Source organism: Protomyctophum bolini (genome assembly GCF_963924005.1).
Source record: "Protomyctophum bolini genome assembly, chromosome: 24".
NCBI classification, from domain to species: Eukaryota; Metazoa; Chordata; class Actinopteri; order Myctophiformes; family Myctophidae; genus Protomyctophum; species Protomyctophum bolini.
Window position 1 is genome coordinate 6,385,288 of NC_137885.1, and position 144,179 is coordinate 6,529,466.

Sequence of the window (144,179 nt, forward strand, 5' to 3'; positions counted from 1 at the left end):
CACTGAGAGTGAGAGACGCGCACACACACACACACACACACACACACACACACACACACACACCTTTTCCTAATTGTAAGCGTATCTCAAAGTCTTAACCAAAAAACCATAGAACAACCATTTCTCTCTCACTTGTCTGTTTCTCAAACTGTAATACACTTACATGACATTTGACACGCGCACGCACGCGCACACACACACACACACACACACACACACACACTTTGCAAAAAAAAACGAACGAAAGTAGCAATCACATCTGTTGTTTTTCAGGGTACCTCATGGAGATGGAGATTAAACCACCTGAATTAGAAGACAAAAATGAAATGACTGCATGAGACAAAGAAAATATGCAATTACACATTTCACACACCTTTGTACTATTTAGCAGTGAACACCAAATGTACATCTGTTTTTTGGGCAGTACTTTAGTTTTGTATTTTAATGATCTGTTGTATATAATGTTCACCTTTTGAAATATAAGATTTTATCCAACTGCAGTGATTAGTGATTAATTCTTTCTTATATTCCATTGAGCTCAACAGTGAGATTTCGGAATTAACCCATTTTGGGTGGGAACCCCTTTTGGTGTTTTAAGCATTATGTTATACTTTAGCTATTGAAAAATAGCAGACTTACAAGCTCATGCTACGAGCTTGTAGGTCTGCTATTTTTTTAAATTAGTCTTTAACTCAAATATTTGCTTCTAGGGGGGTCCCTGGAACAACATATTTTCAGATGGGGGTCGGCGGCTCAAATTCATACAATTCTTTGGGTGCTTGACATGAAAAACCTTGAGAACCACTGACATAGAAACATTGTGGGTTTTTCAGAAAATTAGAATCGTCGAAATTGAAACGTTCCATTTCTGTCCTCTGTAGAGAGGATGTCATTATTTATCAGCCACATGTAGACTAGGTAGGATCCTGGTTATAAAATGACAACATGCTACCGTATAGAAGCCAGACGTCTGTATGCAATCACTCTATTTTTAAAGATATTGGTGTAAGTTTAACTCGTGATCTCACAGAGAAATACTGCAGTCAGGATACTGTGTGGGGTCAGTTTTTGCATCTCCATTTTCTCTCCGTTAGTCCAAGGGATTTAGTTTTGGACTTAATTTAATTGTCTAACTATGTCTATGTATATACACACGCACACACACACTTGGTAAAAAATGTTTTAATAACTTAAGTTTAATTGAATTATATGATATTCATCCATCCATCCTTTATCCAGAGTCAGGTTGCAGAGGTAACAGTTATGGGAGAGGATCCTAGAATGCATTTCTAACTATAATTGATTAATTGCCTATAGTTAAATCTGTTAAAATGTAGTTACTAATTTGGTCGGGACCCTCAAGCTAGGGAGGGTCCTTAGTCCCCTCTTTGAAAACCAATGGGTTACGGCCTAAACGGATTACTGATGTTATTTTCAGCAAAAAGGTTTGGTGTCATCATTTTTCGACCACGGTCGAGATCGTGGATTTCACAACAACACGCAAGACTTCCCGGTCCTTCATTGCCATCCCCAGCTCCTGCTTACTGATGATGCCTGTGTCCCTAGGGGAACGACAGTTTTCTACCTCTGGTCTGCTTCGAGGCAGGACTCCAGAGAAGATATAACCTCATTGTCAGCTCTGTAGCAGTGGCCGGCAAACTGTTCTTCAGGATCAGACTGGTGAAGAAACACGGGGAAGGTTGCCGTATATTAGATTAGATTAGTCAATGGGTGGCCACTGGCTAGGATAGGATTGGTGTAATTAACCCATTCTGGGCGGGAACTCCTTTTGGTGTTTTTAGGCATTATGTTATACTTTAGCTATTGAAAAACAGCAGATCTACAAGCTCAAGCTCGCGCTACGAGCTTGTAGGTCTGCTATTTTTGAAAAATCGTGAAAATGTGCCTGAAATCTTTGACTGTATACTCGTTCAGAGTGATCGTCGGTGGCCAATTACATATCATTTTTGGGGTCCTTGACATGAAAATGTTTGAGAACGTCCTCGGGTCTATATGACTTAATCCATTTTGGGCTGGAACCCCTTTTGGTGTTTTACGCCTTCTGTTATACTTGAGCTATTGAAAAATAGCAGATCTACAAGCTTGTGTAGGTCTGCTATTTTTGAAAAGTCGTGAAAAAGGGGCCGCAAATCTTTCTTTGAATATAGATTTCAGAGCGAACTGGGGGGGGGGTCCCAGGAACAACATATTTTGAGATGGGGGTCCGTGGCCCAATAGAGATAATCATAATTCTGGGAGTAAAAAAAAAAGGTTGAGCACCACTGAAATAGAAACAGAAAAATGTTAGGATTTAGAACCTTTTTTTTATCGACCTCAGTCCTAAATGGGTTAAAGAGCAGACCAAGTACCTGAGTGTTTCAGTGGTCTTCAACCAGTGGTCCTTGAGGGGGTTCCAGGTGGTCCCCATGCAGCTAAATGATGGAGAGTTGGTGACCACATGGACCCCTATAGACCTTTAACTCTTGAGAGCGAAAAGGGTCCATTTGGTTTCATTTTACGCTCTCAGGAGTTAAATCATTGTTAAGAGATCTGCATTACTTCATTTTACAAGAAGTCTACCCAATTAGAAAATGTAGAAGAATTGTTAATTTGATGAACGTTTGCCTGCTGACTCTCCTAAATACAGCGTAGAATTGTGGTCAAAAACTAAATAATCTCAGTTTTGGGTCCGAGAGACTCATTCATAGTCTGGATTTCCGGTGGTGAGGTGACCACCGGTGAGGTGACCACCGCTCCGGTGGTGAGGTGACCACCTCTCCGGTGGTGAGGTGACCACCTCTCCGGTGGTGAGGTGACCACCGCTCCGGTGGTGAGGTGACCACCGCTCCGGTGGTGAGGTGACCATCGCTCCTGTGGTGAGGTGACCACCGCTCCGGTGGTGAGGTGACCACCTCTCCGGTGGTGAGGTGACCACCGCTCCGGTGGTGAGGTGACCACCGCTCCGGTGGTGAGGTGACCACCGCTCCGGTGGTGAGGTGACCACTGCTCCGGTGTTAACGTGACCACCTTTCCGGTGTTGAGGTGACCACCTCTCCGGTGGTGAGGTGACCACCGCTCCGGTGTTGAGGTGACCACCGCTCCTGTGGTGAAGTGACCACCGCTCCGGTGTTGAGGTGACCACCGCTCCTGTGGTGAGGTGACCACCTCTCCGGTGGTGAGGTGACCACCTCTCCGGTGTTGAGGTGACCACCGCTCCGGTGGTGAGGTGACCACCGCTCCGGTGGTGAGGTGACCACCGCTCCATTGGTGAGGTGAAAATAAAAACAGAGAGAAGGGCTGGGGCGGTAGCGGTGGTTTTCTCTTCACCGCGGCTCGTGACGTCATGTTGTAGTTCGGTGGTCACCTCACCACCGGAAATCCAGACTATGAATGAGCCTTAAACCTCGTCAAATGGTGGTCCGTGGCTCAAATGGTGAATACATAGTGGGCCCTGGTATCAAAATAGATTTAAAACCTCTGGGTTAAAGTCTGAAAATACACATTAACAGTGCTGTCAACAAGTATATGCAGCTGTATGAAAAACCTTTAATCTGCTAAACACTAGTGCTGCCAACGAATATTCTATATCCGAATATAGATTCGAATCAATTTTTTTAATTAATAACCGAATATATAAAATTAAGGTTCGAATTAAAAATAATAATAAAAAATATTTTTTTATTTATTATTATTATTAGTTTTCCGTGCCATGGGTAAGCGTTGTGACTTGTGAGCTTGTAGATTAGTTATATTTGCCATGCGACACGCCGACAACGGCATACATTGAAGAATAAATCAGCTGCCTCGCACATTTCCTAAACACAGACTATACAGCGCAGCGCAGCGCAGTTCTGATTGGCTGCCTCGTCTCCAGCCATGTTGCCTCAGAATTCTTTAGGGTCACTAATTTGAGCATAACAGCGGAGCATAGGCGCTAGCCAGCTAAAAAGTTTCATAACGTCGGCAGCAGACCCACAGTCCACAGATAATAATAATGCAGCAGAATTAACACTGCCTCCGTGCCTCGTTTTGATAAGGCTGTGTGGTAGGATTGCTCATTTAAGAAAAAAATGTTACTGGAGAAGGGAGAATGTATGCGTTCCGTTCCATCTCAGTTTTCAGCAACACCAATGCGCGGAGAGAGAGAGTTGCGCCAGCAATGCGATCTTAAATGTTATGTCTAAGGTTGTATTGGTGTAAATATAATTATTAAAAAATCCGATTGGCTCGAATTAAATCCGAAATCCGAATGGCTCGAATTGCTCGAATCCACGTGGGTTTTTAAAACGAATATCCGAATCCAATTTTTGGACAATTACGGCAGCCCTACTAAACACAATGTTATACATAATACAATATAAAGTAAATGGTGCATTTATATAGCGCCCTTCATCCAAGGCGCTTTTACATAGATTGTGCATTGCATTCACCGATTCACACACCCATTCATACACAGATGGCAGATATGGGCAGTATTTGAAATACGTATTTTCTATATTTGAAAATACAGAAAATGTATTTGAAAATACAGAAATTGTATTTGAAAATACAGAAATTGTATTTGAAAATACAGAAATCACCAGTCCGCACTGGACTAGTAGGCTGATATATTTATTATTGGATGCAGCAGAGCAGAGCCTTTGCAGTTGATGCAACATATGATACGTTTTAAAGTTGTTAACAGTGATATATAGCTGCATTTCTCACCTAATTATAGTAAAAATGATATGCGCTAATAAGCAGTGACATCATCGTTTCTCAGAAGCTCCGTTTCGCATGACTACACAAATCCACTGATCCGGGTATTTTCGAAAATGTTAACTTATTTATCCGTTTCCAAAAACCTCCTTTTGAGTGGCCGAAAACGCCGTTTGCGTGTGGCTGAAAGGCCCAAACGCACCTGGAAAATAATCTTCCCTTCAAGGGGTACCTGGGCCAAAAAGGTTTGGGAACCCCTGATCTAGCTGATCTTGAGGCCTAAAGAAACTATCAACTAGTACCAACAAGGTCAACTGGTGGAATTACTAGTAGACTAGTTGAATAGTTGACTAGTTGCTTAAAGCCCTACTGCTTCGGCATTACTTTTCTTTTCTCCAGTGTGGACAAGCTGGTGTCTCTTCAGATTACCTAACATACTGTAACTCTTGTCACAATGTTTACACTGGAAAGGTTTGTCTCCAGTGTGGACACGCTGGTGTCTCTTAAAGTCACTTGACCACTTGAAACTCTTGTCACAATGTTTACATTGGAAAGGTTTGTCTCCAGTGTGGAGATGCTGGTGTGCCGTCAGATTACCTAACAAACTGAAAGTCTTGTTACAATGTTTACACTGGAAAGGTTTGTCTTCAGTGTGGACAAGCTGGTGTCTCTTCAGAGTATCTAACAACCTGAAACCCTTGTCGCAATGTTTACAGTGGAAAGGTTTGTCTCCAGTGTGGACAAGGTGGTGTCTCTTCAGATTATCTGACGAACTGAAACTCTTGTCACACTGTTTACACTGGAAAGGTTTGTCTCCAGTGTGGACACGCTGGTGTCTCTTAAAGTCACCTGACTGAATGAAACTCTTGTCACAAAGTTTACATTGGAAAGGTTTGTCTCCAGTGTGGACACGCTGGTGTCTCTTAAATTCACCTGAGTGCGTGAAACTCTTGTCACAATCTTTACAGTGGAAAGGTTTGTCTCCAGTGTGGAGATGCTGGTGTGCCGTCAGATTACATAACAAACTGAAACTCTTGTCACAATGTTTACACTGGAAAGGTTTGTCTCCAGTGTGGACACGTTGGTGTCTCTTAAAGTCACCTGACTGACTGAAACTCTTGTCACAATGTTTACACTGGAAAGGTTTGTCTCCAGTGTGGACACGCTGGTGTCTCTTAAAGTCACCTGACTGAATGAAACTCTTGTCACAAAGTTTACATTGGAAAGGTTTGTCTCCAGTGTGGACACGCTGGTGTCTCTTAAAGTCACCTGACTGAATGAAACTCTTGTCACAATCTTTACAGTGGAAAGGTTTGTCTCCAGTGTGGAGATGCTGGTGTGCCGTCAGATCACCTAACCGTCTGAAACTCTTGTCACAATGTTTACACTGGAAAGGTTTGTCTCCAGTGTGGACAAGCTGGTGTCTCTTCAGATTACCTAAAAAACTGAAACTCTTGTCACAATGTTTACAGTGGAAAGGTTTGTCTCCTGTGTGGATACGCTGGTGTGACTTCAGGTGACTTGACGAACTTAAACTCTTGTCACACTGTTTACACTGGAAAGGTTTGTCTCCAGTGTGGACACGCTGGTGTCTCTTAAAGTCCATTGAATGAATGAAACTCTTGTCACAAAGTTTACATTGGAAAGGTTTGTCTCCAGTGTGGAGATGCTGGTGTGCCGTCAGATCACCTAACCGACTGAAACTCTTGTCACACTGTTTACACTGGAAAGGTTTGTCTCCAGTGTGGACACGCTGGTGTCTCTTAAAGTCACCTGACTGAATGAAACTCTTGTCACAAAGTTTACATTGGAAAGGTTTGTCTCCAGTGTGGACACGCTGGTGTCTCTTAAATTCACCTGAGTGCGTGAAACTCTTGTCACAATCTTTACAGTGGAAAGGTTTGTCTCCAGTGTGGAGATGCTGGTGTGCCGTCAGATTACCTAACAAACTGAAACTCTTGTCACAATGTTTACACTGGAAAGGTTTGTCTCCAGTGTGGACACGTTGGTGTCTCTTAAAGTCACCTGAGTGAATGAAACTCTTGTCACAATGTTTACATTGGAAAGGTTTGTCTCCAGTGTGGAGATGCTGGTGTGCCGTCAGATTACCTAACAAACTGAAACTCTTGTCACAATGTTTACACTGGAAAGGTTTGTCTCCAGTGTGGACACACTGGTGTCTCTTAAAGTCACTTGAGTGACTGAAACTCTTGTCACACTGTTTACACTGAAATGGCTTTTCTCCCGTGTGGATACGCTGGTGCGTCTTCAACTCACCTAACCTACTGAAACTCTTGTTACACATTTTACACTGGAAAGGTCTTTCTACAGTGTCGACAGACTCGACACCTCCACTTGCCTCCCCCCAATCACCACTGTCATCAGTGACTTCAGTGTCAGATTCGAGTTCAACTTCAGAGCAGTGTGAAGAGATGTCTTCATCAACTTCACCTTTCACTGCTAGTAATGTCAACATTGACCCATCAGGTTCCTCTGGTCTTTGAAGTAGTTCCTCCTGTTCTTCTTTAAGCACCTCCTGTTCATCTTTAATGTGTGGAGGTTCTGGTTCCTCCTGGATCAGACTGGTGATCCTCTCCTGTCCAGGAGAAACTTCCTCTTTGCACACAACCATGTGCAGAATGTTGAGTTGTGGGAGGTCTTCAGGAATGTCTTCAGGTCCCTGTTTAATAGAAATGTCTTCAGGTTCCTCCTGTTTAATAGAAATGTCTTTAGGTTCCTCCTGCTTAATAGAAATGTCTTCAGGTTCCTGTTTAATAGAAATGTCTTCAGGTTCCTCTTGTTTAATAGAAATGTTTTCAGGTTCCTCCTGTTTAATAGAAATGTTTTCAGGTTCCTCCTGTTTAATAGAAATGTCTTCAGGTTCCTCCTGTTTAATAGAAATGTCTTCAGGTTCCTCCTGTTTAATAGAAGTGTCTTCAGGTTCCTCCTGTTTAATATAAATGTCTTCAGGTTCCTCCTGTTTAATAGAAGTGTCTTCAGTTTCCTCCTGTTTAATAGAAATGTCTTCAGGTTCTTCCTGTTTAATTGAAATGTCTTCAGGTTCCTCCTGTTTAATATAAATGTCTTCAGGTTCCTCCTGTTTAATATAAATGTCTTCAGGTTCTTCCTGTTTAATTGAAATGTCTTCAGGTTCCTCCTGTTTAATATAAATGTCTTCAGGTTCCTCCCGTTTAATAGAAATGTCTTCAGGTTCCTCCTGCTTAATAGAAACATCCCTGGCTGAGTCTGGAGAGTACATCTTCACCTGCAGTCTGGGCTCCACACACTGGTTGAGGTCTGGCTGGTCTTCAGGTTGGTCTGGCTAGGTACATGTGACATAAAAAGTTTTTTGTAGCTCAATTGTACCCACAAAAAACTGAACTACAGAACATTCAATAGATTTTCTGTGGTCTGTGGTTTTCTGGCTCAAACAAGTGCTCTGATCTTCCTGCTGTTTATGTCACAAAGTTAGTCAATGTGACAAAAATGCATTGGAAACTAATTCCTGGGCCTGGCGTCGTCATGAAAGGGGGCGGGAGCCCTATAGAGCGTCACAGTCCCTCCCCCTTTCAGAACAACGAGTGGCCCAGGAAATGAATCCCAATGCATTTCAAAACGTATTTATTTAAAGACCTTTCAAGCGTCGTATGAAGCCAACTCTTGTCGTGACAAATCATGAGAACAAACATTTTTCGGGACAAACATAGAATTAGAAAGTAGAAAAAACGGCAGGTTACAAGACTTTTTTGTTGTTTTTCTTCTTTGTAATTATTTGTTTGGTCCAAAATATTGTGTGTGTTGGGTTGGGTTCGTACGACGCTTAAAAGGTCTTTAAATAAATACGTTTTGAAATGCCTATGGGAAAAATGCATTTGGGATTCATTTCCTGGGCCACTCGTTGTTCTGAAAGGGGGAGGGACTGCGACGCTCTATAGAGCACCGAAGTCTGACGTCACTTTCAGTAGAGGGCGCCAGTACACAGGTTCATGTATTTTTTTAGTTGCATTATAATCCCCATAGGGGGATTTTAGATCGCTTCATATAAGAACTATGTTTGAAAAATAAACAGACCACCCCGGCCTTTCTGTCAGGGGGGTGGCTGTGTGTCGTTAATGATGTTCATTAATATTTGATACAACCCGTTTCTGGAGAAAATGGAATTAATGTGTCCGCAAAAGCCTTGAAACTACATATGAAGGCAATGTCGCTGCTAATATACGTCACGCCCAGCTGTCAACACATTGCGTTCCTGAGATTCCTTGTTGACATAAGCTCAGCTGTTGGTGAATCACCTCGTACTAACCACGAAACAAAACGTAATTAACATTCAGTTTATGTTGTGCGACAGGCAGATGCAGCCACCCGCTTACCCGGAAATGTCGTCACTGGGTTATTTGACTCGTTTCTAATGCTTATTTTGTTACTCTTTGGGTATATTTGTACATTTCCACCTTCAGTCGATGCTTCATATCCATATGAGTGAAAAGGCCGGGGTGATCTTTTTTTTTTCAAACGCAGTTCTTATATGAAGAGATCTAAAATCCCCCTATGGGAATTATAATGCAAATAAAAAATACATGAACCTATGGGGACTGACGCCCTCTAACGACAGTGACGTCAGGACTTCGGTGCTCTATAGAGTGTCGCAGTCCCGCCCCCTCGAGAGACCCGGTTTTATTTCCTGGGCCACTCACTTTTCTGAAAGGGGGCGGGACTGCGGCGCTCTATAGCCCAAACATTTAGACTCTTGTAGTAGTTTTTTTCTCTCTACCCCCGCAGGCACACTGTCGAACCTGAAGCCCTTCTTCTTCGTGGGGTTTTTAGACAGCTGGTGGATGGAAAAGAAGCTCCACCTCCGCGGCTGACTGACGTGGAGGAGAGCGTTTCCGGAAATCTGTCCGTCGCGTCAGTCAGGCGCGGAGGTGGAGCTTATTTTCCATCCACCAGCTGTCTAAAACCCTACGAAGAAGAAGGACTTCAGGTTCTTCTGACGCGTCTGAGCTCGACAGTCTGCCTGCGGGGTACGAGCTTTTTACAGTCTATGGGTACAAAAACGCGGGGACCCCCAAATATTGTCTCGGGAGCAACGTTTGTGCCTCAAAATCACTCTTACCTTGTACAAATGCAAAATCTAAGCTCCTGTATTTATGCCCCACTTGTCCGGTGGGTGTTCGGCAAACATTTACACCGCACACAGCCGTAGATTTCAATAAAAATTGTATTTTTATCCACCCTGTCCATACTCTGTCTCGGAATCTGGCGGCCATCTTGGTTTTCTCTCCATTGTAAATGCGCAACAGAACCCTGGCCGCTAGGGGCGCGGCCAATGTTCTGTTGCGCATAATTACAATGGAGATTTCCGAGACAGAGTGGATCAAAATACCTTTTTTATTGAAATCTACGGCTGTGCGCGGTGTAATTGTTTGCCGAACACCCACCGGACAAGTGGGGCAAAAAATACAGGAGCTTAGATTTTGCATTTGTACAAGGTAAGAGTGATTTTGAGGCACAAACGTTGCTCCGGAGACCATATTTGGGGGTCCCCGCGATTCGTCAGAATCGAAAAAAACCTCTACGAGAGTCTAAATGTTTGGGCTAAAGTGAATACATGATTCTGTGAGATTGATTTCAGTATGCCTGGCGAAACTAGCAGTTCAACATAATTGAGGACAGGTCATAAAACCTAAAAGAAAAATTATCAAAAATACATGAAAATGAATGTGATAAAAACCAAACCTTAATTTAACGTGGTATTTCAGTCCACTCACTGCCTTCTCAATCTCATTCCACGTTGCCAGAGGAACTTTGAGTGAAGCCCTGGTTGCTCAAAGCTCTATCTGGGTTGTCCTCTTGTGTCTTAAGGTTGAAATGGACAGACTGTCCCTCCAAACGGCGACCAACTGGTTCGGTTCACGTTAAACTTTCTATTCACTTGTAATAGACGGACTGTACTTGAGGCTAGCTTAGCACTATCTCACAAAACAGTCTTTTTTTATCTTCGCGGAAATTCCTGCTGTTTTCACAACTTTACGCAGACTGTCGTGCAAAGACAATCTCAGACACAAAGTTACAGAAAGGTTTGTGCACTGCAGCACACTTCTATTATAAAACGTCCTCTGTTCGTCTCTCCTCTGCTGTTTGTTTCATGTTCTCAGACATCCACTCTCTGAGATTATTTTCATTTGGTCTACTCTACTCCCAGTGTTGCCAAACTTTGTGGGAGAAATAAGCAACCAGGTCTATGAAAACAAGCAACTGTTACTGCACTATAGGTTATTATTTATCAGATCTACAAGCCCAGTGCTTGTAGATATTGATATTTTCAACAAAACAAATAGCCTATTGGAAAAAAGTGACAAATGTGGACTGTTTTTGGACAATTTTCGTCTTACACAAACATAAAATTTCCATTGACAATGGATGAATTTACGTCATATATGTAGACGAGCACATCGGCTACATTTGTCCTACATTTGTCCTTGATGATACGATAAGAGCGCCCCTCACTTCACTTTTAATTGTTACAGCCTACTGCTGCACAAAGTTTTGGCATTATTATCAGTCAACCTTGTCTTGCTGCAGTGCACTGATATAGGAGAAATAACATGGGAAATAAATAGAATATGATTGACCGCACAGTGCACACTGATTCATCAGAAACAGCCTGTGCAAATGAATGCAATTAAACCAAAACAAATGATTACATCTCTGTAAAATTGCATCTTCATACACCATGGCAGTGTTGTTTTGTATCGAGATGGGGGTACCTTTATTGTAATAGAAAAATGTTGTTTAACCATCCGCCTTTAATTTAATTTAAAAGACCATCAATGCTGTAAAGCAATTTTACTCACTAGTATTGAAGTCATTTTGCATTCACTGTATGGAACAACCGTTTTTTATTTTTTGTATTTTAATAAAAGAAAGTCTTGGGAAAAGGGTTTTATAGGCCTACACCTTAAAATTATTCCAAATAGGGAAGTGTGCATCACATTTTTGTCTCCAACTACAAATGTCCAAAGTACACACATTAGAATAAAAGTGAAGAAAACATAAAGTAAAAGACAACATGGCACAGCTACTGTTCATGCCAGAACTCAAATATGAATTATAATCATGTTAACAATATTGTTTAGATTTTTATTCTTGTGGCAGACATCCAATGAGTTTTTTGATTGATTGAAATATTTATTAACAGTTTGCAGAATTACAGTACAATTCAAGCACAACTCAATACAAAGACTGTTAACTGTGAGTGGACGACCCAATAAAGCATTACACTTGTTTACAAGAGGGTCCACCTTGTTCAATTCATCAAAAATGGAGTTGACTGGGGCCTCCATTGGGCCTTTTGAGTTGACCTGGGCGGCTGGGCCTCCATTGGGCCTTTTGAGAAACTAAAAATACACATGGAAGACATTTCAATATTCTAACCACACCTGGGGTTCTATTAGACTTAGAGTAGGCCTAATGCTAACTCCATAGACACATTCAAAACAGAAAAAGTACAGAAATCACAGCACAACACAGCATAACATAGGCCACGGGGGCATTTCAAAAGGTATACCACATATTTTGTTTTGCATGAAATCCTGCCTTTAACTGCATATGTTTTCCCCGAATGTGGGTGTAGAAATGACTCACTCTTCCAATGTATACAATTGTGACAGGGGAAATGACCAGAGGGAAGCGTTGACAAGAAGTGTCAATGAGGAGCTTCTATTTGGCTGCTTCCTTTCATGTTTAGTCTTAGGCACGATTCATACTCCTATTTTAGAGCCGAATGAAAGTCAGTTCGGCTCTGTAGAGCCTACAATGTGATGTCATTTGAGGTTCGGGGGGGGGCGGGTACCGTCCTAAAGTCGGCTCTTCGGTGCTACTGAAAATTTATGACGAGCCGAAATAATTTCGGCATTACAGCGGTAAAATAGGAGTATGAATCGGCCCTTACACTTTGGTGACTTAAGTCCTGCACAGAAAATAATAGCAGAGTCAGACCTATAGAAGTGTCCACAACCACTTGTGAGCTTGTAGAGTGGCTATATTTTCGAGGTGTATAATAAATGTCACGTTATATAATGTAGGCTAATAAAAGTTAACACGCGTGCATTGTCGGCATGCACTGTGCAGGGCAGGCACAGTGACAAATGCAGTCAAGGGTGCGCCCTTTATTACCTAAACAGGAGAGAGCCAATGACAACATGCTACCGTATAGAAGCCAGACGTCTGTATGCAATCACTCTATTTTTAAAGATATTGGTGTAAGTTTATCTCGTGATCTCACAGAGAAACACTGCAGTCAGGATACTGTGTGGGGTCAGTTTTTGCATCTCCATTTTCTCTCCGTTAGTCCAAGGGATTTAGTCTTGGACTTAATGTAATTGTCTAACTATGTCTAATCTATATGTATATACACACGCACACACACACTTGGTAACATTTATTTTTTAATAACTTAAGTTTAATTGAATTATATCCATCCATCCATCCTTTATCCAGTCAGGTTGCAGAGGTAACAGTTATGGGAGAGGATCCTAGAATGCATTTCTAACTATAATTGATTAATTGCCTATAGTTAAATCTGTTAAAATGTAGTTACTAATTTGGTCAGGACCCTCAAGCTAGGGGGGGTCCTTAGTCCCCACTTTGAAAACCAATGGGTTACGGCCTAAACGGATTACTGATGTTATTTTCAGCAAAAAGGTTTGGTGTCATCATTTTTCGACCACGGTCGAGATCGTGGATTTCACAACATCACGCCAGACTTCCCGGTCCTTCATTGCCATCCCCAGCTCCTGCTTACTGATGATGCCTGTGTCCCTAGGGGAACGACAGTTTTCTACCTCTGGTCTGCTTCGAGGCAGGACTCCAGAGAAGATATAACCTCATTGTCAGCTCTGTAGCAGTGGCCGGCAAACTGTTCTTCAGGATCGGACTGGTGAAGAAACACGGGGAAGGTTGCCGTATATTAGATTAGATTAGTCAATGGGTGGCCACTGGCTAGGATAGGATTGGTGTAATTAACCCATTCTGGGCGGGAACTCCTTTTGGTGTTTTTAGGCATTATGTTATACTTTAGCTATTGAAAAACAGCAGATCTACAAGCTCAAGCTCGCGCTACGAGCTTGTAGGTCTGCTATTTTTGAAAAATCGTGAAAATGTGCCTGAAATCTTTGAATGTATACTCGTTCAGAGTGATCGTCGGTGGCCAATTACATATAATTTTTGGGGTCCTTGACATGAAAATGTTTGAGAACGTCCTCGGGTCTATATGACTTAACCCATTTTGGGCTGGAACCCCTTTTGGTGTTTTACGCATTCTGTTATACTTGAGCTATTGAAAAATAGCAGATCTACAAGCTTTTTTTGAAAAGTCGTGAAAAAGGGGCCGCACATCTTTCTTTGAATATAGATTTCAGAGCGAACTGGGGGGGGGGGGGGGGGGTCCCAGGAACAACATATTTTGAGATGGGGGTCCGTGGCCCAATAGAGATAATCATAATTCTGGGAGTAAGAAAAAAGGTTGAGCACCACTGAAATAGAAATTTCAGAAAAATGTAAAAAGAGCAGACCAAGTACCTGAGTGTTTCAGTGGTCTTCAACCGGTGGTCCTTGAAAGCTTTCCAGGTGGTCCCCATGCAGCTAAATGATGGAGAGTTGGTAACCACATGGACCCCTATAGACCTTTAACTCTTGAGAGCGAAAAGGGTCCATTTGGTTTCATTTTACGCTCTCAAGAGTTAAATCATTGTTAAGAGATCTGCATTACTTCATTTTACAAGAAGTCTACCCAATTAGAAAATGTAGAAGAATTGTTAATTTGATGAACGTTTGCCTGCTGACTCTCCTAAATACAGCGTAGAATTGTGGTCAAAAACTAAATAATCTCAGTTTTGGGTCCGAGAGACTCATTCATAGTCTGGATTTCCGGTGGTGAGGTGACCACCGGTGAGGTGACCACCGCTCCGGTGTTGAGGTGACCACCGCTCCGGTGTTGAGGTGACCACCGCTCCGGTGTTGAGGTGACCACCGCTCCGGTGGTGAGGTGACCACCGCTCCGGTGATGAGGTGACCACCGCTCCGGTAGTGAGGTGACCACCGCTCCGGTGGTGAGGTGACCACCGCTCCGGTGGTGAGGTGACCATAATGAAATAATGTGGAGCGGTGGTGAGTAAAAACAGAGAGAAGGGCTGGGGCGGTAGCGGTGGTTTGCTCTTCACCGCGGCTCGTGACGTCATGTTGTAGTTCGGTGGTCACCTCACCACCGGAAATCCAGACTATGAATGAGCCTTAAACCTCGTCAAATGGTGGTCCGTGGCTCAAATGGTGAATACATAGTGGGCCCTGGTATCAAAATAGATTGAAAACCTCTGGGTTAAAGTCTGAAAATGCACATTAACAGTGCTGTCAACAAGTATATGCAGCTGTATGAAAAACCTTTAATCTGCTAAACACAATGTTATACATAAACAATATAAAGTAAATGGTGCATTTATATAGCGCCTTCATCCAAGGCGCTTTTACATAGATTGTGCATTGCATTCACTGATTCACACACACATTCATACACAGATGGCAGATATGGGCAGTATTTGAAATACGTTTTTTCTGTATTTGAAAATACAGAAAATGTATTTGAAAATACAGAAAATGTATTTGAAAATACAGAAAATGTATTTGAAAATACAGAAAATGTATTTGAAAATACAGAAAATGTATTTGAAAATACAGAAATTACAGATCCACTGATCCGGATATTTTCGACAATGTTCACTTATTTATCCGTTTCCAAAAACCTCCGTTTGAGTGGCCGAAAACGCCGTTTGCGTGTGGCTGAAAGGGGCCCCAAACGCACAAAAAATAAAGGAAAGCGTTTAGCAAAAAAATCCATATACGTGTAGCCTGGGCCTAAATGTAAGTATGAGAGCCCCGTTTTAGCTCTCGAGGAGTTGATCCCTTAGAATGGACCTGGTTGACGCGCTGGTCCAATGCCATACTGTTTGTGTCAGCCCCATTTTGTGATAAAAAACACACTGTCAGGGTTTGAGTCTTCCCCTGTCTGTAGTTCCACTTCAGCCACTACCACATTCTATTCCACCACACTGCAGACCTATACACCTGTCTCCCACTGCCTCATCAGCCCAACAGTTCCCTTCTCATTACACACCTGTGCCTACTTCTGCAATCAAGCCACCGCCTATAAAACTGGACTCATTCTGCCTCATTCCTTGCTAGAAGATAACCATTGTTACATGTGTTACATTCCTGTTCTCTGTATTTTCCTAGTGTTCTTAGATTATTTACTACTTTGGATTTTGACCTCCTGCCTGTTTTTGGACTCTGATATTCTGCCTGCCCCCTTGGATTTGTTTGCCTGTTTTGGACTGCTTTCTTGGTTTTGACCTCTGCCTGATGTACTTCGTTGTAAGCCTTTTCCCTTGGTTTTGGTCGCTATTAAACTATTGAACTTACTCTGCCTGTGTTGCCTGCACTTGGGTTCCATTTTGATACACACCGTGACACACACGGGCAGCTCTTCTTGCCTTTGACACATTTATTTCCCAAGCAGTGAGTACGGCATCAGTATCTGCGTGATTTCAGAATGAACAATAATCAGCATAGACACAAACAAATAAACATTTCAGATAAACCAACATTTCGCTCCAGTGTTTGAACAACAGTGACGTACCTGCGGTCAAAAACCATTGCCCTCCCGGGTCAATCCTCCCTACAGATGCCAGTGAACCTGACGCTTATAAGGATAACAGCGCCACCCCATGGTTACAAATTAATTTGACTTATTGTAATAGTTTGGCCCTTAAAGTAAGGTTGCAAATATGCTTATCGGTGTTGCGAGGATGAAGGGGTACCTGGAAAAAAATCTTCCCTTCAAGGGGTACCTGGGCCAAAAAAGTTTGGGAACCCCTGATCTAGCTGATCTTGAGGCCTAAAGAAACTATCAACTAGTACCAACAAGGTCAACTGGTGGAATTACTAGTAGACTAGTTGAATAGTTAACTAGTTGCTTAAAGCCCTACTGCTTCGGCATTACTTTTCTTTTCTCCAGTGTGGACAAGCTGGTGTCTCTTCAGATTACCTAACACACTGAAACTCTTGTCACAATGTTTACAGTGGAAAGGTTTGTCTCCAGTGTGGACAAGCTGGTGCGTCTTCAACACACCTAACTTACTGAAACTCTTGTTACAGATTTTACAGTGGAAAGGTTTGTCTCCAGTGTGGACAAGCTGGTGTGTCTTCAGGACAGCTGCCCTACAAAAACTCTTGTCACACTGTTTACAGTGGAAAGGTTTTTCTCCAGTGTGGACACGCTGGTGTCTCCTAAAGTCACATGAGACTTTGAAACTCTTGTCACAATGTTTACACTGGAAAGGTTTGTCTCCAGTGTGGACACACTGGTGTCTGTTAAAGTCACTTGACCACTTGAAACTCTTGTCACAATGTTTACATTGGAAAGGTTTGTCTCCAGTGTGGACACGCTGGTGTCTCTTAAAGTCACTAGACCAATTGAAACTCTTGTCACAATGTTTACATTGGAAAGGATTGTCTCCAGTGTGGAGATGCTGGTGTGCCGTCAGAGTACCTAACAACCTGAAACTCTTGTCACATTGTTTACAGTGAAAAGGTTTGTCTCCAGTGTGGACAAACTGGTGTGTCTTCAGGTTAGCTGCCCTACTAAAACTCTTGTCACACTGTTTACAGTGAAAAGGTTTGTCTCTAGTGTGGACAAACTGGTGTCTCTTAAAGTCACTTGATTGACGGAAACTCTTGTCACACTGTTTACACTGAAATGGCTTTTCTCCCGTGTGGATACGCTGGTGCGTCTTCAACACACCTAACTTACTGAAACTCTTGTTACAGATTTTACACTGGAAAGGTCTTTCTACAGTGTCGACAGACTCGACACCTCCACTTGCCTCCCCCCAATCACCACTGTCATCAGTGACTTCAGTGTCAGATTCGAGTTCAACTTCAGAGCAGTGTGAAGAGATGTCTTCATCAACTTCACCTTTCACTGCTAGTAATGTCAACATTGACCCATCAGGTTCCTCTGGTCTTTGAAGTAGTTCCTCCTGTTCTTCTTTAAGCACCTCCTGTTCATCTTTAATGTGTGGAGGTTCTGGTTCCTCCTGGATCAGACTGGTGATCCTCTCCTGTCCAGGAGAAACTTCCTCTTTGCACACAACCATGTGCAGAATGTTGAGTTGTGGGAGGTCTTCAGGAATGTCTTCAGGTCCCTGTTTAATAGAAATGTCTTCAGTTTCCTCCTGTTTAATAGAAATGTCTTCAGGTCCCTGTTTAATAGAAATGTCTTCAGGTTCCTCCTGTTTAATAGAAATGTATTTAGGTTCCTCCTGTTTAATAGAAGTGTCTTCAGGTTCCTCCTGTTTAATAGAAATGTCTTCGGGTTCCTGTTTAATAGAAATGTCTTCAGGTTCCTCCTGTTTAATAGAAATGTCTTCAGGTTCTTCCTGTTTAATAGAAATGTCTTCAGGTTCCTCCTGTTTATTAGAAATGTCTTCAGGTTCTTCCTGTTTAATAGAAATGTCTTCAGGTGTCTCCTGTTTAATATAAATGTCTTCAGGTTCCTCCTGTTTAATAAAAATGTCTTTAGGTTCCTCCTGTTTCATAGAAATGTCTTCAGGTTCCTCCTGTTTAATAGAAACATCCCTGGCTGAGTCTGGAGAGTACATATTCACCTGCAGTCTAGGCTCCACACACTGTTTGAGGTCTGGCTGGTCTTCAGGTTGGTCTGGCTAGGAGCTACAGGTGACATAAAAAAGTTTTTTGTAAAAAAGAAAAAATACGTTTTACTGAGCTCAATTGTACCCACAAAAAACTGAACTGCTGAACATTCAGTAGATTTTCTGTGGTCTGGGGTTTTCTGGCTCAAACAAGTGCTCTGATCTTCCTGCTGTTTATGATGTCACAACCTGCAAATTACATATATGTCAAAGGGATTTGCCAGCAGATGTCACTGTTTTTATTGTTTTGCCTGTTATCATTGCAGCTCAAAAGACTTCCAAACCCCAGAGAAAACTTCAGACCACAGAAAATCCACTGAATGTTCACAGTTAAGGTTTTTTGGGGATGTAATTTGTTAGGATTGTGTGTTCTCATATATTGTATTGTAAGGCCTATGGCCAATGTTTTTGTTGCACTTGTATTGTGGGTGTTAACTGTTAACTCAGATGAGCAGATGGAGAAATAGCAGCGCGGCTGCACTAAACAAGACAGAAATAAAACGTCAAGTGAATACATGATTCTGTGAGATTGGTTTCAGTATGGCTGGCGAAACTAGCAGTTCAACATAATTGAGGTGATAAAACCTAAAAGAAAAATAAATGAAAATGAATGTGATAAAACCAAACCTTAATTTAACGTGGTATTTCAGTCCACTCACAGCCTTCTCAATCTCATTCCACGTTGCCAGAGGGACTTTGAGTGAAGCCCTGGTTGCTGATTATTATTGAAATTATAATTAATCAGAACACCTGCATTGTGACAAAACCTACCCCGCCTCGGGTTTCTTCATCATCTGATTCTGTGGCACATTTTACCGTCGATTCTGGGTGGGATGACAGGCTGCAGGTTCCACTTCCATGTTTTCCATCCTATAGTGTGGGATCAAAGTCAGCCACATTATTATTAACAATAACAAAGTCAGCCTACTATCATTAAAAAACAATTTGTCAAGATTAAAGTCTCAGTCGTCTCTCCTAATCCAGGGCGCTCTCCGTGGTCTTGAGCTGACGGATAGCGCTTCATTTCTGCTCCTCATCCGTCTCTCACGCAAAATATGAACACTTTTTGGATCATATATCGTATGAATTAAAACGATAGCAATGTAAGCTAGCAATGTAAAGCAAACTTTTTTTCCGCATTGTTTCCGGGTCGTGGGTTTCAGAGTAAAATGTCTTTCCGGCACCCCAGAAGAGCCCCTATTTTGAAGGAATCCTGGCACTGCTTGTGTTAAAATATTTGCTCCCCTCACTTATAGGCTCACTCAGCACCTGCCCAAGTTTGGGTTGGGGATGTGCATTTCTTTCCCAGACTTCTCAGGTTGCACTGTTTTGGTGCCCACTGCCCAGTATTCCATATAGGGACCCATGTCAGCCCCACATAAATTGCCACGTGGGGCCCATAGGACCCAGGTAGAACCCACTTGAAGCACACATGGGCTAGCCCAGTTAGGCCCACATAAAATTGCCAAGGTGGGACCCACCTAGGACCCAGGTAGAACCCACTTAAAGCCTGCACGGGCAACCCAGGTGAGAACCATCTCGTGCCCGCTGACATTTCCATTATGGATCCCACCATATAGTTATCCCACCTGGCTCCGACATAGGCAGCGCTCGCCGCTATGGTTAATAAACCAGACTAATATCGCACGGACCGCGGCAGGCAATTTTTTTTGCCAACGGCTGATTCGGTCTGGTTTATTAACCAGGCTAAGCGCAGCCCACTGTGTTTTTTTTGGTAACCAGGCAGACACTTTATGAAAGGTGGATGGAAGGAATCAGCCTGTTCGGCCAAGGAGAGAGCAGGTTCAGGGTCCTCCTGACTGGCTCTGGTACATAGCCCTAAATGCTATTTAATTTAGGCGATATCGGCCTGCGTATAGGCACTTTTAGTGGCGGCTTGAATATAATTTGCCAATTATTAAATAAACTCGATCGAAACTAGCAGCGAATGAGTAGCTTGGAGGGTTCCCGTGTTAGTGTTTTGCTATTTGTTTTGCAAATACAAACCATAGCATAGCCTCTTCTCTCTTGAGCCTGATTCCTGGTGTGGATCGAGGTCTTCCCGGAAAGTAACACACTTTAGCGATCTGTTAGATGCTAGATAAAGTTAAGATGAAGGTAGGACACTGGACAGGACATGAAACGAACTGCTCTATCTGTATCTGCTGCTGCTTGCTGCCGAAACCATTAACCTAGCCGCTAGCCCACCAGGCTTTCCACCACCTCGGAGGAAAACAAAACTATCGTTTAGTTACCACAGAGTTACGACATTGAGGGGGCAGGAAATCTGAGCGCTCGAGCGACGAGCGCGGTTCATCATGCATCCCTGGACTGGGACAAGCTGGAGTTGGAAATACATTGTTTTCAACGAGGGCGGCACAAATAAGAGCTATTTTAAGGCATGATGTGTGCAACATGACAACTGTTTTAAAGTATTGTAGCCTACAGTGACAACTACAAGTCTCTGTAATGTTTATGTTGTACTATTACTACAAAACAATCTAAAATAAAGGTATTTAAGATCATTAAAGCTGAGCTGTTGCATGATATAGTCCCATGCATTTCTTGTCCCCATTTGCTGTATGCTCTTTGCCAATAGAAGTCTATGTACTAGAGCCGCCGTTGGACTGATGAAGTGAACGGAGTTGTCGTAATTCTGTCTTTACTCCATGGCCCTGGGAGAAAATAGGTTCTTACTAGTCCGTGTAGTTGAACTCGGAGAGATGGATTAGTGACTAACTTAACTTGCAGAGTGCAGTGTGTGTAGACGTGGTAACAGTCATCTGACCATGTGAAAGTCGTACTCCTTATAGTCCTGCACCAATTTAGAGTTAATAAAACGTTGCACTTTTTTTTATTTAAACCATGCTGGACTTTGCGATCTTCGCTGTGACATTTGTTGTCATTCTGGTCGGTGCGGTTCTCTATCTTTATCCGGTAAGTTCGTGAAACAATAACAGCAGTGTAGTTAGCCTGATAGCAAACAAACGAACCCCCTGCTGCTTTGTGTCTAAAACGGTTTGTAGTGGAACTTTAACATCTGCAAACCCCAAAAACAGATGTTGTATCTGGTATGCTCATCTGTTGTAACAGAAACGTCCTGACCCCGTGACCCATATATAGCCTACTGTACTGTACTGTATGTGTGTCAGTGAGGTGAGTGAGAGAGAGAAACTTCACTGGAGTCTGCATGCTCACATTTGTATTTAATTTGTTTATGTTTTTCAAACAAAATGCATATGGTTACAGAGCATACACTGAAACATATAGGCATTTATATAGGCATTTATTTTAAATGAATGTGTTTCCATTGACCATTGTGTCTCTTTTATCTGCTCACCATGATTCCAGTCTTCCAGGCGTGCTTCTGGCATTCCAGGTCTCAACCCCACAGATGAGAAGTAAGTTCACTTTATTATTGATTCATGTTCTTATCAGGGTGGGAATGTAACACATGGTGTTCTGAAGTAGTGTTTGGTTGGATTGAATTAATTGAAAACATAGGGTTGCAACTATGAAATACTTTGACCATAATAATCTTGAAGCCCATTTTATATTGTTATTTTTTTATGCTTTATGCTTATACGACCTTGCGATACATCACTGAGGATTCGTCCCAGGTGCATCCATGCGATATTCTTAGTTCTTAGTTACCTTATTTATAGTGACTCACAGGAATAGTCTGGTGACCACCGGAGAGACGGGTGATAGCCGGAATGTAGACGGCACCCAGGAGCAGTTTGGGATGCTCAACAACAACCCAGGAGGAAGCCCAACAACCCATGGTGAGGCCTTTAGGAGGGCCATTTCAAGCTGCAAGTGGAGCCTGCACTGCAGCACCACCATTACCCAGGTGGAGCCTGCAGAAACATAATTGCGGCTCAAGAATCTATAATTATTTTAGAAATCCATGTAGTACAACCGCATCTCCACTAGCTAAAGAGTGCTGGGTTGTCCAAAAGTGCCCTCCTACGGGCTTTCAGCCCCTGCCCCCTCCAACACTCCTCTCTTTGTCAGGGATGGGAACCTGCAGGACATCGTGAGACACGGCAGTCTGCACGAGTTCCTGCTGAGCCTGCACCAGGAGTTTGGACCCGTGGCGTCGTTCTGGATCGGAGGTCGGCCGGTGGTCAGCCTGGGCTCCGTGGAACAGCTACGGCAGCACATCAACCCCAACTGGACCAGTGAGTGTGAATTCTGTGAACCATTTATTTTTGTCCCTGCCTGGAACAACATATTTTCAGATGGGGGGTCCGCTGCCAAAATACAGATGATTCTGGGGATCCTTGACATAAACATAGCTGAGCACCACTTACATAGAAACAAGTCTCAGGTCTAAATGGGTTGAATCACAATGAGACATTGGTAGATATTTGGGTTGTGTAAACTGTAATGAATGAATGAAACGTCTCTCACTGTCTTCATAGCACATATACAAATTGTAATCAAAGCAGATTCTGCCATTATATAAAATCACAAAACCATCTTCCTGTTGAGTTGACTACTTACTGTAATTGGGCTGGACTGGACTGGACCAGTACAGTAGATCTGGACTGGACCAGTACATTAGATCTGTATCTTCAAGTAGTAAAACTCAACCAGGAAGTTGAAAATGCCATTCAAATAAAAATCTGAATGCCGTCTGGCAGAATCAGATTAGTTTTCCTTCTTTTATATATTGTAAAAGAGCGGTTTCACCTGGCGTAGGACGTAAGCCATTGAGGGCTGGAGACTGTTGGGGAATAAATAAGTATATCAATGAATCAGCTGAGTAACTATTGCAGATATCTCGCCACTATTTGGAGTTACATCATGGCAAAGTAACATTCACGCTGCATGTTTATCCCATTTTGGGCCGGGAACCCCTTTTGGTGTTATGCTTTAGCTATTGAAAAATAGCAGATCTACGCTACGAGCTCGTAGGTCTGCTATTTCTGAAAAATCGAAGAACGACTGACACAGAAACATAGCTTTTTCAGAAAACTGCCAGGACGTAGAAGACATTTTTAGAATCTGATCTCAGGTCAGAATGGGTTATTATCTTACCATAATTTGCCCCTTGTTCGTTCTCTTTTGAAATGGATATAAAATGTTTCCACGTTTGTGTTTCCTTCTGTTCTTCCCCCTCCCCAGCGGACTCCTTTGAGACGATGCTGAAGTCGTTGCTGGGTTACCAGGCGGGCATGGGGGGCGGGGCCACAGAGGCCATGATGAGGAAGAAGGTGTACGAGAACGCCATCGACAGCACGCTGAAGAACAACTTCCACCTGGTCCTCCAGGTTGGTGGGCTAGTGGAGCGTAGTTCAACTTCCACCTGGTCCTCCAGGTTGGTGGGCTAGTGGAGCGTAGTTCAACTTCCACCCGGTCCTCCAGGTTGGTGGGCTAGTGGAGCGTAGTTCAACTTCCACCCGGTCCTCCAGGTTGGTGGGCTAGTGGAGCGTAGTTCAACTTCCACCCGGTCCTCCAGGTTGGTGGGCTAGTGGAGCGTAGTTCAACTTCCACCTGGTCCTCCAGGTTGGTGGGCTAGTGGAGCGTAGTTCAACTTCCACCTGGTCCTCCAGGTTGGTGGGCTGGAGCTAGAGATGCTCCGATAATCGGCCAGCGATCGGTGATATCGGCCATATCGACTGATATTCACTCTGATCGGTATAATCGGCATTTACCCTACCTGGAGAAACTGATCTTTTACACCAGTTAAGTGGTATAAATGTCAATCGGATATAGAGAATAATATCATTTAGCATTTTTGTGACAGGCCTAAACATTCTCCCCTTCCTCCCCCCCCACACAGTTTTGACGTAGGTTTTGACCAGTGGTGGAAAATAACGAAGTACAATTACTTCGTTACTGTACTTAAGTACAAGTTTGGAGAATTTGTACTTTTATTGACTACTTTTCTTTTGCTGTATTTTTACTTTTACTTCGTTACATTTACAAGGAAAAAATCGTACTTTTAATGCGCTATATTTAAAATCGGACACCTCGTTACTCGCTACAAATTAAATAATAAAATCTTATATTTGGAATGCGCAGTTGAGAATTGAACAGGGCTGCTCCACTCTCAGATAATAGGGGGGCGGAGTTGTGTGCTGCTGCCTGGCCTGCTTTGAAGACGGCAAGACGCACACACTGTGTTTTGTCACACGCATTCAACATGGATGACCGAGACACAGTCTTAGCAGAAGGATTTTTTATTTTTGTCCTTGCCTTATGCCTAACGCCCATGCCTTAATATTTAGCGGAAAACCAACCAATAAGTCCCTATCCGACACAAATTTACTAATCTTTCTCAGCCGTCACTGGAGCGCGCATCTAGCTACTGCATGATCATGCACGCAGACAGACAGCAGACACTGTCCCAACTCCTAACACAAACACTGAGGGAACTTGTTGTTGTACACACATAATGTGCCACGAAAAATAGCTTCCAATAGCTTAGTTGGTTATTATCGCTTCGAGGAGGTACGTGTCCATAATATCGCCACGAACGGCCAACAAAAGACATCTCTCTTCCACAGTGAATGAAGCGCAGTGATGCATAATTTATTCTTCGCCGTACAAAGTGTTCCGTGCTGAAAATAGCTGATATACAAGCTCACAACTCGTCGCGTCCGGACACGTTGTGAGCTTGTAGATCAGCCAACCCCAGCATGCGGAGATGCAGGCTCTGAGAACGTTCAGAAACTTTTGCCTTCACAATAAAAGCATGCAAAAGCCCATATAGAGAAGGAAAAATAATTCGGTGGCATTTCACATTGCAAAAGAGCAATTTTTGTAAAATGTAAAAAATATATAAAAATTAATGCAAAAAAAGAACGAAAAATAACTATAATAGTTCATTTTTCAAACGATGAACTTTAGTTCAAAATTTGGAATGATGAACTATGAACGGAACTAGTTCATTTTAAAAATCAACAACTGTGAACTGAACTATAGTTCCTAAAAAAAAAGAACTTTCCCAACACGATGTATGCTGTTGGGGGTTCTGTATTTTCAGTATTTGTATGCTATTTAATTTTTTGGAATAAAGCCACTTTTGACAGGATGACAATTTTGGAAATTCATTTCTTTGTATTCATTTTGAAAATAATTTTGTATTTTGTACTTTGTACTTGTACTTTGTAATTTTTACTTTTATACTTAAGTACATTTTACGCCGGGTAAATTTTTGTACTTAAGTACATTTTATTTTAGGTACTTTTATACTTTTACTTAAGTAACTTTCTTAATGGGCACTTTGTACTTTTACTTAAGTAATTTTCAAGTAGAGAATCAGTACTTCTACTTAAGTAAAATATTTTTGTACTTTTTCCACCACTGGTTTTGACATATAATAATAACAATAAGTATTATCCCTAGCTGGAGCGTAATTCATATGGAAAGAAGGACAACGATATGCACATCCCACAGTTTTTAAATACGGTGCTGGACCTCAAAAAATGATCAAATGAAGAAAAAAAGTGGAATGTCCACCATATACACCATATCATTCTGCTCCCCGTCCTCTTTATTTCACCCTAATGAAACAACCCGGTGCGGGGCGAAACGTTGTTGAAAAGCGTGCCGAAAGTGGCCCCGTCTAGAAGCCCAGAATGCGTCGTACGTACGACAAACTGTTCAGCAATGAGATAATCGTTGGTTGTTTTGTGCGTTCCCTCCCTCTCTCTCTAAGCTGGTGGAGGAGCTGGTGGAGAAATGGCAGTCGTTCCCCCAGGCCCAGCACACCCCTCTGTGTTCCCACCTGCTGGGACTGTCCATGAAGACCCTCACCCAGCTGGCCCTGGGGCCGCGCTTCAAAGACGACGCGGAGGTCATGCGCTTCCGCAAGAACCACGATGCGGTGAGAGAATTAACAGACCGTGCTTGCTTGCTTCACCTGACAAATATGACATGTCATATATATATATATTTTTAACTGGGTTGTTCCTGACTGTCGCTCCTAATTCACCAGATCTGGTCAGAGATTGGGAAAGGCTACCAGGATGGCTCCATGGAGAAGAGCTCCAGCAGGAAGGGACATTATGAGAGTGGTGAGTGAGAGGAGGTTCAATACGTCTGTTGTCTCTCTCTCTCTCTCTCTCTCTCTCTCTCTCTCTCTCTCTCTCTCAAGGCAGATTACACATTAAAACCTAAGAGCTGACCAGTACAACCACAGTCTTATACCGGTCCGTTAGCCATTTGAGCAGCTCCGCTGGAGCAGTTGAGGGTTCCAGTGCCTTTGCTCAAGGGCACTCTGTGCTGGTGTTGGGCTAGGGAAGCTATAGGGTTCATGACATGTGGTTAAAGAGAGCGTCTTGTGTTGTCCAGCCCTGTCCGAGATGGAGTCAGTACTGCTGTCTGTGACTGCTGTCTGTTAACGAGAGAGTCTTGTGTTGTCCAGGCCTGTCCGAGATGGAGTCAGTACTGCTGTCTGTGACCAGGGAGAGGAAAGCCCTGCAGAGCCAGAGCGTGTTTGTAGACGCCTTGCTTCAATCCAGCCTCACAGAGAGACAGGTGAATACTAGAGCAAAACGTTTTAAAATCTTTGCTGGAATAACATATTTTCAGGTGGGGGTCCACCGGTCCACAGCCAATTACATATAATTCCTGGGGTCCTTTGACATGAAATAGTGTGAGCACCACTGATATAGAAACTTCAGAAAACTGCGATGATTTAGAAGACATGTTGTGTGGGTTAAAAAAAATACATCTTTAATGTGGGTCACACATTTTGCTATTTTACTCACAAGCTCTTGTTATTTCTTCGTGAAATGATGCAATGGTATTAAAGTGGGGTTCAATCACATCACAAATGTGACGACTTATACTTCAAAGTTGAAAGCCAGCAGAGAAATTAGATGATTTATTAAGTATTTTGACAGTGATAGTGTTTGTTTGTTGTATAATGAATCCTTTCAGATCATGGAGGACATCATGGTGTTCACTCTGGCAGGATGTGTCATCACAGCCAACTGTAAGTCAAGTTTGAGACGACTGCTTTTTAAAGGAATACTTAAACCCCATTTGAATTACTTAACACATGGAGCCTTGTGGGTGAGAGTGTCCTCCCTGGGATTTAGTGCTATAATAATAATAATATACGTAATTAAGTCAAAACTAATTTATTAGAAAAACTAGTTAAAAGGTTAAAAACTAGAAATCAAAAAAGGACAATTAATCGAGAACAATCGTGAAGAATCGTGCAGTTTGCTGTCCAATTCATTTTAGTTAGTCTTCTGTTTTTGCTTGTCTTTTTTTTATACTTATTTTCATGATAAACTATAAGAATCGTGTGATGATTCGTGACCTCAATTCTTGCGGAGGAAATTTGATCGAGAATCGTGCGGCACTACTGGGATTGGGAGGTCGGCGGGGGTTCAATACCAAAAACGGTAAAGACGTGCGTTTGTGACCCAATACCTCCCTGTTTGCCACTCAACATCAAGGGTTGGATAGGAGCTACTGACATACATGTGGGCTGTATTTTGCGTGTCTTAAGTACCTGGTCTTATTCCCTAACTTGAGTAAACTAAAGACCTGGAGGCGTGATCAATGCTCTTTGGCCACTCAGAATAGCCAAATGGCATTGATCACACGCCTCCAGGTCTTTAGTTTACTCAAGTTAGGGAATAAGACCTGGTACTTAAGACACGCAAAATACAGCCCTTTAGTAGCCTACTATCTAGTGTTGATTTCGTCGACTAAAACCAAGACAATTGTTTTTTCACTGACAAAAACTAAATGAAAACTAAGCTATGATGACTAAAAACTATGACCAAATATACTGACAATTTCGTCAACAAATACAAACTAGACTAAAATGTTAGGAAGGGACTGGTGGACAAGCTATCCAGTATAAGTCATTTTACAATATACAAATACAAGCTCACAAGGGACAGGCCCCAGGGGGTGTACACGGGACAGGACAGGCCCCAGGGGGTGTACACAGTACTTGTAAATCAAGCTGCCTCGCTAGAGTTGTTCCGATATTGATACTGGGACTGGTACAATTGACACTAGGCTGAACGAACGCAACGGGAGCAAGTCTGACCCCAACAAATGTCACTGATCATCCTCTATATCGCTTTTCTAACCGCATACCATCTGGACAAAGATTACAGATGACAACAATTATTATTAAGAATGTATGCTAAATGCCTTAATTGTAAAATTGTAATTGTTTGGTGCAGTGTGTGTTTGGGCCGTCCACTTCTTGTCCACGTCTGAAGAGGTTCAGGACAAGCTGTATGAAGAGCTGGAGGAGGTTCTGGGTTCTGGTCCCGTTACTCTGGACAAGATCCCTCAGCTCAGGTAAGACCAGTCACAGTTCAAACCTCCAGGTCCCTCAGCTCGGGTGCAGATCAGTCACAGTCACTTCATTTGTTCAATATTTAGTTGTATACAACACAGACATATCCACTTTTCACTTTTTTCAAACCTAAAAATAGTTAAAATATTTCCTTTTTTTTTTTTTAACACGAAACTAACCAAAGTACTAAAACACTCAAAAATCTAAATGGCTCTTTGAAGTTGAGGGTTGTTATAGATGAGCAAAGCAAAGAACAACCCAAGGCCACACAGCATTTTTTTTAAAGCCTCTAAGATCATGGCCGACGGTTTTTCCACAGATTAACCCATTTTCTAGGTATTAAATATCTTACTGACATAGTGATTGTACTCCCCGTTTCCCCTCCAAAATAAAATATGTACACACTCTTTGAGTCTTTTATGTTCGAGTCATTTAGCTGAGAGATTTACAACCGGTCGGTCTCCAGAGGAAGTTCATATATCGCCCCCACACTACAAATAGACGACATGAAGTAGTACAAGGTCAAATAAATCCATTAAGCAGAGAAAATATGATCCTGTGATTACAGGAGCACACCATGGGGAAGTGGTGCAATAATACCAATAATAATAATCATGTGTAAACTAAAATATGAGATTGAAGGAAGGATTATTATTATTTGGAAAATGAACTCTGTTGACTTCCAGTTTAGGAAGATACGGACATTAAAGTGAAATATTGATCGGTTCAGTTGCCCTGCTCTGATGGCCCGTTTCTGTCCTGGACCCGCAGATACTGCCAGCAGGTTCTGAACGAGACGGTCAGGACCGCCAAGCTCACCCCCGTCGCAGCCCGCCTTCAGGAAGTGGAAGGGAAAGTGGATCAGCATGTCATCCCCAAAGAGGTATCCGTTCTCTCTCCGTCTGTCTCGTCTGCTGCTCATCGCTATAGGTTATCACAAAGTAAAGTGAATAATTAATATAATATGTGTTGCTTTTTTTTAATGGTATTTCCAGACTCTAGTCATCTATGCACTAGGAGTCGTCTTGCAGGATCCAGACACTTGGAGTGTCCCATACAGGTTGGCGTGAATTTAATTTACTTTTGACAATTTATTTCCTGATTAATTTGCTTGGTTCTTGTAGGTTTCAGACGACCTGAGAAGAGCTGATTAAAAACAAACGAAAGTAGATACTAGATACGCGTAGGAGCGAGGCGCTGCACTCTCTGTAGAAAGCTCTTTATTACATCTTGAACATGACGTTTCTGCCCCATATGAACTTCATTAGATCCAGTGATGGTGCATTGTCCTGTTGGGAGAGCCAAGTGCCTTCTTCCTATGATTCAGTGTTGTTTGTGTCGACTAAATCTAAGACGAAAAATGTTCGTCGACTACCTTTTCCCACTGACAAAAACTAAATTGAAACTAAATGAAAACTAAGCTATGATGACTAAAAACTAAGACTAAATATACTGTCAATTTTGTCAACAAATAAACACTAAAGTAAAATGTTAAGGTGGACAAGTGGACAAGAGATCCAGTATAAGTCATTTTACACTTGGTTGCATGCTGAAAATAGGAGATCTACAAGCTCAGTCATTACGACGGCATCAAGGCCCGCCAAAATACATTTTAGTCGACTAAATGAACTGTCGATTTAGTCGACTAAAATCTTATGATATTTAGCCGACTGAAACTAGACCAAACACTAAAACATTCCAGGTGACTAAAAACTAAAAAGTGACTAAAACTAAATGAAGACGTTTCAATGACTAAAACTAAAATAGCTGCCAAAAACAACACTGCTACGAATGTATAATTTCTCAAAACATATTGTAATTTGTGTCTACATTCTCCTCCCCCACACATTTGACGTTGTGTTGTAATTTATTGGACATTGTGTTTATAATTTGTGACACTCGCAGATTTGACCCGGATCGATTTGAGGAGGAGTCGGCCAGCAAGAGCTTCTCCCTGCTGGGTTTCTCTGGAAACCAAGCATGCCCAGAGCTGAGGTACAAACGCCCGTCCTCGCATAACATTTAGAGTTGGGGGTTGTTGTTTTTCTTAATGTAAACTGGGAGGTCTGAGTCTTTCTGTTTATTTATTGAGGCAGCTCGTTGGTAAGAAAGTGGAGAGGAAAAGGAGTGTCTGAATTGCACAGGGGAGGCACTGTGCCGGGTGCGGGGCTCCATCCCAGGCCCATAGCGTCCTAGACGGGGAGCCAATGCAGCGCCTCTGGGGACTTGAAAGAGAAACGTTATGGGTAGCTAATCATTGCAGGGTTTTTTTTTAAAACAAAGATTTATTCGCAGCTGTCCACCGGAATGTCAGTATAGCCTGCCACAAATCTTCCCCAGAGCAGTAGAATAACACGTTACATGTGAGATTCATGTTGTTTTTTACTGCTCAGTATGTTATGGCTTCTTAACCACGACCGTGTATATACTCAGTTGATCGGGGTCCCCTAGGACTCTAGTCTACACTAGTGGCCCTATCTTGGGCGCGCCTTACACTATATCACTGTAACTCAATGCCGTATTTTACTATCTTGAAAAACATTTTAAAATAGTTTAACCAGCCGATCTACATTGACACGTTGTGAGCTTGTAGATGGGCTATTTGAACTATTTTAAAATGTTTTTCAAAGCTAAATTAGTTTAGTGATAATTAAGGGGTATAAGGGGTGGCTCAAGGTATAACACTTGGTCTGATCCTTCTCTATGCCAAAACATTTCACTGAAAATAGATGATCTGCAAAGCTCAAAAGGGTCGCGTGACAGAGTATAAATAAAATCAAAAATAATTACAGGGTGTCCTTAAAAAGCAAGGCATTCCCTTTCTCTGGCCACGTTATCCAGCTCTGACTGGGGGGGGATCCCGAGGCATTCCCCAGGGTGGAGATATAACCCCCCACCTGGGTGGTTGTTCTGCCCAGCTGGCCGTGCCTGGAAAACCTCCCTAGGGAGACCTCCAGGAGGCATTCCTCCTTACTACCGTATATGTCAGCAGCTAAGCAAGCACCTCAACAAACTTGCCTCTTTTCTATGCAAAAGGAGCAGCTGCTCAACTCCACATCTCTCACAGAAGACTGAGCTCTTCTCACCTTATCCCTAAGGGAGATGTCAGCCACCCTCCTGGGAAATGCCATTCCGGACGCCTTTATCTTGTTCTTTCGGTCATGAGTAGGAAGGAACGACGGTTGACCTGTAGATGCAGAGCTTTGCCTTCTGGCTAAGTTAATTCTCTTTTCATCATAATGGTGCTGCTCAGCGAATGCAATACCTCCCCTGCTGCTTTGATTCTCCTTCTGAACTCATTTTCTGTCTTTCCCCAAGATACTTGAATTCATTCACTTGGGGTAAGGAGTCATTCTTCCACTTTTTGGAAAGCTAAAATAACGGACAACGTTATTTCAACCAGTTCTTCCCCCTCCGTCAGGCGCCCTGGCTGGCCAGGGGGTGGCAGTTTAGAGACCAGGATTATTGCATGTGTTTTTGTGAGGGTACCTACCCTAGGGGACACGGAGAGAACATGTGAGGGTATACCTACCCTAGGGGACACAGGGAGAACATTTGAGGGTACCTACCCTAGGGGACACGGAGAGAACATGTGAGGGTATACCTACCCTAGGGGACACAGGGAGAACATTTGAGGGTACCTACCCTAGGGGACACAGGGAAAACATGTGAGGGTACGTACCCTATAGGGGACACGGGGAGAACATGTGAGGTTACCTACCCTAGGGGACACGGGGAGAACATGTGAGGGTATACCTACCCTAGGGGACACGGGGAGAACACTTGCGTGTCCCATCCTACATGACTATGTGTTGACGTCTCTTGTCAGGTTCGCCTACACTGTCGCCGCTGTCCTGCTCAGCACGTTGGTACGACGGCTCAAGGTCCACCGGTTGAAGGGTCAAGTCGTGGAGGTGAAATCCGAACTGGTTTCCACCCCTAAAGACGACACCTGGGTCACCGTCAGTGAAAGAAGATAGAATTTACCCTCCTCCAACTTCCTGACCATGCAGTGGAACCTCTGGAAACTATTACTAATACAGCAATCTCTCTGTTCTCCCCCGAGAGGACATTAAACATTAATGTGGAGGTTCTTTGGCCAGTGTCTCTGATTTAATAATGTAGATGCTTTGTTGTTTCTGTTCAAGAAGGACTGCAGTTATGAAATTAATGATTTACAGCGTTCAGTGTTCAACTATTGTTTTAACATAGAAAGACATTTCATTTCGGTTAGCACTTTTTTTGTTTGTGTTTAGTGTTTACATGCTTTGTTCACCCAATAAGCCTTAGACCACATTATTTCACCTCGTTTAGCATCCACATTCCAGATGAAAATGTGTCATTAAAAAAAGATGTATAGACAGTATACTAATTAACCTGATATACCAAACTCAGGAGTTATACATGACATCCCTTTTTTATAGAAAAAAAATAAACCTTTCTAGTACTATTTGTTGTAGTCAATTTGAATGTGAGATGTTTCATTTGAATCGAGATACATACCATGCATTTCTGCTGTTCCATTTAACTTTTCTTATTTTTGAGTGGTGCTATAGTGCCACTCCAATACGCAGCAATGTGTGTGTGTGTCTGTATGTATGTGTACGTGTCTGTCCGTCCGAGCACGGAAAAATGCTATCATTTTTCACCACCAAGTGTCACTGTTGCACATCCTATTCCTAACACGCACACACAGGCACACAGGCACACACACACACACACACACACACACACACACACACACACACACACACACACACACACAGGCCAGGGAGGAGGGTTTGTACAGTACAGTACAGTACAATACTACAGCACGAGTACAGTACAGCAGCACTCGGTTCAGACGGGTCTGATTTTTCTTTTAAATAGCAAATAATTTAAATAATAAAAGCTCTAGCAGTGACTGAACCCTTTTAGGACCCTCCGTTTGACATGGATTAGGCTACTGACCCCTGTTTAGTGGCATTTCTATCTCTGGGACACCAATTTTATTTATATATTGTAAAGATAATAGTGCACATTTGTACACTCTTGAGTGAGTTACACAGACACAGTCCTAACTATCTTTTCTAGAATTTAGCTGGGGACTCGGGGACCCCCTGGAACTCCCTCGCGGACCCCTGGGGGTCCCTGGACCCCACTTTGACAACCACTGCGTTAGAAGACCAGACCATTGCAGTAGTAGTAGCCGCCACCACCACCACATTATTTATATACTGTTTTTATACCGTATTTATAAAAAATAATTATTTAATTGGATGGATGGGAGAGCCTTGTAGTAGCGCCACATGTCCAGTGTGTGACACTAGTGAGCCAACACAAGCGCGCGCACACACACACACACACACACACCACACACACACGCACAGTCAGTCGCACACACACACAGCTAAAGATGTGAAAATGGCGGAGTTACAAATGCTTTTGGAAGAGGAGATCCCGGCAGGTCGCAGCGCGTTACTGGACAGTTTCACCAACTTGGAGAGAGTCGCGGAGTATTGTGAAAGCAACTATGTTCAGGTACGTGTCGTCCTGGAGCGGACATGTTTGTTAAAAACACGCCATGGCTGTGTGTGTGTGTGGCGAGAGAGAGAGGCAGCCCCACTGTACACTACACAGCCTGCACCACAGCACAGCCAACGGTTAGCTTAGCATCATTAGCATCGGTCCGTTCGCCCACTACAGTGATGCTAAGCTAAGATGCTAATGATGCTAAGCTAAAAGCTACCGTTGGTTGGTTGTGGTGCAGGTCTGCAGCCAGCAGCACCAAGGATGGCGTCACTGACGTCACCCTTTTCATTTCATATAATTATGTGTCATTGTTTTTTATTATTGATAATATTTTGTATATATAAATGATGCAATTTGCGCACTGACGTCACCATTTTCATACATTATGTCCTTTTTGTTTATAATTTTGTTATTGATAATTTAGAATTTTTATATGAATGGTACAATTTAATGAGGTTGTTGGTGTGAGCTTGTATAGATCTGTATTTCCAAAACCTCTTTTAAGCATTTGATAACATTCGGCATAGTGAGTACTTTTGGTACTTAAGTACATTCTGATGCCAATACTTGTATTTATACTTTCACTCCCTTCAAATAAGGAGCTTCATTGGCATGAGAAAACTTACGTTTAAACATTGCCAAAGCAAGTTTAAAAATAAAATAAAAAAACTGTTGAAAATGGGATATATATAAGTAGACACTGCAGAGCTATGTCACATTGCATCATTATATACATGTTATAAAGCTGTTTCTAAACAAATAGCATTTGTTCGCAGTCACTTTGGGACAAATGGTAGCATTGATTTAATACTTCTCAAGACTAATTTAAATAGTATACAAAAATCTGAATGATTTAAGATGTGTTTTATACTACCTGTTTTGGTACAGATAGTATAGTAGTCCTTTATTCGGGTGGTTGTATTCCATTAGCTAACTCAAGTACGTGTTGAATTGAGACACTTTGTGTGAGGACTTTTTTCCACCACTGACTAAATTAAAGTATCGGGACGTCACCATCGTGTCCTTGTTATTTACGTCTGTTCTCCTCCTCGGTGCAGGCTGTATGTTTTCTCCTTATAACCGAAGCTAATGTTCTAGTCTGTCATCATTAAACAACAACAACAACACAGTCACACTTCATTACAAACCAAGGGGTTTTAATCTATCTAGTGGCTGTTAATGTGGACTATAGTGTTCCATTATTATATAAATTATGTCTGCGAACGAACCAGTGATCTATTCTATCGTGTTTTAGCCAGCTGGCTGGGCTAGCTCGTAATGTAGCTTCCGTGTTACACGGATATTGGTGACCCGTCGAATACTTCGCCTCCAGTATAATGCTATACAGATTTGTTTAGAATTAGAACCGCTTTTGCAGGATTTATGTTTGGAATTAATCTTTAAATATAAGCTCTATAGTATATCATTTAAACCTGGGATGTATATTTTTAAAAACCCATCTTGATAAGGACTAACTAACAATCCTGTGATACGTCTCGGAATATCGCAAAACGGACAGACACATTTCGATGGGCCACCAATCCCGTTGTAGCATCGGAATCACCCACCACGGATCCCTTCTGAAGCATTCAGCCAGCCAGCTGGGTTGGTTGGTTGTTTGACGGCCCCGTCAAATCAATACCAATCAATCAGTGTGCTTCTATCTGCAGCAATGTATCGATACATGCCTTTACCCGGGCATGTATACATTACATCTCTTACTTATGGGCTTTGATTAACAGAAAGCCTATTTAGAACCTATTACAGTGTAGTGTATATGCTGCTATGACAGTTCGTGATGATATGGGGTTGGTTGGCTGGTGTAGGTGTGATGAATTCCTATGCATGCAAGATCTATGCAGAGACACTGCAAACACATTTTCTTGCTGCTCTGGCAGATATCTGAAATATGCACGTAATTACTGCAAATGTTTATGTATCCTGGCGTGGCTTTATAGCCGAGGTTATTTATTTATCACCTTTGTTTATTGCCTTGTGCTTCGGGTGATCTAAAAGAAACCACCCGATTCTGCTGAAGGGAAAATTGGGAATCTTAATATCTAAAGTGATATATGGTGTTGTTGTTGTTGAATGTCACCGATGTATCTGTCTGAGAGAGGGTCCATTTGGTTACATTTGTATTCTCTTGAGAGTTACAAATGAAATGGGTGAATGAATTTATACTGACATATTTTGTACTGTGTAGCCTGCTGTCTATGAAACACTTCCCCTTTCCGATCTTGTGATCAGATGAACTAAGTGTGAATGAATCATTGCATGTTGGCTGTGGAAAATGGCTGTATCTTGTTGGTGTGGCAGAACTTCTCTAATCCCCCAAAAAAACGCACACGGCCAGGGCCTCCTGTAAAATACTGGAGGTCTCTCAATCGCTGTTTTGTAGTAGTGAGTGAGCGAAGAGGCTTTTTTGGCGCCGTGCGAAAACAAAAAACAATCTGACATCATTGATGAAATACAGTCGATCGGGTCTGACAGGTAAGGTTGGAGGTGTCGGGCCCTCTGGGTAAATCGCGTCTTGCCGGCTGGCAGGTTGCCCCACTTTGCATGTCAGCCTGCGAGATCCTCGCCACTGTTGTCAGATTGAAATAGTCACCTGCATTTATCGTCACTCTCTGATGAGACCGAATGACGAAGCAAGCAACACATTGATTTCATATTTTTAGTGGTGTGCTTTTTGAGGAGCCAGCCACAGGTGTTTTGATTTTACCCCATTCAGGACGGGAACCCCTTTTGGTGTTTTTAAAAGCATTATTTTATACTATATGTTATAAAAATAGCAGATCTACAAGCTTATACGAGCTTGTAGGTCTGCTATTTTTGAAAAATCATGAAAATGTTGCGCAAATCTTTGACTACCGGTGTATATATTATTGGGGGGGGGTCTCTGGACAACATACTTTGAGATTGAGGTTCGGGGCCAATTACGGTACATACAATTCTGGGGGTCCTTGACATGAAATAGTTTAAGGAACCACTGATATAGAAACATAGGTTTTTCAGGAAATTGCTAGGATTTAGAAGACATTTGTAGAATCGTCCTCAGTTCTAAATGGGTTAAAAGGCAGGTAGTTACTTGACAGTTGACAGACATGCATTTCTATCTGCCATTTTGTAATGTCCTATTCTCATACTCTGTTTTGACAAAAAAAAATCGTGTTCGACTCATTTATTTAGAATTCAGATCAGTTCATCACTTTATGCGTTAATCTGGTGTTTTCTTCTCTTTGTTTGTTTACAAGGCAAGTAGCCAGGGCTTTAGATTACCTCCAGCTAAATGGTGGTCTATTATTATTACTATTATGATGTTTCTGTAGAAGCCATTTTGGCACATGATCATCCGTCATTAATAAGAGATTCTATTCTGAGAATCTTAAAGACTTATAGGCCCTATAGGCTGACACACGTTGGATTTGCAAGGCACTAACTGGACACAACAACGTTAATTGCTGCCAATGTGTGTATGATGTCCTGACCTACGCTATTTCATTTTTTGGCAATAACCTGCTTGTCCTCATGCTTGGCTTGGGCCGTAGATCATTTTGGCTGCACCCTCCTTCTACCCTGCCGGTTTATTTGCGACCGTTGCATGGGTGACTAATTGTTGCATGCGTTGTTAGCCAACACTTGGGAGTGAACACACACAAGAAGATAATGTCTTAATTCATCCGTTTGCAAGAGTGTACAGAGGCGGTTAACGTTTTCACATTACATGTGAAGACTAAAGAGGCTACTAAAATGTGTGGGATTTTACTGGCTGCTCGCCGGGTGGCGCATTGATAAAGTCCCTAGACCCACCACAGAGGTTGTGGGTTAGAATCCACCGTGGTGCATCCAGCAGTTCAGAATGTGATGTTAAACGCTGAAAATAGCAGATCTACAAGCTCGCAGCGCGACGTGTTGTGCGCTTGTAGACCTGCTATTTCTAGCATGCAACCCAGTGGAATATCAGTATCACTTATACTGGATCTCTTGTCCACTAGTTTCTTCCTAACATTTTAGTCTAAGTTATTTGTTGACGAAATTGTCAATATATTTAGTCTTAGTTTTAGTCGTCATAGCTTAGTTATGTAGTTATGTAACTTATGTATGTATATGTACTAGTTTCCATTTAGTTTTCGTCAGTGGAAAAAGGTAGTGGACGGACATTTTTCGTCTTAGTTTTAGTCGCCGATTCCGATGCTACAACGGGACTGGTGGCCCATCGAAATGTGTGTCTGTCCGTTTTGCGATTGGTCAATGCACGTGACATCCTCCTACGGGTGGGGAGGGTGCTATTGGTCATTGCACGTGACATCCTCCTACGGGCTTGTCAGCGTCTGTTGGACGGGAGGAGTAGGAAGAAGGCCCTACAATCCTCCTGGTGGGGGCTCCTCACTGGCGGCACATATAGTCCTTGTATTGCTGCAGCTGGCACGGGTTCGAATCTGACCAGAGAGGGACTCGAACCCGAGCTGCATGTCAGACAGTCCCTCTCTCTCTCTCTCTCGTCATTCCTGTCTTCTTTCTAGCTGATTAATGAGCTATTCTTGTGAAAATAGCAGATCTCTACAAGCTCACATGTTGGTTATTGGTTCTAATTATCGGGTATGAGAGATTTTGGGCGTAATTGGGTTGAAAAACTTGAAATAAGAAAATGAATACAACACACTAAATCTAGCGAGCCTATTCCCACTGTGGTACTTTTAAGTGTATTCAGGGGATACATTTACAACCCAACAAATGTATGTATGGCATATAATGACATTAGATCGTATAATGAACCGCAAAGTTCTGTGTTTTCAAAATGTGCAGTCAGTCTATTTACCTTGTTTAGCGGTTGTGCTTATCTAGCCCATTTTGGGGGGGGGGGGGAACCCCTTTTGGTGTTAGCATTATGCTATGCTTTAGATATTGAAAAATAGCAGATCTACAAGCTGTCTGGAATCTGGATGTAGAAGACATTTTTAGAATCTGATCTCAGGTCAAAATGGGTTAAAGTAATGAGAGTGATGGAGCAGACTGTTGCCGTCTTTGCTTCAAGGACACTTCATTAGGTGACATGGGTATTTTGGTGTTCCATTATGTCGTTGAGCTTGTTCTTGGTTGATTCCAACTGAACAACGCACCCTGCGTCGAGCCAGATTATTTCCTGGAACAGGTTTACAATTTAGACATTTGGCTGACGCTCTTAATCCAGAGCGATTTACAGTAAGCAAGAACACAGCAGTACAGCACTGTACTGTCACACTGATCACATATCATCATATATACATACAGCTACAGTGTGTGTGTGTGTGTGTTAGGCTGTGCAACAGTGACACTTGGATGTGAAAACCAACCAAACGCTATTTTCGTACTTGGACAGACCCAGCCAGAGACAGACCCAGCCAGAGACAGACCCAGAGCCAGAGACAGACCCAGCCAGGGACAGACCCAGAGCCAGAGACAGACCCAGAGCCAGAGACAGACCCAGCCAGGGACAGACCCAGCCAGGGACAGACCCAGAGCCAGAGACAGACCCAGCCAGGGACAGACCCAGAGCCAGAGACAGACCCAGCCAGAGACAGACCCAGCCAGGGACAGACCCAGCCAGGGACAGACCCAGCCAGAGACAGACCCAGCCAGAGACAGACCCAGAGCCAGGGACAGACCCAGCCAGGGACAGACCCAGCCAGGGACAGACCCAGAGCCAGAGACAGACCCAGCCAGAGACAGACAAATCTCCGTAATGGAGTGGTTGCACCACTCAAAAATAGTCATCATGAATCCTACGCAAGATAAGAACCAGTGGAATATATATATAATTAAACTATGTCAGGTCGTCGAGGCTAGGGCTGGTGCTACGGCAAAGTGCCATGGGCTATAAGATGGAGTCTGAAGAGGTGGGTTTTCAGACTACGGCGGAAGACTGGGAGTGAGTCTGCAGTTCTGACTGCTATGGGAATAGAACTATGGCATTCCATAGTTTTTTTTTTAGAGCCAGATGGGAGAAGAGTTTGGGTCATGTTGTTCAGCGCTCTCCCGGCGTTTTTACTAGTGAAGGTACTTCGGTCGGTTCACTCCCTGCGTCGGCTGATCTGAGCGTGTGTTTGCGGGAGGGTTCTGTAGGGGGGAGGGGGGTTCTGTAGGGTCTGATGCAAGATATGGGGGTGCCATTCCTTTGGTTCTCTTCAAGGCTAGCATCAGAGTTGTGTACTCTGTGTGGGCGGCGGCCGTGACCAGTTTGGAATTCATCAAAGGTCCTGGAATTTCTTTTTGGACATGCATTGTTTTCAGCTATTGATTTAATAATAATAATTACAAAAAAACATTGTTTGTATCCATAACATTACACGTGTGTAACATAAGTTGGTTTTTGCCAAGCGGGCTGCGTGACTGCACTCTGAGTTATAGACCCATAAGGGTCCATTTGGTTCACAACTATCATTTAGCTGGGGTCCGGGGGGACCCCCACAGGAATCCCCTCAGGGCCCCTGGCGGTCCCCTGGACCCCACTTTGGGAGCCCATGTACTAAAGACCCTGGAGAGATGTAGCGAGACACCCCATTACTGAACAAACACTATATAAATGTCACAGTGATCCCAATATAGAGCTATTTATTAACACTTCATTTAACAGTAAGAGTAAAAAGTAAAACACTTAAACCAACTTTAATGGACCCTCATTTATTTTGCCATTGAATTAGGAAGAATCTTGGCAGTTGCAAAAGCTACAATGTCGAGAAGCTGCATGTCTCTCTCTCTCTCTCTCTCTCTCTCTTTACTGCCATGTCTAAATGACAGATAAACCGCCTGAAAACTATAATCTTAAAGAATAAATGGTGTGTTGGATCATTGTACAGTAGAGACAATGTTGGTGTAATGCGTAACGCAGGGGACCAGGGGAAGGAAAAGGTCCATCTCTCATAGCAGAAAACACACTGCATCCGTCCAGAAACGTTTAGCTGATCCAGATGTATACTTCTGATGGTCCTGTTTGTCTGCCCACGCCTCAACCTTTTTTTTGTTTTGGCTCGAATTGTCTGAAAACTATTTTTCTTTTTTACAATTCCTCTGGTGCAACTTGCAGCTGTGTGCGTCATGTTCGCTGTCACATTAAGCAGCACACTCCTCCAAAAACACACGGACTAAAATATTACACACTGAGGCTTTGTCCTCTACCGAATTAATAGTTCCACGGACCATTATTAGTAAGCAAGGGACTTTGAGAGGCTAAAAGTTGGAATTTAGAGATTAGTTATTATCAGTGTTGGAATACTTGGAAAGTAACTAAACGACTAAAGTAATGTATTACTTTAGTAGTTCCCAGCCTCCCACAGAACGGAAGGTACCTCTGGGGGAGTTGGCTCTCACCACAAACATTCAGCCCCACCACCCCCAGCTTTTAGATAACTGCTAACAGGTGAAATGATCTAATGAATGAAATAAATAATATTAGCCAGAAGCTCTTTGTCTCATTTAGTTTCTGTGGTTTTCAAAGTGGATGTAAAACAAAAACAAAACAGATTTATTCATCTTTAATGTATTTTTGGGTAGTTGGGACATGTCTAAAATTACGTCAAATCTCAGTTATAAGGTGATGGCTAAATAAGTGCCATAAATCTGATTTAATCGATGAATCGTTAAAAAAAAATCGTCCCATGAATCGATTATTAAAATTAATAATTGTAAGTTGCAGCCCTACTGACTATACATGCGTCCATCATATGTGTGCTAAATAAATTCCAAATTACTAGATAATCCAACCTTTTGGTGTTAGCATTATGTTATGCTTTAGCTATTGAAAAATACCAGATCTACAAGCTCATAGCATGCCACCGAGTGGCGCGCTACGAGCTTGTAGGTCTGCTATTTAAAAAAAAAAAAAAGAGAAAATGTGGCACAGATCTTTGAATATATTCTAACATTTTTAACTCAAATCTTTGCTTCGGGGGGGGGGGGGGGGGGTCTGGAACATCATTTTTTCAGATGGGGATCGGTGGCCAATTACATACATTTTTGGGGGTCCTTGTCATGAAACTGTTTGAGAACCACTGACATAGAAACATGGGTTTTTCAGAAAACTGTCAGGATTTAGAAGGTATTTGTAGAATCGAGCTCGGGTCTAAATGGGAAATCTGAAAACAAGCTGGGCCGCCTGTTTTGGTTTTTTTGTTAACTTGACAGAAGTTCTTGTATACCTTCTGCAAGTGACACAGAGGGCTGTATTTTGCGTGTCTTAAGTACCAGGTCTTATTCCCTAACTTGAGTAAACTTAAGACCTGGAGGCGTGGTCAATGCTTTTTGGCCACTCAGAATAGCCAAATGGCATTGATCACGCCTCCAGGTCTTTAGTTTACTCAAGTTAGGGAATAAGACCTGGTACTTAAGACACGCAAAATACAGCCCAGAGTGTCTTGGACTTCTGTAGAGTCGGTGACTCACGTCTTGTTCAGAGAATGAAGTGGAAACCTTTGGGGGCGGCTGTGGCTCAGGGGGTAGGGCAGGTCGTCCAATGGTCCGTGGGTCGGCGGTTCGAATCCCGGCTCCTCCCGTCCTACACGTCGAAGTGTCCTTGGGCAAGACGCTGAGCCCTATACGTTGCCTCCAGTGGTCGTTGCCACCATTGGTGTCTGAACGTGGGAAGTGAGGACGCTTCAGGCGTCGACTGTTCGCCGCTTCACCCCCCCCAACGTATGAGTGAATGAACCATTCTAAAGCGCCGTGAGTAAGCACGTAGTGCATAGAAAAGCGCTATAAAAAATGCAATCCATTATTAAACCTTTTGCTACGGTAAAGTCACTCATTCTAGTGCACTGCAGTCAGTGGTACTATAGTCTGTTGGGACTCGGTGAGTGGGACACCGTTGCCGTCCGTACGGCAGTGGTTTTCAACCCTTTTTCATGCCATTTAGCCTCTCGGAACCAAAATGTGAGAATTCTGTTATATCGTTTAGATAATATTGTGTCACCATTCCATGCTGTGTCGATGTCGGTGCCGTTGGGAGAGGCAAACGTTAACGGCGTTGATCAAAATATCAATTCTTCTACATTACTCTAACCGTGTTCTTGTAAAAATTAAGTAATACAGATGTTTAAAGGAGAATTCCATACTAAAAGGCTTTCTTACCTTTCTTTGTAGTTGTTGTTACGTCCCCATCAAAGAGGTCCAGGTGTTATTTTGTGCAAAAGCTCCTTATTGGCTGTTTCCCCTACCATAAGCCCTCAATGAATTGCATTGAATTTAATGGGAATATGGGGTGTTGTGCTAATTCGCTTATTTCCATCGAAATAAGTAGTAAAGTGTGGGTTATTATTTACATTATGAAGAGAGGATATATACAAATAATATATACTTTTGAGCGATGGAAATAAGCGAATTAGCACAACACCCCATACATCCCATTCAATTCAATGCAATTCATTTAGGGCTTATGGTAGGGGAAATAGCCAATAAGGAGCTTTTGCACAAAATAACACCTGGACCTCTTTGATGGGGACGTAACAACTACAAAGAAAGAGAGGCTGGTGTTTTGTTAGACTGACTTTAATGTCTTGTAAATTAACCCGTTTTGGGGCAGGAACCCCTTTTGGTGTAAGCATTATGTCATGCTTTAGCTATTGAAAAAATAGCAGACCTACAAGCTCGTAGCGCGCCACTCGGTGGCGCGCTACGAGCTTGTAGGTCTGCTATTTTTGAAAAATTCGAAGAACGACCGACATAGAAACATAGCTTTTTCAGAAAACTGTCAGGATGTATAGAAGACATTTTTTTAGAATCTGATCTCAGGTCAGAATGTTAAACTGTCAGGATGTATAGAAGACATTTTTAGAATCTGATCTCCGGTCAGAATGGGTTAAAAGATCTCTCGGACGGGGGTCTGATGACCCCCACGTCAGTACGTCTCTCGCTGGCCTTCAGAAAAGACTTGTAGTTGAAAACAAGAAAGGGCATCTTTCAGTAACATGAAGGAGGAGGAGCCGTCTGCCTCACTGTGGCTCCTGGAACATAGAAGTCATGTTCATTACTCATTGTTCCATTTCAAATGTCTAAAAAAATCTTTTTTTGAAAATAGCAGAATAGCATTGTGAGATTGGAGATCGTCTATTTTTCAAATGGCCAACATGTATGGACTGGGTTGAAGTGGTTAATGTATGTTTTGTAATAATAATAATAATAATAATAATACAAATCTACAAAGTAACAAGTAACAACTACAGTTGGAGTGGAGTAAAAGTACAATATTTGCATCTGAAATGTAGTGGATTAGTTAAGTAAAAGTACAGAAATGTGGAAATGTCTCAGTAGAGTAAAACAGTACCACCATAACTCAGGGGTGCCCACACTTTTTAGACTTGAGATCTACTTTCAAAATGACCTGCTTAACCAGATCAACCCACCAAAAAAAACAATATATAGGCCTATTATCCCATTGCTGAAAATATAGTTACAGACAAACGCACTTGGAAGGGGAATGGAAAAAAAGGAGTAACAAAAAAGAAGTAAATAACTTTGTAATACTGACGTTTGTGAGAAAATCTCTTGAAAACAAAAAGTATTGCATTTTGGGTTTGAGCTTCCTTTTTTTTTTGTGTCTATTAATCAAATCTATTGAAAAATAGCAGATCTACAAGCTCATAGCGCGCCACCGAGTGGCGCGCTACGAGCTTGTAGGTCTGCTATTTTTGAAAAATCGAAGAACGACTGACATTTTTAGAATCTGATCTCAGGTCAGAATGGGTTAATCAGACCAGTGCGTGTCCAATGGAAACCTCGTATGAATCTGCTCTCAGGTCAGAATGGGTTAATAGGAGCGTTTTGTTTTTGTTCCCCTGCTTGTGTTTTGCAGTCACCGGATAAGCACAGGGCGCTGGAGGAGACCAAGAACTACACTACCCAGTCTCTGGCCAGCGTGGCCTACCTGATCAACACCCTGGCCAACAATGTCCTCCAAATGCTGGACATCCAGGCCTCGCAGCTCCGACGCATGGAGTCCTCCATCAACCACATCTCACAGGTACGCAAGTACACGTACACACACACGCGCGCACGCACACACACACACACACACACACACACACACACACACACACACACACACACAGGTGCTGGTGAAGACGATGTTTGTGTCCTAGGGCTGGAAACATTATCGATATGCGAGAATAGATATCGTGTGGACGTTTGGACATGGTGATATCTGGTGAACGTGGTATTTTATTTAGCATATTTGGAGTAAAGCCATAGCTGTTCTATTATATTATTTGCCTTTACCCCACTTAATTATTATGTAGGCATTACTGACAATTTTTTTTTAATTTATCAAAAATCTCTGTGTAAATGACTTTGAAAGCACCAAAAGTCTTCTTCACCCCGCGATATCGTCACAATATCAATTAATAGTTTTATTTTTTATTAATTTCTTTAAGATATTTCTTGGGGTTTTGTTGCCTTTATTGATAGATTACAGTAGTTTGACAGGAAAGGGGGGGGGGGGAGAGAGAGGGGGGGGCAGATACGCAGCAAAGGTCGTCGGGATCGGGACTCGAACCCGCGACACGCTGTCAGGCTGGATTTCCAGCCCAGGGCGGCACGCCCGGGCCGCTCGGCTGGCCCAGGCCACAGTTTTCATGTTGGACTGTGTCCTCTTGGGTATAGTGCAATATGATGACTAAAATACATGGGTAAATGTGAACAGGTTGTAAAACCACAAGGGGTGAAGAAGACTGCGGCCTGTGAGCATACAGTACAGTACACCATATGTTGAGCCTTATCCGTTACACATGAATGACACTGAACCGACACGGAAATAACCCATTCTGACCTTAGATCAGATTCATACGAGGTTTACACTGGACACACACTGGTCTGATTAACCCATTCTGACCTGAGATCAGATTCTAAAAATCGATTTTTCCAAAATAGCAGACCTACAAGCTCGTAGCGCGCCACTCGGTGGCGCGCTATGAGCTTGTAGATCTGCTATTTTTCAATAGCTAAAGCGCGACATGATGCTAACACCAAAATGGGTTCCCGTTCAGAATGGGTTAAAAACATTCACTTTGAAAGAATATATATCCAAAGATTTGCACCACATTTTTTACGATTTTTTTTCAAAAATAGCAGACCTACAAGCTCGTAGCGCGCCACTCGGTGGCGCGCTATGAGCTTGTAGATCTGCTGTTTCTCAATATAGCTACATTATAACAATGTTTAAAACACCAAAATGGGATAATGATCTCTCAACGCACTGCGATGAGGCGTGCTGTGAGCTGCCACATCGGCTGTTCTCCGACTCTTTTTTTTGACATTTTGAATGATTTTTCATGCCTATAATGATGACACTAATGATGATGATACAATTAACAGACAAGGCAAACGCATACATCAAACACACAGAGAGACGGTGCAGTGCAGAGATTAACCCATTCTGAACGGGAACCCGTTTTGGTGTCAGCATCACGTTATGCTTTAGCTATTGAAAAATAGCAGATCTACAAGCTCATAGCGTGCCACCGAGTGGCGCGCTACGAGCTTGTAGGTCTGCTATTTTTGAAAAATCGAAGAGCTACTGACATTTTTAGAATCTGATCTCAGGTCAGAATGGGTTATAATCAGACCCAGTGTGTGCCAACTGGAAACCTCGTATGAATCTGATCTCAGGTCAGAATGGGTTAAAATGGGGTGCATTTTGCATCCCAAAACGCAGTTTATAGTTCAGGGGTCGTCATTTCTTCTTCTGTTTTCTACATGCATATAACCACATTTATAACCATATGAAATGAAATGGGAGTTAAATGCTGCAATTTGTAAAAAAAATGGCAAAATATGACTCCTAACGTCGTTGAAGTGGGACTCATAAAATGTCCCTGGGACCCATTTTGGGCGGAAACCCCTTTTGGTGCATTATTTCATGCTTTAGCTATTGAAAAATAGCAGATCTACAAGCTCATAGTGCGCCACCGAGTGGCGTGCTAGGAGCTTGTAGGTCTGCTATTTTTTTTAAATCGAAGAACGACTGACATAGAAACACAGCTTTTTCAGAAAACTGTCAGGATGTAGAAGACATTTTTAGAATCTGATCTCGGGTCAGAATGGGCTAAAAGACCATCCCTGCATCCCGGGACATTACATTGAAAACCTATTTACATCACTGGTAGTGCCACAGTAAACGGTAAAGAATCGACACGGGTAAACCTAGCATCGGTGGGGACAATTATGCTATCAAAATAAAACTATATACCGTCATAATATGGACATATCCATATACGTATACACATTATCCACATCCCATGTAGGCACAATGTTAACCCATTCTGACCTGAGATCAGATTCATACGAGGTTTCCACCAGGGCTCAAGATTAACGGCGTCCCGACGTCCCGGGGACTGTAAAATATCTATTTGGAACGTAAATGTATCTCATCCGGGACGGTTTCGGGACGAGAGGAGTTTTTACACTGAAAATGCGCATTTCGTGTGCAGCGATGAGCAGCATGAGAATTTGCCGTGCCGTCAACCAATGCTCTGTCGGACCAAACTAGTATGCCTCCCGTTGACAACAACAACAACGCACACACTACATTCACCCAACGGAATCATAGGAATTATATTGCTTTTGCCCCGTGGATGAGACATTTAGATTGAAAAACTATCGGTTGGAAGCGTGGATAAGACCATGGTTGTGTGCCACAGAAAGGTTCCATATGGACATGGGGCTACACTACACCAACGTTTAACGTTAGCTTCCATGCTAGGCTTGCTAGCTGCCGTCGACATTAAATAATATGTTGGTATATAATCCTCTGAAGCAACAGATGTTTTCTAATGCTCAGATTGTTCTGGAATTGCTGCCCCAACACTGTGGAATGCACACCCCAAAACCAAAACGCTCTCATTCCACATTGATTGTATTTATTATTATTATTTATTGATCCTTCGTCTTAGTATTCCCCCTAATAAAGTTGTTTTTATTTGTTTTCTCATGCCAACCATGTAATAGACATTTGAGTATTAATATACCTGCATTGCTGCACGTTATCTGTTGGTCTTGATCAGCCTACACCAAAATAACAATCCATTTGAAAATAAAAATCACTGTTCTCAGGTCGAATATTGATATGCGATTAAAATGTGATTAATTTAGATTAATTAATTACAAAGCCTCTGATTAATTCGATTAACATTTTTAACCAAGCCCTATTTTTCATCTGGGAGCATTTTGACTAAATCAGTGTATCTACAGAAGAAACATGAAGCCAGACAATTAATGTACTGCATGTATTCAATACATGCAGTACATTATTTGTTTGGCTTAATTGTATTTCTATTACAATAGGAATACAGTTATTAATTTCACAATTTGAGTGGTGCTTTTTGTACATTTATTTCCCGGGACGGTATACATTTACTTCGGGACGGTTCAAATTGTATTTTGGGACGGTTCCGGGACGGTGGTGAAAAAAGTTAGTCTGGAGCCCTGGTTTCCACTGGACACACACTGGTCTGATGAACCCATTCTGACCTGAGATCAGATTCTAAAAATGTCAGTCGTTCTTCGATTAAAAAAAAAATAGCAGACCTACAAGCTCGTAGCGCGCCACTCGGTGGCGCGCTATGAGCTTGTAGATCTGCTATTTTTCAATAGCTAAAGCATAACATAGTGCTGACACCAAAATGGGTTCCCGGTCAGAATGGGTTAAAAAGACCCTCCGTGTCATCAGTGCCCATACCCTGGGAGGGGTTTGCAAAAGGGCCTTTCTTTCTGTGTGGAGTTTGCATGTTCTCCCCGTGTGCCCTAGGGTAGGTACAGTACCCTCACATGTTCTCCCCGTGTCCCCTAGGGTATGTAGTGGTAGCCTCACAAAAAAACATGCCGTAATCCTGGTCTCTAAACTGCCTCCCCCTGGCCAGCCGGGGCGCCTGACGGAGGGGAAAAGGAACTGCTTGGAATAACGTGTTTCCCCCCACTCGCTACGTCCAGCCGGGGAAACCCCCCCCCCCTGTCAGGTGAAAAGAAGCGGCTTGGACTCCTTATGCATAGAAGGAAGCATGAGGTCAGTCCGTTGCTCTCACCAGCTTGGCGGAGGAAGTGTAGCACCCAGGATTACGTTAGATTAGAGGTTCCCAACCACTGGTACTAGTACCACTAGTGTACTAGTGGTACTAGTACACTAGTACTAGGTTCCAACCACTGGTACTAGTACCACTAGTTCGTCCACAGTACTAGTGATACTAGTACACTAGTACTAGGTTCCAACCACTGGTACTAGTACCACTAGTTCGTCCACAGTACTAGTGATACTAGTACACTAGTACTAGGTTCCAACCACTGGTACTAGTACCACTAGTGTTCCTTGAGCCCCCTCTGGTGGTAGAAACATAGCTTTTTCAGAAAACTGTCAGGATGTAGAAGACATTTTTAGAATCTGATCTCAGGTCAGAATGGGTTAAATCACCCTCCTCTGCCACCCCTCACCCTCCTCTGCCACCCCCTCCTCTGCAGACGGTGGACATCCACAAAGAGAAGGTGGCCAGGCGGGAGATCGGCATCCTCACCACCAACAAGAACACCTCGCGCACGCACAAGATCATCGCCCCGGCCAATCCCGAGAGGCCCGTGCGCTACATCCGCAAGCCCATCGACTACAGCCTATTGGACGACATGGGCCACGGCGTAAAGGTAAGGCTCCGCCTTCCAGTGCGGGTTCACGGTATACGAAAAACGAGGTGTCACGCTCGTTCACTCGTTTCCCAAACAGTGGGTCGGGACACATTGCTAATAATGGGTCCCGTTAGTTTTTGTTTCCTACATTTAGTTTGTAATTAGCTTTTAAAAAAAAAAACATTCCCAAAAAAGCGCAACTTTTCATGAATTAAACCAAAACTCAATGATTTTTTTCCCCCCAGTGACTTCATGATTTCATAAAAGCAAAAATCTAAGAAATTCCATAAATTTGAAGAAAACGGGTAGTGGACCAAACTAGGGAAAATAGCAGATCTACAAGCTGTTGTAGATCTTCTATTTTCCCTAGTTTGGTCCTGGGTGAATATCTCATTTCTGTGTTGGGTCCTGGGCTAAAAGGTGTGGGAACCGTTGCACTAGTTCACTAAACGAACGTGGACAAGGCGGGTTCTGACCACGTATGGAAATGAGTTAGGACGAATAGACGTCACGTATGTTTACGTGACTCAATGTGTTTGTTGCGCAGCGTGTGAGAAACAATCCTGTTAGAACTTAGCAGTCATGGTAAACGGATTGAAAGGTTTTGGAATGTTCTACATTTGGCAGAATCCTTTTTGTTCATCCTAGTTTGTGTGTTCAAAAGTGTGACTTTGACACCTGTTTTGCCATGCTTATGTAAATTAATGGGGAGAATGTTTTGGATTATACCAAAATATAATATATCTACAGAAGTGTTTTAAAGATATCTTGCCAATGTTTGGTCTTACTCTTAAATCATGGTAAGGTAACTAACTATACAATTAATTCCATGCCTGATGTCTGTATGCTGCTCTAACCACTGATTGTAACATTTAGAATTCAGTGTTATTTCAAGGTTCCTGTCCATTTGTGACATAAAAATAAGATTTTGTCATTTTTCTTAATTTCTTTCTGAGCTCAATATTGCACCCAAATAAACTTGAACATTATAGATTCTCTGTGGTCTGGGCTTTTCGCTGATTTTTGCCTGCTTTTATTGCCGCTCAAAAGGCTTCCAAACCCCAGAGAAAACTCCAGACCACAGGATATCCACTGAATGTTCAAAGTTCAGGTTATTTGTGTGTAATTGAGGTCATACAATCTAAAAGAAAAACGAAGAATAACATTTTTAAATGGGGAAATTATGGCCTCCAAGGTTTTTCCCCTACCTGATTTGGAATAACTAGGTTATTTTTACAAAACAAGTTTAACCCATTTTGGTGCGGGAACCCCTTTTGGTGTTGGCAGTATGTTATGCTTTAGCTTTTGAAAAATAGCAGATCTACAAGCTTACGAGCTTGTAGGTCTGCTATTTTTGAAATATCGAAGAACGACTGACATAGAAACATCAATCTCCTAGTCAGACGTGCCTTCAATCTCCTATAGTCAGACGTGCCTGACAGATTTGATCACATTTTCATGTGCAATTTGTTTTTCCTGCCTGTTCACTCACTAATCCTCTGATTCCCTCTCTTTTCTCTCTCTTTCCTTTCCGCTTGCCTAATTTACAAATAAAAACAAACCTCAGTGGTTGCTAAGGTTTAAGGTAAGTATCTCCTGTGTGTTGCTATGAGGTTCTCGTGGTTTTTTTCTTTTTTGGTTTTGATGCTGTGTGGAGAACTGTTGTGGTTGCAGAATAAAAAAATAAAAAAAAGATCTCTTGACTGCTGTGATAAGAACCTTGTTTGCTTCTAATGCCAAATTATCATGCTTGGTCGAGCACCGAAAATAGCTTATCTAGGAGCTCGCAATACGCTGCGTGTTGTGACCTCGTAGATGGTCTGTTTTTGGTGCGTGTATAGACCGATTCACAGAGGGTTTCCTGGGTGCGGCCATTACTGAGGTGTACCATTAAGCGCAACAGCACTGATTAGCTACACCTGGCCTACGGAGCACCTGCTCCATGGATTACACCTCAGAAATGGCCGCGCCCAGGGCACCCCTCTGTGTATCGGTCTATACGTGGCTAAGTTTAACCCCAGCTTTATCTCGTTTATGAAACCAGGTATCTTGAAACATTACATTTTTCTCTCTCACTCCACGTTCTTCTCGTTGCAGTAATATCTTCACCCACGCTGTCCACGTTCTTATGCCTCGCTTTCCTCCCCTTTCCCCCTCTTCCTCCTCCTCCTCCTTACAGGCAAGTGCCCAGAACATGAAGGCCGGCGCTGGTGGCCTGCCTCGCACCAACCCCCCCACACAGAAGCCCCCCAGCCCCCCCATGACAGGGAAGGGGACCCTAGGGTACGTAGCGTACGACCGACCGGTGGGGACCAACCCAACCCCCAAACCTCCCGCATTCTGGCACTGTGAACCACACAGGAGCTTCATGGGGACTGTCCTTAAGTCCGACCTCCTGTTAGTCCAACCTACGTGGCCTGTTAAGACTGAGGTTAGGGGTTATAGCGACCTACGTGGCCGGTTAGGACTGAGGTTAGGGGTTATAGCGACCTATGTGGCCGGTTAAGACTGAGGTTAGGGTTATAGTGACCTACTTGGCCGGTTAAGACTGAGGTTAGGGTTATAGTGACCTACGTGGCCGGTTAGGACTGAGGTTAGGGGTTATAGTGACCTACGTGGCCGGTTAGGACTGAGGTTAGGGGTTATAGTGACCTACGTGGCCGGTTAAGACTGAGGTTAGGGTTATAGCGACCTACGTGGCCGGTTAGGACTGAGGTTAGGGGTTATAGCGACCTACGTGGCCGGTTAAGACTGAGGTTAGGGTTATAGCGACATACGTGGCCGGTTAAGACTGAGGTTTGGGATTGTGTTGGTTCGGAATTATGCGAGGTCGGAATATTGAGAGAGGTCGGAATAATCCTACGAGAGTATGTTTGTGGCTTTGAGGCAGTGGGTTTCTCTGGGTGTCGTCATTCATTGGCTCCGGCTTTTGTTTATTTAGACGATGTCTTCGGGGCCGTTTATCGATGCCGTGCCGATGCGTTTGATCACGACAGTGTCGCGCGGCTGTTTAAAATGAGGCTCTGCATTTTGATCACAGCCGTTCACTTTCAAGGCGCTTAAAGCCTCTAGTCTTGGTGGCGCGTACTCGAGGCGGTTGCGACCGTACTTGGACCGTCTTTCTTTGTTTTGCTGTGTACAACACCACATCTCTTAGCCGATCTACAAGCTTACATCGTAGATGCTGTTGTTTTTTGGCCATTGTTGCCCCTGGAAGGAACAGGAATGCTGGGATTCAATTGGTTAATTCATTAAAGATGCTTTGATCACGGCGGTGGAATTAACTGGTGTGTGTGAATGTTTATATTCTTATATTTTTTTGTTGTATTTCTTCGCTGCATTGATCGACATTATTTGATCCAAACGCAGCGAGGAAGACTGGGTCAGGATTCCACATTGACGATGCTGCTCTGCTGCCTTTCAGCACTGTTCTCTGTTCTGTACATACAGTAGATACAGTAAAATGCCACGTCTGTGATGTGGCATTGTCCTTTCATCTGGATCTGTAGAGCGCCGAAGTCCTGATGTCTCGTTCGTTCCCTGGTTTGCGGACGCTTTTTCCTCTCATGGAGATTGGAGAATGACATTTTGGGTCATCTTAGAATCGTGGTCCAAAAATTGGGGTGAATGTCTCGGGGAGGTGTCTTTGTATCGTTTACGAAAGTCAGTCACTCATATTTTTTTGATACAGTCTGTTGCTAGCGGAAATGTAATTATACTCCGCCGGCAGTAACATTAGCGCTTTCTCGCAGTCAGTTGATTTCTTCATATCCATACGAGTGAAACGGCCGGGATGACTTTTATTGTGTGTTGTTGTAAGTGACGAGCAGGGCGTCACTCAAAAGGCCACTAGGGTTAACTCATTTTGGGCATGAACCCCTTTTGGTGTTAGCATTATGTTATGCTTTAGCTATTGAAAACTAGCAGATCTACAAGCTCATAGCGCGCCACCGAGTGGCGCGCTATGAGCTTGTAGATCTGCTATTTATTTTTAAATCGAAGAACGACTGACATAGAAGCAGCTTTTTCAGAAACCTGTCGGGATGTAGAAGTCATTTTTAGAATCTGATCTCAAGGTCAAAATGGGTTAACTTGCCACGCTGTTGAGTCTACTCTCCCCTTCGCCCGACCTTTCGCTGGACTTTTATCTAATGCCAGGGGCACAGGACGACTGTTATCACAAAGGACGTGGAATTTGCTGTGACCTTCTCTTGATAGCAGTAATCAGCGTTGGGGAGATTGGCAACCCAGCAAGAGACTCAAGACGCTGTGCAGTTTAGAGCTGTTGATCTCGGACGGATTTTAGACCTGAGGACGATTCTACAAATGCCTTCGTTAATCCTTTTCATGTCAAGGACCCCCAAAAGTAATTTTGGAAAATGTAATTTGTAATAGTTCGCTGTTGTTTATTGTTCTGTGTTCTGTGTGTGTGTGCACACGCAGTCGCGCACGTGCGTGTGTGTGTGTGTGTGTTCGTCCAGCCCATAACACGTGTGTTCTGTGTCACTCCTGGGACCCAAGTGGGCGTGTGAAGTTCATGATGAAATTCAGAAGCGTCCGTGCGTGTCCGAGTGTGTGTGTGTGTGTGTGTGTGCGTGCGTGCGTGTGTGTGTGTACCTTCTAGATGCATGTTGGTCGTCCAGCTCAGACCTTCCATAACTCACTGTGTGTGCCGCAAGCCCAAAGTTTCGGGCAGGCATCTTTTTTTTTGTTTTGTTGTTGTTGTTGTTGTTTGTATGTAGTTCATAATTCTTTGAAGCTTCTCCTCCCCAGTTTGTCCATGTTTTATTTATCCGTCCCTCGCCTGGCTGCCCCATGGTTTCCATAGCAACGTCGGGTCATCATCCCATAATGTTAATGATTTGGGACCTTGCATGATAATTTACTCCTTATCGGTCTCACAGCAGGTAAACATCCTCCGTTTTCTTTTCCAAGTCTTTTCATAATGACAGTATAAAATGTAAAGTCATGCTTTTAAACCACTTGAACCTTGTGTATATATATTTTTTTCTCCTATTGGATAAAATAAATGCCCTGATTTATAATAACCACTAACGTAGCGACTACTAAACACCACGGAACAATTATGCTAGTGATTTGGTACGCGACAACGGTTTTTGTGCCTCTTGCGGAGTCTGTGTCAAAAAAAGACGGAATTATAATTTTCTTTGCAGATAAATGAAGGTAAAACAGAAATGTCAAGATGTGCAGCATTCATTCAACCAGCAGGTTCAGCCCGCCCCCAAAACACCTGTGGCTCCGCCCCGCCACACCCCCCCTGCCCTCCCCCCACGCTCCCATAACGACCCTATGTGCCCCTCCCCCACCAACCACCCCCGTGTCGGTCACGTGTCGTTCCGTTTTTAAGTTTGCAACCTGTTTGTTTCTCGCTCTCCCCCCCCCCCCCCCCCCCCCACCTCTGTGGATATGTCACTCCCCCCCTACCCCCGTCCTGAACCCACACCCCCTCCACCCCCCCCTCTCACAGGCGCCACTCCCCATATCGGACCCTCGAGCCGGTGCGCCCGCCCGTTGTCCCTAATGACTACGTCTCAAGTCCGACGCGCAACAACGTGGCGGCGGCGCCCCCCCTCCAGCAGAGCCCTGCACGCACCGCGTCCGTTAATCAGAGGAACCGCACGTACAGGTACCCCCGCCCCTCCCCTCCACTCCCCTCCCCCCCCCTCCCTACAAGGAAACAAACTATACAAGAACTAAACAGAAACTTCACTACCCAGCATGCATCTCTCTCTCTCTCTCTTTACTATATACCTTCTGAAACACGTCGCCCACCTTTTCCTGTTCCTGTCCCTCTCTTCCTTCTTTGTAGTCCGGCTAGCCGACGGGCTTCTTTTGTTTAAAAGTGGGAAATTTGGTATATAGTCTTTTTATATTGGCCTAAAATATTGTCTATATATACATACATTCATGAATCCACTTGCTGACCCGGCTGTCACTATTAGACAATTTCTTTTATAGGGGTTTCTTGTGACCCCTACCATCAACATTCTATGGCAGGCAAAAATGTCAAACTTTCCTTAACCCATTCTGAACGGGAACCCATTTTGGTGTCAGCATCATGTTATGCTTTAGCTATTGAAAAATAGCAGATCTACAAGCTCATAGCGCGCCACCGAGTGGCGCGCTACGAGCTTGTAGGTCTGCTATTTTTGAAAAATCGAAGAAACGACTGACATTTTTAGAATCTGATCTAAGGTCAGAATGGGTTAATCAGACCAGTGTGTGTCCAGTGGAAACCTCGCATGAATCTGATCTCAGGTCAGAATGGGTTAAAAAACGGCCATAGACGTCATGACAAATGGGATGAAGGTCAGCACAAATGTGATGAGGTTTTGGGCACATTTGGGCAAGTGGCTATGGCTATATAGACAATATTTTTGGCAAAAAAAAAAAACTATATACCAAATTTCAGACCCCACAAGCCCCGACTGCTGGACTATTACCTCCCTTGTTCCTCCTCTATGCTCTACTACGACGACTCACTCCTTCACACCGGCTGAACTAAACCTTTCTTTCATTGTCCCCCGGAAGGAAGCGCAGCTCAGAAGGCGGAACCCTTTTTTCTTTTTCTCGCCATGGAATGTCTGGAGAGTAGTTTAAATAAAGGGGGCTACGGTGAGGAACGTGCCACCATGTTGGAGGACTGGCAAGTAAAAGAATAATGACGTCATCGTCTCTCGCTAAGGCCCTTTAAACTAGAATTATGCTTAGTTGTGGGATGGTGTCCTCCTGGCTGATGGGATGGTGTCCTCCTGGCTGATGGGATGGTGTCCTCCTGGCTGATGGGACGGTGTCCTCCTGGCTGAGCCAAAAAAATAAAATAGCCCAACCCACAAGCTCTTCATTATCAATCCTACGTTCTACAAACGTATATAGCATCAAGAATCATTTGACCCAAATCGACCCAAGCATTTTATCCTCCTTAGAACAACAAACATGCCCCCATTAGAATGACCAGATGCAGGTTTAACCAGTGTGATAATCCATGCCGCCACTACGTGTCTCTCAAGATGAGGTGTGGTCAAAAACATTCCCCTCTCTCAAAGTAGTTAAGTCGGTTAAGCTTATTGTCCGTATCAGGCTGTCCCTTTTGCAACGTGCTAGCTAGACCCTGCAGGAGATGGATCGCTAAGGTTGGATCTATCTACGGTGGATCTATCTAAGGCGGATCTATCTACACGCCTACTGACGAAATCAACTCCCAGCAATTGGAGCGTGACGTATTCTAAGCTGTGCTCTTCATTATGCTGAGTTGGCAGGGCCCAGTGCCCATGAGGGCCCAGAATCGAACCCAGAACCTTAACCCATTCTGACCTGAGATCAGATTCATACGAGGTTTCCACTGGACACACACTGGTCTCATGAACCCATTCTGACCCGAGATCAGATTCTAAAAAATGTCAGTCGTTCTTCGATTTTTCAAAAAATAGCAGACCTACAAGCTCGTAGCGCGCCACTCGGTGGCGCGCTATGAGCTTGTAGATCTGCTATTTTTCAATAGCTAAAGCATAACATAGTGCCAACACCAAAATGGGTTCCCGTTCAGAATGGGTTAAGGTTCAAAGGTGTGTGCACTCTTACTAACTGAGCTATCTTAACATGCCCTCGAACATGAGAAGATATTCTTAGATTTCCAGACTCGCAAGGATTATTTTTATTAATTCTTTTGGAAGGGAAAAACACAACGAACCAAAGACCCATGGAATATGTTAAGGGGGCTCCCCAAGGGCCCAGAACCAAGATAAGATTGATTTTCTTCTTTTGTTTTATTTTTTCTTCTTCTTGCGACACTCTTCAGCATGCCGTCGTTTTTTTAAATTATATTTTCTTCTTCTTCCACCAATCATCTTCATCCTCATCATCTCCACCTGTTCCTTCTCCTCTCTTGTCCGTTTCAAAAGTCTGCTACTGTCATGCGTGCGTCTCAGCAGCTCTTGATGTGGTATTGTTTTTATATAATTTTTATACACATCTCAATGTCTTTTGTTTTGTCACTAATGTGTCAAACTGTTGGAGCTCACTGTCTTATGTCCATGTGAGGTGTCCGTCTCTTTATATTGCTGTACATAATAGTCATTTCAAAGGCATAATGATAATAATAATAATAATAACGCCTCATGTTTGTGAACCCATGTAGTGATCTTGGGGGTGCCATTTTGAGCATTTGTAATCTAGCAGGCTAATGATGGGACTTTTAAAAGAATTCCTGGCTAAAAATACAAATATGCCTTAAAGGGACACTTGCAAAAAAAATATATGTGTTAATGACATTTAGAAGATTTAGAACACTTTCCTGGGGGTCTTTATGTGCGTAATTTGTGGTTTTAGATATTTTAGATTTTAGCAGTGAGCCCAGTGTCTCTGATGTCATGGATGTCACTGGGCTCACTTACTTCCTGTACTACAATTCCCATAATGCTTTGGTGCATGCACTGCTCCTTGTGGATATAGGGGGAGGGGCTGTCTTACGGCCTGTGCACCACTTGAACTTCCATGCGCGCGGCCAAAGGAAGCTAGCTGTCTTTTGCGTCATTTCCAGGTTTTTAAGACAGCTTGCCCCCAGCTCCACCAGCTGTCTAAAAAACCTGGAAAGGATGCAAAAGTCTGCATGGAATCTTAGGTGTGCTCAGGCCCTTACTGAGACAACATGTAGTACATTTTGTTACCCCAAAAAAAACCCAAGAGTGGGCCATTGCATTCCAGTGATAACAAATTGCCATTGCTAGCACCAGGAGAGTGTACTAGGACAGTGGTTCCTAAAAGAGAAATTAGATTAGGTTTGCCCGGTGACCCAAACTATTGAAAATAGCAGATCTAACAAGCTCACAGTGCGTTTATGACATTTCTTAAGATTATGATTTCATTTCTTTTCATAAAGTTACTGGAAGAAAAAAAAATCGTTATTATAATAATAATAATAATAATGGTAATTAACCCATTCTGTCCGGGAGCACTATGTTATGCTTTAGCTATTGAAAAATAGCAGATCTACAAGCTCATAGCGCGCCACCGAGTGGCGCGCTACGAGCTTGTAGGTCTGCTATTTTTGAAGAATCGAAGTGCGACTGACATTTTTAGAATCTGATCTCAGGTCAGAATGGGTTAATCAGACCAGTGTGTGTCCAGTGGAAACCTCGTATGAATCTGATCTCAGGTCAGAATGGGTTAAAAACCAAATTTAGGAAAAGGACCCAGAAAACGATGTGTCTGCGACCCACAAATGGATCACTGACCCAGTGTTTTGGAACTAGGGGTGTAGGGGAAGCGCATGCATGGGTGTGGTCTGACATGTGTGTGTGTGTGTGTGTGTGCGTGCGTGGTGTGACGTGTGTGTGTGTGGTGTGACGTATGTGTGCGCGTGCGACTGCGTGCGTGCGTGCGTGCGTGCGTGCGTGCGTGCGTGCGTGCGTGCGTGCGTGTGTGTGGTGTGTGTGTGTGTGTGTGTGTGTGGTGTGTGTGTGTGTGGTGTGTGTGTGCGTGCCCGCCCCCAGCAGCGGCTCCAGCGGAGGCAGCCACCCCAGCAGCAGTCGCAGCAGCAGCAGAGAGAACAGCGGGAGTGGCAGCGTGGGCCTGCCCATCGCCGTGCCCACCCCGGCTCCGCCCAACGCCTTCCCAGGTAAACCAGCGCCGCTCCCACTCCCCCCCCCCCCCCCGTCTATTGTCGCTGTGTGTGTGTGTGTGTGTGTGTGACTCTTCTCTCCCGTGTAGAATGTATAGCGCAGGGCTACTCAACTCAACTGGTTCCGCAGCCGGGCCCGAGAAACCCACTTTAACTTATACCTTTGCAATCGATGCCATGCCCGATGGCATCCCGAGATTTGTTTTATTCCCCATAATCCAGGGATTAAAAAAGTAGCATCTTTTAGCATTTTATGCTAACGGACTGCGGACGTTTACCTAAATACGGCCAAAATACTCACGTGCACGCTCGCTTTATGTGCATTATGGATCGTAATATGTGCAAAATATGCGATATTCTGCGTTTGATTAGACCTTAGATTGACTTAGTTATGATTTTTTTTTTAACGTATCGCTCGTATAGAAAGGCCTAGATCCACTACAGTGACCTGGACGACTTTCAAGTCTGGTTCAAACTGATGTCAACATCCGCTAGGTTTTGGGACACTGGCATTGGGCCCCATCGCGTGGCCACTTTTGGGATGGCAGCTAATGGCTATGGCTGAGGGGCCACTAATGGCTATGGCTCAAGGGCCACTAATATAGCTATGGCTCAGGGGCCACTAATATAGCTATGGCTCAGGGGCCACTAATAGCTATGGCTCAGGGGCCACTAATAGCTATGGCTCAGGGGCCACTAATATAGCTATGGCTCAGGCGCGCCTCCTCAGGAGACTTTTCTCAGCTCTGAACCCGTTTTGACTTGGCGTTAATAGGAACCCGTTGCGACCGCATGCCCCTTGTCGGTATTATTTTGAAACGTTTACACATTTATTTTGTAAATTATTGTTTTGTTTTGTACACGACTTAGTCTAAAAGAATTAAGGAAACGTGGCATAAAAAGCCACGTTTCCACATCTATTAAGGCCAAATGTCAATGAACAAAAAAACGTTGAATGACGAAGTTACAAAATGAGGTGAATAAATATGTGGTTAATTAATACTCAGCTGACATCATCAGGCCACGTCACTTTCTTTGGAACGAACGATGCAATAATACCTACAGTAATTGGACGCCGACCCCCATCTGGAAATATGTAGTTCCAGGGACCCCCCCCCCAGTAGCAAAGACTGTAGTTCCAGGGACCCCCCCAGTAGCAAAGACTGTAGTTCCAGGGACCCCCCCAGTAGCAAAGACTGTAGTTCCAGGGACCCCCCCAGTAGCAAAGACTGTAGTTCCAGGGACCCCCCCAGTAGCAAAGACTGTAGTTCCAGGGACCCCCCCAGTAGCAAAGACTGTAGTTCCAGGGACCCCCCCCAGTAGCAAAGACTGTAGTTCCAGGGACCCCCCCCAGTAGCAAAGACTGTAGTTCCAGGGACCCCCCCCAGTAGCAAAGACTGTAGTTCCAGGGACCCCCCCAGTAGCAAAGACTGTAGTTCCAGGGACCTCCCCAGTAGCAAAGACTGTAGTTCCAGGGACCCCCCCCCCAGTAGCAAAGACTGTAGTTCCAGGGACCCCCCCCAGTAGCAAAGACTGTAGTTCCAGGGACCCCCCCCCCCCAGTAGCAAAGACTGTAGTTCCAGGGACCCCCCCCAGCAGCAAATACTGTAGTTCCAGGGACCCCCCCAGTAGCAAAGACTGTAGTTCCAGGGACCCCCCCAGTAGCAAAGACTGTAGTTCCAGGGACCCCCCCAGTAGCAAAGACTGTAGTTCCAGGGACCCCCCCAGTAGCAAAGACTGTAGTTCCAGGGACCCCCCCCAGTAGCAAAGACTGTAGTTCCAGGGACCCCCCCAGTAGCAAAGACTGTAGTTCCAGGGACCCCCCCCAGTAGCAAAGACTGTAGTTCCAGGGACCCCCCCCAGTAGCAAAGACTGTAGTTCCAGGGACCCCCCCAGTAGCAAAGACTTGAGTTATGTTAAATGTTGGCTCTGAAAATATATATTCAAAGATTTGAGGCACATTTTCACGATCTTTCAAAAATAGCAGATCTACAAGCTCGTAGCGCGGCACTCTGCGCTATGAGCTTGTAGATCTGCTTGTAGATCTGCTATAGCTAAAGTATAACATAAGGGCTAAAAACACAGAATGGGTTAAGCAGGGGGTCCGGGCGGGTTGAGCAGCACTGTGTGTGACTAATCACTTCCTGCTGGAGTCTTTCCTCCCTAACGTTAATCCTGTCTTTACCTCCCTCACTTCCTTCCTTCCTTCCTTTCCTTTCCTTTCCTTCCTTCCTTCCTTCCTTCCTTCCTTCCTTCCTTCCTTCCTTCCTTCCTTCTATCCCGTAACCCCTCCTCTGCGTCCGGACGTTCCCGGGTTACAGCCCTCCCCGCTCCCTCCAACAACAACAATGCTAAGCCACCCTCCGCCGCCACCACCCCCGGTGCCCCCACCACCGCCCTAGACGGCCCCCCACAGGCCCCCAGCACCCCCCTAGAGGTCCCCCCACTCCCCCCTCCCCCTCCCCAGCTCCCCCCCGCCGCCACAGTGGCTCCTCCTCCTCCTCCCGCTAGCTCGGGCCCCCCTGCTGCTTTCGGCACGCCCACACAAGGTGAGTGTTATCACCTGCCCCCCCCTCCCCCTGCATGCACCATCCCATCCACCCCCCCCCCCCCCTGTAACCAACCCTAACTCCTTTCCATGACCACTTAAATCATATGCTTCATTGATGAGGGGTCCCTCAGGAGTCTATGCTTGGTGCGATCGTTTTTTTTTTCAATCTATGTAGCAGAGTGGGTCAGACTCAGAGCCTCAGCCTTTCAAATGTCGGAGTCTTAGGGCTGTATTTTGCGTGTCTTAACCCATTCTGACCTGAGATCAGATTCATACGAGGTTTCCACTGGACACACACTGGTCTGATGAACCCATTCTGACCTGAGATCAGATTCTAAAAATGTCAGTCGCTCTTCGATTTTTCAAAAATAGCAGACCTACAAGCTCGTAGCGCGCCACTCGGTGGCGCGCTATGAGCTTGTAGATCTGCTATTTTTCAATAGCTAAAGCATAACATGATGCTAACACCAAAATGGGTTCCCGGTCAGAATGGGTTAAGTACCAGGTCTTATTCCCTAACTTGAGTAAACTTGGCGTGATCAATGCCATTTGGCTATTCTGAGTGGCCATAGAGCATTGACCACGCCTCCAGGTCTTTAGTTTACTCAAGTTAGGGAATAAGACCTGGTACTTAAGACACGCAAAATACAGCCCTTAATGTCTAATGTCTCCCCGAACCCAGAGGGATATCCCTTTGGTCTAATTAATGGTTAAGATATTGGTGCTTTCAACGCGGGAGACCCGAGTTCGAATCCCGGGCCGTTAACATCTACGCCAAATCTGTTAGCGAAAAAATTGACTGATGGGACAACTAAGCCCCCCCCCCCCCAGCACGTTGCGAGCTTCAGATACTATACAGTGTAGTATGGCATAGTAGTATTATGTTACGCAGTTCATGTAGTAGTATATCATGATGGTAGTATTATGTTACAGTTAATGTGGGGAATCGGTTAGATCGAGAAAGGAGACCCCTGTTTTCGGGTGTCGATGTCGACAGGTTTTTTACTCGAGGCCGTGCCGGACGGGGCCTACCAGAGTTACTGGTCTGGTTAGCCCCCCCCATCCCCCTCCTCATCCCACCTAAGGGAGTCATTCACAGATGTCGGTATACTTTACTTGCATGCTGAAGAAAGAACCAGTATTGGTGGTAAAATGATGTGGTGAGATGAAAGGCGACATTGGTTTGTTTATTTGTCTATACCTTCAGGAAGTGGGCCAGTAATGGTCAAAGAAACATCGCAGCTGTGTTTGAGTGTTGACTGACTCCCATAAATCATAGCTAGTAGTTGATCGTTTATGATAACTAGACTGCAGTCTTTTGTATGTATGTATGTATTTGGTTAAAATGGGTAGGGTTTAAAAAAAGGCAAGAGCTTGCTCTGTTGCATTGGCCTAAAAGTGGGTCCTTAAAAACTGCTAAAACTTCTGAAATGTACATGTATGTAGGTATGTATGTATGTATGTGTATGTATTTAAAAGGGGTGCCTTGTATGTATGTATGTATTTGGTTAAAATTGGTAGGGTTTTAAAAAAAAGGCAAAAGCATGCTCTGTTGCACTGGCCTAAAAGTGGGTCCTTAAACGGCTTCAACTTCTGGTATGTATGTATGTATGTGTTTTTTGCCTTAATTTATTTTTATACAGTGACAGACACTAAGGCTGAAAATGTAGCGATGGGGGGGGGGTGGGTGACATGCAGCAAAGGCCGTCGGGATCGGGAGTCGAACCTGCGGCCACACTGCCAGACTCCTGGGACTACCGGCCAAGGTGCCTGGACCGCTGAGCCACGGGGCCCCCGACGGCAGTCTTATCTCAGTCATTCTCTATGTCATTGTTGTTACGCTTTGAAGAAAACCTAGCGAGCGAAACATTCGTCCCAATCTAGAGGCTGCATAAAAGCCACAGAACTACTGCGCCTCCAGGGCGTTCTATTTTGTTATTATGGGCACTTTGATGTTGCCAAAATTGCATCCTTGGCAGACCCCATACATAATCACATCACTAAAGACGCCCTCACTCTACTAACCCATGTACGTACATGTTTAGAGGCCGAAGTCCTCGCTTCTTTCGGGGCTTGTGTTCGTAGACCCGGTGGCTTGTTTCTCTCACACAATCTGGCAACACTGACCACCACCCATTTATCCTCATTTTTTGGCAACGCCCCATCCGAACCCCAGCCTCCCTGTGCCTGTGTCCATGTTATCTGATCTGTCGCATGATCCTGTCTGGTCGCAAACGTTTTGTTTTTATTATTAATTCTTTATTGTATAAAGGTATTTGTTTGTGCGTGTCACTTCATTGTTTTATTTCAGTGGTTTTCAATGTATTTCTTTATTTTTTTAATTCAAGGACCCCCATTACTAACTCATAGACCCCCTTTCCACCGGTTGGTTCCCAATGGGAACCGGTTCAGTTATTTTTGGTTCTTAGTCCATGAGCCAGAGCCACAACATTGGTGGGAAAAACTAGACCTATATTAAATTGTTTATAGGGTCAATACAAGTAAATTAATACATGATAACATTTTCTATTATTCAGCATAGTTTCCTACATAATGCCTGAGAAGAGCAAACGAGGTGAACGGACTCCACTTTGAGAACCACTGTCTTTTATGTTTTATGTAAAGAAAAAAGTGTTCAGTTTTTATTTATTTATTGTGATAGTTAGTACACGGCACAATCCTCAGTGTTAAAATCAGTAAAATCCTCAAGTGTTTGAGTTATCAATTTGTAACTCGAGAGAGTTTACAACAGATGTCACCAACTGAACCCTTACGGACGGTTCCAGTGGAAACACCTGGCTGGAACATCAAAGTCAGCTTATAAACAACGGAGGGTGTAATGGTGTTACTACCCCCCCAAGCCCAGTGGTGGCTCTTCTTCTCAGCTCCTGGGGGAACCATGAGGAATAATGCCCGGGTGTCATTTAGTTTAGCTCCTGGGGGGGAACCATGAGGAATAATACCTGGGTGTCATTTAGTTTAGCTCCTGGGGGGGGAACCTTGAGGAATAATACCCGGGTGTCATTTAGTTTAGCTCCTGGGGGGGGAACCTTGAGGAATAATTCCCGGTGTCATTTAGTTTAGCTCCTGGGGGGGAACCTTGAGGAATAATGCCCGGGTGTCATTTAGTTTAGCTCCTGGGGGGGGAACCTTGAGGAATAATGCCCGGGTGTCATTTAGTTTAGCTCCTGGGGGGGGACCATGAGGAATAATGCCCGGGTGTCATTTCGTTTAGCCATCGGGGACTAATTTAGCCTCATGACAGCGAGCGACTTCATTTCCCCTGCTCTGTTGGAACAGAGAAGGATCAGTCATCTGGGTCAGCTGCATTTAGAGAGGACTGGACTCGCTGGGACTGGATGTGACTGGATGCTCAATTCTCTAAAGCAGTGCTTTTTTTCCCCAGCCTTTTTCATATCAAGGCCCATTATTGTATTCTGCATTTTTTTGACGGACCGGCTGATGAGATTTAGCCCTCTCTAATTGTGTAGACTTCTTGTATAAATTAAGTAATTCAGATGTTTTAACGATAATTTATTTGACTCTTTCTTTGAGAGTGTAAAATGAAGCCAAATGGAACCTTATACAAGACAAGCGGTGACGATATTTCCTCTCCACAGGTCATTGACTGTGACGGCTAGGTCTGTGCTGCCCTCATTAAACCAAACGCAGTAACTGAACACTAAAAGCTGAGACAAAATGACTTCACGCTTTATTACCTGACCGGACGGCCGGTCAACGCGTATCGCTGGCACAAAGCTACATGGATTGTTGAGTAACGTTTAACGGTATAAATGTCTGTTCATGAATACTAAAAGCTTTGTCGTTATAATCACAACTTTTTGCTTTTAAGTAAGGGTATTTTCCAAAACCATTTTTCACTCCCCGGTTTTAGAGCCAGACTTCACCTAAGGTATTATTTTATGACAGTGGTTCTGGGATCCCTGGCTAGTAATGAGCCTTATAATATGCCTTAACCCATTCTGACCTGAGATCAGATTCATAAGTTTCCACTGGTCTGATTAAAAGGACTACTTTACCACTTTTAAACCTATCTTCATTCAATTGGTCCTCTTTAATGTTCATAATAAAGTGACACAATTGTTTTCTACTCTTGTGTCTCATGGAGGGCTGTGGACCCATTCTGGGCGGGAACCCATCTTGGTGTTTTACCCACTCAGATCGGGAACCCATATTTGGCGTTCTGTACAGTATTCAAAAATGTAAACATTTTGATTCTGCTATATAAATATTTGAAGTTTTCCAGAAACCTTAGGTCAGGATTTAGAGGCGTTTTTAGAATCGGCCTCAGGCCTAAATGGGTTAACTGTGGCCAGTTCAGAAAACCGACCACCAGTGACATCATCGATGGGGAGTCCAAGCTAATAGAAACAGCAGGCTTTATATTCCTGAAAAGTTATATATATATATATATAATACATGCAATCATTATTGCCTCCTATAACCCAATATAACTAAAATAAGTCCCTGATTGGAGCCGTCCTAAAGTCGTCTCTTCGGTGCTACTGAAAACTTTCTGACGAGCCGAAATCATTTCGGCACTACAGCGGTAAAATAGGAGTATGAATCGGCTGCGCACCGAAAATAGGCAATCCACAAGCTCTCGAACTATTTTCGTCCCATTAGTTAATTTTCAGATGAAAGGGTATTTGAAGTGATCAAACTGGCAATAGAATGCAAGTTTAGAAGCATCTTCCAGAAACATGAACGGTCTCAGAAATGTCATGTTTTTTCTTCAGCCAAGTCTTGACATTTTATTATCCTTTTACCCTTTGTTAATTTTGCACTCTGGCGCCCCCCGGTGGTTTGCCAACCCCCCCCCCTCCCCACACACAGGTGCTCCACAGTTCTACAGCATGAACCGGCCGGCGCAGCAGCAGCAGTCCCAGAACCCTCCTGTAGGGGGCTCGCTGCCCTACCGCCGCCCCTCGTCCGTCACGGGGCAGCCCAACATGGCTCACAACAACCAGAGCAACCAGCTCAACGGAGGGCCACACTTCAACCAGAACCAAGGTACGCTAACGCTGCTCACAACCTGGGTATAGACTAGAGGCAAGGCTGGCCAATCTGGTGTTAACAGCATCTCAATGGCACCACGGAGCTTGTCGAAGTCACACGATTAGTCACGCACGTTGCCGCAGTGAAATGTTGTCCTCCGCATTTGACCCATCTCTTGGAGCGCTGAGCCGCGCTCGGGGAATCATTAGTTGATTTGACCCCCCCAATCCAACCCATTGATGCCGAGTGCCAACTAAGCAAGCAGGGTGTCATTTTTTTTACAGTCTTTGGTATGACCCCGGCCGGGGATCGAACCCCCGACCTCCCAGTGTCCGGGTGCACACTCAGAAGGTCGCTGATGAATGAAGCAATGAAAAGATCGTTTGTCTGGTCTCTCTGTCCCTGCTGATTTCTGATCGTCTGCACCTTTGTTAAATTGACACACACACACACACACACACACCTATGCCATAAAAAGCATAGGTGAGTTCTAGTCTAGTCCTCTATGGACCATCATTACAGAGACATATATATATATATGGTACATAATGGGTGTTATTGAATAGATGGTCTCTTTTTCTTTTCCTGTTCTAATTGGGTTGCCTTTGTCCAGATTGCATTCTCCCCATTCCACTGTACATTCTCCCCCATTCCACTGTACATTCTCCCCATTCCACTGTACATTCTCCCCCATTCCACTGTACATTCTCCCCATTCCACTGTACATTCTCCCCCATTCCACTGTACATTCTCCCCATTCCACTGTACATTCTCCCCCATTCCACTGTACATTCTCCCCATTCCACTGTACATTCTCCCCATTCCACTGTACATTCTCCCCCATTCCACTGTACATTCTCCCCCATTCCACTGTACATTCTCCCCATTCCACTGTACATTCTCCTCCATTCCACTGTACATTCTCCCCATTCCACTGTACATTCTCCCCATTCCACTGTACATTCTCCCCATTCCACTGTACATTCTCCCCATTCCACTGTACATTCTCCCCCATTCCACTGTACATTCTCCCCCATTCCACTGTACATTCTCCCCATTCCACTGTACATTCTCCCCCATTCCACTGTACATTCTCCCCATTCCACTGTACATTCTCCCCCATTCCACTGTACATTCTCCCCATTCCACTGTACATTCTCCCCCATTCCACTGTACATTCTCCCCCATTCCACTGTACATTCTCCCCCATTCCACTGTACATTCTCCCCATTCCACTGTACATTCTCCCCCATTCCACTGTACATTCTCCCCATTCCACTGTACATTCTCCCCATTCCACTGTACATTCTCCCCCATTCCACTGTACATTCTCCCCATTCCACTGTACATTCTCCTCATTCCACTGTACATTCTCCCCCATTCCACTGTACATTCTCCCCCATTCCACTGTACATTCTCCCCCATTCCACTGTACATTCTCCCCCATTCCACTGTACATTCTCCCCATTCCACTGTACATTCTCCCCCATTCCACTGTACATTCTCCCCATTCCACTGTACATTCTCCCCCATTCCACTGTACATTCTCCCCATTCCACTGTACATTCTCCCCCATTCCACTGTACATTCTCCCCCATTCCACTGTACATTCTCCCCCATTCCACTGTACATTCTCCCCATTCCACTGTACATTCTCCCCCATTCCACTGTACATTCTCCCCATTCCACTGTACATTCTCCCCATTCCACTGTACATTCTCCCCCATTCCACTGTACATTCTCCCCATTCCACTGTACATTCTCCTCATTCCACTGTACATTCTCCCCCATTCCACTGTACATTCTCCCCCATTCCACTGTACATTCTCCCCCATTCCACTGTACATTCTCCCCCATTCCACTGTACATTCTCCCCATTCCACTGTACATTCTCCCCCATTCCACTGTACATTCTCCCCATTCCACTGTACATTCTCCTCATTCCACTGTACATTCTCCCCCATTCCACTGTACATTCTCCCCCATTCCACTGTACATTCTCCCCCATTCCACTGTACATTCTCCCCCATTCCACTGTACATTCTCCCCATTCCACTGTACATTCTCCCCCATTCCACTGTACATTCTCCCCATTCCACTGTACATTCTCCCCATTCCACTGTACATTCTCCCCATTCCACTGTACATTCTCCCCATTCCACTGTACAGTCTCCCCATTCCACTGTACATTCTCCCCATTCCACTGTACATTCTCCCCCATTCCACTGTACATTCTCCCCCATTCCACTGTACATTCTCCCCCATTCCACTGTACACATTCTCCCCCATTCCACTGTACATTCTCCCCCATTCCACTGTACATTCTCCTCCATTCCACTGTACATTCTCCCCATTCCACTGTACATTCTCCCCATTCCACTGTACATTCTCCCCATTCCACTGTACATTCTCCCCCATTCCACTGTACATTCTCCCCCATTCCACTGTACATTCTCCCCATTCCACTGTACATTCTCTCCATTCCACTGTACATTCTCCCCCATTCCACTGTACATTCTCCCCCATTCCACTGTACATTCTCCCCCATTCCACTGTACATTCTCCCCATTCCACTGTACATTCTCCCCCATTCCACTGTACATTCTCCCCCATTCCACTGTACATACTCCCCATTCCACTGTACATTCTCCCCCATTCCACTGTACATTCTCCCCACTATTTTTGACCCTTATGGGACTGTAACTCTGAGTGTACAAATGTAACAGTACACTCTCAGAGTTAAATTAACATTGATTTTACAATATAAATTGGGATCCCAGAGAGATGCCATTAAATGGGGGGGTCTGTAGACTAATATGCACGTCAAACTGGGCGTCCTTGAAATTAAACGGGTTGAGAATCACTGGTCCCTGGAATATCTTTTCAAATGAAAAGGTTTGGGAACATGACACATGAACAGGTTTGGGAACCACTGGGTCCCAGAACAGACGGGACTAGAATGAAAAGCAGCAGTGTGTGTCTGTCACTGGTCTCCAGAGCAGCAGTGTGTCTGTATCGCTGGTCTCCAGAGCAGCAGTGTGTCTGTCGCTGGTCTCCAGAGCAGCAGTGTGTCTGTGTCGCTGGTCTCCAGAGCAGCAGTGTGTGTCTGTCGCTGGTCTCCAGAGCAGCAGTGTGTCTGTGTCGCTGGTCTCCAGAGCAGCAGTGTGTCTGTGTCGCTGGTCTCCAGAGCAGCAGTGTGTCTGTATCGCTGGTCTCCAGAGCAGCAGTGTGTCTGTGTCGCTGGTCTGTTCGTATCGGCTTCCATTTTAAACCAGTTATATGCTCTGTGGTTCTATATCTCTCTATGCTCTGTGGTTCTATATCTCTCTCTATGCTCTGTGGTTCTATATCTCTCTATGCTCTGTGGTTCTATATCTCTCTCTATGCTCTGTGGTTCTATATCTCTCTATGCTCTGTGGTTCTATATCTCTCTATGCTCTGTGGTTCTATATCTCTCTATGCTCTGTGGTTCTATATCTCTCTATGCTCTGTGGTTCTATATCTCTCTATGCTCTGTGGTTCTATATCTCTCTATGCTCTGTGGTTCTATATCTCTCTATGCTCTGTGGTTCTATATCTCTCTATGCTCTGTGGTTCTATATCTCTCTATGCTCTGTGGTTCTATGTCTCTCTATGCTCTGTGGTTCTATATCTCTCTATGCTCTGTGGTTCTATGTCTCTCTATGCTCTGTGGTTCTATATCTCTCTATGCTCTGTGGTTCTATATCTCTCTATGCTCTGTGGTTCTATATCTCTCTATGCTCTGTGGTTCTATATCTCTCTATGCTCTGTGGTTCTATATCTCTCTATGCTCTGTGGTTCTATGTCTCTATGCTCTGTGATTCTATATCTCTCTATGCTCTGTGGTTCTATGTCTCTCTATGCTCTGTGGTTCTATATCTCTCTATGCTCTGTGGTTCTATATCTCTATGCTCTGTGGTTCTATTTTGGGCATGTCACGTATATGAAAAGCATCACATTTTGACATTAGCTGATTAGCTGCCATTTTCATTATTTTTTTGCAAGAAATCGTTGTGCAACAAAGGAAGTGGTCAATTAACCAACTGGTTGATATATAATTGTTTTAGATGGAAAGTGCGATTCTTGATAATGTGATTGATCCAAAAAAATAAGAATAATACCAATAGAATAATCGCCGAGGATATAATTGATCGTTGCTTGCGGCCTTATTCTTTCAAGCTCCACCTCCCAGATTTATTAAATGTTCCACTTCTCAACATTCTCTCACTCCTCTCGCCTTCTCTTCTTCTCATTGTCTCTCTCTCTCTCTCTCTCTCTCTCTCTCTCTCTCTCTCTCTCTCTCTCTCTCTCTCTCTGTGCCTTCCGTGCGGCGGTAGCAGGTCCTCTAGCGCCCCCTCCCCCCTCCATGCAGATCACACCCCAGTTACCCCTGATGGGGTTTGTGGCGCGAGTTCAGGAGACCAGTAAGTGGTTTTTATAGTAGCTGCAACAAGCCTGCAACCCCCCCCCCCCCCCCCTCTCTCTCTCTCTCTCTCTCTCTCTCTGCATGTTTTTATAGTCCCTTTTTCACTGCCCTAGTGTTCTCACATCTACCCCGACCCGGAACCCCCTCCCATGGGGGGCAGTGTTTGTATCAATGAAAAAAAAATATATATATATAGCAGATCTACAAGCTCGTAGGATGGCACTCGGTGTCGCGCTACGAGCTTGTAGATCTGCTAATTTATCAACGGCCAAAGCACAACATAATGCTTTGAAACACCAAAAGGGGTTTACCGTCCAGAATGGGTTGAGGGTTACGGGCAGTCCACAACCCAAGAAAAGGATGACGATGTGAGAATGTACACATTTTTCCCACTGTCGCAGTGAAATATCTGGCCTCAATATTAGCCTCTCCAGGGTCTCAATATTAGCCTCTCCAGGGTCTCAATATTAGCCTCTCCAGGGTCTCAATATTAGCCTCTCCAGGGTCTCAATATTAGCCTCTCCAGGGTCTCAATATTGGCCTCTCCAGGGTCTCAATATTAGCCTCTCCAGGGTCTCTCTCGTCCCTAAATGGCAAATTTGTCCCTCAACCATGTCTGTGTTAGTAACGTTAAATGGGCAAAGCGAGGTGCTTTGGGCCCATTTAACGTTAATAACCTGTCCTTATCTTTTAAAATAAAATGACGGAAAATATTCCCAGCGACGGCTTAGTTTGCTTTAAGATCTGAATTTTTTGATTAGCTTCCTTGGAAACACAAATTGAGTCGGCGGGTAACCGCGTGTTTTGCGCAGAGCGTTTTTGGCACGCTGACTTGTTCATGAATTCAGAAAGAGGTTAATGAGCAAAAAACCCCAAAAAACAACTATTCTAACAAACAATTTGTTAACAAATCTAACAGAAGATTATTCTGAGCATGATCTCTAATGGTGCATGTTGTTGTTGTTGTTGTTGTTTGCATGATGGGACTTGTAGTTCTCTTGTGTTTCCGTTTTAATTCTGCAGCAGGAATTTGAAAAGGAGTGTTCTTCTCAACACACACACACATCATCACACATGTGTCCAGCATGTGTCCTTCTCTTCATAACCTACAGTTTGCCTGAGCAGCAAAGTTAAAACCTTTTACACTTAGTTAGTTCGTCTGGAGTCCTTCCGGGGAGTGCCTCAGGGGCCTGTACTAGCCCGCCTCCTTTCCCCCCCCCTCTCTACGCCTCCCAAAACAATATCGGGGGTTAAAGTTGAACCCATTTATAACTGAGAAAATATTCTACAAAGCTCTTCTAAATCTTGACAGTTTTCTGAAAAACCCCCATGTTTCTATGTCAGTCGTTTTTTTGCAATACATTTTCACGATTTTTCAAAAATAGCAGACCTACAAGTTCATACCACGGCACTCTGTGCCGTGCTATGAGCTTGCAGATCTGCTATTTTTCAATAGCTAAATTATAACATAATGCTTAAAACACCAGAAGGGACCCCCCTGCCCAAAATGCCTTAAAGGCGGTCCACATCCACACCCAATAATTCTAACTTGGATAACTATGTAAGGATAACAATATTATGTGAGAATACACATTTATTCCACACTGCTGAAACATGACGTTCTTTAACATATTGTGCAGGAAACCATAACGTTTCTGAGTGCGAGGGGGAAAACGGAATAGATCAATATATTGGCACCGGCAGCCAAATAGATATCTGTGGGAGCATGTAATGATGGGGTGCATACTTAGTTTAGACTAGTCATTGGTTAGACATGGGTTAAGGTTAGGTTTAGGTGTGCTGCCCCCGTGGGAGGTTAGGTTTAGGGTGAGGGTTTGAGATGGGTTGTAGTTGTAGGACTAATGACCGGTCTAACCAATGACTAGTCTAAACCAAAAACTGTCTAAACTAAGTACTGCACCATGTAATGATAACTTCGTAAACCACATGAATCCAGGGCTAGTAACAATAGCAGATGCTCACTATATGTGGCGCGTTGTAAACATTAAACTATTTTCAGCACTGAGATACGGTGTAGAGAGAGGAGGGACATTCTAAGTGGACCTATAATACCGGTGTAAACACCCTGGGGGCACCCCCGGGTCAAGTATATATCGTTTTTAAGTGGTTTAAGAAAATAATATACATATTATTTGCAGCAAACATCCAGCATGGACTCAACCGGGGCTGCATGCGTTTTTGGTTTTCCGACATACTAACAGCCCCCGACAGGCATTATTCCAGTTGTCTACTCTTAAAGGGACACTTCACCCTTTTTGCTAAAAAATATATGTTAATGCCGTTTAGGAGCTTTAGAACACTTTCCTGGGGGTCTTTATGTGTGTAATATGTGGTTTTAGATATTTTAGATTGTAGCAGTGAGCCTGTTGTCTCTGCTGTCATGGACACTGGTCTCACTACCTTCCTGGACTACATGTTGTCTCAGTAAGACAGCTCTCCCCCCTATCCACAAGGAGGAGCAGTGCACCAAATAATTATGGGAATTGTAGTCCAGGAAGGTAGTGAGACCAGTGTCCATGACATCAGAGACAACAGGCTCACTGCTACAATCTAAAATATCTAAAACCACATATTACACACATAAATACGCCCAGGAAAGTGTTCTAAAGCTTCTAAACGTCATTAACATGTATTTTTTTGCAAAAAGGGTGAAGTGTCCCTTTAACCTCAACCTTCCATGGTTTTCTGTCTCGGCCCATTCCTCACGATGCTCTCTCGCCCTGCTTCCTTCACTCCCTTCCTCCCTCCCTTCCTTCCTTCCCTCCTCGTTGTGTAGTCTCGGACGTGCCCCCGCCGCCTCCCCCCGCTGAGGAGCCGGTGTTTGAGGAGGCCACCCCTCCCCCGCCCCCGCCGGAGGAGTACGAGGATGACGGGGAGGAGGAGGAGGAGGAGGAAGAGGAGGAAGAGGAGGAGTCGGCCGTGGTGGAGTACAGCGACCCCTACGCCGAGGAGGACCCCCCGTGGGCGCCCCGCACCTACCTGGAGAAAGGTACGTAGTAACCCATTCTGACCTGAGATCAGATTCATACGATGGTTCCCACTAGGACAACACACTGGTCTGATTAACCCCATTCTGACCTGAGATCAGATTCTATAAAAAATGTCAGTCGTTCTTCGATTTTTCAAAAATAGCAGACCTATACAAGCTCATAGCGTGCCACTCGGTGGCGCGCTATGAGCTTGTAGATCTGCTATTTTTCAATAACTCTGCAATTCTCCACAGAGCGAGAGATTCACTGTGTTTGCTCACACAGATAGGAACGCTGGGGTTATATTGCATTACACACTTTCTTTTATTTTTTGCTGCCGTCAGGTCAAAAGAGAAAAACTGCAACAGGTTTCTTTCTATAAACTGTGCGTCGCTGTAAAGCATTTTCTAAACTGTACTATAATGTAAACCTAGTTAATTATTCATTAACAATGTATTAATTATGTCTAGCGTTTTTTCATGCCCCCAGAGGCCCTTGAAAATAGCAGATCTATGCGCTATGAGCTTGTAGATCTGCTATTTTTAGCACAACATGACGCTAACACCAAAATGGATTCCCGTTCAGAATGGGTTAAATAATGACTAAAATGTTATACTAGATAGCGTTTACCAGAGCGTTTAGTTTTTTTTTCAACATTTATTTTTTGAGTGATTGAGAATTTCTCTTACTTTATCGAGCCTTCTAAAATTAGACATCTGACACGCTGATGTGTAACTTTACAGTATGTACGAGTCATCTATCACATGGGCACATTTCCTAACGATGATAACTAAGGCAGTCCGGTATACACTTCCCCCTTCCTTGACATCCTCCTACTAGTTCCCAGGAACTGCTGTCAACACTTCCAGTAACTGTTAACTTTACATTGACGCGTCATCTTTAAGGTCACCAGGTCGTGGTTTCAGAGGACATGGTTTACAGGGCAGTCCGTCTGTAGTGGAGTGTCATGTCTCTTTGTCGTTTTCTGGCTCGAACCTTGCCCTGTAATATTCTTCAGGTATGCCAGTATGAAAACACTACTGTCAACAGAGATACGTGCGTAGTTACAAAAGCTAACCCTGGAACAACATCTATGAATTAATGATGAATTGCATTTTTATCGCGCTTTTCCGAGTGCTCAAAGCGCTTCACAATGGTCCATTCATTCATACGTTGGGAGGTGAAGCGGCGAACAGTCGACGCCAGTGTCCTCACTTCGCACATTCACACACCGATGGTGGCGAGCTCACACCGACCCACTCATTGGAGGCAACGTAGGGTTCAGTGTCTTCTTGCCCAAGGACACTTCGACATGTAGGACAGGAGGAGCCGGGATTCGAACCGCCGACCCACGGATCATTGGACGATCCTGCTCTACCTCCTGACCCACAGCCGCCCTTAACAATTGTGGGTCCTTGACATGAAAAAGTTTGAGCATTACTGACATAGAAACATAGGTTCATCAGAAAACTGTCATGACATTAATTTTGTAGAATCAGTTCTCTGGTCTAAATAAGTTAAATTGTCATCTGGGCCAAAAAAAAAAAACTTTAATAAGAAAATAAATCCTGTGGGGAGACCCCAGGTTGAGAACCACCAGATCTAAATCTTAACCCATTTAGTGGCGCGCTACGACCTTGTAGGTCTGTTATTTTTGAAAAACCCCAAAGAACGACTGACACAGAAACATAGCCTTTTCAGAAAACTGTCAGCCGGATGTAGAAGACATTTTTTAGAATCTGATCTCAGGTCAGAATGGGTTCAAGTAAACCAAAATCTCTCTCTCTCTCCTCTGCCCCCTAGTGGTGGCCATCTACGACTACGCGCGGGACAAGGAGGACGAGCTGTCCTTCCAGGAGGGCGCCATCATCTACGTCATCAAGAAGAACGACGACGGGTGGTACGAGGGCGTGATGTGCGGCACCACGGGCCTCTTCCCCGGGAACTATGTGGAGTCCATCATGCACTACGCCGACTGAAGGAAGACAACCGGAACCTCTGACTGAGGAGGAGGAGGAGGAGGTGAAGGAGAGGGGGAGGAGGAGGGGGGGGGGGCGGTTATGGAGGGAGGGAGGGGAGGTATGGTAGCTAGACGTTTATCCGACAACGCCCAAGAGTCCGACGGTCATTGTACGGCCTCTGTACCCGGGGGTTTTTGATCTTCCTTCGCATTGGGCTAAAAAAAAAAAAAAAAGCCTGGGGGGATCGAGATACATGTCCTGGTCTAGGAGTGGAAGTGAACTACATTTCCTGGTCCGGGAGTGGAAGTGAACTACATTTCCTGGTCTAGGAGTGGAAGTGAACTACATGTCCTGGTCCGGGAGTGGAAGTGAACTACATTTCCTGGTCTGGGAGTGGAAGTGAACTACATGTCCTGGTCTGGGAGTGGAAGTGAACTACATTTCCTGGTCTGGGAGTGGAAGTGAACTACATGTCCTGGTCTGGGAGTGGAAGTGAACTACATTTCCTGGTCTGGGAGTGGAAGTGAACTACATTTCCTGGTCTAGGAGTGGAAGTGAACTACATTTCCTGGTCTGGGAGTGGAAGTGAACTACATTTCCTGGTCTGGGAGTGGAAGTGAACTACATGTCCTGGTCTGGGAGTGGAAGTGAACTACATGTCCTGGTCTGGGAGTGGAAGTGAACTACATTTCCTGGTCTGGGAGTGGAAGTGAACTACATGTCCTGGTCTGGGAGTGGAAGTGAATTACATTTCCTGGTCTGGGAGTGGAAGTGAACTACATGTCCTGGTCTAGGAGTGGAAGTGAACTACATTTCCTGGTCTATGAGGCGCCACGCGCTCTGCACCCCTCTAGACCAGACAGCACGCTGGCTGGGCCAGGCTAGACAGTCATTAGTCTGGACCAGAAAGCACGCTGGCTGGGCCAGGCTAGACAGTCATTAGTCTGGACCAGAAAGCACGCTGGCTGGGCCAGGCTAGACAGTCATTAGTCTGGACCAGAAAGCACGCTGGCTGGGCCAGGCTAGACAGTCATTAGTCTGGACAACGGTGCGTGGTGGTTAAAAGCCCAAACCACACCAAAGGGTCGCCATGCAACTCCTTTGATCCAAACGGTTGTCAAGGAGTCGCACGGTGACTTATTGGTGTGGTTTGGGGACGACGTGGGTCAAACGTGCAACAGGACATATCACACCGCTGGGACAACGCTAAAACCGTCTGGGCCCTTTGGTGAGGTTTGGGCTTTAGGGTTAGGGTTAGGGGGTCGGACTAATGACTGTCGGACTCTTGGCATGTCGGGAACAAATGCCTGCACCTGAGGGAGGGAGGGATGGGGAGGATATACCGAGACGGTTTATACAAGTATAAATTGTCAAAAAGGTCAGAGACTTTGGTTCAAGACAGAGCATGATCACACTAATGGTGGAAGGAAGGAATGAATGGTGGTCGACGAGAGAGAAACGGTTTCGACGAGAGCGAGAGAGAGGGAGAGAAGGGAAAGTGGTTTGAAAAGTTCTCAAAAAAAAAGAAAGGACAAACTGAAACCCTGGTCATTCTCTCTGAATCAAACCCAATCATCGTTCAACAACCACTACTACTCCACATGTTATTTTTTTATTCCCAGTAACATTTTTCTTATTATTCTTTTTTTTGGACGGCGAGGAGCGGCGAACGTGTGTGGGGGGGTTTCTACGGTATACTTTTGGGAGACTGTTGTTTTTAAGGCCACTACAATTTAGTTTTTGCTTTATTTTCCTCTTGATATATATATATATATATATATATACTTTTTTGTGTTTAGCCAATTTGCCCTTATTTTGAATCCTATTTATTTGGACCTTGCAGTGGGATATATATACAGTGAGTATATGGTAACTAAATGGTTAGACAACAATCACACTCGAGGCCCGGATGACGACGGCTTCGAGGTCGAACATCTCCGCTTAATGTTCTAAATGTCTATTAACGCCTAACAAAACACTACAGTGACGTTATAGTCAAAAAGGTCTTTACGAAGACGACGATAATACTAAAGATTATATACTCTTTATCTTGTCCGTTGTCGCGAGTTAACACTAGCGTAGCGCTCGCGTGTCTTCGACGGACTATATCATTATTTCGGCGGCTCGTCGAAGAGTGTGCCAAAGCTGTCATTTACTAAGATTATATAGTATATACAATATATGTATACATATACGTGTATATATATTAGTATAACATATATATATATATATATATATACATGTCTTAATACAACAAAGACCATATTAAGCTAGATTTCAGTGGGTTATTGTGGGTGTCTGAAAAACGAAATATACGAAACCACAGTATTGCTTGGAACAGAAAACATCCACCGCATTGATCATTACTGGGGTTGAGACTCTTAACCTTGACTCTCTGTCAGATGGTGGCAGTATTGAGTTCCCTCCTCCTGCCAGATGGTGGCAGTATTGAGTTCACTCCTCCTGCCTGGATCTAGGTCTCTCGAGCAGAGACGGTGAACCCGAAGCCGCGGGACAAAAATCTTGTTATCGCCATAATAATTTGGAAGTTGTAGTTCTTGTTGGGTTGTGTTTACATTGCGCCGTGGAACAGCTTCAATATGTCAATATGTAATCAGTCTTGCGTTGATCCATCCTCTATAGCGGCCGCATATCGCTTCCGATCAGAAACGGTTCGGAAGTGCATAGTCTGCCCCGAGAGAGAGTCCAGATGGGAGCAGGGGGAGGAACTCGCTGCTGCCGCCATCTGGCGGAGTCGGGGTTAGAGACTCTTGTCAATAGGCGGTCTAGTGGTGACAACACCTTACCGACTATAGATTGCTAACCCAGTGGTTCCCAAAATGTTGACCCAATTTTTTTTAGAAAATGTATGTTTGCCCCGCGACCCAAACTAGTGAATATAGCAGATCTTCAACCTCACAACATGTCACTTCGTGCTGCCGTTGTGAGCTTTTATATCGGCTATTTTCACCAGTTGGCTCCCCAAATGGACACTAATTAGCCCCGTTTGGCCCCAATTTGAAAGGATTTTCCAGGGACCCCCAGTTTGACGTGCATATTAGTCTACAGAGACCCCCCCATTTAATGGTATTCATATCTCTGGCACCTCAAATTATATTGTAAAATCAATGTTAATTTAACTCTGAGAGAGTATACAAATGTAACATTTGTACACTCTCCAGAGTTACAGTCCCATAAGGGTCCATTTGGTTCCAAACTGTCATTCAGCTGGGGACTGACCCCCTGGAACTCCCTCCCTCAAGGACCCCTGGGGGGTCCCCGGACCCCACTTTGTGGGAACCACTGGGGCTAACCCACTTGTTGAGATGGGTATATTTTGTTGACCACGCTCCATGGTACAAACAAGGCCTCATACTGTGTTTTTAGGCTGGGAAGAGTTTGTCTTTCTGCCTTTCCTCGGTCAAAAACAAGTGGACGAGGAGGAGGAGGAGGAGGATATTGGGTTCTTCTATCTACTGCACAATGACCTGGATTTCTCAAGTCTTATGTTACTGCCTCTCTCCAGCTCTGTGATGAATAATGGACCATTATTATGATCATCACAGAGATCGCGGAGATGGATGCATAGACAGACAGACAGACAGACGGACGGATAAATAGATGGATGAATGGATAGATACAACCGCCGGCCACTTATTTGCAGTGTTCATGATATTACATCCAATATACTTTTGTTGTTGTCGGCGTTACCCTCCCTCCCTCTTATTTGTTTTATTTCAGGGAGGGGGGGCGGGGAGGGGTTGTTGTTCAACCCATGGGGTCCAGAATCGAGTTAACATGCTTGCAGAGTGACAGGACTGCATGTTTTCCATGAACAGAGAGAGAGAGAGAGGAAAAACAACAAAAACCTCTTTTTCTTTTTTTAAAGAAAAAAATTCTGCTCTATTGATTATTAATGTCTTAATATTTTCTTTTTTTTTTAGATATAACAGTGTGGTTCCTGTTTTTATTTTATTATATTCGCCCGTCGAAGCCGACGACACGTTTAAAAGGTGGAGCGTTGTTATTTTTAAAGCAGACCCTTGTGCCATATTTGAAAAGTGTGTGTGTGGTGGTGTTAAAAAAAAAATACAGGTTGTCACTTAATTTGCAATAAACGTTGGCGACAGACAGACAGACAGACAGACAGCCGGAGTGAGGGGGGGGGATTGTCGTTTGAAAAACTAAACTTCTAAACTTTTTTTTTGATTATTTTTGTTTTAACTCCTTTCTTCAGTTGTTGACTGTTGTTGTTTTTTTTTAAATCAAAAGCACATAACATTTGTAGGGGAAAAAAATGGTGTAGAGTAAAAAAAAAAACTGAAATGAAATAATATAAATGTAAGATGTATTAAATGTCCACAGAACGGGACTCCTTTTATTGAATATGAAAAGAAGCCAGCCATTGTGTCGACGACGCGGTCTTAACTGTTACAGAGCCCCCCCCCCCGCCACCCCACTAAATAAGGGCCTTTCTCGGCCCCTTCCTTCTCCCATTGTTTATATTGTGTTTAATTTCCAAGATGGCCGCGGCACCAGGAGGTGAGTGGGTGGCGGTCGACATATGCCCTTACTGAGCAGCATTCACAAATTATTCAAGACGCCTGTCCTGATTTTGTCTTGTGTCTATGTTTAATAAAGCCCATATGGTTTGACCAAACATTTTGTTTTATGGGGGGAGGGGGGCAGAACACATCCATACATCAAAGCTGTGTTCAGACACAAGGCAAGTGTCTTGAATGCAGCCCAGTTAAGGGCATATGTCGACCCCCGCCCGCTCACCTCCGCCACCACCCCCTCCTGGTGCTGCGGCCATCTTGGAAACTAAAACACAATATAAACAATGGCCGAGGAAAGGCCCTTGGACACGGGATCGAAATGCAGCATACCAAGTTTCGATAACGCTTGGCTGTTTTCTGGGGGGGGGGAGGACTTTTCTCGAGGGCTCAGTACTTGTATGTATGTCGAGATTCTTTATTTTCTATTAAAAAGAAAACTAGGTGGGATCGGTCCGTATGTGAGTCTTGCATGCCATTGTTCTTTATTCTGTACTGGATGTCCGATTTTAACCTGAAACGTGGCAAAGATCACCCATTCTAGAGACAAAGCAAAGCCCCACTACTCTTTTATTAATTAACCAGGTACCACCCGGTACCACCCAGCCTCATCCAAAGAGACTATGTAGGACTTTACTTCGAGCCCCCAAATCGTGATGTCCTCAGAATTCTGTTTTTTTTGGGGGGGGTGACCGAGCTTACTCCCGAGAGGAGCCGTCATTTAATTTGATGGTGATAATGGTGTGTGTGCGCGCGTGTGTGTATGTCTGTGTGTGTGTGTGTGAGAGGTATCCTACAGGCAAAGAGCCCCACCGAAAGGTCTAAAAGTCCAGATCCCAAGAGTTAAAAAAAAAAAATCTGAGATAGTTTAGTGAAACACACTCGGGCTGTGTTTTTTTAGGTTTCGTCATACGGCAGCGTAGCGCGCAAAAAAAAAGAAAAACGATTCGTCGCGAGCTTGTAGGTCGCCTGTTTTCGCCTGTAACGACATGCCCCAAATAGGGACGACACCAGGTTTGAACGTGATTATAACAGGATTAACTGTTTCCCCCCCACATCTCTGTAGAACAAGAGAACTTTTTGTTGGAGGTTGGAGACTAGTACCCGCCAGTGGGACGACGTAGGAAACCCGATTCTTTAAACATTTTCGTGCCAAATTCATACGTAAATCTAAAATGGCGAGATTTTGAAAATTGCAGACCTACAAACTCACATGTTGTGATGTGACATCTTGTGACCTGTGTGCAGATCGGTTATTTTCATAACAATATGCCATAATATGCCATGAACAGGAAGAGCTTTAACATCCTCTAATAATAACAATAACCCATTAAAAGCACCTCATTTTAGGTATATATATATATACACACACACACAGTAGGCCTATAAGCAATAGGTTTGTCATTAAAGTGTTTTTCAAATGATAGCAGATATACAAGCTCACACAAATTTCCGCAATTTGCAATTTCCGCAATTTCCAATTTCTGTAATTTCCGCAATTTCCGCTTTTACTTATCGTTTTTTTCCCGCAATTTTCCGCAATTCCTCCGGAATATTCCGCAATTCCTGCGCAATACTCCGCAATTCGTCCGCAATACTCCGCAATTTTTCCGCAACACTCCGCAATTCCTCCGCAATACTACGCCAATTTTTTCTTTTTTTAAACACTCCGCAATTTGCTAATGTTTCTCATCCTCCGCAACACCGCAATTTTTCCGGTAAATACAACACATTGAGCAGGGCACTGCAGGGAGTTGAACCCCGTTCCGGTAAACCAGAAGTCGCGTGGTGAGCTTGTACATCTGCTAATCTTTGAAAAGTCCCTGGCACAAAACCTGTTTCAGATGGGGGCGTCATCTACGGTAAAAATCCATACACAATGGTGGTGGTGGTACCTTGGCACAAGAAAGAAAAAAAAGTCTGAGAACTTAACTTAAAGTGATTTTAGGAGGCATTTGTAGAATCGGCCTCGGCTCTTAATGGGTTTATTTAAAAAGTCATGTTAACCAACTTTTCTGTGACGGGGCGTTTTTGAGAACAAGTGGACAAATAACCGCGCTGTATTAATGACAAATAACTCTAGAAATAAATACTACAGTACATGGGGCTCCTTGCCTGCTGGAGTCAACCCCCCTCCCCTCCCCCCCCCCCCCCCTTCCTCCAGGATGTCATGACAAAAAAAAAAAAAAAAAAACAGTCCATAATGCCATTGTGTTGCACAGTTGCAAAGTTGAATTGCAGAAAAGTTACCATATTTGTAAAATCATGAGAACAAAGACAATAAAATTATTAAGATTTATTGTTGTGTTATTGGTATGTATTGTTTTTTATTTTTCCTTTCTTTCTCTCGTTGGTTTTTTTATATTCAAGCTATATACAGGTTAGTGCCGGTTTGGTTGGTCGGGGGCCTTGCTTAGCGTTCACAAAGGTCACTCGATCTCCTCCGGTCGACGAAACAAACGCTACTAAAGTCGCCCTGCAGTGCACTAGTTACAGCAGATACAAAAAAAAATAATTAATAACCTAAGATTGAGCCCTATGCAAAAACAAAACAAAAATCAGACCCTATGCTAAGAATGCATAATATGCACAATATTCACAATATATCATTACTCGAGTACAATATGTTGTAGCTATGGTTATTAATATTGTAGTAATCTATGACTGTTTCAGTGTTAAAACACTTCAAAGGTGTTTATTATAATGATTTCACCCCCAGAGGAGCAGATAGATACATAGAAAATATCCCACAAAATAGAAAACAAACCAAAAAACAATACAAGGCTTTTCCAGGAATAGTTCAGTATTTTCTTAGGAGTCTTATGATGCGACCTTGTGAATTTCTTTCAGTTCATCAAAACATAATTGATATTGAAAGCGGGGCAACTGTTACGAGAATTGATCAGCTGCCGTCGTAAACGGCTTCCAAACTGTTTTATAATATAGCCGTCTGTTAAATTAGTTTCTAATTGTTTGGGTTCTGTTACGCTAGACCCGTTAAATTAGCCTTGCCTTGTAAGACAGACATGAGGACTTTTATGTCCTGTTAACTAACTTGAGTTTTTCCCAACTAGTGACATCAACAAATCAGCTTATAGACTGACATAAGTAATGATTTTGGACCCCATTGACTTGCACTAGAGTTGGCTTTTTTTTCTTCTTTTTTTTAATGAACTGAGAAGTAGAGAGAAAAGAATCCCGCACACGCCATCTTCACTGGAGTTACATTTATTGAGCAACTCTCTTCAGACCTGGCCTGGTTATCAGACTGTAGCTAGAGACACAGTCCACTCAGAGAGTGGGCCGGGGTCTTTGGGCTGGATCCAGGCTACTTCAGACCTTCATCAGGCATGATGGTCTTTTTTTTCTCTACTTCTCAGTTCGGAATCCGACGCACCTGTCCGTTGTAGGACCTTTTTCTTAGTTTTTAAATGAACTAAAAAGAACCCCCACTTGACACTCAAATCAGCCTCTTTAAAACGCCTGAACTGTTCCTTTAGCATGTCAATCAGAGTTGCCCCTGTGCAAAGGTTTGTGTCTTTTCTTTTACACAGTGAAATATACATTGGTAGATTAGCTTTCACATCATATTGCTCAGGTGACAGCAGTACTTTAACAGAATGCAGAGAATCTAGATGGACAGGAGATTCAGTAGAAGGATTAGAATAGAACTATGCAACGTCTGGAAGGTTTCTCCCCGTCTCTTAATTCTCACAGATGAGGGTCTCCACCACAAACGTGTTCTCAAAATGACGGATCTTGTGGCAGTTGAGGGCCTCGCGCTTATGGATCCCTGGAAGGAAGGATACAGAGGGAGAGAGAGAGAGAGGTTAGGATGGTCCTTAACCCATTTAGGCCCGACGTCGAAAATTTAAAAAATCTTCTAAATCTTCTATGTCAGTGGTGCTCAATATTTCATGTCAAGGACCCGAAAAATGATATGTAATATGCCTCCGCCCCCCCATCTGAAAATATGTTGTTCCAGGGACCTCCCGCAGAAGCAAAGATTTGAGTTGAAAAAATATTTATCGTGGCTGACTGTCTGACCAGAATGGAACAGAGCCTTCATTAGTATCATTAACGCTGACTCTGTTTGACCAGAATGGAACAGAGCCTTCATTAGTATCATTAACACTGACTCTGTTTGACCAGAATGAAACAGAGCCTTCATTAGTATCATTAACGCTGACTCTGAGTTTGACCAGAATGGAACAGAGCCTTCATTAGTATAATTAACGCGGACTCTGTTTGAACCAGAATGGAACTTCATTAGTATCATTGACGCTGACTCCGTTTGACCAGAATGTAACAGAGCCTTCATTAGTATCATTAACGCTGACTCTGTTTGACCAGAATGGAACAGAGCCTTCATTAGTATCATTAACGCTGACTCTGTCTGACCAGAATGGAACAGAGCCTTCATTAGTATCATTAACGCTGACTCTGTTTGACCAGAATGGAACAGAGCCTTCATTAGTATCATTAACGCTGACTCTGTCTGACCAGAATGGAACAGAGCCTTCATTAGTATCATTAACGCTGACTCTGTTTGACCAGAATGGAACAGAGCCTTCATTAGTATCAACACATTCTGTACATATCACGTCTGGAAACGTCATAGGGATTGGAACCGAGAGGTGCCTTAGACGTCTGTGGACGTCCTAGCGACGTCCAAACGACACGGGGCGAGATAACAATATTCAGAATTATTCCTATTTTTTTTTTGGCATTTCGCTTTTCGCTTGCCGTATGCTAACGCTCTGTGCAACTATTAGCTTGTCATTGACTCCCATGTTAGCGCGGCGGAAAGAATGACTCGTATCTCCTGATCCAGGGCGCTCTCCGTGGTGTTGAAAGGATCGATATGCTGGCGCTTTATTTCTGCTCCTCATCCGTCTCTCCCGCAAAATATGAACGCTTTTTGGAGCGTATATAAATATATTAAGATGATCGGGGATTGTGAGGTCACTTTGTCAAGTCAACTTTTTTAAGAAAGTGTTTCCGGTTCATGGCTTTCAGAGTAAAAGCGATCAGACTACTCTGGCACCCCGGAGCTTCTTTTTTGATGCACTTCCTGTACTAGATGGGTTACGCTGACTCTGTTTGACCAGAATGGAACAGAGCCTTCATTAGTATCATCAGTATAACACCGATGAAGTAGGGACATGGCCCCAATTTATTTTCCAAAATGGCGCGTGCACACACACACACAGAGCCCATTCTCTCTATCTCTATCTCTCTCGGATCTGAAAAGTTGATGGCAGTAGCTCTCCGTGGTGTTGAAAGGATCGATATGCTGGCGCTTTATTTCTGCTCCTCATCCGTCTCTCCCGCAAAATATGAACGCTTTTTGGAGCGTATATAAATATATTAAGATGATCGGGGATTGTGAGGTCACTTTGTCAAGTCAACTTTTTTAAGAAAGTGTTTCCGGTTCATGGCTTTCAGAGTAAAAGCGATCAGACTACTCTGGCACCCCGGAGCTTCTTTTTTGATGCACTTCCTGTACTAGATGGGTTACGCTGACTCTGTTTGACCAGAATGGAACAGAGCCTTCATTAGTATCATCAGTATAACACCGATGAAGTAGGGACATGGCCCCAATTTATTTTCCAAAATGGCGCGTGCACACACACACACAGAGCCCATTCTCTCTATCTCTATCTCTCTCGGATCTGAAAAGTTGATGGCAGTAGCTCTAACCTAGGAAGGTGGCGCGGCGCTCCAGCTTGTAGGTGTCTCGTCCCTGACACAGGCTGTAGATGAAGAAGCCCAGGTCCTCGATGTTGTCCAGGCGCTCCGTCACCACCATCTGCTCATGGATCAGGTACGACTGAGGCAGGTAGGTACCAGCCTGGAGAACAATGGAGACAATTATTATTAGAATAGAAACCAGACCAAGGGTACAGGTTTTAACTGTGTTGGGTAGGTACCAGCCTGGAGAACAATGGAGACAATTATTATTATAAACCAGACCAAGGGTACAGGTTTTAACTGTGTTGGGTAGGTACCAGCCTGGAGAACAATGGAGACAATTATTATTATTATTATTAGAAACCAGACCAAAGGTACAGGTTTTAACTGTGTTGGGTAGGTACCAGCCTGGAGAACAATGGAGACAAGTATTATTATAAACCAGACCAAGGGTACAGGTTTTAACTGTGTTGGGTAGGTACCAGCATGGAGAACAATAGAGACAATTATTATTAGAATAGAAACCAGACCAAAGGTACAGGTTTTAACTGTGTTGGGTAGGTACCAGCCTGGAGAACAATAGAGACAATTATTATTAGAATAGAAACCAGACCAAGGGTACAGGTTTTAACTGTGTTGGGTAGGTACCAGTCTGGATAACAATAGATACTATTATTATTATTATTATTATTAGAAACCAGACCAAAGGTACAGGTTTTAACTGTGTTGGGTAGGTACCAGTCTGGATAACAATAGATACTATTATTATAAAACAGACCAAAGGTACAGGTTTTAACTGTATTGGGTAGGTACCAGTCTGGAGAACAATATTATATACAGTTATTAGAAATAGAAACCAGACCAAAAGGTACACGTTTTTAACTGTGGTGGGTACCATCCTGGATTACTATACAAGACATTATTATTTGATACCAGAACAAAGTACAACTTTGGCAGGTATAGCTACTAGTACCTACTACCCTAAAGAAAGAGTTCTATAAAAATAAATGCAGGATCAATATCAGATCAGTATGACTGGGGCAGAATATCACCCATACTTTTAATAACCTCGTGCCGCAAACTGTCAAACTCCCACACTTTCCACAGTTTGATAGTCGGCGGATATATTTCACTATGCTAATTACCTTGATGTTGACGAGCAGCTCCACAAAGTCCTTGGGAGGCATGACGATGGAGGTGTTCAGAGGAATGATGTAGCACTTGTTCAGGAGCAGGTCCAGATAGGCTGTGAGCCTCTGAGAGAGGGAGAGAGAGAGAGAGAGATTCAGGATGCATTGAAGTGTACGATTGAACTTGCCATGGACTATATTGTTTAGAACTGCTTTAAAATGTTCTAAAAAATTGCAATATATTTAGGAATCGCAATAGAAATCAAACCGGCACCCTAGGTATCGAGATGTAAGTGAATCGTCCCACACCTAGAGTACAGTATTCACACATACAGAGGTCCCAGTTTATTACTGTAGCCTTCTTTTGGACTATTATGTACTGCCCTGTTCTTAATTCCAGACTTGGAGAGAGAGAGAGAGAGAGAGATAGATACAGGCGTCAGCACTCTCAGAACACATGCCCTGTTCTGGGATCTGTTATTAAACACATGCCCTGTTCTGGGATCTGTTATTAGACACATGCCCTGTTCTGGGATCTGTTATTAAAAACATGCCCTGTTCTGCTCTCCAAAGTCAAAGAATGGCAGGAAGTGAAATGAAACGCAACGTTACATTTTATGTCCCAGTCACCAACAATAAGAGTCAGCATATTAGTTGTACAAGTTTGTTGATGGAGAAAACTAAACAGGTATTCATAAACAATGACTTTTTAAACGACATTACAACAGATTACCAACTGACCTGCCGGGTAACTTTGGGTCAGAGTGGTTTATCCCATTTTGGGTGGGAACCCCTTTTGGTGTTTTAAACATTGTTATAATTTAGCTATTGAAAAATAGCAGATTGGCGCGCTACGAGCTTGTAGGTCTGCTATTTTTGAAAAATCGTGAAAATATTTTAGTGTTAGTCTAGTTTTAGTCGACTAAATCTATAGTTGATTTAGTCGATTAAAATGTATTTTGGCGGGCCTTGATGCCGTCATAACATGACTGTTTTTACACTTGCTGAAAGTAGCCTATCTACAAGCTCACAGCGTGAAGCGCTGCGACGCGTTGTGAGCTTGTAGATCTGCCATTTTCAGCATGCACCCAAGTGTAAAATTACTTGTACTGAATCTCTTGTCCACTATAGTCCTAACATTTTAGTCTAGTTTATTTGTTGACGAAATTTTCAGTATATTTAGCCTTAGTCATCATAGCTTAGTTTCCATTTATTTTGCGTCATCAGAACATTTTTTGTCTTAGTTTTAGTCGAGGAAATCAACACTGCCTTAGCTGTCGGTGCATGGGAACAAATCCAAAGGGCAAGCGCTCTACCGACAAATATTTGTTGAGGAAATACATTCTCCTTTCTCCATTCACGAAAGTAATGAAAACAATTTATTATTTATTATAGCAGCTGACAATACTGGGCTGGTTTGTGTACCGGTGACTCTGCAATTCTCCACAGAGCGAGAGATTCACTGTGTTTGCTCACACAGATAGGAACGCTGGGGTTATATTGCATATAACACACTTCCTTTTATTTTTGCTGCCGTCGGGTCAAAAGAGAAAAACTGCAACAGGTTTCTTTCTATAAACTGTGCGTCGCTGTAAAGCATTTTCTAAACTGTACTATAATGTAAACCTAGTTAATTATTCATTAACAATGTATTAATTATGTCTAGTGTTTTTCCATGACCCCAGAGGCCCTTGAAAATAGCAGATCTATGCGCTATGAGCTTGTAGATCTGCTATTTTTCAATAGCTAAAGTATAACATAATGCTTAAAACAACAAAAGGGGGTTCCCGCCCAGAATGGGTTAAGGAAACAGATTAAATCCTACCAGAGCCTTTCTCCTGTGTCTAAATAAATATAAAATGGTGTGCCTGCTATGCCTGTCCGGCTGTCCCCTCGTAGTTATTTAATTGGTCTTTTTTTGCTTATAACTCATTGTTCAGTTCTCAACCTCACCATCTTGAAAAGGTATGACTGCAGTAAACACATGTTTAATCCATGTGACTTGTCAATCGTGTTTTAATGCAATCGAAATAAACCTCAAAATGCACTACATTTTCCAAATGAACCTAAACTCTTAATGCTGCCGCTAAAAGCTAAACTAGTATTAATGCACACATCAACTTGAACAATTAAGCTTAGACCAGTGTGTTAGCATTATAGCTTAGACCAGTGTGTTAGCATTAGCTTAGACCAGTGTGTTAGCATTAGCTTAAAGACCAGTGTGTTAGCAGGAATACTGGACTACTCGCCCCGGTGCTTGCCCGTTTTTCCTCCTGGAATTTTCACCAGTGAGGGGGATAACTTTGTAATATGCTATTGGCTGTTTGTATTCTTTTTGGAAAAATATAAAAAGATACTCCTGTGGAAAGGCTATATTGTTTTACTTATATTGACCCAAAAACAATTTAGTATTATTTAGTATATGTAAGGTTTTGCCCACTCAAATGGTACCTCGTCAGATAATCCCCACATATCCTACAACAACTTCTGTGAACAGATTTAAATTATAAATAACAGACTTAAATTATATTTGTACATGCTTCAATTCTGGGAGGAAAACAGAAACGGGGCGAGTAGTCTTGTTACCGTTAGCAGCAGCATTAAAAGTCACTCTCAGAGTTATGGGGACTCCAAAACATTAGAGAATCACTGAAATAACTAGAGATGTACCGACACCAATAACTCACGTTATCGGACGACAGTCACGATATACCGAGCCAAAATAAAGAACACACTATCTCTCTCTCTCTCTCCTCACCCGGTTGAAGTCGTGCACGATGTCGGCGGGGTCGCCGTCGCTGAACTCGGGCACCGGGACGTTGATCATCTCCACGCCGTCCTCCTCGAGGATGCGGATGCTCTCCTTGATGTGGCGGAGGCGCGCCGGCAGCCCCGGGTACTCCTCCATCACCTCCGTCTCCTCCACCATGTAGTCCTCCTCGCGGTAGTCCACCCCGCAGAAGTACACCTGGCCCTCCTGGTTGACCCCCGAGGGACAAGAGAGTTAAAGCCCATCACACACCGTCTGCGACCGCCGCGCGTCAAAACAGCCGCCTCCGTTATTTTCAATGAACCTATCGCACGCCGGCGGCGTCCGACGACGCGCGCTGGCGCCTCGCCTGGCGCGCCAATAGAATAGTGCTGTCAGAACGAATTTCATAATATGAAAGAAATTCGAATATTAAAAAATATATATATATTCGAAAGCTAAAATTGCCATTCGAATGGAGCTTTTATCATTTATTAATTCTATTTAATATATTTATTTTGTTTTATGTTATTTTATCCGCTCACTAAATGTATTGAGTAACGAATCTACCGCTGTGAAATCTCCACGGCCGCTTCCACTGCATGTGAAAAGGTGCACGTCCGGTCACGTCGCAGAAGAGGTCAATGATTGGCTAACGTAGGGCCAGATTTCAGGGTAAGCCAATCAGAGACAGTCTACAGGGTGGGCGGGCTTACTGGCTGTAACTCTTTTAATCACAGACACGCAAACCCTTGTAACACATGCATAGATACGTCTAGTATACTACACAGACAGAAATCGCCGGTAGAACGAAAATCATAATACAGTCTCATGACACAACTTTATTGCACATCTGTGCTTGCCTTTCATCCACGCTTCTATAGCCTTTTAAATCTCATTTCCCATCCACGGGCACAAGCAAAGTGGTATCAGCATCTTCCACCCGATCTGTGTGGTGTTGTTTCTGACGAGGGTAGCAACTAGTTAGCATGGGAGCTAACATTAGTTTAACGCCAAGGAGTCCTCCTTAATAACACTATGGTACACGGGAGGCGGCCTTTTTTCCGACAGCATTCTAGCCGACGGGGCAACGGTCCTCTCCGCAGCGGGGGGACAATGCTGCGTTTACACGGGCAGACACAGACGAATGCTAATATCATTTGGAGCAGCTACTGTACACGTCTGTTTGCATCAACCTGTTGCTGGCTTCACAATGAATGATAGACTTTATCGTTGCGTCTGCCCGTGTGTAATGGTCAGGGTTTCAATGTCCACAGCAGGCAGACCTGTCAAAAACCTTGCACTTCCCAAAACTCACAAGACATGCCAGCCACGTGTATTATTATAGGCTAAATATGAGCTAAAATAAACAATGTAAATATTCGAATATATTCGAAAATTACAAATAATGAAGCAATGAAATTCGAATTGGATTATAGAGGTGAACTGACAGCCCTACAATAGAACCAGTTATATTTCCTAGGCGGCGCCGCGCGGTAGCGCGTCGCGCCAAATTGTAGGCTCTACAGAGCCGAACCGACTTTTATTCGGCTCTAAAATAGGAGTATGAATCGGCCCTAAGACAGAGCTTTTAAGACAGAAAACTGAGCACTGTTGTTCATGCAGCCCAGGACAGTGACGAGCTGGATTTGGAAATACATCGTTACCCTAAGCCAGCAGTACACCTGGTACACCTGGCCTTCCTGGTTCACCCAGAGGAGTGACCAGAGCCATAGGGCTGTATTTTGAGTGTCTTAAGTACCAGGTCTTATTACCTAACTTGAGTAAACTAAAGACCTGGAGGCGTGATCAATGCCATTTGGCTATTCTGTCTGAGTGGCCAAAGAGCACTGATCACGCATAGTTTACTCAAGTTAGGTAATAAGACCTGGTACTTAAGACACGCAAAATACAGCCCTATAGAGTTTAAAAACCCATTTAGACCCGAGGACGATTCTACAAATGTCTTCTAAATCCTGACAGTTTTCTTGAAAAATTCATGTTTCTATGTCAGTCGTTCTCAAACATTTTCATGTCAAGGACCCCCAAAAATATACATATTTGGCCGCCACCCCCCATCTGAAAATATGTTGTTCCAGGGACCCCCCCCCCCCCCCAAAAAAAGCAAAAAAGATAGTTAAAACCGCTCGCTCTGAAAGAATATAAATTATAGATTTGCGCCACATTTTCATGATTTTTCAAAAATAGCAGACCTACAAGCTCGTAGCGCGGCACTCGGTGCCACGGTATTAGCTTGTAGATCTGCAACTTTTTTCTTTTTATAATTTTTATCCCACAATTTTGTAACCCATTTTAAACCCCTGATCTACTACCTTTCAATAGCTAAAAGTACAACATAATGGCGCTTAAAACACCAAAAGGGGTTTCCGCCCAGAAATGGTTAAGCTGTGTGTTCATGCAGCCTGGAGAGTTTGAAATACATCGTTTTCAACGAGGACGGCGCAAATAGGTCGATATGATTGGTTGTGTTTGCACGCCCACACGGTGATAGACAGACGCTCCCATCCAATCATCTACCATGTATCTTGAAAAAAAGGAACAGCCCCGTCATCGAATTTGCTTCCGCGATCCCAGATCCAAATAAGCTGTGAAACAAATTTGTGTAGCAAGCTTTTTGGATCTGGCAGCGTCAGGTTAGCAAATAGGAGCTATTTTAGGCATGTGTGCAACATGACGACTGTTTTAAAGTAATTGTACAGTGACAATTAACGTCTCTGTAATGTTTGTGTTGTACTATTACAAAAATAACGATCTAAAATAAAGGGATTTAAGATCGTTAAAGCTTCGGCTGTTGCCAAACCGGGTGTGTAATGGACCCGATGTTCGGGCTGCATCCCTATCAGTAACTAAAAGAGCTCAGAGTGACCTCCTGGCATTGCTGTTAAGCCAAGAAACCTGATGAATCTGCCAGAGCGAATACTGCCCACTCACTTAGTGCTCAGTTACTTTGATAAAATCTATCTATCTATCTAATATCTCTTCTTTTATTGTCCAGAACCGATGACCTGACAAAGGTCCGCCCGACCAGCGCTCATCGACTGCGATGCATTCCACTGAATTCCCAGGCTCCAGTTTGCCTCATTGCCTCCCGAGTGCGTCTATGGTGCAAACTAGGGCCCCCGGCTTTACACGAGAACGGTGTCCATAGAAAACGACAAAATAAAGCATCGTTTGCTGGGGTCCCTTTTTTAGATGAGAATGTTACCTATTAAACAGTAAACGTTAACCCATTTTGGGGGCGGGAGCCCCTTTTGGTGTTAGCATTATGCTATGCTTTAGCGATTGAAAAACAGCAGATCTACAAGCTCGTAGCGCGCCACTCGTAGGTCTGCCATTTTTGAAAAATCGAAGAACGACTGACATAGAAACATAGCTTTTTCAGAAAACAGTCAGGATGTAGAAGAAGAGGATTTGCAGAATCGTTCCCAGGTCAAAATGGGTTAAACGGTAAACGTTAATGTCTGTAATATGAAGAGGAGGGGGGGGGGGGGGGGGAAGCTCAACCAATGATTTGCTCACCTGCAGCATGTAAGACCTGTACAGGTAGGCTCCGCCCACCACCACACCTGTCAACATGAGGCCGAGTCCCAGAAACATACACCAGCACCACAGCCTGGACTGGTGGCGGTACACCGGCCTGCACTCCTCCAGGTCCTGGAAGCACACACACACACATACACACACACACACACGTCAAATTAAATAAAAGTTAATTATGTATAATTGGATTGACATCCTCATATATATTCATACAAATCTCTGCCGCGACCCGCCCCAGATCAACAATATAAACGAAACATCTCTGCCAACTCGCTCACGGTATAAGAGAAGGGTTTAATGAAGCCTCGTGAAGACCTTCCTCAGGGACTTTTCTTCTGGGCGTGCAAAAAAAGTAATCTACACGGTGAGCTCACCATGCATCGATGCGTCGTGAGATTGTAGACTGGCTATTATAAGAAACAAGCAGGCTAAAAAAAATGTAACTTGTTTTGTTTTTGGAGAATATACTGTAAGTGCTCAGGAGCGTGTGTGTGTGTGTGTGTGTGTGTGTGTGTGTGTCCTATATGGACATGCTTTATGTTTATGTAACATTGTTCCATATGCACACTGCCCTAGACGCTAATCCTTCCTCCTAGCATTTGACCTTTCACCCTTCCTCTAATGCGTCTCTACTTGGATGGATTAGTTCTTCTAGGAATGCAACTATAGCGATTGTTTTTATTTGGAAATTATTCTATCACTAAAACCTTTTAAAATAATTGATCTTTATTTATTTTTTTAAATCTCTCTTTTTCATATTCTCTAAAGGTATAGTCGACGGACATTTTCCGCCCTGGTTTTAAGTCGACGAAATCAACACTGGTGGTGAGTGATGTCTGTCTGTCTGTCTGTCTGTCTGTCTGTCTGTCTCCAAACAACAAACTGACGCTCCATAAAGCACCCAAACGGGCTGAGTCCCTCCCAGCGCCGGGAATCAAAGAGCAGAGAGACACCTCTGTGGAATATTAATTCAACTATAGCGGGTGACCAGCCCAGCCCCGGCGTCACTCTGAAGTGTCTTGTTTACAAAGACGGCACCATTTAAGATCAGGTTTTCTGTGGTCTCGCTCTGGTTAACGGGTTCTGGTCAACAGGTTCTGGTGGGTTCTGGTTCTGGTCAACGGGTTCTGGTTCTGGTCAACGGGTTCTTCCAGAGTATGTACTTTGAACCGGAATGTGTCGATTATCTTCTTATAGTAATTATTCTATGGAGATTTTAAAATTTTAATTATTCAAACTTTAACTCATTCAGGCCGGGGAACCCCTTTTGGCGTTTTAAGCATCATGTTATACTTTAATTATTGAACAATGGCAGATCTACAAGCTCATAGTGCCGCACTATGAACTATGATATTTTCAGATGTTTATATTTTCACATGAAAAAGTTTGGGAACTAATGCTGTAAACAGAGGTGGACAACACAATGACTCTCTTCATGACTGTAAAACTCAATCTGTATTCATATTTTTACCTCGGTTTAGCTGTCGGCGTTTAATACACTCAAGGACGTTATAATGAATGAATTGCATTTTTATAGCACTTTCCCAAGAGCTCAAAGCGCTTTACAATGGTTCATTCATTCATACATTTGGGAGGTGAAGCGGCGAACAGTCGACGCCAGCGTCCTCACTTCCCACATTCACACACCGATGGTGGCAAGCTCACACCGACCGACTTATTGGAGGCAACGTAGGGTTCAGTGTCTTGCCCAAGGACACTTCGACATGTGGGACAGGAGGAGCCGGGATTCGAACCGCCGACCCAGGGATCGTTTTACACCATTATGTGGTGTTACGGGTGTGATTGTGTACAGGCTGCTACTGAGAGGGTTGTTTTCTTATTTTCTTGTGATTGTGTAATCGGCCATTAAAAAGCATTATGACATCTGTACCGGCAATTACGCATAATTTATGGTCTGATTCTCAACCACTTTGATCCCTTATTCTGGGGACAAATGTAAACAAGTATCTAGGCGATCTACAAGCTCACAACACAGCCCGTGGCAATGTGCCGTGAACTATTTTATTTACAACAAAACAATACAAACAAAGTCATGTCCCATTATTTCGACGGCGGCCACTTGAGTAGCATGGGGGTGTTTGCACCCTCTGGCAGTGTTGGGGTTTTCACAGTGTTTCGTAGGCCCACAAACATGCCCGTCTACCCAAACAAACAGTGACTGAAAACACCCAAATGTGTGTTGTTGTGGGTAAACACATCCACTCTACTCCAGTAGCTGATAAATGTATTATTATTATTATTATTATTATTATTGGTCTTAACCCATTTAGACCTGAGAACAGATTCTAGAAATGTCTTCTAAATCTGAAATCATGACAGTTTTCTGAAAAAGCTTATGTTTTCTGGAGGGAGGGCAGAATCCAATCGTACCGGTCCGCAGGCCAGCCGGTACCCTTGCTGTGTTTCAGTCAGTGGTTCTCAAGGTTTTTTATGTCAAGGACCCGAAGAACTATTTGTAATTGACCGCCGACCCCCATCTGAAAATATGTTGTCCCAGGGACCTCCCGAGATTTGAACTCAAAACATTTGCTGTGAAAGAATAATATGATATTCAAAGATTTGCGGCACACTTTCACGATTTTTTCACCGAGTGCCACGCTACGAGCTTGATCTGCCATTTTTCAATAGGCAAAGTATAACATGATGCTTCAAACACTAAAAGGGGTTCCCGTCCTGAATGGTTTTAACGTCATCGCCGAGGTTACTAAATATGTTACGAACATAATGAAATTACATCTCAGTCTGTCACGGCTAGGTCACTCTGACTTTCTCTTTCGGTTTCACTCTTGACTCACTTTTTTTGTGTCGAACTAATCACCTCTGTATAGCCGGAATGCTGAACTTTTGCTTTTGAGAGCGTTCTACCACTATTTCCGCTATTTCATTAGCAGTCCGTTTGCAGAGAGAGAGAGAGAGAGAGAGAGAGGGGGAGAGAGAGCCAAGGTCATAAGAGGCTTCTCTCTTTCTCTCAAGCACTTTTATTATGTTCTTTTTTGGACTCCGTCCTGTGGGACACATCACAGCGCAGAGGAGCTCCTTATCCCATAGATTACTTTCTAATCTCGCTCCAACACGCTTCATATGTCCACCTCAAAAGCTCCCGGGTCCCCGCTTCGCTCTACTTTAGGTTTCCAGGATGATCACAGCAGTATAGCAGCTTCTCTGTTTCCCCCCAACATCAAAGTGTGAGTGTGAATTCTAACCGACTGATCTGACCTCATTCACATCTCATGCAGGGACCTACGTGCACACATAGACCTTTTTACCCGTCTGTAAAACAAACTGTCAACTTGCCCTCTCCAGACCACGAATACAGCATTTATACTACATGGTGAATGGAAGGGCAAATGCCCTCCTCTCCTTTCCATGCCATACTTGAAGGCCAGCATTGCTCTCAACGCGTCACGCTGCGACGCGTTGAGAGCTTGTAGATCTGCCATTTTCGCTATTTGTCCCAAAAAAAATCCTCTTTTGGGATTAAAGCCCCTGCCTCTCTAACACTCTCTGCACGTGCCTGATCTCATGTAAATGGATATAATAACATATTTTTTTTAAATATTTCATAGAACGATTAAAAAAGACTGTTAATTCCTGTAAAGGGGATAAAAAATGTTTACCAAGTTAGCGTTCAGTCTGCAGAAGATGTATGATGCAATGGTAGCACTCCCTTCTTTTACAGAGAGAAATGGTGACGGTGACCCTTTCTTTCTCCTACAGAGGAATGGTGAATTTAACATCCTGCTGCCATTATGGTGACTGACACCGTGAGACAGCAATTCTGTGTCCTCTTCGAAGAACTGTTCAGAAACCAAAGACGGAAATGTACGGAAGGAAAGGAATAACAGGGTTTTTTTTTTCCTTCTCCAACCCATTCAGGACGGGAACCCTTTTTGGTGTTGTAAGCATTATATTATACTTTTTTTGAAAAGTCGTGAAAATGTGGTACAAATCATTGAATATTTTGAATATATTCTTTCAGAGAAAAGATGGGGGTCGGCGGGCCAATTACATATCATTTTGGGGGGGGGGGTCCTTGACATGAAATAGTTTGAGAACCACTGATATAGAAAAATTGTGTTTTCAGAAAACTGTCTGATTTAGAAGCCATTTATTTAGAAAAAAAGATACATTCTAAACAGCCCATGTACACTCATGTACTGTATGCTCATGTACTGTATGCTATCCAAAGCATATGCCGAGTGTGTGAATGAAGCGTTTTCACCACATTCAGACCCCAACGGTAAGCGCAGCTAAAAATAACCTGAATTCTGGGTGCGTTTGTTTAATTTTGGTTCGTCAAAGTACATCGGCTGGCACGGACTGTACGGCAACACTAAAAACATACTGTACCCTGAATGTATGTTATCCCATTCTGACCTGAGAATCAGATTCTAAAAAAAAATGTCTTCTACATCCTGACAGTTTTCTGAAAAAGCTATGTGTCTGTGTCAGTCGTTCTTTTGATTTTCTAAAATAGCAGACCTACAAGCTCGTAGCTTGTAGATCTTCTATTTATCAATAGCTAAAGCATAACATAATGCTAACACCAAAAGGGGTTCCAGCCGAGAATGGGTCAATGCCCAAAATGTGCTTAGAATTTTAGGCATAGGCAGACATAGGCAGACATTCTCAAGGCCCTGTTTTTGTAACGATATAAACGAGCAACCTCAATTGTCAATGTTGACATTTCACTTTTATATTGAGAACTCATTTTCAACGGATTTATTTTCTACATGGACCGAGGTGTCGGCTATTATCCATCAGTGATGATGAAGGCAGGATATAGCCGACTCCTGAGATGTAGAAAATTAATCTGTTGAACATGACCATATTATATGATGTTTTAAACTTGCTCACAGGAAAATTATCAATTATTTGACAAACATTCCATTTGAGTTGGAGCTGTTATGCCCTGTGTCTCAGCATGTCACTCTGTTGAGGAAAACCTCCAGAGCAGCTTACAAGTTCAAGATCAAAGTGTGTGTCACGATTCTTTAAAAAAACGTGAACATTTGTGCAAATCTTTGAATATATTTTTTAAACAACGGTTGTTTTTTTTTGTTTGTTTCTGGGCGTTCCTCCGACACTATGTTTCCACTCCACGGCCAAATAAATACATACTGTATATAGTTTTGGGGGATCCTTGACATGAAAAGGTTTGAGCCCCACTGATGTGGCAACATAACGATTTAGGATTTTAGAAGGCATTTGTATAATCGTCCTCAGGTCTTAATCAATGGGTTAAGCATGAACTCTACAGGCAACAAACAATGTAGGCCGGGACTAATTGCGATTAATTAACTACAGCAAAATTAATCGCGATTAACTACAGATAAATTGATCGCACCTTTTTTTCACCGCGGAACGTTTCTCACTGGGCGCCTTTCTATAGTACTGAAAACTGGAAATAATATTTTTTGTGTTGCCTAGAACTGGAGGTCTGACAAAAAACAGTAACAATATGAAGTAAGTACAGCTTTGTGATGTCACTGAGATGTACTTGTTACTGTTACTACATTTTTTTCAGACCTCCAGTTCTAGGCAACACAGAACACATGAAAAAAAAGGTTTCTCGCCGTTCTCAGGTTGAATATTGATATGCGATTAAAATGCGATTCATCTAGATTAATTAACTACAAAGCCTCTGATTAATTAGATTAATTTTTTTAATCGAGTCCCAGCTCTAAAATGATCACATCAGAAGAGTTGCAAAGAGAACAATAGTATAGCTTACCCAATAATGACACTGTCACTGTTACGGTACTTATCCCATCCAGAAAGGGGAACCCCATTTGGTGGTTTTTTTTAAGTACCATTATTTTAAACTTTAGCTGTTGAAAAATAGTAGATCTGCTATTTTTTTTTTAAACGTGAAAATGTTCCTCAACTCGTTTTTAACTAAAATCTTTGCTTCTGAGGGGGAATATATAGTGTCGTAGTAAATCGGTGTATTTTGAAGAAAACCTGGAGACTGACATTAAAAATATGAACATGATTATAATGACGTGTAAAAAAAATTGCCACAGGCACATTTGTCCGTGTACGGACATGTTGGTGACCGCACACACACACACACACACACACACAAAAACACACTTTCTTCTCAAAACGCCTGTCCTTTGCAAAACATTGTGTGAGTGAACCAGCTTTGGGAGGAAACCGCATCGGTTCAACGGGAAGGAATGTTGCAACAAAAAAAAAAAGAATGTTCGCATTGAACACAACATCCTTATCCTCCAGTGTCACCTGATTAGCAATGCATACGTCATCCCATTCTTATTCACCGATATATAAGGCCATTGGGTTAAGTGAACTGATCACAGGTGAAAAAAAATGGCATTTTGATTTAATCAACTTTAAGTAAAGTAAGGGCTTTGTTTAGCTTAGCTCCGAGTGTGTCAAGGAGTCCCCCAAATGGACACTCATTCGCCCGCGGACCCCCATTTGAGCAGTGATTCTCAACCATTTTCATTTCAAGGGCCCCCGGTTTGACCTGAACTAGGCTATATGGTCCCCCATTCAATGGCATTTCTGTCTCTCCAATTTATATTGTAAAATCAAAGTTAATTGAAAACTCTGAGAGTGTACTCTCTGAGTTAAAGACCGATAAGGGTTCGATTTGGTTCCTAACTATATTTCATTTAGCTATAGGGACCCCCTGGAACTCCCTCAAGGACCCCCTAGGGGTCCCCGGACCCCACTTTGGGAACCACTGGTTTAGCCTACTTTGCATGATTATGAGCTGGAACTCAATGACTTCTTGGAGCAAAACACGGTCAAATTATTAAAGGACTTTGTACCGTTACTGTAGAACTGGGATTGTTTGTTGTAGGCTACTGTGTGTGTGTGTGTGTGTGTGTGTGTGTGTGTGTGTGTGTGTGTGTGTGTGTGTGTGTGTGTGTGTTACATTGTATCATGTGCAGTGCTCTTGTAACCAGTCACCAGGATTCCTCTTGGTGTGTGTGTGTGCGCGCGTGCGTGTGCGCGCGCCGCTCGGGGTCAAACTTAACAGATCTACAAGCGCACAGCACGTCGTATCGCGACGCGCAGTGAGCTTGCAGAGCTGTTATTTTTGACAGGCTACACCGCGCCGTACTATTGAGCGTTACAAAAAACCCAGTGGTCTCGTTCGCTTCCTCATGTCAGCCATTTTCACTCTCACTCACACACGCACGCGCACACACTTCTTTTGCAAGCTCTTCTTGCAAAGCAAACACTTTTATATAAATACACTTTTACACTTGAACAGTTTATCAACAACGAATACTGACAAAAAAACAAACATTTTTCAACAAGGCAGGCCGTGCATTAATAACGTTGCATTAAAATGTCACAAAATCCCCGACGATAATAACATTAAAAAGAAGAGGAGCTATAGGGGGACAAAATGCACAAATGCTGCTTTAATATAGAAATAATAATTGCATAATGATTTGCACGGCGCGGTCGATCGACGATAATACTATAATTACAACGTAATTAACGTGTTATTATTTCTGCACGGTAGGGGAACATTTGCAAGTGGGAAAAGATCGAAGCAAAAAAAAAACTCACCGTCTCTGTGGGGATCAGAGCCTCATCGGAGTCTAGCGGCTTCTTCACGGGCTCTTTCTGCCCTAAGGACGAGTTGAACGTGACCTTAACCATGGCTAATAACTGCTGTTCATATGCGTTTATATTATGAAGATTATATTCCCCCGATCTGCGACCTGTCTCTGTTCTTCCGTACAGCAGGCTGTGTGTTCTTCTCCTTCTTCACCACAGTTTCGGATTACAGTGACGCAGGTCAACACAAACCCGCTGTTGCCAGAGTCTGTGGAATAACAAGCACAAAAGAAGCGAGCCCATCGCCCTTTAAACATTAATTTATATTGATTTGATAATGATTTGATTTTGATTTGATTTGATTTATTGATTGAAGTATTTATTACAGATGCACCACTGCTTTAGAAACAAGGCCAGAAAATGTATATTTGCAAGCAACATCACAGAATGACAAGCCCAAAGTCGCTTATAATAAGCGGACATGGCAACGCTTCTGATCACATGAGCACAGAATACACCCCCCCCCCCCCCTGCAAAAAGGATTAATCCGATTATTATTATGATTTACATAAATATGGTTGTAGGTAGTAGTTACTTGTCGCCATTGACATTTTTGATGATTAATAGCATTTGAGTGTATATAGGCTAATTGTCCCTTTGAAGGAATGAACTATTTCATTCATGAAACAGTGGCAAGTGCAACTATAATTGGTGGTTGCAATTAGTAGCAGCCAGGCTAGCCAGCAACAGGCAACAGCCTATACATAATTCCATTATTAATTAAAAACCAATACTCTGTTATACTGTTACAATTTACAAGAAAAAAGAGCTGTAGGCCTATCGAATAGCCTATTAGGCTATATGGTTAATCCGGCCATGCTGTTTGGACCAGCAAATGTGGCTCTTTAGTCCTTGGGCAGTGGAATAATTAACCTTCGCTTCTTTCCAAATATCCTGGCACACACGATACTCTAGGCCAGGGGTTCTCAACATAGGGGTTCGGTTCCGGTTGCGACCCCTCGGGGGGTCGCGAAATTATTTTGGGGGTTCCCCAAATTATTATTATTATTCATTTATGTTTTGTGCAACTGAATGGCTGGGAAATGGAAATGTATAGTTTACATAGTACACATAGACAGTGCATGCATAAACTTTCCTTTATCTGGTTTCAGACTTTCAGTATTTATTTATGATTTATTTTCTCTATTATTAAGGTTATTGTAGCAGTACATTTTGTATTGGTGCATGGTGGTGGGGCGAGGGCTTGCGAGGGTCGCGAGACATGGCCAAAGCCACTCCAACCGGAACTAATAAAAGGGGTGCGTATACCCGAAGGGCACTCTTTCGCCCGAACACTACACACCACACTGGAAGGATGATACTCTAAGATATTACTCTATGATCTGGTTATGAGAACAGACAGAGGTACGCTTACGCTTACTTAGACGTCAGAGATTTACATTCCTTCTTCACAAGTCTTACCATTATGCTGTACTGTTTAATCCTAAACTAATGTGCCTTTATCCGTTCATTTAGGTGTATGATGAGATCGGCACGTCCGCACCTTCAAAGAAATACACAGACAACTCGGCGTTGATCCCCCCTGCATAACTGAGCTAGTTTCAATAAATGCATTTGTTACATTCTGCTTTATTTACCCTACCGGTCCATACTCCATACCTATGCTATGCAGAGCTGTGTTTAAATATAAATTAGGTAGCCGCCGTTACAGTGCACATAAGGCCCATAATAAGACAATGAAAATGAGATGTGATGCGAAGTCCAGAAAATAATTTCCTTATTTCACAGTTTATAATTTCACTGAAAGTGCTTTAATGTAGAGTTGTAGTAGCATACTCTAAAATTGATGACCATGTGGCAAGTTTGAATTAATTAGTAAATGTAATACATGGTTTAAAGCGCCAGAGGGTAGCATTGGCTACCTATACAATACGACATGTGTGGCATTTAGGTGCTATATTGCATTATATCGGCAATTCGGCATTTTAATACTGGTAGGCTATTATAATATTGGTACTTGGCTCAGAAATGTTGTTTTTTTTCCTCCTGTTTAGACATGTAAGTAAAGCAAGCACATATTTTGTTAAACACTAATGATTCAGTGATTATATTTGGATTATTTATGCTGTAAATTGAATTGTATTTCTGTGGTTTAGGTTCAAATAAAGTCCAAAACCCCAACCCTGTTGCTGTGGGCTGGTCACATGACAACTCCAGAAAGCAGGATGTAATTAGTTTGATTGAGAACATGCAGGCTCAGAGATGTTTGTTTCAGGACAGAAATGTTTGTTTAAATTATTTCTCCTGTTTAGACATTATCAGTAAGTACATATGTTGTTAAACACAGTAATGATTCAGTGATTTATATTTTGGGTTATTTATGCTGTAAATGTAATTGTATTTCTGCTGTAAATGGGTAAACTGGCCTTATAGTTAGGCTTCTTACAGACAGTTAATCGTATAGGTATCGATCTGTATGATAGATTTAGTAACCTGCTGGAAGGGAAACATAACTTACAACTAAAAGTATGTTATAAATACAGTACACTTGTTTGCCTTCTACCCTTGTAAAAGAAAACAGTCATAATTAGTATATGCTTATCTAATCTTTCTAATTCAATTGAACCTTTTCAATGAAATCCTGCCAACATCACATGCAAAAAGGTGTCACTTTTTTAAATTCCTACATTGGAATAGTATATGAACTTATGATATAGTATGTCATAATAATTAACTTGTAAAAAACTATAGTTAAAACATTTAGTACAGTGCTCTAGTTAAAAAAGTCATACAATGTCACAATGTGTTATTCTTGTTAGCCTAAATTGTTCACAGCACAGATGTTTTGATTGGTGTTTGTTGAATTAAATATATTAAATGTAAGTGTTTGGATTCAATTTTCATCCCGTGTCACTCAGTACAAAAAATAATGCAGTTCACAAGTATGGGTCTCAGCCTATAATTGATTATTAATTTGATATTTGTCATACTATGACAAATATAAACCCCTTGTTTAAATGTAAATTAAGTCTGGAATGAGTATACAGAAAAAGTAATGTTTCAAATAAGTAGGCCTACATTTATATTTCTGGTTGATTAAAAGTCCTATAGTTTTTGTCATCTAAAACTAAGAAAAGAGAGATGACAATAACTGGTATGCAATGAATGACATCACTATAAGGCAAACTAAACATCTTGTTTGCTCAATGAAAGAGTAAATGTGGGTAAATGTTCCCACAGATGGTTTTAAACAATAGTCTAAATCTCAGTTTAGTCATGAACCCTGATCATCAGGGTAGATTATCTGTAGATTCATTCATTCTGGCAGGGGTAGAGGTGTCTGATGTGGATTTTCATCCCTTGACCTGTCACCTCTGCCTTCAACCTTAAATACAACCTCCAAGTTCTTATTAGTGTGAAAAGCCGAGTGGCACAAAAGGAAAGCATAGGTCTCACAAGCTGAAGGTGGTGGGTTTGAATCTTGCTCAGGGTAAACCTTCATTTTTGGGCTTTTAAGGCGGACAGTGCCGAAATCCGGCCTCCCTCCTCCCGCTTTCTTTTAGCTCCGGTTGAAGGGGGAGGATTTTTTAAAAAGCCCACCTCTAGAGGGATGATCTTCTTTTGGGAGCCCGCCTCCTTGGGGAGGAGCTTAATTAATTTACATATTATGCAAAGCAGTATTTTTTATCTCCAATTAGGTTGAGTTGTTTCTACTTATTTTAGGTTTTTTGACCTTTGACCTTATTTTGACCTTTTTTTTAGGGTTGAGTGTTCTTGTTTTTAGTTGGGCTTTTTGTTTTTAGTTTGCATTTTTGTTTTGTTTGAGGTTTGAACCTATGACGTTAGGTTTATGAATCCTAGTTTTTATCTATTGAGCCACACTGGCATGTAAGCTATAATCGGGAATGTAATACTTAACCCACATTCGAGAATTTAGATGGGACAGTGAAAATGTTAGGTTTGAACCCTGTACCTCTGGTTTCTAAGTTCCAGGTTTATCTGTAGAGCCACACTGACATATCAAATTTATCGGCGAACGTCTTACTTAGGCACCCACCTTTCAGAAATTAGATGGACTGAAAATGTGAGGTTTGAACACTAAACCTCTGGTTTCTAAGCTCCAGGTTCATCTTATGCGCCACACTGACATGTCTGATGTATTGGCGAACGTCTTACTTAACCCACCTTTCAGAAATTAGATGGACAGTGAAAATGTGAGGTTTGAACACTAAACCTCTGGTTTCTAAGCTCTAGGTTCATCTTTTGCGCCACACTGACATGTCTGATGTATTGGCGAACGTCTTACTCAACCCACCTTTCAGAAATTAGATGGACAGTGAAAATGTGAGGTTTGAACACTAAACCTCTGGTTTCTAAGCTCCCGGTTTATCTTTTGCGCCACACTGACATGTCAGACATATCGACGAACGTCTCACTTAACCCACCTTTCAGAAATTAGATGGACAGTAATGGACAGTAAGAATGTTCTTCAGGAGAATTGAACTATAATCTTCAGTTTATAAACCCCAGGTTTATCTCCTAAACTACACTGGCATGAGCAGTTTCGGATTTACTGTTGGGCTAGGGTGGTAAACTCTACTTCGTTATCTGACGACAAACTATATTGATCTATAAGATAACAACATGGAATTATCCTTAATTTGTGTTTCCCTTTTTTAACTTCAATCAGTTTGATTGCAAGTTTATTTTTTTTATTGAAGCTTTTGAACCAGTATTTTGTTGTCCTTGTGGTTATTTGAGTTGCTTTTGAACCTTAGTAGAACCTTCAGTTTATAAACCTTTTTTTATTGATTTTGATTTGCATTTGAGTTTTGAACCTTAGTAGAACCTTCAGTTTATAAACCTTTTTTATTGAGTTGCTTCTGAGTTTTGTACCTTAGTAGAACCATCTGTTTATAAACCTTTTTTTATTGAGTTTCTTTTGAGATTTGAACCTAGAACCTTCTGTTTATAAACCCCTTACATTACTTCTTGTGCCACGCTGGCACAGAAAATTCAAGTGAGAACAAGCTACTACCCCATTTAATTTAAGTATATTGGTATCAAACAGGTCAAATTGCCTCCTAGAAGAAGTGATATCAACACACTTCTTAATGTAGTGGGAGTCAAAAGTCAAAAGAGTAGTACAAAAGTTGTCATTGCTGGATTTGAACCAGGAACCTTCTGATTATAAGGCTGATATCTCAACCACTGTTCCACTGTGGTTTATACTGAAAGCGCTCTCTTGTGTTCTCTTCACTGAAAGATTAGATAAAGGTGCAAGACTAAGCTACAAAAAGTTATAATATTTGCGTTCTGTATTTGAACCAGGAACTTTCTGGTTGAAAGTCCTATATCTTAACCTTGAACACAGAACCTTCTTTTTGGAAGTCCCATAACTTAACAACTGCACCACCAGAACTCAGACTGAGTTTGTTCTCTTGCATGCTTTTCAGTGAAAGATCAGATAGGTAAAAGTTGGAAAATGTCTTTGCTGATAAAGATCCAAGCGTGAGTTAAAAGTTAAAAGAAAAAAAGTAAAATAGCCAGCTATATGTTGAAGAAAGTAGGCTACTTGCTGGTTTCTAACCCAGAACCTGGTCCCTTTTGAAGAGTGACAACCAGAAGAACAACTTAAAACAAGAGGAAACTATGAGGCCAAATCCAGCTGAGGTCCTTTCACTCTGGAGCATGTTTGGAGAATAACACTGGAAAGAGATGGAAAGCTGAGGAGATTTTCATATAGGCTCTATAATTATGCTCATGTGTTAAAGAGTAACATCCACAAGAAGAGCTCTCTTAGGCCTCTGTTAACACACTGTTGACACTGTATATGTTGTAGGTTTAAATCCATCCAAGGCTGTTCTATCTGAAGCATAATCTGTAGCCAAGTGAAAAGAATACTGAAAATGCTGCCTCTAGTCTAGATGGTTTGGTCCTTTACACTGCAGTTATTTCTTCACTGTTAAAAACAGCCAAGTTCTGCTTGTATGAACTATGGTGCTGCAGTTAGTAGCTCGTTCTCACTTGACTTTTCTGTGCCAGCGTGGCACAAGAAGTAATGTGAGGGGTTTATAAACAGAAGGTTCTAGGTTCAAATCTCAAAAGCAACTCAATAAAAAAAGGTTTATGAACTGAAGGTTCTACTAAGGTACAAAACTCAAAAGCAACTCAATAAAAAAAGGTTTATGAACTGAAGGTTCTACTAAGGTACAAAACTCAAAAGCAACTCAATAAAAAAGGTCTATAAACTGACAGTTCTACTAAGGTTCAAAACTCAAAAGCAACTCAATAAAGAAAACTCAGAAAACTAAAAGAAACTCAAACAAAACTAACAATCAACAAAAAACTCAAAAATTATTCAATATAAAAACTGAAACAACAAATCAAACAATTAGAGGTTCAAGCCTCTTGAAGAACATTTTCACTGTCCTTTTGAAAGGTGCAGTGTTTGAACCTCTAAAGTGTGCATTGTTTTTTAACCTCCTAATGAAACTCCTAAAGAACCTCTATATTCTGAAAGGTGGGTTAAGTCAGACATTCTCAACTGCATCACTTATGCCTGTGTGGCTCATGAGTAAGATCCAGTGTTTGTACACCAAAGGTTGCGAGTTCAAACCTGCCACAGGACATTTTCAGTCCATCTAAATTCTGAAAGTTGGCTAAGTAAGACATTCTCAACAGCATTGCACATGCCAGTGTGGCTCAGGAGATAAACCTGGGGTTTATAAACAGAACATTCAGGGTTCAAGTCTCCTGAAGAACATTTTCACTGTCCATCTAAATTCTAAAAGGCTGGTTAAATATAAGTTCCCGATTATACCTTACATGCCAGTGTGGCTCAATAGATAAAAACTAGGCTTCATAAACCTAACGTCATAGGTTCAAACCTCAAAGAAAACTAATACTCAACCAAAAATTCAAACAAAAACAAAAACAAAATAGAAAGAATCAACTGAGACAAAACAGCTGAAATAAAGTGTCATAAAAAAACTGAAATATCTCAATAAAAATAAAATGGTTCAATCAAATTAATGTGAAAATGTACATTTCTTAAGCTCCGCCCCCAGGAGGCAGGCTCATAAAAAAATCCCGCCCCAGAGGCGGGTTCCCAAAAAAGATCCTCCCACCGGAGCCAAAAGAGGGCGTGAGGGGTTTGGCACTTTGGCCTTAAAAAGCCAGAAAATGAAGGTTTTCTCTGAGCAAGATTCAAACCCACCACCTTCAGCTTGTGCGACCTATGCTTTCCTCTTGCGCCACTAAGCATTTCACACTAATAAGAATTTGGAGGTTGTATTTAAGGTTGAAGGCAGAGGTGACAGGTCAAGGGATGAAAATCCACATCTGACACCTCTACCCCTGCCAGAATGATTGAATCTAAAGGTGATGATCAGGGTTCATGACGACTCAACTGAGATTTAGGTTATTGTTTAAAACCATCTGTGGGAACATTTTTACTCTGTTTCCCACATTTACTCTTTCATTGAGCAAACAAGATGTTTAGTTTGCCATAATGTAATTACATTGCATACCAGTTATTGTCATCTCTTAGTCTTAGTTTTAGATGACCAAAACTTTTGCACTTTTAATCAACCAGAAATATAATTGTTTTGTAATACATTACTTTTGCTGTTCTCACTCCAGACTTTATTTAAACAATTAAGTTGGATATAAAGTTTTCAACTAGTTTCTCAAACAGTGCTGTGACCACAGAACTTATTTGATAAGCTGAATATAAAAAACTACTTTAAAGTGAGAACAAATGCACTATAGCCTGTTTATCAAAACCTAAAGTGTTTTGTGATTAGTATATATTTTTTTACACTTACACATTTTTGTTAAAGAACATTTGCTGTTCTCACTTTAGACTGGTAAACGTCTTTAAAGTTTTCAACTCAAACAGTGCTGTTATGACCACAGTTCATCTTAGAGTAGCTTATTTCATTTAAAAAGAAATACCACTTTATACACTCATGGCATGCAGCATGTCAATCAAATCAATTATTGGCTGAGCTCCATACTTGAGAACTGCATTCTGTTTTGAGCTAGTGACTCAAGGATACCCTTTTTAAACTGAATCCAACAAATTCCATTTCATGTATTTATTGCAACAAACACCAAACAATTAAATACAAAAACAAACAACAATTTGGGGTAAGAACAGGACTATGGAAATTGTATACATGTGACCATGGCAGAGTAAGAACAGCTCAGTAAATTCAACTTGATGGTATTCCATCTTGGGAATCCATTAAAAGTGCTAAGATAACCACACTGTTGATGTGTTCCACAATGGCAAGAGTAGACAAGCCTATAAGTAGAACTCTGTTAGAACCACAATATGAAGGTACAGATCAACTGCACATTTGGTCATCAACACTGATGTGTAGAGAAGGGATGCCTGCGAAACATACATTAGGACCACCAAGAACAAAAAAATCAATGGCCTAAACTCAACTCTAAAGCAATTACAAGCAGTTTCCTACTTTGCTCAGTTAGTGAAAGACCAAACAGGAAAGCTAGCATGGCCACCAGGCTTTATAGGGGAGGGGCTAATCAGTGACTACTTACACCTGGGTAATTGGGGGCATGGAGACAGAACTCTGCACTATGCATCTCACATGCCTTAATTTGTGGCATAAACATAAAGACAAGGATTTATAAACCGAACGGTGTAGTTTAAATTGTCAATATAAAAACTGAAACAAATCAAACTAAACATGTCAAATAACAAAACAAAAGAAATATGCAGAAAACAAAAATCATCAACCAAAACAATCCAAATGCCTAACCAAAAAACCTAAATGCTTTTCAAAGCAAACTTATATCATACAACCTCTAATCATTAGGGTTCATTATGACAACAAATGAGATTTAGCTTGGAACTACTTTATTCTGTACTCACATTTAATATTTCAATGAGCAGTGTTTAGTGACCTTCATAATGCCACTAAAATGCATCTGTGCTTGAAACAAACAGTTCTGAGCCTGCAACAGTGAGATCCACGACTTACCAGGAAGAAGAGAAGCTCAGTCTTGGTCTGGGTTCAGCTTGAGGTGGTGAGAAGACAAGACAGCTTCTTCTCCAGTGTGAGATGTCAGCCAGATGTGCAGTGACTCTTCTCCAGTGTGAGATGTCAGCCAGTGGCAGAGAAGTGGAGAGAGCAAAACTGTTGAGTTTTAACAATCAACCAATAGGAAGGGGTATTAGGCCTGACTCACACGTGCACAACAGATTGTTGTATGGCTGGTGTTATTGACTGATGCAAGCTCACAATTAATTTCCAATGGCGATCAGATCTTAGATCTGTGTGTGTGTGTGTGTGTGTGTGTGTGTGTGTGTGTGTGTGTGTGTGTGTGTGTGTGTGTGTGTGTGTGTGTGTGTGTGTGTGTGTGTGTGTGCCGAAGGCCGGGGCAAGTGGGCGGGCGGTCCTGGTTGAAAAATAAATCACATAGAGACAGTACTGTAGTGCCTCCGTTAACTAGGATCACATAGAGACAGTGTATTGTCTCAGTTAACTAGCTAGGATCAAAGGTAAACCAATAACATAACATCAGTCTAAAGTTCTCTAGTCTAAACCACAGGTCTTCAACAGGGGGTCAAGGACCAACTAACCATCCTTATTCTGGTGGGAACATTCGCTGAAAATAGCCGATCTACAAGCTCACAATGCGGTGCAACGATTTGGTTTAGATTGATCGATTTTCTGTAGTGTCATGCTTCCAAGGAATCTCAGCCCATATGGACTTACAGGACAATTCATTAGCATGTTGTAACATTCAGGGGTCATCGCCATGTCAGGCTTGTGGTGGACATTTTTGTCAAAATTCAATTTTTGCCACAGACATACAAATGAGCGGACAATGGAACCAAATGGACCCATAATTAAGGGTTCCATTTGTACACACTCAAACTTATTCTGAAGAAATGCTGGATACTCACATTCAGTAATTAATTGGGTCTTAAGATCAAAATAAGAACATTATAATGGTGTGTAAAAGAGAAAATCTAACATTTGCCACGGACAACAAGACCAAGTCTTGCCATGGACACATTTGTCCGTGTACCTCTCGTGGTAACATTTAGAAAATACACATTAACATGAATCCAACACAACTGTCAAAAAAGTCTGTGGAGCATCTATGAAATCTATGCAGACGTTTGATCTGCGAGTGCGACACAATTGTCCATTGAAATACCTGTTAAACTAAACACCAATGATCATGTTATGATATCTAAATTAAAAATGTAACATAACGGTAATCCATTAATTATTTGGCTAGCCCCCCCAATGCATGGCTTTTGGAGATTACGTCATGTGTCAGTCAAGTCTATGGACTTTGTAATGCTTGTTTAGAGCACTTATGAGTTATAACGTACGGTACATCGTTTGCCAACAGTGAGATCCTCTGGAAAGTCTGGCAACAGCTAGAACATGTCGATGCGCTGTTCAGAGGAGTTGGCAGAGGAGTGGAGAGAGAGAAACAGTTGAGTGTTTAATTGTTAACTTACAATCAACCAATAGGAAGGAGTATATAAGGATCAGATCCTAGATCAGTGTCACCATCATGACATTTCACTTGACAATAATTAATTGTCAATTTATAGTGATTAACAATTATTGCGATTAACAATTTAATTGCATTTTTCCTTTGAACATTGGAATACATAAATTGAATATCTGTCTAGCTTTTATAAAAAAAATTAACCATGAAGAAATATATCTAAGTAGAGGAGGGGGGGGGGCGCAAATATCTCACAACGGGTAAGGGCTAGTATATATAATTTATTAATGTGGCATCTGACACTTGAATTAATGTGACTTGATTGATTGACATAAAAAATGGCCTGTTAAGCCACAATTTGCCAAAAAAATGGCAACTAAAAAATACGGGGAAGCAGCATGGAACAAACCACTGTAGGCCCCTACCTTCGACAGGCAGCCTCTGTAGACATTTTTAAAGCACAGCTCAAGAACCACTTCTACAACATTGCTTTTAATTGATCATTTATTTTTTGTTATTCATGTCCTCACTGTATTGCATTACTGCTTGTTTTTTAAATCTTTGCCTTGCTTTTCTTTTTTTCCATTGCTCTGTAAAGCACTTTGAGCTGCATTTCATGTCATGAAAGGTGCTATACAAATAAAGTTTTATTATTATTATTATTATTATTATTAATGGAATACTTTGTTTAAAAGATTGTTGAGCAAAAACATCAGTAGCATTACAAAGTTACACAAACTATTTCCATTTTCCCCCTTTTATTTCGTTCCAAGTGTGTTTCTCATGTTGTGTAACGCCAGAGCCGCTATTCCAAACTATTTTCAGCAATGAGATCATGTTTTTTGGTGGGTAGATCTTGGTTGAGTTGGTCATTTTGAAAGTAGCTCTCAAGTCAAAAAAGTCTGGTCACCTAGGATCTGCTGGAGATCAACCATTTCCACTATTTTTGGAGACATTTTTGCGACATGGAAACGATTATGATGGCGATTACACTACAGTATGTCATGTCATGTCAACAATATACCGGTAGTATTAAAAAAATGTCAAACATTGGCTAAGTTGTCAAATAATTAACACGAGGCGTTGTGATCTTGTAGATCAGCAGCTATTTTCACAATACTTCACGGTGTTACGGTTTGACTTGTGCCTGGTTTGTCTGGTTCCCTGGGCTGGCTTTGCGCGTGCATGAGCCGTCTTTCACAGCTGTTTCATGAAGGGGGCGGAGCTATCTTCTATCTTCTCAGAGCTCGGAGCTATCATCTATCTTCTCATTAAATATCCATCCGATTGTTTGTGGAATCTCACTTGTATGAAACAGTGACAACATGCACTTATAAAACACAGTTAGAATGATGAAAATAAAAAATAAATTAAAATATCTGTGGGATTCGAACCGTCTTTGCAATGAACCAAAATAACCTGGGAAGCTGTGCGCAGCGAATCACACTATGATGCGCTGACAACTGCTGTAGGAAACGATGTATTTGATCCTATGTGTGTCTGTCCAGGTGTGAACTTGGGAACAGTATAGTCACAGCATGCCATTTCATCTTGTGACTCTGGTGAAAAACACACACACACACACACACACACACACACACACACACACACACACAGCCGTATGTAACCGCTGCCAGAGGCCAAATGGAATTGGTTTCTTGTTGCAGTCAACTATGGAATGGTGCATTTCCCGTGTGTCGGGCACCCGGTCTGCCCAGGTCTCATGACGTCATAATAAGACAATAGATTAAGTCAACTAAAACTATAGGCTAAAACCACATTTCAGATTACTAACATATGACTAAAACCAAATGGAATTGTACTCAAAAGACCGTTTGCTGTCAAAATCAACATGTAACCTAACCTGATGGAACATTTCCACACTAGACCTGGCCTTGCGAGTGTCTCAGAGTGGCTCAAAGTCTCAGCCTGAGGGCCTTTCTCGGCCCACCTCTCTGCCTGTGTTTTAGGATCCAAGATGGCCGCAGCACCAGGAGGGGGTGGGGCAGAGGTGAGCGGGCGGGGTCGACATATGACCTTTACTGGGCTGCGTTCAAGACACCTGACTTGTGTCTGACACAGCTTTGATGGATGTGTTCTGCCCCCCTCCCTCCCCCCATCAAACTAAATGTTTGGTCAAACCATATATGGGGTTCCATTGAAAATGCATTTAATGGAGTGGCCATTAAACACAGACACAAGACAAACGCAAGACATTTGTCTTGAATTTGTGAACGCAGCCCAGTAATGCCCCACCCCGCTCCTGGTGCTGCGGCCATCTTGGATCCTAAAACACAGGGAGAGAGGCGGGGCCGAGAAAGGCCCTCATTCTAATGTCCCTTTGGTCTTCTAGGGGTTAACATGTTAGACTTCCACGTGGGAGACACAAGTTCGAACCCCCGGGCCTTACAATGGTGCTGTGAGTGACCCGGATCGGGTTTCACTGTGGGAGGAGCTAATGGTGCTGTGAGTGACCCGGATCGGGTTTCACTGTGGGAGGAGCTAATGGTGCTGTGAGTGACCCGGATCGGGTTTCACTGTGGGAGGAGCTAATGGTGCTGTGAGTGACCCGGATCGGGTTTCACTGTGGGAGGAGCTAATGGTGCTGTGAGTGACCCGGATCGGGTTTCACTGTGGGAGGAGCTCAAAAGGCCTGATTGGCTCACAACTTCAGCTGCAATTAATGGCCTAAAAGTCAAATATGTCCCATGAGGAGGCATGAGGTCAGTCCGCTGCCCCCCCAGGTTGACAGAGGAAGTGTAGCGCCCAGGATTACATTAGATAATTGGCACTGGGTGAAAAAACTGGGTTGCAAAATCATGGGATAAAAATTATAATTAAAAAAATAATAATATGTCCCATGAATCACAGGGATATCCCTTTGGGCTAGCGGTTAAGATAGTGGACTTTCATGAGCCAAATGCAATTGGAGACACACTTATTCGTTCTAACATTTCTTAATATATTTTTTATCCCACGATTTTGTAACCTATTTTTCGCCCTGTGTCAATCATGATCTAATGTGATCCTGGGCTCTACACACCCTCCACCAACCTAGTCGGCTAGTCCCCATATATGGGGGACAAGGGGAGAGCAACGGACTTGAACTCATGCTTCCTTCATGCCTGAGTGTCCAAGTTGCTCCTTTACACCTGACAGGGGGGAGTTTCCCTGGTTGGACGTAGCGCGTGGAAGGAACACGTTATTCCAACCAGTTCCTTTCCCCTCCATCAGGCGCTAACATGGTGGTTTAAAGATACTGTTAGACCCACAGGTTCGGTGGTATAAAGTAGCTCTCTAGGGAAATCAAGGAGAAAGTATGAACGGAGAGGAGGTGACAATAAATACAAGGTCTGTACAGTCGGTGCATCTCATTCACCAGATCATCTGACCATGATGGAACAACAATAGTTCCCTGTACAGTCGGTGCATCTCATTCACCAGATCATCTGACCATGATGGAACAACAATAGTTCCCTGTACAGTCGGTGCATCTCATTCACCAGATCATCTGACCATGATGGAACAACGACAGTTCCCTGTACAGTCGGTGCATCTCATTCACCAGATCATCTGACCATGATGGAACAACAATAGTTCCCTGTACAGTCGGTGCATCTCATTCACCAGATCATCTGACCATGATGGAACAACAATAGTTCCCAAAACAACTGACAAGACTTCCGAGAAAGATAGCGAGCGACCGTGACTCATCCGTGCCTCAAGCTCCAGGAGGTCTGTCTGCGAGTATAGGAACATGATCCCGCTTGTGTACAGCCATGTGGAGCACATTACAGCCAACCTCGTCATGCAAAGATACATACAACATGTACATACAACATGTCCTTGATGATGCTGGAACTGATCTGGCATGACCGAGGGAATAATATACAGGCTGTTTCTTTCCAAAATATTGTCTATATACATTACTATATGCATACATACTGTACATACATTCATGAATCCACTTGCTGACCGGCTGACACTATTGGGCAAATTTATTTTATAGTGGTTTCTTGTGACCCTATATAACAATAACATTAATATCCTATGGCAGGAAATAATGTCAAACATTTCAAACTTTAAGTAGCATGTGGGGTTTTCATGATTCTGAATCCATTCCAGGGATTAGTTTTGCACAAAAAGCATTCCTTGGGCTAAAAACAGCCCATAGCCACTTGCCCAAATGTGCCCAGAATGTGCTGAGGTCATTTTGTGTTGACGTCTATGACCGTTAGCCCAAGGACTGGTTTTCGTGCCAAATGTCACATGCTACTACAAACTAGGAGAGTTTGACATCTTTGCCTGCCATAGGATGTTAATGGTAGGGTCACAGGAAACCCCTTATAAAATTTCCCAATAGTGACATCCGGTCAGCAAGTGGATTCATTAATGTATGTACAGTATATAGACAATATTTTAGGCCAATAAAAATAAGACTATATACCAAATGATCCCACTTTAAACAAAAGAAGCCTGTCGGCTGTCTGTGTTGTGTGATCCAAGAACCAGATTTAATATACTGATCAGTGGTGGAAAAAGTACTCACACAAGTAAAAGTATCAATACTGTAATACAGAAATACTCCGTTACGAGTAAAGGAGACAAAAGTAGAAAGTATACACATCGTCCCATTTCACAAGTTTTCAAATGTACAAAAAGTAATTTGAAAACAGTAGATCTACAAGCTCACAATGATCTACAAGCTCACAATCTGAAGGACAAACATGACAGACAGACAGACAGACAGACAGACAGACAGACAGACAGACAGACAGACAGACAGACAGACATGCTAAAGAGGGAATGCAACCAAAAGGGACCTGTACAGGTTTTAAAGACTTACAAATGGTTATTGTCAGTAAACACCACCACCACCGCCACTAAGTATGAAAGGCTGTGATTTTGCATGCAGTGTCTCTCCCATCAAATGACAAATTAGACTGCTGGGCGAGTGCTGGCGCTTTGGCATGGGGTCAGATCAACATTATGGAATGAATTCTGTACTGGCTCCATATATGGAGCGTGTCTTGAGTGTACAGCGTTTGATGTGGTCAGATCTACATATGGAATGTCAGAACAGGTCAGCTCCATATATGTGTAACCGGTGTAATCTGTCTCTCTCTGCGTTGTGTTGAATGGACAGACGGACCCAGAACTCTCTTTGGAAACCACGTTTTATTCTGACAAAGAATAACAACAGACACGTCTCCACGTTAGCTCTCAGTAGTGCAAAGACTCCTCTCTCGTTCCAAGACGGAAGTACAGAAGCCAGAGCGACAGTAACACAACAAATAATAAAACGTTACATACCTGACAAAGAACAACGACAGACACGTCTCCACGTTAGTTCTCAGTAGTGCATAGACTCCTCTCTAAACAGAGTTAAACAAACACTGTATAAATCAATTTGCAAGTACAATTCTTCTTATGTTATACAGAGAAGTCAACAAAGACACCCACCTCGTTTCAAGACGGAAGAACAGAAGGAAGAGGTGGAGGTGTGGCAGGACATTTATACAGGGGGCAAAAGGGGGAGACTTAAAGGGGCTGTGACCTCTAATACACTATGTATTCCTATACACATGAACCATGGAGAATTAAGTCAGGTAGAAGCACTTATTTATTTGTATCATATTTTGTGTAATTAGAGTTTAAATGGACGGGTATCAGTCAACAGGCCCGTCTATAGAGTTTAAATGGACAGGTATCAGTCAACAGGCCCGTCTAGAGTTTAAATGGACAGGTATCAGTCAACAGGCCCGTCTAGAGTTTAAATGGACAGGTATCAGTCAACAGGCCCCGTCTAGAGTTTAAATGGACAGGTATCAGTCAACAGGCCCGTCTAGAGTTTAAATGGACAGGTATCAGTCAACAGGCCCCGTCTAGAGTTTAAATGGACAGGTATCAGTCAACAGGCCTGTCTAGAGTTTAAATGGACAGGTATCAGTCAACAGGCCCGTCTAGAGTTTAAATGGACAGGTATCAGTCAACAGGCCCCGTCTAGAGTTTAAATGGACAGGTATCAGTCAACAGGCCCGTCAATAGAGTTTAAATGGACAGGTATCAGTCAACAGGCCCGTCTAGAGTTTAAATGGACAGGTATCAGTCAACAGGCCCCGTCTAGAGTTTAAATGGACAGGTATCAGTCAACTGGCCAGTCTATAGAGTTTAAATGGACAGGTATCAGTCAAAAGGGAGACATCGAAGAGGTTGGATGGATGGGGAAGGATCAAGATATGGAATGTCAGAACAGGTTCTGACATATATATGTGACGTCATGTGATGTCACGAGTCCTGCAGGGCACCATATATGGGGCTTTCCCCAGGTATGGGGAATTTGAGTGATACACCGACTGCCTGACGGACAAAAATGTACCATTTCATAGCGACCTATTATGAGCTATGTTGGAGCAAGAAAAGAGAATAAAGTCTGCACACTGGACTTGAGCTCCAAACTCAATGTATTTCCTCACCTCAGTGGACATGAGGTTTCTTCATCAGACAGACGTCTGTGTAACTGCTCCTAAACCATCTCCATCTGGTGCAGGAATAGGACGACGTCCCAACTGATATCACAAGGGCTTTTTATTTGAACCAAGCCACGTGGAAAAACTGCAAAAAAAATCAGATAATATGTTTTAACCACAATGAATTATTACCACATGAAATTATGATGAATGCCCTCGTCAGTCAGCCATGCTGTCTTTTTAAATGTCCATGAATTGTCCATATTCTCACAAACAAATACACGATAGAATGACAATATAACTTTTACAGACACAAAACTAAACAACTGGGAACATACCGTATGCGCCTTCTGCCTTCACAGACTTTTAGGAGTTCAGTTAAGTTGTTGTTCTTTTTCATATTATTGTCTTTCGTATCTTTTGTGGAGACTCTCTAACATGAAAGAGCTCCTCTCTTCACCTCTGCTCTGTTTGTTCTGCCCAAACGTGCCCAAACCCAACAGGTGATTGAAATAAGGTGAGGTAGCTGCTATAGGTGAGCCTAATTCAACCTGCCCATGAACCAGACAAAACAGACCACAAATACAGAGCACAGTAGATGGCACTATCTCACCATACAATACATACAAATACCAAAATATAGGAGTTTGTTGCCCAAAAAAAAAAAAATACAATTTACAATATGCATTTTCAGAAAGATACCCATAACTGGGACAGCTACAGTCTGTCTGATGAAGAAACGTGCACGTCCACTGTGGGGAGAAAATAAATGATTGAGTTTGGAGCTCAAGTCCAGTGTCCAGCGGACCTTATTCTCTCTTCTATTATTTACCTGGGCTGCAGAACCTGGCGTTTATAGTTAGTGGATGTGCGTTCTATGTTATTCTCTTTCTTTAGTGTGTGTGTGGAACAAAGCCACTCATGCTAACACGTGGTGTGGCATGCAATGCAGCCTTTAATATTATGAGTGAGTGACAAAACCATTTGCTTTGTGCTTCTTTTGGTCTTATAATAATTAGGCTCATAATAATCATCGTAAATGTAAATAAGTACATTATGCACAACTTTGAACACGTAGAAGTAGATACTTCTGTCTGAAAGACACTCCCCTGAAAGGTCATTTCATGATCCTTTCCATTACGTGCTTTGTCTTCCCCTCGAACGTTGCCAGGGCTGCCTCCTCTGTTCAGTTCAACGCTTTCTTCAAAGTCCAAAGGTTTCACTTTCATTCAACAAATAACCGAGACACCAGCTATGTACTGTATATACAGTATGTGGTGTGGAACAGTTACATCACTAGGACTTCTGTGTATGTTAGTTTTGTCATAGCAATTAATTAACCGTTCTAATCTTCTACATAATAATATTTTGTTCTCTCAATGAAAATCCTCCACTGCTGATGCTGCGTAAACGCCTGAGAAATATATTACAATGGCACCACCTAGTGGCCAAACTCGATGCCACATTATTAGTATGACACATTCCACATTAAGGTTTAAAAGCAGAGTTATACTTTGTTTTGCGAGCTGGCAGATTAAACAGATTATCTACAACACGTGTTTTGTGCGCCTGTAGATGTGTTATTCTCAGTGCTTGACGCCATAATAATACTAATTATATAACATAGAACCACTCCATGGCCCGGTATAGTAACAGTCACTTTCATATTAATCAACTATGGCTGCACAGTCTTTCCTCAGCTTGAAAGACACGCAGCTGAATTGGTGACGAACATTGGGCATCTGCCCCACAGTTTCCCAGGTGTCCGTCTCTTCACAACAGCGCTCAATGGTCCGGGCCCGAATCTACATGAAGAGACCAATAGCCATGTGTTAACCCATTCTGACCCGAGATCAGATTCATACGAGGTTTCCACTGGACACACACTGGTCTGATTAACCCATTCTGACCTGAGATCAGATTCTAAAAATGTCAGTCGTTCTTCGATTTTTCAAAAATAGCAGACCTACAAGCTCGTAGCTCGCCACTCGGTGGCGCGCTATGAGCTTGTAGATCTGCTATTTTTCAATAGCTAAAGCATAACATGATGCTAACACCAAAATGGGTTCCCGTTCAGAATGGGTTAAATATACAGTATGCTGTGAACAAGAAGCCACCTTTTCCCAGGCATTCATGGAGCAGCAGTGTCTTACCTGCCGAGCGTTTCGTCGTCGTTTTCCCCATTCACCCCTCCTAGTACGTAGATCTTTCCATCCACCACAACCGCGCTGTGCCCAGAGAAGCGTCTCTCTTGCATGGGGGCGCACACGGTCCATTGATTGGTCTCAGGGTCGTAACATTCCATCGTGTTTAACCCCCAGTTTACGTCATCGACCGTCGATCCCACCTACAGATTAAAAAAAAATCCAATACAGAAATGTCAACCATCTGAAAAGTATGTTAATTTACGCACTCAATACTGGTCTGGGCTACTTTGAAACACATCATTTAATCAATGGGGCGTGGCATGGAGGTGATCAGCCTGTACCACTGTTGGTGTTATGGAAGCCCAGATTTGCTTTGATAGCAGCTGTAAACCCATTTGTATTGTTGAATCTAGTGTCTCACACCTTCCTTGTGACAATAAAAGATAGATTCTCTGTGGGGTTCAGGTCAGGCCAGTTGGCTGGTCAGTTAAGCACAGTAATACCATGTGGTCAGTACACCAATTACTAGTAGTTTTGGCTCTGTGGACCAACACCATGCAGATAACATCAAAATAACCTCAAATCATCACTGTCACACAACCATCTATTAGGATATTTTACAGCACTGTGTACTTCCGTATGTTGACTAGCTTTATGGATATACTGATTTCCATGTGTGGTCTAGCCCTATGGACTTTATAGAATGCATGTACTAATAAAAAGTATTTAAAATACTGCTTTGATGCTCGTATTAAGTGGTTTTTATTAACACGTGCATTCCATTGGGCTAGACCACACAATGACATCATTAAATTGCGACAGGAGTTCCCCCTATTGAGTGAAACATTATCGATTTATGAAATAAATAAAATATTTAAGGTGTTTTAAATGTTAGATTTTAGTTATAGAGGTCAATTATAATATATTAGGGCATATTTGTCTTATTAGCCAGGGTTCCATTTAAGACATTTTCAGTTGACCATTATGCTATGATCCTGGCAACCAGGCATACCTAATGAACTGGTGGGCGTGTCCACATAAAAACAACATTTTAACAAATACTGTGCACTTTTTTGAAAAGATTACACCTTCTTTTATAACAATAAGACCTGATGATCACCCGCTCCTTGGCTGCAGCTCACCGCTCCTTGGCTGCAGCTCACCGCTCCTTGGCTGCAGCTCACCGCTCCTTGGCTGCAGCTCACCGCTCCTTGGCTGCAGCTCACCGCTCCTTGGCTGCAGCTCACCGCTCCTTGGCTGCAGCTCACCGCTCCAAGGGATGGGTCAAATGCAGAGAACAAATGTCACTGCTGTTAACGTGTGTGACAAATCGTATGACTTTCATCTTTGAATCTCTGTTTTGGGTCACAGGCTAAAATAGGCGTATAGAGCAGAAACACTCACTCACCACCACTCCTTGTCAGGGTAGGGCCAGGCTGTATAGAGCGGCCTGGCGTGGAGTCCTATTGTCGCACTGCGATAGGGCAGCAAGGCACCATAGAGAACTAGAAGAAATACAAAAATATAGATAAACATACAGTGTTCAGTATCACTATTGTCTAATCAATATAATAGTGCTACGGAATAAGAAAATCCTACATCCCATACACATTTTCAGAATTCAAATTAAAAAAGGAATCTAAAAATAAAACACACTGAGTCTAAGGGCTGTATTTTGCGTGTCTTAAATACCAGGTCTTATTCCCTAACTTGAGTAAACTAAAGACCTGGAGGCGTGATCAATGCTCTTTGGCTATTCTGAGTGGCCAAAGGATCGACATGCTGGCGCTTCATTTCTGCTCCTCATCCGTCTCTCCCGCAAAATATGAACGCTTTTTGGAGCGTATATAAATATATTAAGATGATCGGGGATTGTGAGGTCACTTTGTCAAGTCAACTTTTTAAAGAAAGTGTTTCCGGTTCATGGCTTTCAGAGTAAAAGCGATCAGACTACTCTGGCACCCCGGAGCTTCTTTTTTTGATTCACTTCCTGTACTCAATGTGATGTATAGTTTCTCAGTCTAAAGTTGACTTGTGAAAACGGACTCACCAGATCGTAGCGAAACAACCGCTCTGTCAATTCAGAATAGCAGGATAATAGAACATCTTGAATGTTAAATAAATTCACCGAATAATAAGAAATGAATAAAGTCTCCGGGGAATGTTGGAAACGCGCGAAACTCAGGCAAAGCGATCACACGTCACTATAACTTGTATCCCTTGACTTGAAGTGCTCTCGGGAGGTTCCCTCGTCAGGAAGTGCCCCTCCAGCTGAATCAAGTTCCCTTGATTAGGGTGCTGGGTATAAAAAACTACACTCGCCCTCCTTGTGCAGAAACAGGAAACAGACACCATTCGTTGCCATGGTTACCATCATGCAATTGTGTTACCTGTTATTTTGTTTGTACAGTTGTATTGCATTGCATCGTGTATGTTTGTGTGACATGTGGATTTCATTAATATGGAAAAAGGAAATACAGCGTCACTGTCAAAAATGACATGTCATATACATCCATGGTGTTTATAAATCATTGTTAAAAGTTGTTTTGTTTGTGTGGTTTCATTTATAGTTTTTTCACGGTGGGGTAAATAAAGAGCCCTTGTGAACATCAGTTGGAGCGTTGTCTATTCTGCATCAGATGAAGATTGTTTAGGAGGAGTTTATTTATCAATTATTTGTGGTGGTACTTACATTTGTAGGTGTAGGGGTCTCCTCCCAGTGGGACGTGGTCCTTGGTCTGCCCCCAGGGGTCTCCTCCCAGTGGGACGTGGTCCGTGGACTGCCCCCAGGGGTCTCCTCCCAGTGGGACGTGATCCTTGGTCTGCCCCCAGGGGTCTCCTCCCAGTGGGACGTGGTCCTTGGTCTGCCCCCAGGGGTCTCCTCCCAGTGGGACGTGCGTCGAGGACCTCCCTAGGGAGACGCCCGAAAGGCATCCTAACCAGATTGCCCCGAACCACCTAAACTGGCTCCTTTCCAGGCGAAGGAGCAGCGACTCTACTCTGAGTCTCTCTCGTGTGACTAAACTTCTCACCCTATTTCTAAGGGAGACGCCAGCCACCCGTCAATGAAACTCATTTAATTTTATCCTAGAGCATGTACGAAATAAATGGCAGAGCTGAAATAGTACATGTACATATGAAATAAATGCTTAAACATGTAGCTAGGTGTAATGTTAAGAGTCCACAGAAGTGAACCTTTCAAGCCTGTTTTCTCAACTCGCCGTTTCTCTGCAAGACATTATATTACTCTATAAGCCATATCTCCACAACTGGTGGGTCAAACTGAACAACCAATATGTCCATTTGAAGCTGGGAATCCCTGCTTTCACATGACATGAAAAAAACTAAAGTTAATTAAAAAGATCCAATGACTTACTGTGTGTCACGTTTGGTCACATATATTGTCATGACAACACTATGAATATCAATAAAGAACAATATCAGACGTTCAAGAATCAGTTTATTGAACAAAAAAGCACTTTTACAAAATGTGATCATCAGAATAATGAATATGAATGATCAGACAATAACATCAGAATTATCCCACTCACAAGAGGGTCGACCTGGTGTCTGTTTTTCCCCCTCCGGGTGGCGCTAGAGCGAGACCGACCGCAGGCCGTCCAGCTTCTAGTCTGAATAATGACAATAATATGGAATTAATATTAAAATCAAAAGAAAACTAAAGAAAACCAAACAATGGAACGACTGACAGTGATTCAACAGATGAACAATGGATGATCTGAATGTCATTAACCCATTTTGGGGCGGGAACCCCTTTTGGTGTTAGAATTATGTAATGCGGCGCGCTACGAGCTTGTAGGTCTGCTATTTTTAGAAAAACGAAGAACGACTGACTGCTTTTTCAGAGAACTGTCAGGATGTATAAGACATTTTTAGAATCTGAACTCAGGTCAGAATGTCATTAAAGAACAAATGCAGACATTTAGCAGATGTTTGAATCCAGAGTGATTTACAAAGTCCACCATGGGAGTAAACTACATGCAAGTCTAGTCGACCAATCAACACGCTCACAGCAGGAAAACAAAAGGAGGGTTGCCGAGTACGGAACCCTGTGGGACCCCCGTCAGTAAAGTCAACAGGGTTTCAGTGGTTCAGTATAAAGGTTTATATACCATAAAAAAGGTTCTAAAACATGGTTTTGGCCCGCGCAGGGACCACTTGGAGGGGAGAAATATTTACAAGTACCCCTAATATAATATTTACAAGTACCCCTTCATCCTTCATCCTCATCCTCATCCTCAATCCTCAATCCTCAATCCTCCATCCTTCATCCTTCATCCTCATCCTCAATCCTCAATCCTCATCCTCATCCTTCATCCTCATCCTCAATCGTCAATCCTCCATCCTTCATCCTCATCCTCAATCCTCAATCCTCCATCCTTCATCCTCATCCTCATCCTCCATCCTCAATCCTCCATCCTTCATCCTTCATCCTCATCCTCAATCCTCAATCCTCATCCTCAATCCTCAATCCTCATCCTTCATCCTCATCCTCATCCGTCAATCCTCCATCCTTCATCCTCAATCCTCAATCCTTCATCCTCATCCTCATCCTCATCCTCATCCTCAATCCTCCATCCTTCATCCTCATCCTCATCCTCATCCTCATCCTCATCCTCATCCTCAATCCTCCATCCTTCATCCTCATCCTCATCCTTCATCCTCAACATCCACCGATGAGCATCTTACAACCTTACATTTAGACGCCACTGGAACGGCTTGTATTAAAAACCTTTCAATCAAAGTAATGTCATAGTCAAACAGAAACCACTACCTCAGGGCTAGGAGGTCACGTTGGCAGAAACCCAAAGGGGTCTGGACTGCCCCCCAAAAAGATATCCATCTCATATGTACAACTGACACGACATAACTGACTATTCATCTCATATGTACAACTGACACGACATAACTGACTATTCATCTACAACTGACACGACATAACTGACTATTCATCTCATATCTACAACTGACACATCATAACTGACCATTCGACTTCGTGGTAATAAACAGAGTCTGAGTCGAGACCAGATTTCAAAGTCTTTCTTTTTTTTCCTTCTCATTTTCATCTTCAAGATGTTGTGACAATAGCCTGTTTTACAAACTCACATGCAGAGCTTGTAGATCTGATATTTTCAAATATCTGATGTCGAGGTTAAAGTGGTTGAACTGAAGTTGTTGCTATATTAATTTAACTCATTCACTGCTGTCTGCCAAGGACAAAGTTTTCTCTTTTTTCGAGCCCCTCCTATATACAGCTTTTGGCCTCACACGTCTCATATTTGCATGCCATTGACAATGAAAGGAGAACTTATTAGGACAAATATCCGCCAAATATGACGTAAACTTCATTGACAATGAAGGGAAAGTTTACGTGATACGTAGGCTAACCAATCACATACATGCAGTTGTTAATGACGTGATGCATAATGATTGTTACTAAAACATAAGTTTCGTGTGAATTAAAATAAGATCAACGGCTTCAAAATAAAAGACTGACTGAAAGGACAAAATAAGGGGCAAAATAAATCTAGCAGTGAATGAGTGAGACCCTCTGGAACCCCCTCAAGGACCCCTGGGGGTCCCCGGACCACACTGTGAGAACCACAGCCACACACACACACACACACACCAGTGTTGATGTCGTAGACTAAAACTAACACCTTCTTGCACTGACGAAAACTAAACAGAAACTAAATGAAAACTAAGCTATGGTGACTAAAACTAAGACTAAATATACTGACAATATCGTCAACAAATGAAAACTAGACTAAAATGTTAGGAAGAGACTAAAGTGGACAAGAGATCCAGTACAAGTCATTTTACACTTGGTTGCTGAGATCACGTTGGAAATAGCAGATCTACAAGCTCACAATGCGTCGCAGCGCGACTCGTTGTGAGCTTGTAGATCGGCTATTTTGAGCAAGTGTAAAAACAGTCATTATGACGGCATCAAGGCCCGCCAAAATACATTTTAGTCGACTAAATCACCTGTAGATTTAGTCGACTAAAACTAGACTAACACTAAAACATTCCAGCTGACTAAAATGGGTCTAAAACTAAATGAAAACTATTCAAAAGTCTGACTAAAACAAAAATATGCTGCCAAAAACAACGACAGAAAGACAGACAGACAGACAGACAGACAGACAGACAGACAGACAGACAGACAGACAGACAGACAGACAGACAGACACACACACACACACACACACGAGACGGTTCCAGGGGGTCCTAAGAGCAAAATGATAAATAAATCTAACCTAAAATAACTTTAACCTAAATACATCACTATTCCAAATTAGCAGATCTACAAAATGGCAGATCTACAAGCTCGTAGCTTGTAGATCTGCTATTGAAAACAAATCCTCTCTGATGTCAGTGTGTCTCTGCTTGTCTTATTTATGATGACGTCACAATGCTGTCAGTCTGCGTCAATATGTCCAAATATGGAGTTCTATGATGTCACCACGAGTCAGTCATGTCCAAATATGGAGTTCTAGGATGTCAAAGTGTCCACTATTAGGCAACAGTGGTAACCATGACAACATGGACTCACCCAAACATGTTGAGTAACCATGGCGACCTGAAGTCACATGGAGACTATCTATCTCTGCTCACACAGAGACACAGAGGAGTCAGTGAACAACATAAACCCAGCGTAGAGCGGTTGAGTGAAGGTGGTCTGGAAGGTGTACAGGTGAGTCAGAGTGTCCTCTAACACTCTGTAGAAGGACAGAGTCCCAGCGGGACGGTCCAGATAAACTGCTACTCTCTTGGAGCCAGAGGCACTGATAGGAAGGGGAGTCTCCTTACTATTGTGACTGACATAGTAATAGTCACCTCTACAGACCAGACTCCAGGACCGTTCATTCCGTCCAAGCCAACAGTCATCTCCCTCTCCTTTCCTCCTGATGTCTCCATCAGTCACTCCTATCTTAACCACTCCACTGAACTGTACCTCACTGTAGCAGCGTTCATCTAGACTCTCTGAACTCAGGACCTGGTCCCAGTAATCAAACCTGTCAGGATGGTCAGGATATGAATGATCCTGACCATCCTGGGTCACCTTCCTGTTGTTCTCAGACAGAGAGAGGCTACAGTGTGCTGTGTTTGTGTCCAGAGTGAGACGCTGGAAATCTGATGAGAAAACAACACAGTACACATTATAATAATAATAATAATAATTATTATTATTATTATTAATAAATAATCATTCACTGAGCGGCATGCACGCACACGGTCACACGCACACACACACACGCGCGCACACGCACACACACACACACACACACACACACACACACACACACACACACACACACAAACTTAAAAAAGCAGATGTACAAGCTTGCAGCGCGCCACGCAATGATGCACTGTGAGCTTGTAGCTCTACCATTTTTAAACAGCCCAACGTATAAAATATGGAAAAAGTGTTTAAAATGAGTGCTATATTAACACTTTTGCTGGTGACCCCCTGGAACCCCCTAAGGACACCCTGGAACCCCCTAAGGACACCCTGGAACCCCCTAAGGACACCCTGGAACCCTCTAAGGACGCCCTGGAACCCCCTGGAACCCTCTAAGGACGCCCTGGACCCTCTAAGGACGCCCTGGAACCCTCTAAGGACCCGCTGGAACCCTCTAAGGACACCCTGGAACCCTCTAAGGACCAGTGGAACCCTCTAAGGACACCCTGGAACCCTCTAAGGACACCCTGGAACCCTCTAAGGACCCCCTGGAACCCCCTAAGGACCCCCTGGAACCCTCTAAGGACACCCTGGAACCCTCTAAGGACACCCTGGAACCCTCTAAGGACCCCCTGGAACCCCCTGGAACCCTCTAAGGACACCCTGGAACCCTCTAAGGACCCCCTGGAACCCTCTAAGGACACCCTGGAACCCTCTAAGGACACCCTGGAACCCTCTAAGGACGCCCTGGAACCCTCTAAGGACCCCCTGGAACCCTCTAAGGACACCCTGGAACCCTCTAAGGACACCCTGGAACCCTCTAAGGACGCCCTGGAACCCCCTGGAACCCTCTAAGGATGCCCTGGAACCCTCTAAGGACCCCCTGGAACCCTCTAAGGACACCCTGGAACCCTCTAAGGACGCCCTGGAACCCCCTGGAACCCTCTAAGGACGCCCTGGAACCCTCTAAGGACCCCCTGGAACCCTCTAAGGACCCCCTGGAACCATCTAAGGACACCCTGGAACCCTCTAAGGACACCCTGGAACCCTCTAAGGACGCCCTGGAACCCTCTAAGGACGCCCTGGAACTAGGGCTGCGAATCTTTAGGTGTCCCACGATTCGATTCGATTCCGATTCTTGGGGTGACGATTCGATTCAAAAACGATCTTTTCGATTTTTCCGATTCTCGATTCAAAAAAGATTTTTTTCGATTCTAAAGCAGTTTATTTTATTTTATTAAAAACAATTAAATAGAATTTTAGCATGATCTACTCCAGTCTTCTGGCATGAAAGCAGAGTACATTTAGTAAAAAGCTTGTATAATTGTAAAGGTTTTATCAACTGAATGATTTAAACACACAAAGGTTAAATCCAAGAGTAAGAACATGTCTCATGTATTTAGCTTGCACAAATTTGAACCAGTACAAAAGTTACAAAATCTCTTCTCACTCAATACCAGAACAATACATTAGTATTAAAACAGGTGTAAAATAAATACAATTGGCAGGCTTAGCTTAGCTGGTAGTAAATGCACTATGCAGAAACCCAGGCCATAATGCATTGCATGCACAGGTACATTTGTGAAAGAAAAGAAAAAAAAGAAAAAAAAAAAAAAAGAAAAAGGGTTTTTTTTTTGGTTTTTTTTAATCGATTTTTGGAAAATGAGAATCGATTCTGAATCGGACAGCATTAGAATCGCGATTCTAACTCAAATCGATTTTTTTTGACAGGCCTACCTGGAACCCTCTAAGGACCCCCTGGAACCCTCTAAGGACACCCTGGAACCCTCTAAGGACCCCCTGGAACCCCCTAAGGACCCCCTGGAACCCTCTAAGGACACCCTGGAACCCTCTAAGGACACCCTGGAACCCTCTAAGGACCCCCTGGAACCCCCTGGAACCCTCTAAGGACCCCCTGGAACCCTCTAAGGACACCCTGGAACCCTCTAAGGACACCCTGGAACCCTCTAAGGACACCCTGGAACCCTCTAAGGACGCCCTGGAACCCCCTGGAACCCTCTAAGGACCCCCTGGAACCCTCTAAGGACACCCTGGAACCCTCTAAGGACCCCCTGGAACCCTCTAAGGACACCCTGGAACCCTCTAAGGACACCCTGGAACCCTCTAAGGACCCCCTGGAACCCCCTGGAACCCTCTAAGGACCCCCTGGAACCCTCTAAGGACACCCTGGAACCCTCTAAGGACACCCTGGAACCCTCTAAGGACACCCTGGAACCCTCTAAGGACGCCCTGGAACCCCCTGGAACCCTCTAAGGACCCCCTGGAACCCTCTAAGGACACCCTGGAACCCTCTAAGGACCCCCTGGAACCCTCTAAGGACACCCTGGAACCCTCTAAGGACCCCCTGGAACCCTATAAGGACACCCTGGAACCCTCTAAGGACACCCTGGAACCCCCTAAGGACCAGTGGAACCCTCTAAGGATGCCCTGGAACCCCCAAAGGACCAGTGGAACCCTCTAAGGACCCCCTGGAACCCTCTAAGGACCAGTGGAACCCTCTAAGGATCAGTGGAACCCTCTAAGGACCCCCTGGAACCCTCTAAGGACCCCCTGGAACCCTCTAAGGACCAGTGGAACCCTCTAAGGACCCCCTGGAACCAGACAGACAGACAGACAGACAGACAGACAGACAGACAGACAGACAGACAGACAGACTCACATCTTGTGCAGAGGTGAGGATCATTCCATTGTTCTCCTCCATGAATCACTCTGTAGGAAGGAGAACATCACTTTGTTTAGTAATATATTAATAGAACTTATAATCAGTGTTTAACCCAGTTTGACCTGGGAACGATTCTGCAAATGTCTTCTAAATCCTGACTGCTTTCTTGAAAAAGCTGTTTTTCACGATTCTTAAAAAATAGCAGATCTACACGCTCGTAACGCGCCACTCGGTGGCGCGCTATGAGCTTGTAGATTTGCTATTTTTCAATAGCTAAAGCATGACATAGTGCTAACACCAAAAGGATTGGATTGATGGCATTGATGATTGATGGTTAGTTTTGCATTAGAGTGCTCAGTTACTTTTCCTGCTGTTAGTTACATCACATTCAGACCTATATTTTCCTGTTCCTTCTGTTACCACAAAGGAAAATAAATCCATCCGACAAATTTTCTCCGTTTCCTGGTAAATGAATGAGCTCGTATCCGTCAACAGCAGCAGCTGTACGGATGTTACACACAAATCGGTGACCGCATGCCAACAAAATCCAGCAATCTGCTTTTGATGGCACTGGTTTGGTTTTGTAGCACTTGTGCAACATGGCAGAGATCGACAGAAGACAGAGAGGTCATCCTTTAGTAAGGTTGTGGAAGTATATTCAGTATTCACATCATATATGGATTTATTGGAGAAGGAAGATATGTTTGTAAAAAAAGTATGTTTATTAGTCAAATCTTCGACTTCCATTCCATTTTTATTCAATAATAATTCACTCCTTCATGAACATTCTTTAGTACAATGGGTCCAACATGAACATACATATACTTAGCCAGCCAGCCAGCCAGTGGCTTTCCGACAGTTAGCCAGCCAGCCAGCCAGCCAGTTATATAGCCAGTCAGTAATAAAGTCAGCCAGCCAGCCAGCCAGTCAGTCAGTTAGCCAGTCAGTTATATAGCCAGTCAGTCAGCCAGTCAGCCTGCCTGCCTGCCAGACAGATAGCCAGTTAGCCAGCCAGCCAGCCAGCCAGCCAGCCAGCCAGCCAGTTAGCCAGAAAGTTATATAGCCAGTCAGTTATATAGCCAGCCAGTCAGTTAGCCAGTCAGTTATATAGCCAGTCAGTCAGTCAGCCAGCCAGTCAGCCTGCCTGCCAGTCAGATAGCCAGGGGCCAGCTTGGGGGCTTTCTCAAGAGGAATATCTGCCTCAACCAGAGCCTTTATAAAATACAACACAAACGTCTTCCTCTCAGCAGTACATGTGCCTTGGAGAGGCAGGCAGCCAGGGTTTCAGTCCTATAGATCATACTGCAAAACTAAGACAATTTGTTAAAACCCTAGCATCCCTATTCTGAGGGTAACATTAGTCGAAAATAGCAGATCTACAAGTTCACAAACGATGCCTCATGCTGCGACTAAGTGGGCGTCTAAAAATACTGAAGATGAATCCAACACAACACTATCGTGGACACCAAAACAGAGTGGGCACTAGGGAAAGGCGGGCAGACTGGGCACCATGCAGGGAAAGGTAGGCACCAAAACAGAGTGGGCACTAGGGAAAGGCGGGCAGACTGGGCACCATGCAGGGAAAGGTAGGCACCAAAACAGAGTGGGCACTAGGGAAAGGAGGGCAGACTGGGCACCATGCAGGGAAAGGTAGGCACCAAAACAGAGTGGGCACTAGGGAAAGGAGGGCAGACTGGGCACCATGCAGGGAAAGGTAGGCACCAAAACAGAGTGGGCACTAGGGAAAGGAGGGCAGACTGGGCACCATGCAGGGAAATGTAGGCACCAAAACAGACTGTTTTCCTGAAAAAGCTGTTTTTCTATGTCAGCCACACTTTCATGTCACTTTTCACGATTCTTCAAAAATAGCAGACCTACAAGCTCATAGCGTGCCACTCGGTGGCGCGCTATGAGCTTGTAGATCTGCTATTTTTCAATAGCTAAAGCATGATATAGTGCTAACACCAAAAGGGGTTCCCGCCCAAAATGGGTTTGTTACAAGAAACGCCGTAATCAAATAACTTTTTGGATTGATGGCATTGATGGTTAGTTTTGCATTAGAGTGCTCAGTTACTCAGTTACTTTTCCTGCTGTTAGTTACATCACATTCAGACCTATATTTTCCTGTTCCTTCTGTTACCACAAAGGAAAATAAATCCCTCCGACACATTTTCTCTGTTTCCTGGTAAATGAATGAGCTCGTATCCGTCAACAGCAGCAGCTGTACGGATGTTACACACAAATCGGTGACCGCATGCCAACAAAATCCAGCAATCTGCTTTTGATGGCACTGGTTTGGTTTTGTTGCACTTGTGCAACATGGCAGAGATCGACAGAAGACAGAGAGGTGTTTTTTTTTTCTCTTTTAAGGTTTTAGACAGTTATCCAGGACTATAATCAATGTCTCTTTTAAGGTTTTAGACAGTTATCCAGGACTATAATCAATGTGTTTAGAGCCAAAATAACTCTAAATATACTAAATAAACCTTAAAGTACCACAACAAGATCTATTAGTCAAATCTTTGACTTCCATTCCAGATCTACAAGTTCACAAACGATGCCTCATGCTGCGACAAGTGGGTGTCTAAAAATACTGAAGATGAATCCAACACAACACTATCGTGGACACCAAAACAGAGTGGGCACTAGGGAAAGGAGGGCAGACTGGGCACCAGGGAAAGGTAGGCACCAAAACAGAGTGGGCACTAGGGAAAGGAGGGCAGACTGGGCACCAGGGAAAGCTAGGCACCAAAACAGAGTGGGCAAGCTATCTATGAAATCTATTGAAAAGTTTAATCTGCAACAAAACTTTATATGGGGTCCCTGGCTCCTGCTTCATGAGAAACCATACGTTTGCATTGCCAAAGCAAAAGTGTAACGAGACACTCAAGATAAAACAATGCATGTAGAAATAAATATTGAATATAAATAGGAATTAAATAAAGGTGTAAACAGATTTTGAGTATATCTATAAAAATCTCAAGGCATTGAACCCCTACCATGAAATGTTCTATGAGCAGGGCCTGGCTGTAAACAAGTTCTTGAGCTTAGTTCAGTTACCCTGCAGGGTAAACATAGTACCTTTCCTTTCCTTACCATTGACTCATATTCACCCCCATCCTGCCTACCAACCATTGACTCATATTCACCCACAGCCTGCCTACCAACCATTGACTCATATTCACCCCCAGCCTGCCTGCCAACCAACCATTGACTCATATTCACCCCCAGCCTGCCTACCAACCATTGACTCATATTCACCCCCAGCCTGCCAACCATTGACTCATATTCACCCCCAGCTGCCTACCAACCATTGACTCATATTCACCCCCAGCCTGCCTACCAACCATTGACTCATATTCACCCTGCCTACCAACCATTGACTCATATTCACCCCCAGCCTGCCTACCAACCATTGACTCATATTCACCCCCAGCCTGCCTACCAACCATTGACTCATATTCACCCCCAGCCTGCCTACCAACCATTGACTCATATTCACCCCCAGCCTGCCTACCAACCATTGACTCATATTCACCCCCAGCCTGCCTACCAACCATTGACTCATATTCACCCTGCCTACCAACCATTGACTCATATTCACCCTGCCTACCAACCATTGACTCATATTCACCCTGCCTACCAACCATTGACTCATATTCACCCCCAGCCTGCCTACCAACCATTGACTCATATTCACCCCCAGCCTGCCTACCAACCATTGAAACATTCCAATAGAAACAGTGAACATGGACACAGTACTATTCTACTCACTGGAGAGCCTTCAGTCCAGAGAACTGCTGCAGTGCTGGACCGTTTAGGACGTTGAAACGCAGGTCCAGTTCTTGGAGATGGAGGGATGGATGAGAACGTAGAGCTGAGGCCAGAACTTCACAGCATCTCTCCGACAGCCAGCAGTTCATCAGTCTAGATAAAGAATCAAACATCAGATATTACATTATGCCTGGATAGAGAAGCATCATAATTACATTATGCCTATGGGTAGAGAAGATAGCCATCTATTAATGCAGTGTTTTCTGTTCTGCCAGGGCACCCTAACCCTTTCATAGTAAAAAACATTAAATAAACAAGGAAAATAAAAAGATTTGAAGTTTCTAGGTGAAAGTATGAAACATAAATTATGCAAATATTGCGTGGGTGCGTGCGTGCGTGTCCGTCTGTATACAGCTAATCTCCGGCACCGTTAACCCGGTCGATGCCACATTTTGCACACACTCCCTGGATGCCAACGATGAACCTCTGTCCCAAAATGTCCGGAAATCGTTACACACTATCTCTATAGTCATGTGTTCAAGACAAATCTGTCCGATATTTCATATTCCATCCTAATTGGCTAACATTGACTTTCAAAGTTTGCAGGATTGGCCCATTTTCAACGAAACGTGCAATTTACGTGAAATCTTTCACATACGTTCCTCATAGGCTGAGGAATATATCCCACTCTTGGCCTGTTATAGCGCCACCAACAGGTGGAATTTAGCAAAACACATTTTTGGAACAAAATGCCTCAAATCATCCAATTGCCATCAAAGGCATGAGAAGAAATGTCACCCTTTTCACATTGGCCTATTATAGCGCCACCAGGAGGCCACAACCTGACCTGGCCTGACCGAGGGGCACTTTATCTAGTTCAACATGCTGTCAATCATATTCACACTCTTCTAATAAGGTCTCACTACTGTATTCATATAACATTTACATTCTGCTAAATTAATCTGACCTGAGAATCTCCAGACAACAGTGAGGGCTCTTCAGTCCAGCACACAGCAGATCCAGTGAAGCAGATCCAGATTCCTGGCTCAGGTCGTTGGAACTCACGTCCAGATGTTTTAAATGTGAAGGATTGGAGCTGAGAGCTGAAGCCACAACTCCAAAGTGTGTCTCACTGAGCTTACATCCAACAAGTCTGTAAATATACAATAAATACATAATCTGACATTATTTAAACAAATCATACAACAGGCATAGTTCCGACCAGACAATCTGATTGGTTGAAATAGGCTCACTGGCTGTGCTCAAATTAGCATGCCAGCTACCAGCTCAGCAAAGCCTGCTAAGCTATAGCGACTAGGCTATCAGTTTGCAAGATGGAGTTTGTTTTGTATGTCTATGGAGTTAACATTACTCGAATAGACCCCCAGGTGTTGTGTATGTATGTCTATGGAGTTAACATTACTCTAATAGACCCCCAGGTGTTTTGTATGTGTATCTTAAACCCCAGGGGGGTCCAGGAGGGGAAATAAAAAATATCGGAGTTGGAACCTGAGACCTTCTAATATGGTCTCACTACTGTATTCATATAACATTTACATTCTGGTAAATTAATCTGACCTGAGAATCTCCAGACAACAGTGAGGGCTCTTCAGTCCAGCACACAGCAGATCCAGTGATTTCTTGCTCAGGTTGTTGTAACTCACGTCCAGATGTTTTAAATGTGAAGGATTGGAGCTGAGAGCTGAAGCCACAACTCCAAAGTGTGCCTCACTGAGCTTACATCCAACAAGTCTGTAAATATACAATAAATACATAATCTGACATTATTTAAACAAATCATACAACAGGCATAGTTCCGACCAGACAATCTGATTGGTTGAAATAGTCTCTCTGGCTGTGCTCAAATTAGAATGACAGCTACCAGCTCAGCAGAGCCTGCTAAGCTATAGGCGCGGCTAGGCTATCAGTTTGCAAGATGGAGTTTGTTATGTATGTCAATGGAGTTAACATGACTCTAATAGACCCCAAGGTGTTTTGCATGTGTCTATGGAGTTAACATTACTCTAATAGACCCCAAGGTGTTTTGCATGTGTCTATGGAGTTAACATTACTCGAATAGACCCCCAGGTGTTGTGTATGTGTCTATGGAGTTAACATTACTCTAATAGACCTCCAGGTGTTTTGTATGTGTATCTTAAACCCCAGGGGGGGTCCAGAAGGGGAAATCAAAAATATCGGAGTTGAAACCTGAGACCTTCTAATAAATACATAATCATAGGCATAGTTCCGACCAGACAATCTGATTGGTTGAAATAGTCTCTCTGGCTGTGCTCAAATTAGAATGCCAGCTACCAGCTCAGCAGAGCCTGCTAAGCTATAGCGGCTAGGCTATCTGTGTGCGTGCGTTCCTGCCTCCGTGTGCCTGCGTGTGCGTGTGTTACTAACCTTGCTTTTTTGAAGATCCTCACAGCTGGGATGAGTCTCTGTCGCCCCCACTGGTCTGTGTTGTATTTGTCCAGGTCCAACTCTTCCAGAACCTCCTCTGACATCTGCAGCATGGAGGCCAGAGCTGAACACTGGGTCTCAGAGAGTTCCTTCCCTGAGCTGCTCTCTGACTCCAGGTACTGTTGGATCCCCTGACTGACTGACGGGTCGTTCATCTCCATCAGACATTGGAAGATGTTGATGCATCTGTCAGGAGAGAAGTCGTCATCATTCATCTTCTTCAGGTTGTTGATGACTCTCTGGATCTCCTTTGGACTGTTCTTTGTCTTACCCAGCAGGCCTCCTAACAGACTCTGGTTGGACTGCAGTGAGAGACCATGAAGGAAGCGGACAAAGAGGTCCAGGTGGCCACTCTCACTCTTCAGGGATTTTTCCATTGCTCTCTGCAGGAAGTCATCCAGGGTAATTTCTTCTTCTCCTCCCAGGAATGTCTTCAGTACCTCCATGTTCTTCTGTGTGAAACAGTGGAACAGGTAGACTGCAGCCATGAACTCCTGGATGCTCAGGTGAACAAAGCAGTAGACTGTTTCGTGGTAAGAAGCACCGTCTACTCTGAAGAATGATGTGCACATGCCTGACTTTAGCACGGCCTTGTTCACATCAAGACCACAGGCTTCCAGGTCTTTCTGGTAGAACAGGATCTGATCTTCGATCAGTTGGTTAAATGCCAACTCGCCCAGCTTCAGAATGAACGGTCCTTCTGCCTTCATGAGCTCCTCTTTTCTCTTTTTCGTCATCTTATGTGATTTACCATACTTCTTCTCCATCTGCTTCATCATAGCCATCAGGAATTCACAGTACATCTGAACCAGGGTCTCAGGGAGCTTGTCTTTCATGTTTCTGTGCTCCACAATAAAAGCAAGGATCCAACAGAAGACTGGGATTTCACACATAGTGGAGAGGATCTTTGATTTCTTGATGTGTGAGATGATTAAGCTGGTCATGGAGTTGGCCTTTTTCTCATCATTGAAGATCTTCATGAACCTCTTCTTGAAGTACTCCCTCTTCTGGTCATCTGTGATGAACCCTCTTATTTCTGTCATCCTGTCAACAAGGTCCTCAGGGATCTGATCCACTGCTGCAGGCCGTGAGGTGATCCAGATGCGAGCGGAGGGAAGCAGTTCACGCTTGATCAGGTTTACAATCAGCTCCTCGACCGGCAGGGATTCCTCAACATTCGTGATGATGGAATCTTTCTCGAAATCCAACTGAAGCCTGTTTTCATCTAGCCCATCAATCATGAACATGACTTTGCAGGGACATGTTTTGTAGTTGTTTGACTCCTGCACTATTCTGAAGATGTCATTCAGTGCTTCTTCCGTAATCCCTCTGGTTTCCTTGACACATTCGTGAAGTAGCTTCGCCAGAGAAAAGCTTTCTCCCTCGTGAAGATTTAACTGGCGGAACGTCAATGGGAACACGAGATGGGGGTCTCGGGGGAAACGGTCCATGGTCCAATCGTGAATAAATTTGTGTAAGAGGAAGGATTTTCCAATTCCTGCGACACCAACAGTGAGCACTACACTTTCATTTATTCCAGAATTATACAATTCCCAGAGTTGGATTGGTTCGTCCAGTCCTGCCCTGTTCATCTCCATCTGTCTGACCTCATGATACCTATGCATGCTTGTGAAGCTGGTGTTTATGTTGTAGATCGGGACACAGACGTCGTCAAACTTCATCTTGGACTCATTGTCCAATTTTACACATAGATATGTGTCTTTCATCTTGTTCTTGTAGTCAGTAATGGAACCGCCTGCTATTTTCACCAACAGATCTGTAATGAACAAAGCAATTCTTAAACAGCTTCAGGAGAAAGAGATCTGCCAGATCAAGCTCTACAAAACAATATAACATTTACCATTTCAATCAGTCAGTCAGCCAGCCAGTCAGTCAGTCAGTCAGTCAGTCAGCCAGCCTGCCAGCCAGCCAGCCAGCCAGCCAGCCAGCCAGTCAGCCAACCAGCCAGCCAACCAGTCAGCCAGCCAGCCAACCAGTCAGCCAGCTAGCCAGCCAGACAGACAACCAGACAGCCAGTCAGTCAGTCAGCCAGCTAGCCAGCCAGACAGACAACCAGTCAGCCAGTCAGGGTTCTTAAAACGGTCTCAACATTAAGCTTAACATGTTTTTTATCAATGTTGTTAAACTCTAAGTCTGGCTGAATTAACTGGAGAGCTTCTGATTCCCAGAAGGCCTCTCTACCATTCAGATATGTCTGCCCCTGTTTCTGTATTCCACACACAGTCAGCTCACCTTCAGCTGCTCCTGTAGACGTTGCACTTGACATTGGTGGGTCAGCGGCTGTAGCTCCATGCTGGTCTGACACTATTGTTGTGTCAGAAAAGACAAAAGTCCAAAGTAAGAGCTTGAACAGATCTACAAGCTCACAATATTAAATATAAAAGGTTTTAAAGTTAAATCTACCCTAAGCCTGCAGTGCAGACAGCCTGTTACATGTATTTTTCAGAATGGACAAAAGTATTATAATTTTTCAATACAGAATGAGATCATATTGACACATCGGTAATATCGGTTATCAGCCATAACAGCAACATTAAATTGACCTATTTTTTCCAAAATGTTTTTTTTTAAGAATTACTTTGGACATATTGTAAACGTTTTCACTTATTTAATCCCAAAGGGGATTTATCTTTCTTTGATTAAAAGGATCCCTGGCCAGACAAATATGCCTTAAAACACTATACTTGCCCTCTATATCTAAAAAAATAAAAACACCTTAAAGCTGAGATGTGAGACAGTGATTGGTTAGAGTGGAGACATCATCATATTGGGTTCGTCTCTGTGTGTGTGTGTGTGTGTGTGTGTGTGTGTGTGTGTGTGTGTGTGTGTGTGTGTGTGTGTGTGTGTTAAATTAGACATTAAAGGTATATTCAGTGATTTCACTTAATTCAAATATCACTTATTTTTTTGTTTTATTGTGATAATCCTCTCTACTATAGAGTGTGCTGACCATATAAGGAGTTCCTCCCTGTCCCCAGTTAACCCCTGGGGGTCAAAAAACCTTAGGTTTCGTTTTTGGTTCTCTATCCTGATTGGATGAAAGCTTGGGTCCCAAGGCAAAAACCAAACCTAAGGTTTTTTGAGTGAAATCACTGAATATACCTTTAAGATAAACTTTTCATGCTTTCAATGAATTATGCAGTCAAAGTAGACGTTACATCCACCTGGCACAACAAATACAATTAAGCGCCTTTTCTTTACTTTCTTACCTGGCAGCGCAGCAGAAGGATTCCATTCCTTGAGTTGTGGATACGTGACGAGAATCTCTGGTTTTTGGAGTAGTGTAAGGAACTGAGATGAAGTTCCCTCTCCTCTACTAATCACTGTATCAATAAGCTCAATACAAACATCTTCTGGCTGCGCTGTATGCTTCAGTTTATTATAAACTCTGTCATCAATAATTCCCTCACACTGAGCATGCTGTAGAATGAGGAGATCTGATCTGAGCCACTTGATCAGTTCCACCTTGTTGGCCACCAATATGTCCACAGAGCCCTATAGGATGAGTAGCAGGTGGTATTATTTTCAATATGCAAATTAATTGTATTAATGAACCTTATTTTGAGCTGCTATTTGCCAGTAAACCAACCTGTAGAGGATCTCCGTGAGAGGAAGCCATGGTCTTCTCTGGATGAGGCACAGCTGTTGAACAAAGAAGAAATGTAACCTTTTCTCATTGGAAGGAGTGTAAACTCCACCTCATTGGACAGAACTCACTGGTCCTCATTCACAACGGCGTGTACGCTCATAACGTGACGTTACGTGAGCGGAGCGTGAGCGGACAGGCATTTACGTGGATTCCCACATTGCGTGGGAATTCATGGCCATCTCCGTGAACTTGACGGTGACGTTGGTTGGTCGGGAACTCTGCACATAGCTACGCCAGCTCTCATGGTAGTGTAAAGGCCATACGCTTGCGTAGAAGGCTTTAGTCTTCATGCTGAATCAATAAAAGGTTCCCAAATCTCAGATAAAATATGTAGGCATGTGTCCCCAACATTGGTCAGCACATAAAAAAATGATATAGCCTATGAAAGCCAAGTATCACTTACAGTCCAATACAGAAACTGGGGGGACAGCAGCATGCTGACGCTGAACCGAGTCCAATCTGGGTTGGAAAATTAATATAACGGCGCAGTGAGCCCGGCCCGGACAGAACACGGCCCGGCCCGACTGGCTTTTAGCTCTAATGCATTCTATGGTTCACAGACATGCCGGTCTGACAGACAGACAGCAGTCCACATTATGGCATCAGCGCGTGCAATTCGGACAATCATAGTTTTAAGCCAGCTCACCTTAATTCATTATAATATGGGCAACTGTAGCTGTGTAGGCTGTAGGCAACTGTAGCTGTGTAGGCTGTAGGCTACTGTAGCTGTGTAGGCTGTAGGCTACACCCTAACCCTAACCCTGTAGGCTACTACATTGATCTCATCTCAACTGTAGCTGTGTAGGCTGTAGGCTGTAGGCTATACCCTAACCCTGTAGGCTGTAGGCTACTACATTGATCTCATCATGAGATCATTGTTTGGTGCCAAATGTCCCGCGAATCATTTTAATATCATCATGAAATGAACCTGCACTGACAAAGAGGATATAGGCTACCCGCCGTATATGGTTGACATTTTAAATAGCTATATGCCTATGTGTCCATGATCAGAACAAATCCATTTGTTCACTGTTGTATATAATTTAAAGCTTGGGAATCCTGCAGGCTATGATGACGTATTTCGATATTTCCTGTTGCCTTATATTGTGTAGAATGGACGTGGATGTTCCATCTAACCAGGCGACACCAGGCCAATAGCTTGGGAAAAATGCAGAAAGGATACACTCGGCGATCCGCACAAATGAAGTGATTACACCAGCTTCCCTGAATAACACGGGATATATCCCGATTTCATTACGCATCTGTTATCGCATCATTTCCACTGTGGCGTTTTTCTCCTTTGTGACTGAGGACAACTGGGTCTAAATGTTGTGTAAACTCCACATCAATGGACAGAACTCACTGGGTCTAAATGTTGTGTAAACTCCACCTCAATGGACAGAACTCACTGGGCCTGATTCATTAAAAAGAAATACGCCACCGTTACACTGTGGCGGAAACAGATATCGTATTTATCCGTCCGATCAAGCTACGTTGAGATGACGTGTTATTCAGAGAGCGGTGTGTACCACAGGTACGCAGGCGTATCGCAGGTGTATGTCATACTGAATGCAGCCGGTGCAAAGTGATCGGAAAAGCACCCGACAACCTCATCTGCATAGATCCACGCCCCATATCGCACCATAAAAGGCTTCAAGCATGACTCAGCAGACAGCAGTTTGGTCTGTCAAAAAAAGAAAAAAGGCTTTGCAGCCGCAGACTATATAGCGGGCAGCGGCTTCACAAATTACAATAAAAATGATTGCTGGAAAGAAATCAAAGCCGCGGTCACTGCTATGAATATAGCCCGCACTCTATTAATGTAATAATTCTACACATGTAGGAGCAGGACAGTTAGGGCTTTTATGTTATGTCGTTTTTGCACCATTGTATATTACCACTGTAGGCTACTATATATGTACAAACTGACATCAATCCATCAAAGGACACCAAATGAAATAAAAAGATTTCCAAGCTTACAACGGTGCGTGCTCCGCTGAAGCAATATAATTATAATTTATTTAATTAAGTTCGGGACCAAGGCGGGTGCTCACTCACACCTTTGCAGAGGTAAAACATATCCGATATTTAAAATATCGGATAGCCTATATGTCAATGCAAAAGTCGTCTTTTGAGAGAGAGCTAGAGAGAGAGAGAGAGAGAGAGAGAGAGAGAGAGAGGGAGGGGGGCATGGGCCCTCGACACTGTTTGCGCGATAAAGAACAGTGAATAATTGTAGGCCTACCTCGTATAGGCCTGGGAGTGGGATCCTCTTGTCTGAAGAAATTATAATCCAGTGAGTTTATCCAGTGAGTTAAACTATTCTGTGTGTGGCATCCATGCATGTGATCAATATCAATATACATTACTATAAAGTCTGTCCGTCATGTTTGTGAAGCGCGAGTGGAGGTGAGCTGGCTTAAAACTATGATATGACTGGCCGACTTTCAAACACGCTGATGCCATTCATTAGGCTAATGTGGTCTTCTATTTTTTATATAGGGCTATATAGCCCTATTCATTTTCCAATGTGATAATAATTATGTTCTATGTTCATAAGCCTATGTTCTTATTATAATTGTGAGTTTGTTTTTTAACAAATCTATATCTACAAGATCTACAAGATCTACAAGCTCACAACGCGTTGCACTGCGAGTAGAAAGCTGTCAATCGCGCATGCTATAGTAATATCCTAATAAATAAATAAAAAGGTGTCGGGCTTGCAGTTTCTGTATGGGAAATGCATGCATTTAGGCATACAAGTGCACTCAGCTTTTATTATATAGGCTATCATTTATTTTGTGCTGATCGACCAATATGTTGGGGACACATGCCTACATATTTTATCTGAGATTTGGGAACAATGTATTGATTCAGCATGAAGACTAAAGCCTTCTGAATAAATCTATATGCATGTGTATGCTTCCGCAAATTTCTCCGCCACCTAAAGACGTCCCGTAGGATTTGACGGAGTTTCCGACCAACCTACGTGAGCGTCAAGTTCACGGCCATTTCCATGAATTCCAAATCAATGTGGGAAATCCACGTAAATGCCTTTCCGCTAGCTTCACGTCATGTTATCATCGTAAACGCCGTTGTGAATTTGGCCCACTGAGTCTAAATGTTGTGTAAACTCCACCTCAATGGACAGAACTCACTGGTCCTCATTCACAGAGGAGAAATACGCATGTAAAGGTGATGCGTATTGATATCGTATTCATCCGAACGTTGAAGCTACGAATTTGCTACGAAAACACACACACACACACACACACACACACACACACACACACACACACACACACACACACACACACACCACACACACACACACAGTCAGCTCACCTTCAGCTGCTCCTGTAGACGTTGCTCTTGACATTGGTGGGTCAGCGGCTGTAGCTCCATGCTGGTCTGACACAACTATTGTTGTTACAGAAGAGACAAAAGTTCAAAGTAAGAGCTTGAACAGATCTAC

At 43.2% G+C, this 144,179-nt stretch overlaps 4 protein-coding genes and 1 long non-coding RNA gene across 9 annotated transcripts; 2 read left to right on the forward strand and 3 right to left on the reverse strand.

The window, feature by feature from the left end:
* Positions 1–1,672: 1,672 nt before the first annotated feature.
* LOC308311707 (uncharacterized protein) lies at positions 1,673–10,811 on the reverse strand (the record flags this gene model as incomplete). The annotated part of the gene is made up of 3 exons (XM_080758493.1): positions 10,435–10,811; positions 6,892–8,020; positions 1,673–1,677 (listed from the first exon to the last, which is right to left on the reverse strand). The coding sequence occupies exons 2-3, from the start codon at positions 7,955–7,957 to the stop codon at positions 1,673–1,675; spliced, it is 1,071 nt and encodes a 356-aa protein (XP_080614619.1). The 5' UTR covers positions 7,958–8,020; positions 10,435–10,811.
* Positions 10,812–17,774: 6,963 nt separating this feature from the next.
* LOC308311981 lies at positions 17,775–20,653 on the reverse strand. Its single transcript, XR_013963711.1, has 3 exons — positions 20,469–20,653; positions 19,233–19,331; positions 17,775–18,480 (listed from the first exon to the last, which is right to left on the reverse strand). It is a non-coding gene; the product is annotated as an uncharacterized lncRNA (long non-coding RNA).
* Positions 20,654–21,198: 545 nt separating this feature from the next.
* cyp20a1 (cytochrome P450, family 20, subfamily A, polypeptide 1) lies at positions 21,199–33,199 on the forward strand. Its single transcript, XM_080758358.1, has 13 exons — positions 21,199–21,398; positions 21,813–21,862; positions 22,479–22,645; positions 23,595–23,740; positions 26,134–26,301; positions 26,413–26,491; positions 26,842–26,954; positions 27,360–27,414; positions 28,631–28,751; positions 29,521–29,632; positions 29,745–29,809; positions 30,655–30,744; positions 32,579–33,199. The coding sequence occupies exons 1-13, from the start codon at positions 21,327–21,329 to the stop codon at positions 32,727–32,729; spliced, it is 1,389 nt and encodes a 462-aa protein (XP_080614484.1). The 5' UTR covers positions 21,199–21,326; the 3' UTR covers positions 32,730–33,199.
* A 932-nt stretch (positions 33,200–34,131) lies between these two features.
* On the forward strand, positions 34,132–76,565 carry abi2b (abl-interactor 2b). 5 transcript variants are annotated; one of them, XM_080758726.1, is made up of 10 exons: positions 34,132–34,269; positions 45,086–45,253; positions 49,738–49,914; positions 52,076–52,179; positions 55,385–55,543; positions 59,409–59,533; positions 66,945–67,121; positions 71,465–71,551; positions 74,351–74,563; positions 76,347–76,565. In XM_080758726.1, exons 1-10 carry the CDS (start codon positions 34,153–34,155, stop codon positions 76,520–76,522), a joined length of 1,503 nt encoding a protein of 500 aa, XP_080614852.1. In that variant the 5' UTR covers positions 34,132–34,152; the 3' UTR covers positions 76,523–76,565. The 5 variants fall into 5 exon arrangements, with proteins under 5 accessions (XP_080614852.1, XP_080614853.1, XP_080614854.1 ...); XM_080758727.1 differs by having other exon boundaries at positions 71,468–71,551; XM_080758728.1 differs by having other exon boundaries at positions 71,477–71,551.
* Positions 76,566–83,341: 6,776 nt separating this feature from the next.
* On the reverse strand, positions 83,342–101,994 carry itm2ba (integral membrane protein 2Ba). Its single transcript, XM_080758733.1, has 6 exons — positions 101,770–101,994; positions 94,174–94,308; positions 90,643–90,861; positions 87,900–88,010; positions 86,764–86,914; positions 83,342–84,853 (listed from the first exon to the last, which is right to left on the reverse strand). Exons 1-6 carry the CDS (start codon positions 101,860–101,862, stop codon positions 84,765–84,767), a joined length of 798 nt encoding a protein of 265 aa, XP_080614859.1. The 5' UTR covers positions 101,863–101,994; the 3' UTR covers positions 83,342–84,764.
* Between the last annotated feature and the right edge of the window lie 42,185 nt (positions 101,995–144,179).

Coding starts and splice junctions, on each gene's coding strand:
- cyp20a1 (XM_080758358.1), top strand. CDS start 21,327: ATGCTGGACTTTGCGATCTTCGCTGTGACATTTGTTGTCATTCTGGTC. Junction 26,492..26,841: donor GAAGGGACATTATGAGAGTG/GTGAGTGAGAGG, acceptor TGTGTTGTCCAG/GCCTGTCCGAGATGGAGTCA. Junction 28,752..29,520: donor GACAAGATCCCTCAGCTCAG/GTAAGACCAGTC, acceptor CTGGACCCGCAG/ATACTGCCAGCAGGTTCTGA.
- abi2b (XM_080758726.1), top strand. CDS start 34,153: ATGGCGGAGTTACAAATGCTTTTGGAAGAGGAGATCCCGGCAGGTCGC. Junction 55,544..59,408: donor CAGAGGAACCGCACGTACAG/GTACCCCCGCCC, acceptor GCCCGCCCCCAG/CAGCGGCTCCAGCGGAGGCA. Junction 74,564..76,346: donor CCGCACCTACCTGGAGAAAG/GTACGTAGTAAC, acceptor TCTGCCCCCTAG/TGGTGGCCATCTACGACTAC.
- itm2ba (XM_080758733.1), bottom strand. CDS start 101,862: ATGGTTAAGGTCACGTTCAACTCGTCCTTAGGGCAGAAAGAGCCCGTG. Junction 88,011..90,642: donor TCGTGCACGACTTCAACCGG/GTGAGGAGAGAG, acceptor TCCCTCTCTCAG/AGGCTCACAGCCTATCTGGA. Junction 84,854..86,763: donor GCGCCGCGCCACCTTCCTAG/GTTAGAGCTACT, acceptor CCTTCCTTCCAG/GGATCCATAAGCGCGAGGCC.